This window comes from Pseudophryne corroboree (genome assembly GCF_028390025.1).
Source record: "Pseudophryne corroboree isolate aPseCor3 chromosome 3 unlocalized genomic scaffold, aPseCor3.hap2 SUPER_3_unloc_10, whole genome shotgun sequence".
NCBI classification, from domain to species: domain Eukaryota; kingdom Metazoa; phylum Chordata; class Amphibia; order Anura; family Myobatrachidae; genus Pseudophryne; species Pseudophryne corroboree.
This window is the reverse complement of record NW_026967494.1, coordinates 1868485-2012663: the sequence shown is the minus strand read 5'-3', so window position 1 is coordinate 2012663 and position 144179 is coordinate 1868485. Positions and strand designations below refer to the sequence as shown.

At 46.2% G+C, this 144179-nt stretch overlaps 3 protein-coding genes across 3 annotated transcripts; 2 read left to right on the top strand and 1 right to left on the bottom strand.

Annotated features, from left to right (window-relative positions):
• Positions 1-806: 806 nt before the first annotated feature.
• On the top strand, positions 807-2506 carry LOC134983221 (oocyte zinc finger protein XlCOF7.1-like; the record flags this gene model as incomplete). Its single annotated transcript, XM_063948959.1, has 1 exon — positions 807-2506. A coding segment is annotated over one exon (1329 nt), but the record flags the coding sequence as incomplete, so codon positions are not given.
• Positions 2507-28974: 26468 nt separating this feature from the next.
• LOC134983223 (zinc finger protein 260-like) lies at positions 28975-111857 on the bottom strand. Its single transcript, XM_063948960.1, has 2 exons — positions 110307-111857; positions 28975-31307 (listed from the first exon to the last, which is right to left on the bottom strand). The coding sequence occupies exons 1-2, from the start codon at positions 111817-111819 to the stop codon at positions 30550-30552; spliced, it is 2271 nt and encodes a 756-aa protein (XP_063805030.1). The 5' UTR covers positions 111820-111857; the 3' UTR covers positions 28975-30549.
• LOC134983219 (oocyte zinc finger protein XlCOF22-like) lies at positions 53238-76563 on the top strand. Its single transcript, XM_063948957.1, has 6 exons — positions 53238-53279; positions 54651-54682; positions 56840-56918; positions 57037-57138; positions 57296-57787; positions 73697-76563. Exons 3-6 carry the CDS (start codon positions 56885-56887, stop codon positions 75163-75165), a joined length of 2097 nt encoding a protein of 698 aa, XP_063805027.1. The 5' UTR covers positions 53238-53279; positions 54651-54682; positions 56840-56884; the 3' UTR covers positions 75166-76563.
• Positions 111858-144179: the final 32322 nt, after the last annotated feature.

The following is a 144179-nucleotide window of genomic DNA, read 5'->3' as shown; positions in this document are numbered from 1 at the left end:
TATATAAGGGTGAGTAACACATGTACAGGCTTACCAGCGTATGAGCACACACATAAAGGAATGCTACCTTACCAATGCTTCCAGGAGTAATGTTAGGAGACATTTCTCTGATCCATCAGCTCATATGACTGATATTATTGTTCATCTAGAATCTCCAATTTATACGATATGTTCCCCATCCATAGTTTTACATTGGTGCTGACATAGGACTTGGCGAGTGACTACATCTCCATTTATACTTCATGGTTAGTTACCAGTACAAGAGAGAGATATATCTAAGTCTTATTATAATATTACATTTGTTATTGTGAGTGTTCTCAGGAGGGAGGACACAATGATATAAAGCCTTCATTAAAGTTATGTTTTATTATACACACACATTTACAATTAAGTGTCCCAGAGAGTCGTCTTCTCCTATTGTTTACAAGATTAATATTGTTACAGAAAATGTCACATTTCCATAATGTATTTTATTTCCAGCAGATGGACACACAAGCAAGAATATCTCAGAAGGACATCTAATGTTATCCCCGGATTGTGACATAAAAGATAATGACAGTAGACAGGATTCTCCAGGAGCTAACCCCATTACCCCAATTATACATCCAGCTCTTTCAGCTGGTACCTCTGATCCTGGGAAATGTTCTCCTGATCACTCTGATATTGGTGCATCTGTTACAGCTTGGAGAGTAGATACAGTGTTTCCGTGTTCTATAGATGCCAAATGTTTTACACAGAACACAAAGCTTATTACCCATCAGCCAGCTAATGCAGGGGAGAGGCCATTTCCATGTTCTGAGTGTGGGAAATGTTTTACATGGAAATCACAACTTGTTACACATCAGCAAAGTCACACAGGTGAGAAGCCATTTCCATGCTCTGAGTGTGGGAAATGTTTTGCACAGAAATCAGATCTTGTTAAACATGAGAGAAGTCACACAGGTGAGAAGCCTTTTTCTTGCTCTGAGTGTGGGAAATGTTTTACACAGAAATCACAACTTGTTACACATCAGCAAAGTCACACAGGTGAGAATCCATTTCCATGCTCTGAGTGTGGGAAAGGTTTTGCACAGAAATCAGATCTTGATAAACATCAGAGAATTCACACAGGTGAGAAGCCATTTCCATGCTCTGAGTGTGGGAAATGTTTTGCACGCACATCAGCTCTTCTTATACATCACAGAAGTCACACTGGTGAGAAGCCATTTCCATGCTCTGTGTGTGGGAAATGTTTTGCACAGAAATCAGATCTTGTTAAACATCAGAGAAGTCACACAGGTGAGAAGCCTTTTTCTTGCTCTGAGTGTGGGAAATGTTTTACACAGAAATTACATCTTGTTACACATCAGATAAGTCACACAGGTGAGAAACCATTTCCATGTTCTGAGTGTGGGAAATGTTTTACATGGAAATCAGAACTTGTTATACATCAGAGAAGTCACACAGGTGAGAAACCATTTCCATGCTCTGAGTGTGGGAAATGTTTTGCATACAAATCAGATCTTGTTAAACATCAGAGAAGTCACACAGGTGAGAAGCCTTTTTCTTGCTCTGAGTGTGGGAAATGTTTTACACGGAAATTACATCTTGTTACACATCAGATAAGTCACACAGGTGAGAAACCATTTCCATGTTCTGAGTGTGGGAAATGTTTTACATGGAAATCAGAACTTGTTATACATCAGAGAAGTCACACAGGTGAGAAACCATTTCCATGCTCTGAGTGTGGGAAATGTTTTGCATACAAATCAGATCTTGTTAAACATCAGAGAAGTCACACAGGTGAGAAGCCTTTTTCTTGCTCTGAGTGTGGGAAATGTTTTACACGGAAATCACAACTTGTTATACATCACAGAAGTCACACAGGTGAGATCCCATTTCCATGTTCTGAGTGTGGGAAATGTTTTGCACAAAAATCAGATCTTGTTAAACATCAGAGAATTCACACAGGTGAGAAGCCATTTCCATGCTCTGAGTGTGGGAAATGTTTTGCATACAAATCAGATCTTGTTAAACATCAGAGAAGTCACACAGGTGAGAAGCCTTTTTCTTGCTCTGAGTGTGGGAAATGTTTTACACGGAAATCACAACTTGTTACACATCACAGAAGTCACACAGGTGAGAAGCCATTTTAATCTTCTGGAGTATACTTATTGCCATGCGTTGTTCTTCAAGGTTCTTATCCTATCTCCTATGCTTTTTGCAATAATACATGCTACCGCAGGGTGAAATAATCAGATGTCATGCCCTCATCTACCACTGCTATGCAGCTCTGTATTTTGCTCTGGGTACTGAGAACCCAGTACCAATCCTAAATGTCTAGCTGATCTCCAAGTGTGGGTGATGCCAGTTGGCTGTGACTCAGTCCTGGTGAAACAGGTCCTTATGATAGAAGCTCACCAACAAAGGGCAGGGCTACAGCTCAACTTTGCGAACCAACCAGGCTTGCGCTTGGGGGTTCAGAGTTACAAAATGCTGATATGTGAGTCATTCCGATTTCGTTTGTTGACAATTTTCGCTATGCTACGATTAGTTGCAAATTGCGCATGTGGAAGGCACGCAGGGCGCATGCGCTTAGTTATTTAACACAGAACTTAGCAGTTTTGCTGTGGCTTCTGCAGCGCTTTTCAGTCGCACTGGTGTTCGGTAAATGATTGACAGGAAAGGGGTGTTTCTGGGCGCAAGTCTGCGTTTTTCCGGCGCTTGCAAAAAAACGCAGACGTTTCAGGGAAAAACGCGGGCCGAACGCAGGGCGTGTTTGTGACGTCAAACCAGGAACTAAACAGACTGAGCTGATCGCAATTCGTGAGTAGGTCCACAGCTACTCAGAAACTGCAAAGAATTATTTAGTAGCAATTCTGCTACTCTTTTGTTTGCAATTCTGCTAAGCTAAGATACACTCCCAGAGGGCGGCGGCCTAGCGTGTGCAATGCCGCTAAAAGCAGCTTGCGAGCAAACAACTCGGAATGAGAGCCCATGTGCGGAATCTTGGTGTCCTGGGTGGTGGAGTGACACTTAGACATCAGGTATCAGCTACAATCAGTTCCTCATGTGTGGACCATAGCCAAACTCCAGCACTTATTTCCCCTCAGAAGATCTACCTAGTCATACATGTACTTGTATTATCCCACTTTGGGGGTCATTCCGACCTGATCGCTCACTGCAGTTTGTCGCAGCGATCGGGTCGGAACTGCGCTGGCGCATGCCAGTCATCGTTGCCTAGCAATCGTCTCTGAGACAGAGGGAGGGGGCTGGACGGTGGCCAACGCAGGCGTGGCTGGACTGTTGGGGGTGCGGGCCATGGCGGCAGTGAAGAACAACTCCCGGCCAGCCGCAGGAGCTGCACTGGTTGGGAGTTACTCCAGAAATATAAAAGCATCGCCGCTGTGTGATGCTTTTGTATTTGGGGGGGAGGCACTGACCTGCAGGGCGGACTAGCCCTGTGCTCGGTGTTTTCCCCGCATGTCAGGGAAGATGATTGTAGCTACGATCAACTCAGATAGCTCGTAGCTACGATCAACTCGGAATGACCCCCATAGACTACTGCAATGTCCTCTGCCTGGGTCTCCCAGCAGAAGAATTGCACCACTTGTAGCATGTACAGAATGTAACAGCCAGTCTGTTACCTAACCAGCCCGTTCCTACCACATAACACCCATTCTCTACTCCCTCCACCGGCTGCCTGTAAGATGGTGACTCTGGGCCTAATTCAGGTTGGATCGCAGTGTGTGATAGAACTGGAATTATTCAAAAAAGTTGTGGGCGCATCCACTGCGCCCATCCTGTGCATGCTCCCACCTTTTCCACTCCCACAGGCAGTTACGGGTGTGGGTGGGCAATGCTCCATTTCCAGGGAGGAGGCAGTGTGGCGCGAATGGAGGGCAGAGGTGGACAAATGGGCATGATCACGGTGGCTGTGTGACATCTCGTGCAGCTGCCATGATTGAGAAGAATGCAGTGTGCCTCCTGCAGGTGCAGCTAAGCTGCGGCAGGAGACTTCACTAACTTCTACGATGAAGCAGAAATTGTGAGGCAATCGCATTTTCTGCTTCATCAAGGAGGAGGCGGCGGTCAGTATGCTGGGTGGCTTTGCGCTGTGATGGGCGGCCCCTAGCATGCTAGGAAAAGGATTGCTAATTCTGCTAATTAGCAGCATCTGCAATCCTTACTGAATTAGGCCCTCTATTAAATAATCTTACTGACTCCCAGCCTTGCATGACCATGGTACCAGAAGTAGCTTCTGCCTCCTTACGGCCCTGGTTACTTCCATCTGTTGATGAAGGACTTAGCAGTACCATAAATTCCCAAGCAGTGCTTAGATGTCGGGGAGACAGGGTGGGTGGCAGTAGTGCAGTAACGGGGGCTGCTGGAGGCAGTGTCTAAATGGGTATTATTGTCCCCAAGCAGCGCTGAGGAGGGAGACAGGGCGGGTGGCAGTAGTGAGAGCTGCTGGAGGCAGTGTCTATGTGGGTAAACATCCACAAGCAGGGCTGAGGTGTCAGAGCAGGGAGACAGGGCAGGGGGCAGTAGTGGGAGCTGCTGGAGGAAGTGTATATAGGTAAATGTTCCTAAGAAGGGCTGAGGTGTCAGAGTGGGGAGACAGGGCAGGTGGCAGTAATAAGGGGAGACAGGTCGGGTGGCAGTAGTGTGGGGAGACAGGGCGGTGGCAGTAGTGGTGGGGAAACAGGTTGGTGGCAGTAGTAGGGGGAGACAGGGCAGGTGGCAGTAGTGGGGGGAGACAGGGCAGGTGGCAGTAGTGGGGGGAGACGGTGGTGTCAGTACTGGGGGGAGACAGGGCGAGTGGCAGTAGTGGGGGGAGACAGGGCAGATGGCGCAGTACCAGGGGCTGCTGGAGGCAGTAAAGAGGTGTATGGGTCTCGCACAGAATCAGTTGATAATTAGACTTAATGATGATTATGCTTCCTTATTTCTAATTAATCCCTTGTATGTGTTACTGTTATTTGCTGTGTCAGCCTTTATGTGTGTTCTGTGTAATAATCCTGAAAGTAGTGCTGCTACCGATCTCATATCATTTGTAGTAACTTGGAAAAGATGAGATACGAGGTGCACTCTGGAAGCTTATAGGGGGTTAATCAGAGATGATCGCAGATGTGACATCACGCAGCCCCCCTGGAAAATGGTCCTGGCCCGCCCGCGTTCACCCCTCAGGGATGTGACCGCAATGTGTGTGTCTGTGTGGCCGCTGTGCATGTACATTTTGCCACCACCAGTAAACGGCTGTGGGCCGCTATTGCGGCTGGGTCTGAATGACCCCCATAGGCTGTTGTGCAGAGTAAAGTATTTTTTAAGTTTAAGATATAGGCAAAAATATGTGTATTAAAGATATGAAATAAAGTCATTTAAAATCAAAAGATTTCCGGTGCAATTTTGGCTATGTCCGATGCCGACAGCGCATTTGAATAGTGGGATGATATTACGGGGGAAGGAGGGGTCTCTGTGTAATTAAATAGTTTTATCATTTGTTGGTTTTAAATAAATGTCTACTCAAATGTTCTGGGGTTTTTTTTACTTGTAGGTGAATTAGGGTTGTATTTAAAAAAATAAAAATAAACTTACCTGCCCCTTGCCTGGAAATGTACATATATGAAGGTATGGGAGATACTGCTGCGATCCCTTCTACTTACATTTAGGGGGTCCGGTTTTTGGGGGGAATTAGCAGCAAATAGTAAATGATACATTGGCTCCACAACGTCTCGCTGACCCTCTGATTTTTACAAAAATATGTTACACAAAATGACATTTGCATTAACAACCATTTGTCTCAACTGAGGGCTGAGGCTGACCTGGGGAAGCCTCAGATGTAGGGGCTGACGTGTAAGTGGACTGGGGAGGTAGTATCGAGTTCTTTGACATACAGGAGTACTATTACCCGTTGCCCGAAGGCGTGACCACGACAATGAAGTTGTAAAAGATAAAGTCAGTTTTATTGAACACAGCTTAAAGACACCTTTGATGTGCAAAACATCACAGGAGATGTGCAATGGTAAGTTACAGGCCAGTTCCCAGAAGCGCAGGGTAATTAGTGCTGTGGCTTGCAGAACAGATATTACAGAGTCCTTGCTAGAACTGGAGATGGTAAGTCCGTATGCCACAGCTAATCGCTGAGGAGAGGTATGAACTGGTACTGCCCAGCAGATGGTGCACAGAGGCTGGAGCAACAAACATGCACAGACGTAGATGGTACTTGGTAATTTGCAGAGAGTGCCGGATGGAACCAGTATGAATGAAAAGGTGTGCAGAACTCACCACTGTAGATATAGAGTTTGGCAGAACTCACCACTGTAGATTTACAGTTCGATGGTGAGCATCGATGGACGCTGTGGATCAATGGTAGGATGGTCACTGATGCAGGCGATATAGGAATACCGCTGAAGTTGAAGAAAACCAAAGATACTGTGGAGCACCGCATAGCAGAATACCAGCGACTCAGGAGCACTCTGGAAAGCTGGTAGGCCATGGTAAGTACACTGTGGAGTATGGGGAGCGGTGCTGCAGAAAGGTGAAGTCAACGATACCAGGACACCGCTGGAGGCTGGAAGTGAAGCAGGGCCAACACTGGAAGCAGGAAGCCAGTGTCTGATCTTGGAGAGTGATCAGGAGCAATGCTGGAACACTGCAGAAGTCAGGCTAAACTGCAGGATGGAAACAGGTGCGGATCTGTTAGTGGAGCTGGATCACAGGAGCTGGAATACCTGGAGATACAAGCAGAAGAATCCACAAGCAGGAGAGCCATGTGTACAGGTTAGACAACCAAAGCACTGATGATTAGGCAGCCTTGATGCAGGATATTTATACCAGCTGGGAAGCAGGTATTGGCTGGGTAATCAGGGAGAGTCCAGAGTGCAGCTGATAGGCTGTAAAGCAGGGGTGGGGAACCTCAGGCCCGAGGGCTGTATAAGGCCCTCGTAGCCACTTGATCCGGCCAGGCTCACCTAAACGAGAGGAGATGCCGAGCGCCCGCTGAGATTTTACCACCAGCAGGCGCCCCGGCTCCTCAGCAGCAGCCAGACGCAGGAGCTCGCTCCTGAGCTCCAGCTTCTGGCTCAGGTAGTGTACATATGTGGCGGTGCGGCGCTATGGGAGAGACGTCATGACATCTCTCCCATAGTTCCGAGGAGAGGGAGGGCAGCGGTTCGGAAGCAGGAGCAGGGCTGGTGATCATTGTGTTTTTTTTTTCCTTTTAACGTGTGCGTGTGTAAGCGGCTCTACTAGGGTGCATATTTAATGGGGCATAACTACAGGGGGCATATCTAATGGGGCATATTTAATGGGCCAAAACAACTGACAGTGGGCATATCTAATGGGTCATAACAACTGACTGGAGGCAAATCTAATCGGGCATAACAAATTACTAGGGGCATAACAACTACTGACTGGGGGCAGGCTAATTTTTAAGTTGATAATTTTTGTATGGCCCCCGATGGATTTTATAAATATCCAAATGGCCCTTGGTAGAAAAAAGGTTCCCCATCCCTGCTGTAAAGTAACATGTGATGAATCCAAACATGGCTGCGCCCATGTTTGAATCTGGAGGGAAAGTCTGTTTGAAGTTTAGCGTGTGAGAGACTGAGGCCGTGTTACACAGCGTGCTGCACGCAGACAGCGCAGGTGGAATCCAGGATTGGCACGCTGGGCCAGTATCAGGAGACACTTGGAAGGTAAGAAATGGTGATAAATTACCCGGATCGTAACAGCATTTATTAAACAAGAAAAACAATGCAAGTTTAAAAAACCCAAAACTTTATGTATAAATAATAGAAGAAAATCACCAATTCTGGTCTTCATTCATTGACTCTATCAGTAGAACAAGAGCCTGTTTAGCAAGGACTATGCCACCAGTAACCAGTAATCAGGCGTATCCCACAGAATATCAGTGCTGCCACCATACATTGGGGAGAGAAGATAAAGTGCAGATTTCTGAACAGTGCTTTTATAAGGAACATAAGAAGTGCATAGATCACAATGATCAGAAGTCCGGGACAATGAGGTCAAGAAACCAATGCTGTGGTACTAATGACCTCAATACAGGTCACTTGGAGCAAGAGACTAGGGTAAGGGCAACAACAATTTTTCAAACAACTAAAAGTAAGTTTGAAAAAAAATTAATTATAGATTTAAAAACTGAGGATCGTCCAGTACAGAGGACTGTGTACTCAGCATGTCTAAGTACATACCACTGGACGACGCGCTGGAATGGGAGGAGGGGGTGGGCTGTGTGGGTCCCAGCAGAAAACAGCTCATCTGTTGAGGGTTTCCCGGCACATAATGCATGGGTTGGTGATGTGGGTGGGGCACACTTGGGAGACAGCGCCTGGCAGGTGGTGTTATCTCACACGCCTCATCAAGAGATTCTTTTATTTGCACGTGAGGTAGCGTCAAGAACCAGATGCTTGAAGATCTTCTTTTGATCCTCATTCATCAGTCACAAATCCGCTGCGATGTAATTGCCAAAAGTTTGCTCCAAGTCCGGGAGCCTATTAAGAACCTCCTCGGTGTGAGTAAAAGAACTGTTGTGAGCTGGGCGGGGCAGAAGTGGGTTTCTGGATGACCTCTGCTGTTTCAGGGGTTGTGGCTGTGGGGTTGGGTCATCCACTTCAGTTGCCTCGCTCATGGAAGGCTCCACTTCCAGCTCCAGTGTAATATCCTGCAATATAAAACAAAAATTATTTCCATGTAAAAATGTGTGGGTACAATACAATACAAATGTGTGTGTACTTACCAGATCCAGACTCTCCGATGCCTCCTCTTCCACAATAGTGGGAGAATCAGGATCCAGGTTACACCATGACCTTATCCTTGGCTCTTGCTCCAAAGTGAATTTCATGAGGTCATAAAACCACAGCGAAATACACAAAAATAGTGGATACAGATAAGTCACAAGCGCTCTGAATGAAGAATACTTCCCTCTTGTAAGACGGAAGCAATGTAGGTGAGATGAAGATGTTCCTTCTTTGTGCTAGATTTTAATCTTGGGTAAGATCATCAACGCTCAAAGGAAACATAAAACAGAACAAAAACACATCATGGTGTAATACGTCCACAATAGAGATTGATGTGGCTACAAAAAATGTGGCTACAAAAAATGTGTTGAATGTTCTAGATGGTGTACCCAGGGCCGAAACTAGGAACTTTGTCACCCGGGGCAAGGTAGTCATTTGACACCCCCCCCCCCACCCCGCAAAAAAAATAAAATTCTTTTACAATAAATAAATAAAAATAATTTAAAAAAAAACAATTTAAAATAAATAAATGAATAAAAATATTATATATATATATCTCTTTCAGAACTTTTTTACCTGAAAAATTGCCTTTTCTAAAATAAATTTCATATCCAGGAAAAAGTGTCCCTATTTTACACAGTACGACAGGCAAGTGTCCCCATTCCCCATTTTACACATTGCGGCAGACAGGTGACCCCATTTTACACATTGCGGCAGACAGGTATCCCCATTTTACACATTGCGGCAGGAAAAAGTGTCCCCATTTTACACATTGCGGCAGGAAAAAGTGTCACCATTTTACACATTGCGGCAGGAAAAAGTGTCCCCATTTTACACATTGCGGCAGGCACAGGTCCCCATTTTACACAGCACGGCAGGAAAAAGTGTCCCCATTTTACACATTGCGGCAGGAAAAAGTGTCCCCATTTTACACATTGCGGCAGGAAAAAGTGTCCCCATTTTACACATAGCGGCAGGCACAGGTCCCCATTTTACACAGTACGCTGGCAAGTGTCCCCATTTTACACATTGCGGCAGGCACAGGTCCCCATTTTACACAGCACGGCAGGAAAAAGTGTCCCCATTTTACACATTGCGGCAGGAAAGTGTCCCCATTTTACACATTGTGGCAAGCACAGGTCCCCATTTTACACAGCATGGCAGGAAAAAGTGTCCCCATTTTACACATTGCGGCAGGCACAGGTCCCCATTTTACACAGTACGCTGGCAAGTGTCCCCATTTTACACATTGCGGCAGGAAAGTGTCCCCATTTTATACATTGTGGCAAGCACAGGTCCCCATTTTACACAGCACGGCAGGAAAAAGTGTCCCCATTTTACACATTGCGGCAGGCACAGGTCCCCATTTTACACAGTACGCTGGCAAGTGTCCCCATTTTACACATTGCGGCAGGAAAGTGTCCCCATTTTACACATTGTGGCAAGCACAGGTCCCCATTTTACACAGCACGGCAGGAAAAAGTGTCCCCATTTTACACATTGCGGCAGGCACAGGTCCCCATTTTACACAGTACGCTGGCAAGTGTCCCCATTTTACACATTGCGGCAGGAAAGTGTCCCCATTTTACACATTGCGGCAAGCACAGGTCAGCATTTTACACAGCACGGCAGGAAAAAGTGTCCCCATTTTACACATTGCGGCAGGAAAGTGTCCCCATTTTACACATTGCGGCAGGCACAGGTCCCCATTTTACACAGCACGGCAGGAAAAAGTGTCCCCATTTTACACATTGCGGCAGGCACAGGTCCCCATTTTACACATTGCGGCAGGTGGTGGAGGGAGAGAGAGAGAGGAAGGGAGAGGGGCTGACTTACATTTGAAGCGGTTCTCGCCGCTCTTCAGCCGCTTCTCCCTCCTCGTCTGCACGGCTTCCCCTTCTCCCTCCTCCGGCGGGGTTTCGTGGAATAACGCGTTTGCGCCGTGACGTCACGACGCAATCGCGTCATTTTGCGAAACCCCGCCCCCCGAGCTGGGCACTCGGGAGAAGGGGGTTTCAAAGTCTAAAAGTGCCGCGGCGGGTGTTAGGGGGTCTCGGCGCCCCCTCCAATCCGGCGCCCAGGTCGCCTGCCCCCCTAGCCCCCCCCCCCTAGTTTCGGCCCTGGTGTACCGTACTCAGTGGAAATGGTAAATAAACATATAATGGTATATTTATGTGGAACCCACTCTTGAATGGATATATCCTTGTTTAGATGTGAAAATCCCAAATGATGTAGTTGTGGGTACATACATGTGCGTACCCAAACTCACACTATCAGTGTAGTTGAAAACACATAGAGGTATCTTTCAACTGAAATCAGCTAGTGATGGTTGTTCAATAAGGATGTACGTACCCCACTCACAATGATTTAAGCTGTTACACTCACATCAGGGTTTCTTTATACCGGAGACCGGAAAAATAATCAAATACCAGATTCCAAGTCCATAGAAAAGGGGGTTTCAGTTTATTAAAAAATTAGCAAAAAGTAAAAAAAAAATCCATAGAAAAGTTAAAAAACATAGAGGACATGTACTCGGTTAGGTGGTTGGTGAGTGGGCAGTCCGGAACGCCTCACACCCTCCTTTTCCATCTTTTTACACCTGTGGTCATTTTTTGTGCCGAGTACATGTCCTCTATGTTTTTTAACTTTTCTATGGAGAATTTTTTTTCAGTTTTGTTTTAAACTTTGTTATTTTAGGTATACTGTCTGGGCAACAGTATACCGGCACCGTGGGAGTTAGGGGGGAGGGTTACCAGCCTCTGTAAGGTGTCAGAGCCACTACCCCTCTGCACGACCACCGCCCTGAGAGGTTGTTGTTCCTTGGAGCACTGCGCCTTGGCGGTCACAACCGCAGCACACTGCACACCCCTAACACTGCCTGAAGGTGAGAAGAGTGGTGAGTAAAAAACCAGGGCCCCCGGTTCTTGGTGCGGTGCAACACAGTGGCAAGTGGGACCCTCCACGGGGGTACCCGCTTCAGCCCCCCTGTGCAGAACTGGCAGAGATTGTACAAACTAGCTAATCTGTGAGGTTTGCACACCATGGGAGACATGGCTAGTATAAACATGGTCAGTGGCTCCTGCGCCATTATAGGGGGCGGAGCTTGTTCAGAGTGGTACCAGCGGCATTTTAGTGCCTTCCTCTGCATAAGCAGCAGCTTCAAGGACACGCAGCTCCTCCAGAGATCCGGGAGACACTGGAAACTGGTACAGGGGTGTACTAGCAGGGGGAGAGCCGTTATTGCACACAATATAGGCCCTCATTCCGAGTTGATCGCTCGCTAGGTGCTTTTAGCAGCCGTGCAAATACTAAGCCGCCGCCCTCTGGAAGTGTATCTTAGCTTAGCAGAAGTGCGAATGAAAGGATCGCACAGCTGCACCAAAATATTTTCAAGCAGTTTCTGAGTAGCTGCAGACCTACTTCAGACTATTTAGTTCCTGTTTTGACGTCACAAACACGCCCTACGTTTGGCCAGCCATACCTGCGCTTTCTCTGGCACGCCTGCGTTTGTATGTGACACGCCTGCGTTTTCCAGCACACTCCCAGAAAACGGTCAGGTACCACCCAGAACCACCCACTTCATGTCAATCACTCTGCGGCCAGCAGTGCGACTGAAAAGCGTCGCTAGTCCTTGTGTGAAACTACTTCGGCTGTTGTAAAAGTACGTCGCACGTGTGCATTGCGCCGCATGCACGGAAGTGATGCTTTTTGGCTTAATCGCTGCGCTGCGAATGAAAACAGCTGGCGAACAATTCAGAATGACCCCCATTGTGTCTTTAAAAAGACACACAATCCGGATTACTGGTATATAGATATATTTCAGCTTGCAGTTGTTACTACAAGCGAGGGGAGTGGGGGGGCTGTTCTCTCACTCTGAGTCTCTATCACACACGCAGTGAGGCAGGCTGGTTAAACTTGTCTGTGAGTTTTTTGTGTGTGTGAGTGTTGTTCTCTGTCAATATGGTTAAACATGCTGTATGCAAAGTTTGTCATACCAGATTCTCCCCTTCTACCACTGGGTCCCTATTGTGTGACCATTGCAGTCAGTCTTCTCAGGTCTGTGTGGAAACTAGGGGGGAGGGTCAGGAGACTTCTTGGCTCATGGCATTAAGACTATGATGGCTGACATGTCATCCCAGCTTGATGCTAATATGCAAACAACACTACAACTGCAACAGGCTGTTGCAGACCTTGCACCTACCTCCAATGCGGCACGAGACACCAGCGGTAAGACTAGAAAACCAGCTGCTACAGCTATTTCCCAAACACCAGTGCAGCTTCCACAAAAGCTTCAACATGATGGTGGCTACCCACCCTGGGGTGATCTCAAGGTGGGAGCTTGTCTACATCACTTCAGCCACATCTGGGCAGACTCTTGCCAGGATACCTGGGTAAAGGAACTCATTTCCCAAGGTTACAAGCTGGAGGTCGACAGCGCTCCTCCCCAACGATTTTTCAAATCAGGCTTACCAGTTTAGGACCATACCAGAGTTACGCTACAAAAAGCTATCCTCAAATTGGTCCAGTCCCAGGTCATTGTTCCAGTACCACTGCTGAAACAAAGAAAAGGATACTACTCCAACCTGTTTGTGGTACCGAAACCAGATGGATCGGTAAGACCCATTCTGAATCTCAAATCCCTGAACCCTTACCTCAAGGTTTTCAAATTCAAGATGGAGTCCCTGCAGGCGGTAATTGCGGGCCTGCAAGAATGGGAGTTCATGGTCTCTCTGGATATAAAGGATGCTTATCTCCACATCCCGATTTGGTCCCCTCACCAAGCTTTTCTGAGGTTTGCCCTACTGAACAATAACTGTCAGTTTCAGGCGTTACCCTTCGGCCTGTCCACAGCTCCGAGGGTCTTCACAAAGGTGATGGTGGAGATGATGTTCCAACTCTGAGTCCAGGGGTTCAATGTGGTTCCTTATCTGGATGATCTTTTTATAAACTCAAGATCCAGGAAGCTGTTATTGCTCCATATAGATCTGTTGCAACATGGGTGGATCCTCAATTTCCAGAAGTCCCAACTGGAACCGACTCAGCATCTCCTGTTCCTGGCAATTTTACTGGATACAGCGGCCCAAAAAGTCTTTCTCCCAGAGGACAAAGCGAGAATGCATCAGGAGATGGTCCGAATGATCCTTCGGCCTACAAGAATATCCATCCATCTTTGCATAAAATTGTTGGGGAAGATGGAATACGTCTGTCACCTCAAGCCAGGATTTCCCTCCTGTGGTTGTTACCGTCCTCCAACCTACTGGAAGGTCGAAGTTCCGGGATCCAGGATTGGATCCTCCTGACAACAGATGCGTGTCTGAGGGGATGGGGATCTGTCACCCAAGGGGCTCAGTTCCAGGGCAGGTGGTCAGCCCACGAAGCCCTACTTATTATCAATATTCTGGAACTTCGGGCGATCTACAATGCTATGCTTCAGGCTTCTCCTCTGCTCAGGGATCGAGCGATCGAGGTTGTCAGACGGTGCCACAGCAGTGGCTTACATAAATTGACAAGGAGGGACAAAAAGCAGAGCCTGCATGCAAGAGATGTCAAAGATACTCCTCTGGGTGGAAAGAAACACAAGAGCCATGTCCGCCATTTTTTTCCCAGGGGTGGACAACTGGGAAGCGGACTTCCTGAGTGATCACGATCTCCACCCAGGAGAGTGAGGCCTCCACCAGCAGGTTTTTCAACAGATCATCAACTTGTGGGGCTGCCCACAGATAGACTTGATGGCCTCTCGACTCAACAATACTTCGCTGGTATTGCTCCAGAACCAGGGACCCTCAAGCTAGGGAAATAGATGCACTGACATCTCCTTGGCCTTATCGGTTGGTTTACCTGTTTCCTCCGATTCCGTTGCTACCGATGGTGCTCAAACGAATCAGGAATCAGGGAATTCAGACAATCCTGATTGCCTCGGAGGGCATTGTACGGCGATCTTCTGGACATGTCCGTGGCAGACCCTTGGCCCCTGCCACTGAGAAAAAATCTTCTACAACAAGGACCATTCGTCTACCCGGACTTACGGTGTCTTTGACAACGTGGAAGTTGAGCAAAACATCTTAGCTCGAAAAGGCCTTTCCAATAAGGTTATTGCAATTATGGTCCGGGTTTGAAAGCAGGTAACGTCAAAACACTATCATCATATCTGGAGGAGATATGTCTCCTGGTGCGAGGAACGCACATATCCACCGGTGGGTTTTCATTTAGGATGTTTTTACGTTTCATGCAGCCTGGTGTGGATAAGGGCCTGCGTTTGGGGTCCCTCAAGATCCAAATCTGAGCTCTCTCAATTTTCTTACAGAAAAAGTTGACTGTATAGCCAGAGGTTCAGACTTTCTTACAAGGAGTTCTCCACATACAGCCTCCATTTGTGTCACCCACGGCACCCTGGGATCTGAATGTAGTGTTAGAATTTCTGCAGTCCTCCTGTTTTGAACCTTTGACGTCGGTGGAATATAATTACCTCACATGGAAGATGGTGATGTTGCTGGCCCTAGCTTCTGCAAGGTGTGTCTCCGAGTTTATTATGTAAAAGTCCCTACCTGGTCTTTTACGAGGCCAGAGCGGAGCTCAGGACTAGACAGCAGTTCCTGCCAAAGGTTGTCTCTGCATTCCTCCTGAATCAACCAATTGTTGTCCTATCTAGTGCTGTGCGAGCCTTGAAGATTTATGTCAAGAGGATGGCTCAGATCAGAAAGATGGATTCTCTTTTTGTACTCTATGATACACAGAAGAAGGGTTTCCCTGCTTCTAAGCAGTCCATTGCTCTTTTGATTAGGCTGACTATCCAACAGGCCTGTGTTGGCAGCCTTACCTGTTCCACAGTCTCTGAAGGCCCACTATACAAGATCTGTGGGGTATTCCTGGGCTGCTGCCCATGGAGTCTTGGCCTTACAATTATGCCGAGCTGCTACCTGGTCAGGGAAGAACACTTTTGTGAAGTTCTACAGGTTTAATACCCTGGCCAAAGAGGATACCCAGTTTGGGCAAGCAGTTTTACAGATGTCTCCACATGTTCCGGCCCATTCTGGATGCTTTGGGACGTCCCCATCGTACTAAGTTCACCCCAGAATCCCTTATGGATGCCAGAGAAAACTGGATTTTAATACCTACCTGTAAATCCCTTTCTCGTAGTCCATAAGGGATACTGGGCGCCCACCTAAGTGCGTTGACTTTTCTGCAGGTTTTTTCTCTTCTAAAAAGTTACCTGTTCAGCTGTTACTGTTTGTTCCAGCCGTTGCTGGTTGTTTTCTGTTATGGTGTGCTGGTGTGTGAATCTCACCACTCGTTGTTATGTTCCTTCTCTCAAGTATGTCCTTTCTCCTTTGGGCACTGTTTTTGCTTAACTGCCTGTGGGAGAGGGCAAGTAGGGGAGGAGCCAGCACACCCAGTGGAATAAATTTAAAGTGCACTGACTCCTTTGGACCCCTTCTATACCCCATCGTACCAAGTTCACCCCAGTATCCCTTATGGACTTTGAGAAAGGGATTTAACGGTAGATATTAAAATCCCGTTTACACACCAATATAGCCATTACACATTATTACACACAGTAATGCCCATTACACATTATTACACACAGTAATGCCCATTACACATTATTACACACCGTAATGCCCATTACACACCTGTAATGCTGATTACACATTATTACACACCATAATGCTGATTACACATTATTACACAACCGTTATGCCCATTACACATTGGGGGTCATTCCGAGTTGATCGCTCGCTAGCAACTTTTTGCAGTGCTGCGATCAGGTCAAAACTCAGAAAAACTGCTGTAAATGTCAAATTGCTTTCTAACAAATATTTAAAATGCCCGCTCTAATATATATTGTGGACGCCTGCACATCTTATTACCATGTGCTATGAATGTGCGCTATACATCGCAAAACACAGCATACCATAAAACAATACACCCACATATTATCTGAGTTCCAAAGCTCATTGATGTATATATTTGTTATTAAAAGGATATGTATTTGAGGGGCGTGGCTTTGACGCTGTCCTACACAGACATCTTGGGCTGGAGCTCCTGCAATTTAGGGCTCTAAATCACCCAAAACCCCGCTCAATACAGCCTCCATTAGCCCCTGCTGTAACCCAGTGAGCTGCTGACAGCAGTGGGCTATCTGGAGAGGAGTCCCGCACCGCTGAGGGATCATTTCCACCGCTACGAGCCCGCGGCCTACTCGACTTCCAGAAGGCGGGGCCTCGAGTTTGGAGGCATCCCGGTGACGAGCTCCGGGACCCGTTCGCGGCTGCGGCGGAATCCGGCGGACCTCCTGCGGGCGCCCCACACACCCTCTGACCAGCAGAGACCTCCCCAGACCCTCAGGTACCTGCAAAAGGCCGAAAGCTCCCCTCCTGTGCCTGGAACAGCAGGTAGAAAGAGAATCTCTCTGCTGGTAATTCTGGCGGCGGCCATCTTGAAAAACATTCCATAGCTAATATTACCACAGGCAGCATAATTCAGAGACACTGCATAGCAGCTCTGTGGCAGCCTTTTAGTTCACAAACCCTGCCTGCTGTGCATCTGCAAGTGACCTCAGCCTATTGAAGACATATAATACACTGCTGGCGGCAGATAATGCAGCACATTTTGCCATCCAATCGTGCCCTCTCATACTAATCTGAGACTGCTCTCAAGCTCTGTCTGGTGTTTTCCTACCATCACTATTGGGTTTGAGGCGACCCTCGTCTCTACACCTACAGCCCATTGCAATGTGACCTCTAATATGTGCCTTTTCCACCCAGAGTCTTACCGTTTAACATGGGACTACATTTGAAACCCAGTATCCTGTCTACTCTATTACGCAACAGCCTAGAAGGATCCGTCTGCTGCACTACTCTCAGATCATTTATTTTTTCTCCATTTTTTCTTTATGGCGCCTAAAAAAGCAAAAGGCACACTACCTCCTCAGGTATCTCTCCCGATCCGGAAACAACATCAGGCACCCCCGCCACCTCGAGGAGTGTCGGCCCCTTCTACGAAAAGCCCCTATCTGTCTGACCTGACCAGCTCGCTTTCAGTGTCGGGCGTGGATCCGAATTCTGATGCTCCTTTTACTGTGAAGACCCTTTGCCAGGTCTTGACGGCCTTCAAATCGGACTTAACCCACGACCTCACAGGTGATATACGTGAAGTCAAGGTTGAGCTAAAAGCCATTGGGGATAGAACCGACACTCTAGAGCGCAAATTGGAAGAACTGGTGACGTCACATAATGATCTCATTACAACTCATGACCAACAACAAAGCGAGCTGGACACATTTAAAACAATTCTTTCCCCAAACCATATCTCGATAAATGCAGAGTTGTCTTGACAAAATACCTGTGGAAATCGCACCTCCCAAAATTGGCACATGCTAGAATGATACACCCTCGACACAGAGGAGGTCTCGCACTACCCGACCTGAGTCTGTATCAGGAATCATGTGTGCTTGCCCAACTTAAATTTTGGAACCCCTCCAACCCCGTATCCTTGTGGGCCCACATTGAAGATGTTGGTTGCATAGGAAACCCCTTAGCAGATCTGTTGTGGACTCCTAAAGCCCTACGTCCCATCGACTTGACCATCCTTCCCTCTACGGCTTCTTCTTTACGAATATGGGATAGTTTGATAAGTAAGCTCCCTGGCATTACTACCCCCGACAAGGCCCTTTCACTTAAAGCAGTGAGTAAATTAATTCCCAACTTACATATCTCTGTATGGAAGGCTTGTAATATTCATACCCTAGGAGACTTATTAGATGGCACTGCCTTTCTTTCATTCGCCCAGTTGCAGGATAAATTCTCCCTCCCGAGTACTGAACTATTTCACTACTTCCAAATCAGACACTGGTTTAAGAGTCTACCCATCGTACAAACTCCCCAGCTCTCTAGTTCAGTCTATTCTATCCCGTGTGGTATTGCTTACATCCACTTAAGATATTACTTATTGGTACAATGCACTCATCTCATTGGTTCCATACCAAAAGTCTAATGCCCAGTAGCTCTGGGAGAGGGACTTGGGTATTCCCATAGCAGAGACACAATGGGAGAAATGATATCGTTTAACATTCCGCATGTCACGCTGTTTAAACCATTCAGAAATGCATGTTAAATTACTGAATAGATTATACCTGACCCCGGACAGACTCCACACCTTCTGGCCTTCCTGCTCACCACTCTGTTGGAGAAATTGCGGAGAAATAGGACATTTGTACCACATTTTCTGGTCATGTCCCCTTCTCCAAACTTTCTGGGCAGATGTATTTATGCTGATAAATAAAGTTTTATGTCTATCTTTAAGCCCATCCCCCGCTTTAGCTCTCCTATATATATATATATATATATATATATATACCCTCGAGGTCTCAGCCTCCCAAAGGTACTTATTGGGACACATTTGTATAGCAGCAAAGGCAACTTTGGCCCAGGCCTGGAAACAAGCGGCAGTCCCTCCTGCTCTAAAAGTATTTCATAAAGTTAATTTCCATTATACCATGGAAACTGAATGTGTGCCTTGTTCCTCCTCTGCTTCCTCTCCCATTATGTGATGGTTCCATTGGCATGAATACGTCACGGAGGGTGAAGGTTCTGCTCTCATATCACACCCAGGGAAGACATCCCTTTTACAATTTAGCCTGAATGAGGAATCTACTACTTCTTGAGTGCTCCATCTCCCATGCTTTTCCTTTTGGTTTATACTAGCTGTTATGTTTATAATGCTATCAACTGCCTCCCCCCTGATGCTAGGGGCGGAGTAGATAAACCCTATTGACCTAGCTCTGCACACCTTCATCTGTTAATATGACTAGGATACCTGTATACCTGCTTAGTTGCTATGTTATCTGTCTCATATGTATGTTTTATTTCATTGACGTGTACATCCCTCCCCACCCTGTTTTTTTTCTGTACCCCCCCTTTTTCTTTTTGCATTCGATATAAAATCCAATAAAAATTATTGATGTTAAAAAAAGGATATGTATTCAATATATCACAATGTACAGTATATATATATATAGTTATATGGTTACAATTTACACAGTAAGCAGTTAATACAAACGAATTCATTACAGACACGGCCAGTAATACATCACCATCTCCCTCAATGCACTTTATAATCGCTCCAGTTCCTTCATCTTCAGCTGTGTCTCAACTCCAGCTAACAGAAGCAAAATATTACCAACACTCCATCAAGCTCGGGACCCAGGGGAACAAGCACGCTTCTGTGTATCTCTTCAGCAATACACTGAGTCTCTTGGGGGCGTATACAGATCTCTTGTGACTAGTCTAGGGGAGGGAACTTTCTCATTCATGATGAGTCATTGGTCAGTTCATATGCAAGCAAGGTTAAGGGTCAAAGCTGCTGCGTGACGTCACGCTGCCACCATGACCCGCCCCAGCAACGGTCCAGACATGCCTCCGTTATCTGGACTGCACCACCTTAAACGGGGCGTCGATGCCCTATTCTCACCACCCTCCAGGTATTAAACTGCATTCTGAAGAGAAAGCCGTTTAGGACCTTACAATTGCGTACTTGCAAATTTGCAGATGTGATAATATCACTTCATAGCGATTTTATCACATCTGCATCAGGATCTGAATAAGGCCCAGGGTTGTAATCTTAGAGAGGGGAAGGAGTGTTGGAGAATTCAGAAACTGAGGAGTCTGGTAAATACTAGACCAAGGCAATGCCCTTCTGATGAGTAATGGAGTCAGTCCAGTGGGAAGAGCCAAGAGAGGAGAGGTTAGAGAGAGTAGTTTTGGAGGCATGAGAGGCAGATTTCAAATTATCAATACCAATATTTAAATCACCCATGATGATAGTGGAGATGTTAGAGGATAGGAAGTGAGGGAGCCAGGCAGAAAAATCTTCCAGAAATTGTTTGGGTTGCCCAGGTGGACGATAGATATCCGCATCATGCAGAGAGAAAGAAGTGTAAGTCCTGAAGGAATGCACTTCAAATGATTTGAATGTGAGTGGTAGAACCGTGTATGTGAAAGATTGGGAAAGTAATAATCCAGCCCCACCTCCTTTACTGTTACCAGGCCTGGAGGTGTGTGTGAAATAGAGACCACAATGTGTTGCAGGGGAGGCCATATCTGATTGTGAGCCATGTTTCTGTTATAGCCATCAGGTTGAATTTGATAATTATGAAATGGTTATGTATGGTTGTTAATGTTACAGAGCAGGCATTCCATAAGGCACATTGTAGTGATTTGGAGGATACTGGGAGACATGCTTATGAGGCTGGTTGGATTTCTATATTACTGTGAATCAGGTGAATGAGAGTGGTACAAGTGGTTGGGTCCCAGATTTGGTAAAATGTCACCAGCTAATAGAAACAAGATAAATAAATACAGTTGTTGGAGATTTCTGATTTTTTTATGGTGACCGGTTGTGGATGCTATTGTCAAAGTAGAAAGATAAGTTAAAATCACACGAGTGTTAATATGAGGGTAGCGGATAATTGAGGTGGCAATGTGTACATTGGGCTGAGCTGCAGGGAGAATGAAGGATGTTATTGTTTTAGTGAAACAACTATGGAGTGCAATGAAGAAAATCAATTTGTGTTACATGGTTTGTTTGAGATAGAAGTAGTTATTTAGGCTTGGAGTTTAAAGAAGTTGGAATATTTATAAATATTGCAATATTTTTGAATCTCCCCTCCTGGGGAGGAAAACAAATCTAAAACCAAATTAGGAATTCGATATCCTGGGTTAGAATAATAACATACAGATGGAGCCAGTGTTATCTTAGCTGGCCCAGGCGTGACTATGCGATCCATCCACCTAGTCACACCGGGAGTACACAGAGACGCTCCCATTCAGACCGACTCTGTCCAGGAGCGCGGATGGAGACCCTCTCCATTCAAGTGAATGGGGTACATCTTCGTCCGGGCGCATGTGCCCATCCAGACGGAGACGCTCACAGTGACTAGATGCGCCTAGTCACACAAAGAGCCAAGATTATGGAGGCTCCATCTCTAGTACACATCAGCAACAGCCATGTAAGCAGTAGGTCTTCTGACATATAAGTGGGTGTCATGATTATCCCAATAAGCCCCCGTGTACTGACTATCACCATATTATAGTGACTGTGCCTGATACACATACTAGATTATAGAACTGTCCTTTCTATATACTGTGTATAAGTAATAGTTTGGGGATTTAGACTTTGTAGCTGTATTTGGAAGTGAGAGTGAAGCCAGTTTCTGTGTTCTTTACACCTGGGAGAGGATTGCGCACCTCTTATATCCGATTGCTGCACCAACACGAACGTGACACAGCCAGGACCCCACAGGGGACTGTGCTGACTTGTATATCTGTGTACGACTTCTGCTGTGCTACGTATATAGGGGAATCCAATTAGCCTGATTCACCCCCTTCACCCGGCCTGCCGAATTCACCAAAAAGTGCCCAATACCTGTCTGGCAGCGAGCACTTTTTTTCAGCAAGATCCCCGCCTACATAAAGTGCAGCGGAGTCACAGAGCAAATCCATCCTGCAGCTGTTATGCACACCAGTGCCTGCAGGAATGTACCGGTGTCTGAACTGTTATGCACACCAGTGCCTGCAGGAATGTACTGGTGTCTGAATGGATAGGGATGCAAAACAAATGAACTCACAGACAGACTGGGGAATATGACATTACGTACACAGAAGGTGACAGGGTAACAAAATAAACACAAAGTGAACAGAGAAGCCCAGAGGCTAAGAAACTGGGTGTCTCCCTAGTATTTGTAATGCTCAGATGGAAAAAGCAAGGTGTTTTAATACGTAGAGAACCCGAAATGCTGTTGCTAAGGGCAACAGCAAAACCCTAAAGGGTTACCAACGGGTGTGGCAGTAAACTCCTTGGTCAGAGATGGAATGATAGACACAAGGAGAATCTCCACAATCCTAATCCTCACTTGCAGTGCACAGGTTCATCTTACTGCCACTAAACTGACACCTGAACACCTTGCACAGTGAGACAGGATTTAGGCAGGCAATTCTGAGAATACAGCCACAAACTTGCTAAGTTCACAGAGTAGCAAAAGAACCCCAGCAAGTTAAACGACTGACTCCAGTCTTACTGCTAGGTCTGGATTGGCAGAGTGTAGTACCAAATCCCCAGGCCTATTTGCAGTAAGCAACAACAAATACAAAGCTACACAGTACTGGCTAACTTTCAGGAACTGACTAACCAACTTAACCTGAGAAGAGGCCTTATATAGCAGGTGCTGTCCACGCCCCACTCAGACCTCACAGACTGTGAGCACAAAAACCAGCACTGGATCCCCTGCCGTGCACAGAGGCTGTAACCACTGCACAGCAAAAGACCCGAACCGGAGTATCAGCTGCGCTCAGGTTACTCCGCTAGCACTTGTCTCCCGGTTGCCATGACGACGTGGCAGCACAGGGCAGGAGACCCTAACAGTACCCCCCCCCCCTCTGACGAGGGGTCAAAGAACCCCTACCACCGGGTTTATTGGGGAACTGCGAGAAGAAAGAGCATATCAGTCTGGGGGCATGAAGATCACAACTGCGCACCCACGACCGCTCCTCCGGGCCATACCCCTTCCAGTGCACCAAAAATGACAGCCGACCCCGAACCATCTTGGAGTCAAGAATCCTTTCAACAACAAACTCCCTCTGGCCACGTATCAGAAGAGGGGAAGGTCTTCCACTGGAAGAAGGATTACTAATCGCCCGTTTTAAAAGGGAACAATGAAATGTTTTATTGATACCCAAAGAACGGGGCAGATCTAACTGAAATGCCACCGGATTGATAACCCTGGTGATCTTATAAGGGCCGATGAACCGGGGGCCTAACTTATGAGATGGCTGTCTCAACTTCAAATTCTTGGTAGACAACCAGACGAAGTCTCCTAATTTGAAGCTGCAGGGTCTTTTCCGCTTATCAAAAACCCTTTTGGTCACTAATGACACAGACACAAGGGCTTTCTTCACTTTCTTCCAAATACCTCTAAGGACCGAAACCACAGAGGAACCACCAGGCGTGGAGTCCAGGGGGGTCAAAAGAATTGGCCTTCGGATGATGCCCATACACACAAAGGAAGGGAGAGATCCCTGTAGCAGAGTGAGCCGCGTTGTTATAGGCAAACTCCGCCATGGACAGATGAGCAACCCAGTCAGTCTGACACTTGGAGACATAACACCTGAGGAACTGCTCCAAGGACTGGTTCACCCTTTCAGTCTGCCCATTAGACTGCGGATGGTAGCCTGACAAGCTCACAGAAATCTGGAGATCGGAACAAAATGCCCTCCAGAATTTGGCCACAAACTGGGATCCGCGGTCAGAGACCACATCAAGTGGCAACCCGTGGAGACGCACAACATGCAGCATAAATAATTCAGACAGGCGTCTGGCCGATGGCAGCCCAACCAGTGGAACGAAGTGCGCCATCTTCGAAAACCTGTCAACGACAACCCAGATGGCTGTCATCCCCGAGGATTTGGGCAAGTCCACCACAAAATCCATTGAAATGTGGGTCCATGGCTTAGATGGGATAGAGAGTGGATGTAATGGGCCAACAGGAACCCCTCTAGGAGTCTTATTTCGGGCACAGATGTCACATGCCCGAACCCACTGATCCACATCCTTAGCCACCGAGGGCCACCACACCGCCCTAGATAGCAACTCCCGAGTTCTGGCAATACCCGGGTGACCTGCCGACTTCTTGGCATGGAATTCCAGGAACACTCGCTGTCTTAATCTAGGTGGCACAAACAAAAGACCTACCGGAAGGTCTGGAGGAGCCTGCTCCTGTGCTCTAAGGACTAATGATAAGAGGTCCTGGGTAATGCCCACTTTAATACATGATGGGGACACAATGGGCAACGGCTCCTCGGTGGTCTCCTGGATTGGAGCAAAACTCCGCGAGAGCGCATCAGCCTTGATGTTTTTTGACCCAGGGCGATATGTTATCAAAAAATTAAAGCGAGCAAAAAACAAAGCCCATCGTGCCTGCCTGGTATTGAGACGCTTCGCTGACTCTAAATATGCCAGATTCTTATGGTCATTGAGAATTGAGACCACAAACTTAGCCCCCTCAAGCCAGACTCCTCGAGTGCATCCTTAATAGCCAACAATTCCCGGTTACCCACGTCATAATTCATCTCGGCAGGCAAAAATTTACAGGAAAAGTAAGAACAGGGATGAAGGCGATTATCAGACACTCCCATCTGAGAGAGCACTGCCCCAATACCCATCTCAGAGGCATCCACCTCCACCACAAAAGGACGCTCTGGATCTGGGTGTCGCAGCACCTTGGCCGATACAAATGCCCTTTTGAGACGGGCAAAAGCCGCTTTAGCCTCACAAGACCAGTGAGCAACATCTGCCCCTTTCTTAGTGAGTGCCACCAAGGGCGCCACTATAGACGAAAATCCAGCGATAAATCGTCTATAAAAATTTGCAAAGCCCAGGAAACGCTGAAGCGCCTTCAAACTAGTGGGCTGCACCCAATCCAGGACTGCCTGTACCTTGGAACCCTCCATTTGGAAACCTTCTGGGGAGATAATATATCCTAGAAATGCGATTTGCTGAACTTCAAATTCGCACTTCTCCAGCTTCGCCCCAAGCCGGTGGTCTCTGAGTTTCTGGAGGACTAAGCGTACATGCTTCCGATGTTCCTCCAGGGAATGGGAGAAGATTAGGATGTCATCTAAGTATACAACTAAGAATCTATCCAAATATTCCCTGAGTACATCATTCATGAAATCCTGGAAGACTGCCGGGGCATTACAGAGCCCAAAAGGCATCACCAAATATTCATAATGCCCTGAGTGGGTATTAAAGGCAGTCTTCCATTCATCCCCCTCTCTTATTCGGATTAGATTGTACGCACCGCGTAGGTCAATCTTAGAAAAAATGGTGGCAGTACGAAGCTGGTCAAACAAGACTGCGATGAGAGGCAGTGGGTATGAGTTTTTAATCGTGATACGGTTCAATTCCCTGAAGTCGATGCAGGGTCGCAATGAACCGTCCTTTTTACCCACGAAGAAGAACCCCGACCCAACTGGAGACTGTGAAGGTCTGATAAATCCCTTAGCCAAGTTCTCCTGAATGTACTCTGTCATAGCCCGAGTCTCAGGACGTGACAGGGAGTACAACCTGCTCTTGGGAAGCTTAGCATTTGGCAACAAATCAATGGCACAGTCATAGGGGCGATGGGGAGGTAGTACCTCTGCAACTTTTTTGGAGAACACGTCCGCAAAATCTGCATAACACCCTGGCAATCCTGGCAAACTTAGCTGCGAGAGCCTGACTGGAAGGCTCAAGCAACTCCTGAAACAATCAGTACCCCAACTAAGAATCTCCCCAGAGACCCAGTCAAATTGAGGATTGTGGGCCCTTAACCAGGGTAACCCCAACACCAATGGGGCAAAAGTAGAGACAGTCACATAAAAGGACAATTTTTCAGAGTGTGTGGCTCCAATAAACAAAGAAATCTGGCTAGTGCAAGAGGTAATTTTACCTTGGGATAATGGTTCCCAGTTTAACCCACAAATCTTAATTTCCGATGCCAAGGGTACTAAGGGAACAGAGTGTTTCAGGGCGAATTGGCGGTCCATAAAAACCCCGTCGGCCCCACTGTCCACAAAGGCCTCAGTCTTGACAGTTTGACCGAGGATCTTCAAGGTCACCGGAATGATAAAAGTCTTCTTGGGAAATTCTGACTTCTGGCCTGACAGGATATTTCCCATCACCCTCAGGCCCTGAAGTTTTCCGGCTTTTCTGGGCATGATACTACCACATAACCTTTATTCCCACAGTACAAACACAACCCCTGCTATCTCCTCCGCGTCTTCTCACGCGAGGAGAGGCGGGTAGCACCAATCTGCATAGGCTCCTCTGAAAATTCCTCAGAGTCTGAGGTTCCCTTGGGAAAGAAGGAAACCTCGGTATCCCTTTCAAGCCTACGCTCTCTCAGCCGTCTATCCACCCGGATGGATAACTGCATGAGCTGATCCAAGCTATCAGGCAAGGGATATTGTACCAGTTGGTCTTTTATCTGGTTAGAAAGACCTCTTCGGTACTGGTGTCTCAGGGCTGGGTCATTCCACTGGGTATCATGGGCCAACCTCCGAAACTCCGTACAGTAAACCTCAACTGGCCTTCGCCCTTGCTTAAGGATCGAAATCTGAGCCTCGGCTGAGGCCGTCTTGTCAGGGTCATCATACAACATGCCCAGGGCCGTTAAAAAAGCATCAACACTTTTAAGCTACGGACAGTCAGGCTGCAACCCATATGCCTAGACCTGTGGGTCTCCTTGTAGCAAGGAAATCACTATGCCCACCCGCTGAATCTCTGACCCAGAAGACTGAGACCTAAGCTGGAAGTATAGCTTGCAGCTCTCCTTGAAACAAAAGAACTGCGAGCGATCTCCAGAAAAACGATCCGGGAGATTTACTTTCGGCTCCTTAACCCCTAGAGGTGCTGCTGCTGCGGGAGCTCCGCCAGCGGCCTGGGAGGTGTGCATTTTAATGGACAAATCATTAAATTGTCGAGTCAGAACCTGCACCTGATCGACCACCTGTTGCAACGTATTTTGAGGGGTATGCTCCATATTCCCACAAAATTTCAACAGGAGTATTAGGCTGCTGTATATGTTATGCACACCATTGCCTGCAGGAATGTACTGGTGTCTGAACTGTTATGCACACCAGTGCCTGCAGGAATGTACTGGTGTCTGAACGGATAGGGATGCAAAACAAATGAACTCACAGACAGACTGGGGAATATGACATTACGTACACAGAAGGTGATAGGGTAACAAAATAAACACAAAGTGAACAGAGAAGCCCAGAGGCTAAGAAACTGGGTGTCTACCTAGTATTAGTAATGCTCAGATGGAAAAAGCAAGATGTTGTGTTTTAATACGTAGAGAACCTGAAATTCTGTTGCTAAGGGCAACAGCAAAACCCTAAAGGGTTACCAACGGGTGTGGCAGTAAACTCCTTGGTCAGAGATGGAATGATAGACACAAGGAGAGTCTCCACAATCCTAATCCTCACTTGCAGTGCACAGGTTCATTTTACTGCCACTAAACTGACACCTGAACACCTTGCACAGTGAGACAGGATTTAGGCAGGCAATTCTGAGAATACAGCCGCAAACTTGCTAAGTTCACAGAGTAGCAAAAGAACCCCAGCAAGTTAAACAACTGACTCCAGTCTTACTGCTAGGTCTGGATTGGCAGAGTGTAGTACCAAATCCCCAGGCCTATTTGCAGTAAGCAACAACAAATACAAAGCTACACAGTACTGGCTAACTTTCAGAAACTGACTAACCAACAAAGATTCAGCAGCATCTGCTTAACCTGAGAAGAGGCCTTATATAGCAGGTGCTGTCCACGCCCCACTCAGACCTCACAGACTGTGAGCACAAAAACCAGCACCGGATCCCCTGCCGTGCACAGAGCCTGTAACCACTGCACAGCAAAAGACCTGAACCGGAGTATCAGCTGCGCTCAGGTTACTCCGCTAGCACATGTCTCCCGGTTGCCATGACGACGTGGCAGCACAGGGCAGGAGACCCTAACAGCAGCGAATATGATTCCCCTAGAGACTTAGTCGCACATATATACAAGTGTCACATTACTCAGCAAAGTCTCCTGGTGCGTCTCTACTCTGCATAAGTCACCTGATACCAGCAGAGTTGTACGAGACCTGTCAGCTCACTCACGCCAGGCTTCTCCCACTATGTGGCATATTGAGACTGGCTGTATGAGGACACATCTGTAATAGCCTCTAATGCTTATTATCTTTCCATAATTACATATGGCGTATAGCTTGGGCGTCACACACAGTGCAGATACAGCATTCAGTCTTACACATAATTATATGTATCTATAACAGCTATAGGGGCTTATATAATAGCCTGCAAGATGCAGACGTGGGAGCAATTTGTATTTCATACACAGATAAATAACACAATAGTGTAATATTGTAGGGAGGATTCACACCCCACGTGTCCAAACAGTAATAGCAGGATAGTGTCCACGTCCCTCTCAAAGTCCAGATAGTCCCACTTCCATTCTACCAACTCAATGTGACGGACAGTGACCGCCATACAAGCTCTTACACGTATGGATTATACAAAACAGAATGATGGAAACTCATATAGGTCACTTATAATCCTCTGGGGTCCACTCCGGGATTAGACATATAAGGGTGGAATTATTCAGACGGGAATATAAAACAGAAAAAAAGATATAATGCAATAATTAGCTGCAAACAAAAGCTTTTATTATGGAATCATACAGAGGAGTATCCGCACCATATAGATGTAACATACAACAAACCACCGCAGATGGAACCCGGGTGACTCTAATGCACATGGTAATGTATATATAGATAGGATCTTGTATCCCACAACACTCCTGATTAAGATGATCAGATGACATAAGAATGGGAAACTAGAAGTGGAAACACGTTCCTATGGCCGCCATATTGTCGTGCAGCAATATAGATACTGCAAACTGGAATTAAACATTTACACAAAGCACAAGATACAAAATAAACAACAGAACAAAGAACTAAGCATGTGGGATATATGTAAGAACTAGAGGAGCATTAATGAAATGAGTAACAGGTCAGTCATCAGCCTGCTTGTGAAGGGCTCTAGGGTGGAGGCCTCTTGGACTGTGCGAGGCAGCAAGTTCCATGGCCAGGGCTACAAAGATAAAAGTTTGACCCCCAAATGCATTATGGGAGTTTCCTGGTACTACTGGTAACAGTCCTTTACCTGCAGAAATAAACAAGTGAGGCAGTAAGGAGGCAGATGCTGCTTCTGATACCTTGGACCATGTAATGTTGGGCTTGGAAGGTCAGTAAGCCGATTATGAAATAGATTTCCCATCTTACAGGCAGCCGGTGGAGGGAGTAGAGAATGGGTGTTATGTGGCAGGAACGGGCTGGTTAGGTAACAGACTGGCTGCTGCATTCTGTACCATCTGCAAGTGGTGCAATTCTTTTGCTGGGTGACCCAGGTAGAGGACATTGCAGTAGTCTATGTGAGAGTATACAAATACATGTATGACTGTAGGTAGATCTTCTGAGGGAATCTAGTGCTGGAGTCTGGTCATGGTCCACAGATGGAAGAACAAGGATTTGAATGTGGCGGATACCTGATGTCTGTGTCGGCCACAATCCGGGACAACACAAAGATTCCGCAGTCAGCATTTTGTAACTCTGAACCCCAAAGCATAAGTCATGATGCTTGGTAAAGCTGTAGTCTTGTCCTTTGCTGGTGAGCTTCTATTACGTATCACTAAGACTGAGTCACAGCCAACTGGCATCATCCACCCCTGGAGCTCTGCTAGACAACCATTTAGGATGGGATGTAGTTAATATACCGGCGTTCAGGAAATCCCAACAGCCGGGAATGCCGACAGCACTCGCCACAGCTATTCTCACTTGTGGGTGTCTATGACACCCATAGAGTGGGAATAATACCTGTGGTCAGCGCAACGAACCACCGCGCCTGCAGCATAGCGAGCGCAGGGAGCCCGCAAGGGAACTCTATGCACTCACCCCACTGCCGGTATTCTGGTGGCCGGGATGCCGCTGGTGGTATATTGATAGCCAGCATTCTGTCCACCGGGATATCATTACCATCCCATTTAGGATTGGTGTTGGGTTCTCAGTACATGGAGCAGAAGATAAGTAATCTGCATAGCAGTGGTAGGCCAGGTCATGACGTCTGATTATTTCACCCAGTGGTAGATTGCAAGAAGTATCGGAGATAGGACAGAACCTTGAGGAACAATGCATGGCAATGATGATTATACTCCAGAAGATTAAAATGGTTCCTCACTTGGATAATGTCTGTGTTCAACAAGAGCTGATTTATTTCCCACACTCAGGGAATGGGACGGCTTCCCAACTGTGTGAGTTCTCTGATGTCTAACAAGATGTGCTTTAATTAAAAAACCTTTCCCACACTCAGGACATGTAAATGGTTTCTCACCTGTGTGACTTCTCTGATGTGTAATAAGATTTGATTTACTTATAAAACATTTCCCACACTCAGAACAGGAAAATGGCTTCTCACCTGTGTGTGTTCTCTGATGTGAAACTAGATGTGCTTTTCTTAAAAAACATTTCCCACACTCAGAACATGGAAATGGCTTCTCACCTGTGTGACTTCTCTGATGTGTAATAAGATTTGATTTACTTATAAAACATTTCCCACACTCAGAACAGGAAAATGGCTTCTCACCTGTGTGACTTCTCTGATGTGAAACTAGATGTGCTTTACATAAAAAAGATTTCCCACACTCAGAACATGGAAATGGATTCTCACCTGTGTGACTTCTCTGATGTGTAATAAGATTTGATTTGCTTAAAAAACATTTCCCACATTCAGAACAGGAAAATGGCTTCTCACCTGTGTGACTTCTCTGATGTGTAATAAGATTCAATTTTCTTAAAAAACATTTTCCACACTCAGAACAGGAAAATGGCTTCTCACCTGTGTGACTTCTCAGATGTGTAATAAGATTTGATTTTCTTAAAAAACATTTCCCACACTCAGAACAGGAAAATGGCTTCTCACCTGTGTGAGTTCTCTGATGTGAAACTAGATATGCTTTACTTAAAAAACATTTCCCACACTCAGAACATGGAAATGGATTCTCACCTGTGTGAGTACCCTGATGTGTAATAAGATTCGATTTACTTAAAAAACATTTCCCACACTCAGAACAGGAAAATGGCTTCTCGCCTGTATGAGTTCTCTGATGTTTAATCATATTTGAGCTCTGTGTAAAACATTTACCACATTCAGAACAGGAAAATGGCCTCTCACCTGTGTGACTTCTCTGATGTCTAAAAAGATATGATTTCACTTGAAAACATTTCCCACATTCAGAACATTGATGTGGCCTCTCACCTGTGTGACTTCTCTGATGTTTAATTAGAATTGATATCTGTGTAAAACATTTCCCACACTCTGAGCATGCAAATGGCCTCTCACCTGTGTGACTTCTCTGATGCGTAACAAGATTTGATTTATTTAAAAAATATTTCCCACACTCAGGACATGGATATGGCCTCTCACTTGTGTGACTTCTCTGATGTTTAACAAGATTTGATTTCAGTGTAAAACATTTCCCACACTCAGAACATGGAAATGGCTTCTCACCTGTTTTAGAGGGCTGATGGGTAATAAGCTTTGTGTGCTGTATAAAACATTTGGCATCTACAGAACAGGGAAAATCTATATCTACTGTCAGAGCTGTAACAGATGCACCAATATCAGAGAGATCAGGAGAACATTTCCCAGGATCAGAGGGATCAGCGGATAGACCTGGATGTATAATTGGGGTAATGGGGTTATCTCCTGGAGAATCCTGTCTACTGTCATTATCTTTTATGTCACAATCCGGGGATAACATTAGATGTCCTTCTGAGATATTCCTGCTTGTGTGTCCATCTGCTGAAAATAAAATACATTATGGAAATAAAAATTGGCAAATAATTATAAAATGAGTAGACAAGACCCAGGATGTCATAGGGTACAATTTATAATACTGTAACTCGTACTATAGTGCTGGCTTTGCTTTTATGTTTAAAAGAAAACAAACTAAAATGCTTGGACTGGAGCTTGATCAACGCTGAAAGTGCATGTGGGATTACTAGAGGTGACATGGACGCACATGTGGGATTACTAGAGGTGACATGGGCGCTCATGTGGGATTACTAGAGGTGACACAGACGCTCATGTGGGATTACTAGAGGTGACACGGACGCTCATGTGGGATTACTAGAGGTGACATGGACGCTCATGTGGGATTACTAGAGGTGACATGGACGCTCATGTGGGATTACTAGAGGTGACATGGACGCTCATGTGGGATTACTAGAGGTGATATGGACGCTCATGTGGGATTACTAGAGGTGATATGGACGCTCATGTGGGATTACTAGAGGTGACACAGACGCTCATGTGGGATTACTAGAGGTGACACGGACGCTCATGTGGGATTACTAGAGGTGACACGGACGCTCATGGGGGATTACTAGAGGTGACATGGACGCTCATGTGGGATTACTAGAGGTGACATGGACGCTCATGTGGGATTACTAGAGGTGACACGGACGCTCATGGGGGATTATTAGAGGTGACATGGACGCTCATGTGGGATTACTAGAGGTGACATGGATGCTCATGGGGGATTATTAGAGGTGACATGGGCGCTCATGTGGGATTACTAGAGGTGACATGGATGCTCATGTGGGATTATTAGAGGTGACATGGATGCTCATGTGGGATTATTAGAGGTGACATGGACGCTCATGTGGGATTACTAGAGGTGACATGGACGCTCATGTGGGATTACTAGAGGTGACATGGACGCTCATGTGGGATTACTAGAGGTGACATGGACGCTCATGTGGGATTACTAGAGGTGAACAGGACGCTCATGTGGGATTACTAGAGATGACATGGACGCTCATGTGGGATTACTAGAGGCGACATGGACGCTTATGTGGGATTACTAGAGGTGACACAGACGCTCATGTGGGATTACTAGAGGTGACACGGACGCTCATGTGGGATTAGTAGAGGTGACATGGACGCTCATGTGGGATTACTAGAGGTGACACGGACGCTCATGTGGGATTAGTAGAGGTGACATGGACGCTCATGTGGGATTAGTACAAGTGTGTTTGTTGTTAATAATCAGCATGTATATTATATTGGGGGTAATTGATTCAGTGCTGATAATCCAGTTCAGTAATAAATTACACCCAATAAATCTTATTCATACCAGGACGGGCTATATTACACGTTAAATTCTATTGTGGCAGAGTTTCCTCCAGCGGTAATCGCAATGTAACATCATATGTATAAACACTTTATGGGGGGGATTCAGTTGATCACAAAAACTCCCTATCCAATTATCCGCAAATAGTTATTGGTGATAATTCTCCAAAGGTTTTACTGCAAATGTTTAATTTTCTCGTGCAAATGTCGCCGTACTGTGCAGTTGTGCGGTGTTAGGAGCTCATGTGAAAGGGCTTATTAGATTGTTTCCTACTGTATTGTCTTACTGACCTATAGTTTCCTACTGTATTGTCTTACTGACCTATAGTTTCCTACTGCATTGTCTTACTGACCTATAGTTTCTTACTGTATTGTCTTACTGACCTATAGTTTCTTACTGTATTGTCTTACTGACCTATAGTTTCCTACTGTATTGTCTTACTGACCTATAGTTTCCTACTGCATCATCTTACTGACCTATAGTTTCCTACTGCATCGTCTTACTGACCTATAGTTTCTTACTGTATTGTCTTACTGACATATAGTTTCCTACTGCATCGTCTTACTGACCTATAGTTTCTTACTGCATCGTCTTACTGACCTATAGTTTCTTACTGTATTGTCTTACTGGCCTATAGTTTCCTTCTGTATTGTCTTACTGACCTATATTTTCTTACTGTATTGTCTTACTGGCCTATAGTTTCCTTCTGTATTGTCTTACTGACCTATAGTTTCTTACTGTATTGCTTTACTGACCCCTATTGTTTCTTACTGTATTGTCTTACTGACCTATAGTTTCTTAAGTCTAAAATGCTGACGTGATGGAGAATGAGAATAATTATACCGTCACTTTTGCAAGAGACGTTTAGTATCACCTAATTTGTCTACTGAAGACAGGGCCCCTATAAATAGGATATTAGCTAGGTATTTTATTTGACCAAGCATCTGCTGCCCAGGGGCCTATTGCCAGGCCCTTCCCCTAGCCCATGAGCCTATAGCCAGGCCCCTCCCCTAGCCCATGGGCCTATAGCCAGGCCCTTCCCCTAGCCCAGGGGCCTATAGCCAGGTCCTTCCAGTAGCTACTCTAGCTGATGCTGTAGACCTGAAAATACAAGGTGTTCAAAGAAACCACCAACAGGAATTCTCTCCCTCTTTACATGATCCCCACTCTATACACAGGGATGATCTGGATACCTTCTCTAGGACATCCGTACAGAATGCCCATAATCATTGGTTTCCTCATGAATTGTGAAGCAAATCTCTATCTATGAGGTCTCTATACTAGCAAGTGGTATGGATTGGTATGGGTTTGATATACGAATCCTGAATGGTATATGCAGGAAGAATGAGGAACATTTGTTTGAGAAATCAAATACAAACCGTATTTTTGAAGCTATGTGATAAATGTATTATAGGCAAATTGTAAACTCCCTGGTAGTAAGGAATGGACTTTAAAGGACACCAAACTTTGTGTGTGACAGGAAGGAGGAAATTGCTTCAAGTACTTATATCCTTTTAAATGTAACTTATTTATATTTTTGTAAGATATACTGATTGGATGGAAAGGACTCAGGGAAGGGGGAACTAACCGCTGAGATGCAGTGTGGTTTTACTGTATTAAAAGAGGAGGCTTGTGAGCTTCAGAGTTGTATTATACCAACTACTTTCTGCTGTAACATCTTGCTGTATGCTGTTGCCTCTAGCAATAGGGAAGAGTCTTTTTGAAGGCTATTTGAACAAATAAACATCTGCCTCAAGACAACCGCTTCATCTTGTGACCTGGAGAGCTAGGCCAAACCTAGCTCCATTTTGTGGCTGTCCTGGGAGCACCCAGTGTCTTCAAGCTCTGCCTCCAGCCAGCTACCGGGTAGAGGCCTAGTCAAGCAACTAGTGGGGATTCGTCAACACCACACAGGTGTGGTAAGAGTGTGTTGACGCATACAGAGCAGAACCGTGGTTCCAGACACCATGGCTACGAGGAGTCTGTTGGTAGAAGTGTAGTATCTGCCCACTGGGCAGTGGGTGGAGTAAGTAACAGGCAGTTACTGACGGTAAGAGGGAATCCCCTATGTGGCCAGGTCCTGTGTGACCTAAAACTCCATTCTGTGACTGGGGACGGGACACAAAGCGGTGAGGGCTGTCGTACGGGACCGTCCGGTCACAGAAAGTTTGACCATAACTCTCATTTTCTTCTTTGGGTTTCATAGGGCTCCACAGGGATTACCATGGGGATATCCCAAAGCAGTTATTTCAGGGAAGGGATGAGTGGATAAAAGAATCCGGCGTCAAAATGAAGCATCTTGGGAAGTGAATCTATCAAAGGCATACAACCTAAGAAAGGATAGAAGACCATGTACCCACCTTGCACAGTTGTCCTGCAGACACGCCACAGTGTTCTTCCACAAAGGACCCACAGAGTGAACAGAATAAGCTCTCAAACTGTAGTCGGTACAGAAAGGTCAGCCTGAGTGTACACTTCTGATATAGTCATACAAACCATCTGGCCAGAGTCAGTTTGTCTGCTGGTCACCATCTTTTTAAAGCCACAAAGGACAGAGTGAGTCTGATTTCCAAAAGGGAACTGGAACGATCCACATAACTCTTTAGAGCAATGACCACATCAAGGGAGGGCTGCCCAGTCGAAAGTTTGGAGAGAGGAAGGCTACTACCACAATTACCTCATTAATATGTGACTGGGACACTACCTTAGGAAGGTAATTGGGCCTAGTACGTAGAACAACCCTGTCCCTATGAAAAAATGAGAAAGGGGGAGCAAGAGGACAGCACTCCCAAATCTGATACCCTGTGGAAGCAATAGCTAGCAGGAATATGGCTTTTGTTTTCGTTAACCACTGTAGATCCACCGATTCCCGAGGTTCAAACGGAGGCTTCTGAAAAGCTTTGAGGACCACTGATAAATCCCATGGCACTACCAGAGTTACATATGGAGGTTGAACACGGAGAACACCTTGGAGAAAGGTACGAACATCTGGTAGTGGAGTAATTTATTATTGGAACCAGATGGAAAGCACCAAGATGTGCACTTTCAACGTTGCGAAGTCCAGCTTGGAGGAAGGTGAGAATCCTAGATACTCTAAAAAACTGTTGGTTATAGCACATTGCAGTGCCCCTCTGAAGGTATATATGTCACACCCGATAATAGATACGGGTAGATTCCAGCTTCCTCACTTTACGCATGGTCTGGACAACCGACTGAGAATCCTTTTTCTCTTAGGATGGATAACTCAAGAGCCACACCAACAAATTTAGATGAGGATGTAGACAGGGACCCTCAGACAAGTCTGGTAGCTGGGGAAGTGGGAAGGGAGCGTCTATGGATAGGTTCTGTAGATTGGAGAACCAATGACATATAGGGGGTAATTCCAAGTTGATCGCAGCAGGATTTTTGATAGCAATTGGGCAAAACCATGTGCAGTGCAGGGGAGGCAGATATAACATTTGTAGAAAGAGTTAGATTTTGGTGGGTTATTTTGTTTCTGTGCAGGGTAAATATTGGCTGCTTTATTTTTACACTGCAAATTAGATTACAGATTGAACACACCACACCCAAATCTAACTCTCTCTGCACATGTTATATCTGCCTCCCTGCAGTGCACATGGTTTTGCCCAATTGCTAACAAAAATCCTGCTGCGATTAACTTAGCCATATCGGGACTACCACTTTGATGGTACCTCCTTCTTGTTTGAACTTCGGAGAAAGTGAAACCAGAGGGAAAACATATGGCAGATGGAAGGTTCACTGCATGGCCAGGGCATCCATGAAAGCTGCCTCAGGAACTCTTGTCATGGATTCATATACTGGAACCTTGATGTTGTGTCTGGAGGCCATGAGGTCCACATCCGGCTGGCCCCACTTGTGTAGCAGGAGCTGAAAAACCACTGGGTGTAGGAACCACTCTCCGTTGTGTACATCATGACGGCTGATGAAGTCCAGTTACTAGTTTAAAACTCCTGGGCCGAAGACCGTAGAGATGGCTAGGAGGTGGCGTTCCGCCCACTGCAGAATGCAAACTACTTCCTTCATTGTCCACCGACTGAAGGTGCCTCCATGATTGTTTAGGTTGACTACTGCTGTGGCATTGTTGGACTGGATCTGAAAAGGTTTGCCCTGAAGAACTTCCAGCGCCAGAATGAGTGCTCTGTAGACAACTCATAACTCAAGGTCGTTTATCGGTAAGCAGATTTCTGCCGGAGTCCAAAGGGCATGAAAGGTAATATGTCTAGTTACTGTGCCCCATCTGGAGACTGGCATCCGTGGTAAGCAGTACCCAATCCAGGATCCATAAGGGTCGCTCCTTGTTCAGATGTGCCGTCTGGAGCCATCAGACTAGAGACAGTCTGACCTTCTGAGAGAGGATTATCGTCTGGGACCTGAACTGATGTGGTTGTCCATTCATCCAGGTCAGGATCAGGTGTTGTAGAGGCCTGGAGTGGAACTGGGCGTACTTCACCATGTGGAAGCTGGAGACCATGGATCCAAATGCTTGCATGGCCGAATGTAAAGACACATGATGACTGCTGAGCAAGTGGTGTATCCACTGCTGTAACTTTTTCCGGGGCCGGGAAGAGCCTCTGGACTCGAGATTACAGAAGTTCTCCCAGATGTATCATACACTGTGAAGGCGTGAGGGATGACTTCTTCCAGTTGATGAGCCATATTTGTTGTTGTAGGAAGGAAATAGTCAGCTGGAGATAGTCGTTTAGTACCTCCAGGTCATCCAGATAAGGAAGAATTCTGACTCCCTGACAACGTATATGTGCTGCCATAACCGCCATAATTTTCGTGAAGACCCTGGGCGCAGTGGAGAGTCAATAAAGGCAATGCCTGAAATTGGTAATTTTGGTGAATAATAGCAAACCGTAGGAATTTTTGGTGGGAAGGTTCTATAGGAACATGCAAGTAAACATCCTAAATGTCTAGTCACCATGAAATCCCCCCCGCTCCATTGCTAGAACAATGGAGCGTAGTGTTTCCATAAGGATCTTGGGTACTCTAACATACTTGAGAAATCTGAGGTTTACCATAGGTCGATGAGATCCATTGGGTTTCTGCATCAGGAATAGTGTTGAATAGAACCCGGTCCCATATTGAGAGCAAGGGACTGGTATCTTCACTCCTGATTGCAGGAGGGATTGAATAACCTTTTGTAGGGCCAAAACCTTGCTGGGGTCTGAAGGGAGGCCTGTACAAAAAAACTGTTGAGAGGGTCGTCTCTTGAAGGAGCCAGCATACCCATGAGAGACCACTTCTCGCACTCAGGCGTCTGTTGTAGTTAGGCACCAGGCGTGCACAATCTAAAGAAGTTGGCCTACCACCCTGTGACAGGAAGGAGGAAACTGATTCATGCAGTTATCTCCTTTTACAGTGTAATTTATTTATTATCCTGATTGGATGGAAAAGACATGGAGGGCTTACCCCCGGAGATAGTGTATTACTGTATAGAGTGCTGTGAGTCCTGTGTAGGTTTTATACCATCTTCCTTCTGTGTAAACATCTGGCTGTATGATATCCCCTGGGAGAAGGGAGGGGCCTTTTCAGGACTTGATTTGAGCGAATAAACATCTTTTTCCTCAAGACGACAACTTCATCTTGCGACCAGCAGGGTTATGCCAAACGTAGTCCCGTTCTACTGTCCAGGGTAACCCTGGCATCTCCAAGCTCCGCCTTCAGCCAACTACCGTGCAGAGCCCTGGTCAGGTGACCGGTGGGGATCAGTCATCACCACACAGGTGTAGTAAGACAGCGTGTCAACGCATACGGAGCAGAACCGAGCCACGGGAACAAGGAGTCTGGTGGTGGCAGCATTGTACCCGCCCACTGTCCAATGGGTGGAGTCAGTAACAGGCGATTGTAAGCGTGAATCCTCTAATTGGCCAGGTCCCGTGTGACCTAAACCCATTCCGTGACCGTGGAACGTGCGGCCTTAGGAAGCGTCTGGTCACAGCGCTCTGTTCCTCTCCACTAACTATATTGTCTCATGTGATCACTGACTAAGAAGCTGCGACTCACATACAAAATGAGTGTCATATAGCCATTATTATAAGAGATTGTCTTCTTATATATCTTTCTCTACATGTGTGTTACACCGTTACCTGTGCACCTCTGCATCCACTACTATATATAATCCTTAATAATAATAATAAAGTTCTACTTGTTATTTTTAATAACATTATAGTGTTGTGTGTAATAACTCTCCATGTGATGATTGTCATGGATAAACTTCTGTTATAAACACCCAACTGAGAACAGGGCTGATGGCGGAGGAGGGTGTAGGATAAGAGATTGCGGTAGTGACTGAGCAATGAGAATATGTGACTTCTGTAATAAGTGTTTATTACTCACCTGTGCTGATATCTGTAGGGATCTCCTCCTCCTTACACTGCTGATCACCCCTCACATACGTCTCTTCTTTTCCCTCTATATCTTCTGCCTTCATATCAGTCACATACGTCTCTTCTTCTCCCGCTATATCTTCTGACTTTATATCAGTCACATACGTCTCTTCTTCTCCCTCTTTATCTTCTGCCTTTATATCAGTCACATACGTCTCTTCTTCTCCCTCTATATCTTCTGCCTTTATATCAGTCACATACATCTCTTCTTCTCCCGCTATATCTTCTGCCTTTATATCAGTCACATACGTCTCTTCTTCTCCCTCTATATCTTCTGTCTTTATATCGGTCACATACGTCTCTTCTTCTCCCTCTACCTTTTTATCAGTCACATACGTCTCTTCTTCTCCCTCTGTATCTTCTGCCTTCATATCAGTCACATACGTCTCTTCTTCTCCCTCTATATCTTCTGCCTTTATATCAGTCACATACGTCTCTTCTTCTCCCTCTGTATCTTCTGCCTTTATATCAGTCACATACGTCTCTTCTTCTCCCTCTATATCTTCTGCCTTTATATCAGTCACATACGTCTCTTCTTCTCCCTCTATATCTTCTGCCTTTATATCAGTCACATACGTCTCTTCTTCTCCATCTGTATCTTCTGTTTTAATATCAGACAGATGTTCTACCTAAAAGAAAAAGACGCTATAATGACATTTGCATACAGTAAACTGAGGTGAAACAGTATAATATCAGTGTATAAGACACACAGCTCCTCTACAGATCATATAGTGACAGTCACTTTGGTATATTGGGGAGACCCTAAATCCCACCTACCTGATCCTCCTGTGGGGTCCTGTGATTCTCCTCTGTACAATCCTGGGAATACAGAGGACGGTGACATCTCTCTGGGGTATCTCTGTTACTGGGTCCATCTGTAGGAGACACACAATGACTGAGTACAGTGTATATATGTGATTATCAGATGATGTGTGTATATAGGGACCCCATACCTGCTCTCCCCTGTACAATACATGACAGTCTCCTCTTACCCAGTGATGTGAGGGGCCGGTGATTCTCCATCATCACGTCCTTGTACAGACCCCTGTGTTCCTCTATATACTCCCCCTCCTGCATGGAGACATAGACAGTGACATCCTGACACCTTATAGATACCTGACACACACAGTGATACAGTCATCACCCAGACACATCCCCTGGTGTAACTGTATAATGTCCCATTCCCGGCAGTCACCTCTCCAGTCATCACCCAGACACGTCCCCTGGTGTTACTGTATAATGCCCCATTCCCAGCAGTCACCGCTCCAGTCATCACCCAGACACATCCCCTGGTGTTACTGTATAATGTCCCATTCCCGGCAGTCACCTCTCCAGTCATCACCCAGACACATCCCCTGGTGTTACTGTATAATGTCCCATTCCCAGCAGTCACCTCTCCAGTCATCACCCAGACACATGCCCTGGTGTTACTGTATAATGTCCCATTCCCAGCAGTCACCTCTCCTGTCATCACCCAGACACATCCCCTGGTGTTACTGTATAATGCCCCATTCCCAGCAGTCACCTCTCCAGTCATCCGCCAGACACATCCCTTGGTGTTACTGTATAATGTCCCATTCCCAGCAGTCACCTCTCCAGTCATCACCCAGACACATCCCCTGGTGTTACTGTATAATGCCCCATTCCCAGCAGTCACCTCTACAGTCATCACCCAGACACATCCCCTGGTGTTACTGTATAATGTCCCATTCCCAGCAGTCACCACCCAGACACGCCCCCTGGTGTTACTGTATAGTGTCCCATTCCCGGCAGTCACCTCTCCAGTCATCAGCCCCCTGGTGTTACTGTATAATGTCCCATTCCCGGCAGTCACCTCTCCAGTCATCGCCCAGGCACGTCCCCTGGTGTTACTGTATAATGTCCCATTCACAGCAGTCACCTCTCCAGTCATCACCCAGACACATCCCCTGGTGTTACTGTATAATGCCCCATTCCCAGCAGTCACCTCTACAGTCATCACCCAGACACATCCCCTGGTGTTACTGTATAATGTCCCATTCCCAGCAGTCACCTCTCCAGTCATCACCCAGACACATCCCCTGGTGTTACTGTATAATGCCCCATTCCCAGCAGTCACCTCTCCAGTCATCACCCAGACACATCCCCTGGTGTTACTGTATAATGTCCCATTCCCAGCAGTCACCTGTCCAGTCATCGCCCAGACACATCCCCTGGTGTTACTGTATAATGTCCATTCCCAGCAGTCACCTGTCCAGTCATCGCCCAGACACATCCCCTGGTGTTACTGTATAATGTCCCATTCCCAGCAGTCACCTCTCTAGTCATCACCCAGACACGTCCCCTGGTGTTGCTGTATAATGCCCCATTCCCAGCAGTCACCTCTCCAGTCATCACCCAGACACTTCCTCTGGTGATACTGTATAATGCCCTATTCCCAGCAGACACCTCTCCAGTCATCACCCAGACACGTCCCCTGGTGTTACTGTATAATATCCCATTCCCAGCAGTCACCTCTCCAGTCCTCACCCAGACACATCCCCTGGTGTTACTGTATAATGTCCCATTCCCAGCAGACACCTCTCCAGTCATCACCCAGACACGTCCCCTGGTGTTACTGTATAATGCCCTATTCCCAGCAGTCACCTCTCCAGTCAGCAGCTGAATGATCTTGTTGGTGAATTCCAAGATCTTCTGGTCATTGTGTCTCTCATGTATTAGTGAGTGAGGTGGAGGCACCGTGATGGGGCTCTGGGTCCTGCTCAGTCCTCCTGACACACAGGGAAGGCTGCTGGATGTCTTCTTCACTACTGTGTAATCCTGCAAAATGAGGGAAACATCAATATCATTGTAAATACTCCCAGATCACCTCCCCAGTCATGTCGCTGTATTATTACCTTAGATAAAAGTGACGTCACTGTGACGCTCCCAGATCCCCTCATCTCCCCAATCATGTCCCTGTATTATTACTATATATAAGCGATGTCACTATGTTGCTCCCAGATACCATCCCCCCCAGTCATGTCCCTGCATTATTACTATAGATATAAGTAATGTCACTGTGATGCTCCCAGATCCCCTCACCTCCCCAGTCATGTCCCTGCATTATTACTATAGATATAAGTGATGTCACTGTGACACACCTAGACCCCCTGACCTCCTTATTCATGTCTATGTATTATTATTATTATTATTATTATTATAGATATAAGTGATGTCACTGTGATGCTTCCAGATCCCCTCACCTCCCCAGTCATGTCCCTGTATTATTACTATAGATATAAGTGATGTCACTGTGACACACCTAGACCCCCTGACCTCCTTATTCATGTCTATGTATTATTATTATTATTATAGATATAAGTGATGTCACTGTGATGCTTCCAGATCCCCTCACCTCCCCAGTCATGTCCCTGTATTATTACTATAGATATAAGTGATGTCACTGTGACACACCTAGACCCCCTGACCTCCTTATTCATGTCTATGTATTATTATTATTATTATTATTATTATTATTATTCTAGATATAAGTGATGTCACTGTGATGCTTCCAGATCCCCTCACCTCCCAGTCATGTAACTGTATTATTACTATAGATATATGTGATGTCACTGTGACACCAAAAAGAAAGACTCTGTGTTGGGGCACTCTTATGATTGTCAGACAATAAAAGGTAACTTTTAATTCAATATTAAAATAAGATTATGTAGCACACAACTTCAAAGCGTTATTTTATGTATATATGCAAATTACCAGTTTTTTTTGCATAATTGGCACCCCATAGATGGAGTTGTACTTGATAGTGTATAACTGCCTAGGTGAAAATATTTGACTTAATAAATAATTACTTGCAGATTAATTATCCCCACAGGGTTCATCGTCCAGCGGTCTCTATAGTTGCAAATTTCTTACTATTATCACTCTCAACAGTACAAGTCATAGATCTCAGTGAGTAAAAGTGTTGCCTCTATGGGTACTTTAACACCTGCTGCTCTACATTGAGACAGTGCTGTTACCATAAGGCTTTTTCATTCAAAGGATTAGTACCTCCTTGAGGTCTAACCATCAAAAAGACATTGGTTACAGAGCCTCTATCTCTCAATGCCCCTTGCAGAAGGGGGGCTATTAGTATCTGGTGTCCCCTTTGTTGTGGGGGTTCATGATACCTAAAACGGATCCATATCACATACCCCTCGTATTTTTTATAAAGAAGGTCTTACATAGAGTGTCCAGGTAGACACTGAAAATGAGATATAAAATCGATGGTAGGTGGGTAGTTTCCTTCTGCTGTTCAGCATATAGGTTTACTGCACCTGGTATTCATTGCGGGTCTCCCCACCAATTACTGACCAGGCCTACCAGAGATTGGCTTCCAAGATCGGAAGAGATTGGGCTTATCCTATGGAGTATGGCAGTAATCTTTGCTGAATGAGTGAGTACTCTTACCAAGCAGGAAACAAGTGCTTCTGCTGTCCAACCGGATGAGAGAGCACGTTCAGAATAAAGAAAAGAGAAGAAAGAAGAGAAAGAAGAATAGAGAAAATGGCCCTCATTCCGAGTTGTTCGCTCGCAAGGCGATTTTAGCAGAGTTGCTCACGCTAAGCCGCCGCCTACTGGGAGTGAATCTTAGCATCTTAAAATTGCGAACGATGTATTCGCAATATTGCGATTACAAACTTCTTAGCAGTTTCAGAGTAGCTTCAGACTTACTCGGCATCTGCGATCAGTTCAGTGCTTGTCGTTCCTGGTTTGACGTCACAAACACACCCAGCGTTCGCCCAGACACTCCCCCGTTTCTTCAGCCACTCCCGCGTTTTTTCCGGAAACGGTAGCGTTTTTTCCCACACGCCCATAAAACGGCCAGTTTCCGCCCAGTAACACCCATTTCCTGTCAATCACATTACGATCGCCGGAGCGAAGAAAAAGCCGTGAGTAAAAATACTATCTTCATTGTAAAATTACTTGGCGCAGTGCGGACATTACGCATGCGCACTAAGCGGAAATTCACTGCGATGCGCAGAAATTTAACGAGCGAACGACTCGGAATGAGGGCCAATGAAAGATGATAATGTAGCTAGCCAAGTTTTACGGGTAAAGATATGCGTGAGGTTGGCAATCCAGGGTTACACAGTCTTATTGGCAACAAAATGACCAAATTGTGACATAAATTAAATTCAAGAATCATATAAGAAACTGTGGGGTATATTTACTAAGGTTCCGATTTTGTTCTTCAAAGTGTCATCTCGGGAATTTACTAAACTGAAATCACGGCAGTGATGAGGGCATTCGTATTTTTATTATGGCTGTGTAGTAAAAATACGAATGAATACACCATCGGTCAAATACGCCTGTTATTTGGTAGAACTCGGTAATTTACCAAAATTTGTATTTCACAAACACTGCCGGCAATAGCCAAACACTGCCGTTAAAAAATACCAATCTTAAAAAAAAAGCAGTTTTAAAACAGACCTGCTTTTTTTTACCGTGTTCTAATAGTCATGCACAGATCCATGATATCCGTGCATAGTTATCAGTGGGAATGGGTGGGAAATTATGGAAAATTAGAAAACAAAAATGCGTGGGTTCCCCCCTCCTAAGCAAAACCAGCCTCGGGCTCTTTCCCCGACTGCCAGGACCCCCCCTGACTCCTGTCAAAGAGGGTCCCTTCAGCCAATCAGGGAGCACCACGTCGTGGCACTCTCCTGATTGGCTGTGTGCTCCTGTAGTGTCAGTGAGGCTGCACACGGCAGAGATACAATGTAGCGCCTATGCGCTCCATTGTATCCAGTGGTGGGAACTCTGCGGTCAGCGGTGAGGTTACTCATATTTTCCTCATATTTTTTCAACCAGGACCGGTTCAAAGAGCCCGAGGCTGGTTTTGCTTAGGAGGGGGGACCCCACGCATATTTTTTTACTATTTTAAACTATTTTAAAATTTTTTAAGGATGCACAATAAAGCCCTGCACAGATCTCACAGATCCGGCCGAGTTTCACTGTTTTAATGTCGGCAGTGTTTTACTATTCACTCCCGTAAAACACTGCCAGAAAATACGAATGACATCAACATCGGAAAACACGAAAATGTAAAATACGACAGCTTAATAAATTAGTCGGAAAAAATTCCAAAAGTTGCAGTTTCACACACTCGATGTAATTCGTGTTTGAACTTTAACCTCATTCTGAAAATTACACATTTTAGTAAATATACCCCTGTATGTTGAAAATCTGCACCATGGATGCACCTGGTTGATAAATGAGACAGCTCCGATATATTTACTGAAAACAGAGGCTTATCCTGCCGCAGAGACATTCTGGTATATCACTCAAAAAACTAATCGTCCGAGTGCAGAAGAAGAAAACACTTATTTCTTGCAGCTGAATTGCTGTTTACCAGCAAGGGTTAAGTGATAATAATAAGATTATAGGTGGACCTTTGTCCTGGAGTATGTGATGATTAGCTGTTGTATTACATGTCTGTTATACCAGAGAGTGATTGGTAACCTGTGCGATACTAATCATGCCCAAATAGAAACATTCACATTGTACGACTTCTCAGTATCTACTAATTACTCAAATGTTAAATCAGCAACTTCGAAAATTACACTTAAAAGTAAGCATATAGAGTACAATCAAAAAAGCCCAAATGGGCGCTTACTGGACCAGGGAACCCCTGGAGTGGGTATGGGCTGCGCAGTCCCAATACCCAAGTGGACCAAATGGACCGTTTCACCTCAAGTGGGCTTGTTCTTTTTCCTTTTTGCTATGCATTTTCCTGACTCTGGGAACACCGCCGACATTTGAAATCAACACACCATGTGTAAATTGGTAATATAGTCGGTTAGGGACTAATATCCATCAAAGGTTATAGTCTTATGTTTCAACCTGTTGCGGAACTACCCACTTTGTAGTCACTGTGACACCCCCAGATCCCCTCACCTCACCAGTCATGTCCCTGTATTATTACTATAGATATAAGTGACGTCACTATGATGCTCCCAGATCCCCTCACCTCCCCAGTCATGTCCCTGAATTACTACTAGAGATATAAGTGACATCACTGTGATGCTCCCAGATCCCTTCACCTTCCGAGTCATGGCCCTGTATTATTACTATAGATATAAATGACATCACTGCGATGCTCCCAGATCCCTTCACCTTCCGAGTCATGTCCCTGTATTATTACTATAGGTATTAGTGATGTCACTGTGACACTCCCAGATCCCCTCACCTCCCCAGTCATGTCCCTTTATTATTACTATAGATATAAGTGATATCACAGTGATACTCCCAGATCCCCTCACCTCCCCAGTCATGTCCCTGTATTATTACTATAGATATAAGTGATGTCACTGTGACACTCCCAGATCCCCTCACCTCCCCAGTCATGTCCCTGTATTATTACTATAGATATAAGTGATGTCACTGTGATGCTCCCAGATCCCCTCACCTACCCAGTCATGTCCCTGTATTATTACTATAGATATAAGTGATGTCACTATGATGCTTCCAGATCCCCTCACCTCCCCAGTCATGTCCCTGTATTATTACTATAGATATAAGTGATGTCACTGTGACACTCCCAGATCCCCTCACCTCCCCAGTCATGTCCCTTTATTATTACTATAGATATAAGTGACGTCACAGTGACACTCCCAGATCCCCTCACCTCCCCAGTCATGTCACTGTAATGATACGATCATACTGTAAATCTTGCATGCTAATGTTTCAACAATAAATGGATACAAAGTATTTAGAAGAAACAATAATGGTGAATTTTATCAGTTAAAGAAAACAATTTAGTATTATCCTTTATTTATATGGTGCGATAAGGGATCTGCAGTGCCCCTTACACAGCACATAAACAAATGAGCAGAAAACACAGTGTGAGACAATATGGGACAAATACAAGGTACATGCAAAAAAACAGGGGTTAGGTGCCATCAAAGGGAGTATGGAGTATAAGATAGTGTAAGTAATAGTGTTCACTCTAGGATTTGTGCAGGGCGCCGGACAGTGAGAGGCAGAAGTGTGTGCGCTGAAAAAGGGGTGTGCCCATGCAAAATAAAGGGTGTGGTCATTTCACGTAATAAAAGAGGGCGCTTCAGCCCACAGACGTTAAAACGGGGCGTAAGCGGCTGGCGGTGTCACTGTTTGGGGCATGCCCAGCACCTGTGGAGGTGCTGGGCTTTCCCCAAGCTCTCTCACAGCGCGAATGGATGCCGCGCGCATGCGCATGGCATCTTTACAAACTGGGAGGACAGGAAGCGGGTGGCTGTTCTAGCAGGGCGCCGCAGAAATGGCAGGGCGGATTTTGCCCTTAAAAAAAATTGGGCAGGGCGCTGCACCCTGCTAAAACAGCCTAGCGTGAACACTAAGTAAGAGAAGGCAAGGCACATGATGGAGAAGGCCCTGCTCTTGCAAGCTTACAATCTAAAAGGTGAAGGGCTAACACACCAGGGTGACATAGAAGGGGTAGACTGCGAGCGTGGACAAGAGGGTTAGGAGGATAGTTGCCTGGGGTTGGTGAAGAAGTGGGTCTTGAGAGCTCAATTGAAGTTTTGTAGAGAGTCGTATGGGGAGAGGTAGAGAATTCCAGAGAAAGGGAGCAGCACGTGAGAAATCTTGTAGGTAGGAGTGGGAGGAGGTAATGATTTGGCTGGAGAGGCGGCGTGCATTAGCAGAGCGAAGAGGACGGGTGGTGGTGTAAAGAGAGATAAGGTCAGAGATGTAAATGGGAGAGGAGTGGGTGAGTGCTCTGTAAGTGAGTGTGAGAAGTTTGAATTGGATTCTGAAGGGGAAGGAGAGTGTCGAAGTCGAATATATTACAGCCATACATATCACGTAAAAACTTCACACAGATGGCCTTCGTGCGGGTACTTGTTCCACTGTGCGTGCGCATACTCGCAAGTTGCGTATGATCACTCCCGCGATCGTGCGTGTTAGCGCGTGGTATGAGTATTTATGGTAGCATATGCATTCGCATGGAAAAGCCTCAAAGACATATTCTATATTTAAGTCACATAGCACAGAATTTACACATAGCCTACATGCACCACACCAGCGAGTTTCATTTATGTAAAAGGTAAAACAACAGAGGGATTCGACTTTACAGGATATGAGGGGACAGAATTAGGTTAGGATGTGGTGTTTGGTATCCATCTGTAAGGTAAATTAAGAGCAATATTCCGATAGCAGTTTGCAGAAGGTAGCACGCTCCTGCGCATAATTATGCGCAGGAACAGAATATTAATATCTTACTGTACACATGATATTCGGCGGGAACCCACTGGAGAACAACTGTAACTGCACCCGGACCAGGCATCGCCCACCTATTCAAACGACCTATGACCCCTCCTGTACTGTAAATGACCATCCCAGTGACCTATAGGTGAAGAGATTACAGTTTCCATTGTATCATGTTTTGGACAAATGTATAAAAACCCAGCTGCCTGGCCGGCCACACACATTCTCTGAAGGTCATCTATCTTGATTGATTGAGGACCGGGTGGTGCTGGCGAACAAACGTATGTACCATTGATTGTAGCCTCTTCTCTTATTGTGTTTGTATTATTGTTGTAACCCCCTGCTAGTAAATAACCGTTGGTGGGTCGGACCCCAACATATTTTAAATACAATTGGTGTCGTGTTCCTTTCCTGCTAAAGGTTTAAAGTGTATCTCAGCCACTCGGGCTGCTGCATTGTGCTCACAGCATGTAGGCTTGTGTACACAAAGTGTGTACTTATTACGCCCGTTCGGCATGAGTACGCATAGTGCATACACGGTGCTAGCTTGTGTATGTAAGGTGCGTAAACAGTACAGAGGTTAAGGATTATATTCAGCGGCCGCAGCGGCTGGAACTTTATTGAAATAAGGTGTTGCTTTTTCGTCCTGTAAGTTAATCAGCTTTAACAGGAGCCAGTGAAGGGCTTGTAGGAGAGGGGAGGTGGACGTAGTACATTTGGTGAGGAAGATGAGCCAGGCAGCAGCATTGAGGGTAGATTGGAGTGGAGATATGTATGTGTTAGGGCTGCCAGTCAGGAGGAGAGTACAGGAGAGGGAGGAGGGAAGGAATACACCAAGACAGCGCACTTGGCGGCTAGAGAAGATAGTAGTGCCATCAGTAGATAATGACATTGTGGGAGGTGAGGTTATGCGGGAGGGTGGGAAGATGATCAGCTCGGTCTTAGACATGTTAGGTGTAATAAAGCGCTGGGACATCCAAACAGAGACAGCAGTGAGACAGTTGGAGATTCGAGTGAGGAGAGCAAGAGAGAGGTCCGGAGACAGGAAAGATAGAGTTGAGTGTCATCAGCATAGAGATGATATTAGAAATCAAAATAATGAATGAGCTTACCTAGTGAGGACGTATAGAGAGAGAAAAGAAGAGGTCCAAGAACAGAACCTTGGGGGACATCTACAGTTAGTGGAAGTAGGGGGAGGTGGAGTCATGAGAGGAGACAGAGAAGTAACGGCCAGACAGATAGGAAGAGAGAGCAGTATCACGCAGACCAATGGAGTGAAGGATTTGCAGTAGGAGAGGGTGGTCCACAGTGTCAAAAGCAGCAGAGAGATCAAGAAGAATAAGTAGAGAGTAGGATTTAGCAGCATGGAGGTCATTGCAGACCTTTGTAAGGGCAGTTCACTGAAGTGGGGAGGACGGAAGCCAGACTGGAATGGGTCAAGCACTGAGTGTGAGGAAAGAAAGGAATATTATAACACAGGCCGCTCCCCCTGTAGAGTAGGATGCCACAGGCTGCTCCTCCCGTCTATTATGACAACACAGTCCACTCCCCCTGTATACTATGACAACACAGGATGCTACCCCTGTATATTATGACAACACAGTCCACTTCCCCTGTATATTATGACAACACAGGATGCTACCCCTGTATATTATGACAACACAGGCCACTCCCCCTGTATATTATGACAACACAGGATGCTACCCCTGTATATTATGACAACACAGGCCGCTCCTTCTGTATATTATGACAACACAGGCTGCTCCCCTTGTATACTATGACAACACAGGATGCTACCCCTGTATATTATGATAGCACAGGATACTACCCCTGTATATTATGACAACACAGGATGCTCCCCTTGTATATTATAACAACACAGGATGCTATCCCTGTATATTATAACAACACAGGCCGCTCCCTCTGTATATTATGACAACACAGGATGCTCCCCCTGTATATTATGACAACACAGGATGCTCCCCCTGTATATTATAACAACACAGGCCGCTCCCTCTGTATATTATGACAACACAGGATGCTATCCCTGTATATTATAACAACACAGGCCGCTCCCTCTGTATATTATGACAACACAGGATGCTCCCCCTGTATATTATAACAACACAGGCCGCTCCCTCTGTATATTATGACAACACAGGATGCTCCCCCTGTATATTATGACAACACAGGTCGCTCCCCCTGTATATTATGACAGCACAGGATGCTACCCCTGTATATTATGACAACATAGGCCGCTCCTCCTGTATACTATGATAGCACAGGTCGCTCTCCCTGTATACTATGACAACATAGGCCGCTCCCCCTGTATACTATGACAACACAGGATGCTACCCCTGTATATTATGACAACGCAGGCCGCTCCTTCTGTATAGAAAGACATTACATGCCGCTCACCCTATATAATAATACTAACACGACACCACAGGCACCTCTCTATGTATAGAAGGACAACACAGTTCGCTCCCGCTGTAGAGTAGGACAACACATAGCGCTCCCCTGTATAGTACAATGCCATTATATGTATAGAATAACGGTAACGGCGGGGTCTGCGCCACCTGTATTACGGTAACGGCGGGGTCTGCGCCACCTGTATTACGGTAACGGCGGGGTCTGCGCCACCTGTATTACGGTAAGGGCGGGGTCTGCGCCACCTGTATTACGGTAACGGCGGAGTCTGCGCCACCTGTATTACGGTAACGGCGGGGTCTGCGCCACCTGTATTACGGTAAGGGTGGGGTATGCTCCACCGGTATTACGGTAACGGCGAGGTCTGCGCCACCTGTATTACGGTAACGGCGGGGTCTGCGCCACCTGTATTACGGTAACGGCGGGGTCTGCGCCACCTGTATTACGGTAACGGCGGGCTCTGCGCCACCTGTATTACGGTAACGGTGGGCTCTGCGCCACCGGTATTACGGTAACGGCGGAGTCTGCGCCACCTGTATTACGGTAACGGCGGGGTCTGCGCCACCTGTATTACAGTAACGGCGGGGTCTGCGCCACCTGTATTACGGTAACGGCGGGGTCTGCGCCACCTGTATTACGGTAACGGCGGGGTCTGCGCCACCTGTATTACGGTAACGGCGGGCTCTGCGCCACCTGTATTACGGTAACGGTGGGCTCTGCGCCACCGGTATTACGGTAACGGCGGAGTCTGCGCCACGGTAACGGCGGGGTCTGCGCCACCTGTATTACGGTAACGGCGGGGTCTGCGCCACCTGTATTACGGTAATGGCGGGGTCTGCACCACATGTATTACGGTAACGGCGGGGTCTGCGCCACCTGTATTACGGTAATGGCGGGGTCTGCACCACATGTATTATGGTAACGGCGGGGTCTGCGCCACCTGTATTACGGTAACGGCGGGGTCTGCACCACATGTATTATGGTAACGGCGGGGTCTGCACCACCTGTATTACGGTAATGGCGGGGTCTGCGCCGCCTGTATTACGGTAACGGCGGGGTCTGCGCCACCTGTATTACAGTAATAGGACACTAGAGTGTCAGCCACCTGTACAGGGATAATGCAGCACCAGAGGCTGCTCCAGCTGCACTATAACAAGGCACCAGAGGCTGCTCCCCCTGTAGTACAGAACCTGACACCAGAGCTGCTCAGCCTATAGAATAATAATAATAATATCATTACCTGCTGCCAGACACAGCAATGGCTGCTCTCTGCTCCTGCTGCCTTGTGGGAATGATAGAAGGAAGGCGGAGCTCAGACCAGGGGAAAATGGACGCCGCTCCTGACGTCCCTACACGGCCAGGGAACCTATTGCTGCTGCCGGACTGGTCTACAAGAAAATGGCCGCCGGCCTCCTGCACTGAGGACATGTACAGTAAAATCGTTACAGAGGGCGGGGCTGTAGGCGGGGTGAAGGAGGGGAGGGGCCAGCAACCAGTAAGCGGCCTGTAGCAATCATACCCTACTTCCTGTCTGTGCGGTCCACCTTACTTCCGTATTGTGCGTTCCACATACAGGAAGTGAGTTTTCGTCGACTGTTGCAGCCTCCTAGTGTCCGTGGAGATCAGGTAATGGCGTCTAACTATACAGGGGGAGCAGCCTGTGGTGTTCTGTTATTATTATTATACAGTGTGAGCAGCCTTTGGTGTCCTGTTATTATTACTATACAGTGGGAGCAGCCTGTGGTGTCCTGTTATTATTATACAGAGGGAGCGGCCTGTGGTTTCCTGTTGTTATTATTATACAGAGGGAGCAGCCTGTGGTTTCCTGTTGTTATTATTATACAGAGGGAGCAGCCTATGGTGTCCTGTTATTATTATTATTATTATTATTATACAGAGGGAGCAGCCTGTGGTGTCCTGTTGTTATTATTTTTATACAGGGGGAGCGGCATGTGGTGTCCTGTTGTTGTTATTATTATACAGAGGGAGCGGCCTGTGGTGTCCTGTTGCTATTAGTGTTATACAGGGGGACAGGGCCGACTCCGGGGCTTGTGGCGCCCCGGGCGGCTTTAGGGGCGTGGCTTTGTACAGGGGGCGTGGTCATTTACGCCCCCTGTACAGCTGAATTGATGTGCGGTGCGCAATGACGTCATCGCGCACCGCACAGCAAAGGTCCTCTCCACGAAGGGAACTAGACGCATAGCGTCTAGTTCCCTTCGTGGAGAGGACCTTTGCTGTGCGGTGCGCGATGACGTCATCGCGCACCGCACAGTAAAGGACCTCTCCAGGAAGGGAGACTAGACGCGTACGCGTCTAGTTTACCTTCGCAGCGGCCGGGGGCAGCGGGCAGCAAGGGGCACACACCAGCAGCGGATCTTGCCCTGGTGCGGCGCCCTCCGGAAGGCGGCGCCCCGGGCAAAAGTACTGCTTGCCCGTGGCAAGATCCGCTACTGCAGGGGGAGCAGGTTTTTGTGTACGGTTATTGTACAGGGACAGCGGCTTGTGGTGTCCAGGTATTATTATTATACATTGGGAGTGTTGGTGATGTCCTACAATACAGGAGGAATGGCCTGATGTGTCCTGCTTTTAAAGACATCTGTTATTATTTTTATACTGGGGTGCAGCCTTTAGTGTCGTTGTTATTATTATTAATTTTATTATATGTAATTTTGGGTATTGAAAATATTGCTTAGTATGAAGCAAATGTATATCACACACCTGGGAGTGTACAGGGACATGACTGGGGAGGTGAGGGGAACTGGGAGTGTCACAGTGACATCACTTATATCTATAGTAATAATACAGGGACATGACTGGTGAGGTGAGGGGATCTGGGAGTGTCACAGTGACATCACATATCTATAGTAATGTAACCCCTCTTTTACCTGGGGGTACAGTGTATAAGTGCAATGTGCCTCCACCCAAGCTATTCAGAGCCCAATACTCTAATTGCTTAGGAAATAAACTACCCCTGTAGTGGTCGCCTATAACATTAGTATGTGATGTAACCAGATAGGACTATGCACATTTACCTATCTTACCTTTCCTTTGTGATTTCAGGCTCTTCCACAGATACGGAGACAGTTCCACCCGTAAGTATACTAGTTTTAATATGCAAGAAGTTATAGGCCACTTTATACAGTTCTATCATATAATACTCAAACCATGAACCGTTCTAATAATATACCCCACCTATACATAATAACATACCCCACCTATACATAATAATATACCCCACCTATACATAATAATATACCCCACCTATACATAAGGTAATGCATGTAATATAGAAAATGTGATTCCATAAGAAAGTTGTGGGGCTGCGTTTGAAAAACCACCCGGGTTCTCTTACTATAATCGTGCACGGTTGCGGCCCTTTCATGTCTGTGTATAAGAAGTACTCTTGGTTATATGGGTATCCACTTGGAGCAATTGTCCTCACAATTGTTGAGCAATGCCTACTTCACGGCAATGAATAGCATGGTTTCCATGGAAGATCTAATTGTAGCGCTCCTAGACAACCTGAAACAGGAAGGTAGTACGTGGAGCTCTCCACCCTGGAATCCCTGACACCCGTGGTCTACTCTTTACATATAGTGGGGTGATGATCTGTGTTACCTGTCCCAGTATAAGTATAGCCCCACTGTAGATCCATGGGGGTGGCTCCAGAACATACAGAAGTCCTGGTTATTGGGACCTGTCTCTGATAGGTGAGGGGTGCTTAGTCTCCCCAGTGTACCATTTCCAAGTTTAGGTGACCCTGCGCCCTCTCCGAGCTGCTTTCATCATTATACACCACCGCACTCTATGACTGCTACCCTGCTGGTCATTATCTAATGGATATGAAGTCTCTAGAGGTGATATTTATACTCCTCAGATCCACCGATGCTGCTGGTCCCTGTGCTACTGTGCTGGGGGCTGGTACTTTAATAGTTAAAGGATGATAGGGGAGTATGCAGATTAGCAGGATTTATATGGGGGCATCCTGCACTTACAATGATAGTGTGCCCGGTCTGGACCTCCCTCCGACTCCGCCTCCTCCAGCAACCGGGCTCTTCCTGTGGGTTGGATGGGATGAGGGACTCAGCTCTGCCTCGGGGGTAAACTGTCTGCTACTGCTGGACTCCTGGTAGCTGCTGCCTGCACTGCGGTCTCCTCCCATGTACTAGCCTGCCCCGCCAGTGCTCTACCTCCCAGCACTCTCCGTGACATCCAGCCACCGGGACGTCCCTGCTCGGCGTCCACCAGGGGAAATTAACACAGCGCTTCTCACCCGCAGCGGGAGACATCCAATTCCTTTCCCCCACAGGGGCTCTCTCACTCGCAGGGAACCGTCTTCCTGTAAGCTCCCTCGTCTCAGCCGCCAGCCTTTTTCTCTCCCCTTAGTCAGCCCACCAACAAAACCACCGCTACACGCGCCCAGCCACCTCTCTCAGCACACGGGACCTCTGGAAGCTTCTCCTTGATCTCCCCCGCACACTGCGCGCTAACCAGAGTCCCCTCACCTTCAGCAGGCACAGAATAATAACATGCGTAAACACACTATACATTATTGGATCACTAGAAAGATCCAAGTTATTATCACATATATGGTATACATCAGTTGGCAGCATCTCTATTACCTTATAGATCTACACATTCATTAATTGATTTGCCCCTCATAGTGTCCCAAGGCATTTAAATCACTAGGGTACTACAGTAATAATACAGGGACATGACTGGGGAGGTGAGGGGATCTGGAAGTGTCACAATAACGTCACTTATATCTATAGTAATAATACAGGGACATGACTGGGGAGATGAGGGGATCGGGAGTGTCACAGTGACATCACTTATATCTATAGTAATAATACAGGGACATGACTGGGGTCTGAGGAGACTTGGGAGTACAGTAACACCGGGGGATGTGTCTGGGTGATGACTGGAGAGATGACTGCTGGGAATGGGACATTATACAGTAACACCAGGGGACGTGTCTGGGTGATGACTGGAGAAGTGACTGCTGGGAATGGGACATTATACAGTAACACCAGGGGATGTGTATGGGTGATGACTGGAGATGTGACTGCTGGGAATGGGACATTATACAGTAACACCAGGGGACGTGTCTAGGTGATGACTGGAGAGGTGACTGCTGGGAATGGGACATTATACAGTAACACCAGGGGACGTGTCTGGGTGATGACTGTATCACTGTGTGTCAGGTGTCTATAAGGTGTCAGGATGTCACTGTCTATGTCTCCATGCAGGAGGGGGAGTATATAGAAGAGCACAGGGGTCTGTACAAGGACGTGATGATGGAGAATCACCACCCCCTCACATCACTTGGTAAGAGGACACTGTCATGTATTGTACAGGGGAGAGCAGGTATGGGGGCCCCTATATACACACATCATCTGATAATCACATATATACACTGTTCTCAGTCACTGTGTGTCTCCTACAGATGGGCCCAGTAACAGAGATACCCCAGAGAGATGTCCCCGTCCTCTGTATTCCCAGGATTGTACAGAGGAGAATCACAGGACCCCACAGGAGGATCAGGTAGGTGGGATTTAGGGTCTCATCCAATACACCAAAGTGACTGTCACTATATGATGTTCAGAGAAGCTGTGTGCGTATAGTACATTAATATTATACTGTTTCACCTCAATTTAATCAAACAATATGCAAATGCCATTGTATTTTTTGGGTTATTTAGGTAGAACATCTTTCTCGTATAAAGGCAGAAGCTATAAGGAGAGAAGAAGAGACGTATGTGACTGATATAAAGGCTGAAGATATAAAGGAAGAAGAGGAGACGTATGTGACTGATATAAAGGCAGAAGATGTAGATGGAGAAGAAGAGACGTATGTGACTGATATAAAGGCAGAATATATAGATGGAGAAGAAGAGACGTATGTGACTGATATAAAGGCAGAAGATCTAGAGGGAGAAGAAGAGACGTATGTGATTGATATGAAGGTAGAAGATACAGAGGGAGAAGAAGAGATGTATGTGACTGATATGAAGGCAGAAGATATAGAGGGAGAAGAAGAGATGTATGTGATTGATATAAAGGCAGAAGACATAGCGGGAGAAGAAGAGACATATGTGACTGATATGAAGGCAGAATATACAGAGGGAGAAGAAGAGACGTATGTGAGGGGTGATCAGCAGTGTAAGGAGGAGGTGATCCCTACAGATATCAGCACAGGTGAGTAATAAACACTTATTACAGAAGTCGCATATTCTCATTGCTCAGTCACTACAGCAATCTTTTATTCTACGCCCTCCTCCGCCATCAGCCCTGTTCTCAGTTGGGTGTTTTTAACACAAGGCTATCCATGACAAACATCAGATGAAGAGAGTTATTACACACATCACTATAGTGTTATTAAAAGTAACAAGCAGAAGTTTATTTTTAGGGATCATATATAAGTAGTATTGTGTTTTTTGTGTAGCGTCTAATTTGTATGGGATCTAAATTTCTCAGTTTAGCAACCTTAAATAACCTTCATTTTGTTAGATGATGCACGTATTAAATAACTCCTTGTATATAGTAGACCTATTTGGCCATTTGTGGTCAGGTTTACTATATCTTTACATTTAGCGAGGTGTAGTCGTGGTGTAAAGGACAGAGTGTGATTCCTGATTAGTTAAAAAAACAAATACCAAATACAGAGCAACATCACCAAACAGGTAATTTCAACTTTAAACTTGTCATTTATTTTGTACTGTCTGGACATGGCTACTAATAACAGATGCACAGACATAATTCTTATAGCTATGTGTGTAAATGCTAGAAGCTTAGGAGACAAAATTCCAGAGCTAATTGTGATAATGACCAAGGATAACCTGGATATTGTGTCAATTACAGAGTCATGGTGCAATGAGAATCATGACTGGGCCATAGCTATACCAGGATACAATTTATTTAGGAAGGATAGAATGGTCAGTATAGGAGGAAGGGTAGCAATGTATGTGGGAAAAAAGCATAAATGCTACTTCAATTAATACAAAACATTGAAGAAAATCTGAGGCCCTTTGGGTCACCACAGAAACCGTGGAGAAGGACATTATTCGCATTGGGGTGATCTGTAGACCACCTGGCCAGGGGCAGGATTTGGATAGGAATCTATTGTTGGACATCACTAAAATGGCTTTAAAGGGAGAAGTCATAATCATGGGAGACTTTAATTTAACTGATGCAAATTGGGAGGGGTCTTTTGCAAGTTCAGCTACAAGTGGCAAATTTCTATATTCCTTACAGGGAGCATCTCTCAATAAACAGCAGATATTTCCCTTCTGCATAGAAAAGCGGTCGGGAAAGAAAGAAGTAAACATCCTTTCTCTTTCATCCACTAGGGGACACTGGAGTCTTATACAGTAGGGGTGTGAAGCTTGCAACCAGAGGTGTGGCACAATCTAAAAATTAGTATTGTCTGCACAGCCGGCTCCTCCCCCTTCACATCCCTCAGTTTGAAAAATTGTGCCAAGGAGGTACAAGCACAAGAAGGGAGCTCCTCCTCCATTTCAGTACTGAGACTAAGTTAACCTAATGTAAAGGGGGACGAAAGTCTTAAGAATAGAGAGACAATGATCCCTACTAAAGGGGATCTGCATCTCTCCTCAGAAAATCCGGAGCACAGAGTCAGCAGTGAGTACTGGTTGTAAAGGGGCCCTAGTTACAGTTAAACATACGGTAACCATAGCTTCTTCATGGATCCAGGAGGCAGTTTGACAGACTTCCTCCCACGGACCGCACACAACGCTGCTACCTTCTGGCTCTTAGCCCTGGGACTCAGCAGCGCAGCTTCCCCGCTGCCCCCTCCTTCCGCTGCCGCTGTGACAGAACAATCGGTCTGAAACACTCCCTGGCCGGCTATACACTCCGCTTCATGTCAGCTCCCCCGCCCTCCTTCCTCTACCGACAGAGGGCTGAGGGAGAATCAGCGCGGCTGTCAGCAGCAGCGTATACCGCCGCCTCTTAAACACACAGCGGGGCGTTTGAAAAGAGCGCCGCCGCCCGCTGAAACGACATATCTCTCATGGCTGCAGCCGCAGCTTCTCCTGCACTCGCCGGGACCCGGGCTATATCCCCCGCACACTTCCTCCCACCATCGGCGCTAGTACGAGGGCGCGGAGGGCTGGAAAAGATGACGGGGGAACGAGCAGCAGCGGCTTCTCATACGCTGCTGCCTTATAACTTAAGACCTGGTAGGCTAGCAGCGCAGCTCCTCCGCCGCTCCCCTTTTATAGAGAGTAGAGGCTATTCCAATTGGGGGTTAGATGATGTTTGATGAGTTAGACAAGTGGATTTCGCAAGCAACTGCAGTGACATCTACCTTTCTACCTACTTCTTACTCGAGCACCACGTCACACGTTAGAGGAGGTTGCTCGGGACCAGTGTTTAAATTCATTTGATCGCTGTCGTACCGAGCCAGAAGAGGTTTTGGAGCAACAGACTCGTGGAACCAGAGGTAGAGGTCATTCACAGTCGACACCAGAAAAGCAGGACAGACCTGCTGACAAACCCGTGGTATGATGGTTTTCCTGCTCACCTGGGGTCCCCCTTGGGGCGCGCAGAGTTGGAAGGTTTTCGGGACGCCTGGACCAAAACATCACCAGACGTCTGGATCATCCAGATATTTCCCAGGGTTACAGGATAGTTACAAGAGCGTCCACACAGTCCATTTATTTGCAGCGCGAGGGCCTAGGTGCCCGTTGTGAGCAGGAGCGTTACAGGAGGCAACTTCAAAGACTCCTGCATACAAAGGGTTAAGTCGCCAGTCCCATATCCTCAATGAGGAACAGGATTTTATTCAAAACTTTTGGTAGTGCAAAATACCTTCATATCCCGATTTGGACCCCTCACCAAGCTTACTTAAGATTTGCCCCGGTGTGGGATCACTACTGAATCAGTGCCCTGCCATTCGGTCTATCATCAGCTCCAAGAATCTTTATAAAGATCAAAGCAATAGTGGTGACAGGATTGAGACAGGGGTCACGATCATACCTTATCTAGACAATCTACTGATCAAGGCCTCATCTCAGAAACAGCTGATAAAGGATGCTCAGGCATCTCATCAATTTCTCATTCAACATGGGTGGATTGTGAACCTCCAGAAATCCAACCACATGCCAACTCCACAGATTAATTTCCTCGATTTCATCTTGGACACGATACAATTAAGAGTATTCCTACCAGAGAACTAGATCTAGGACCCACAGAGGTTAGTGGCTCAGGTACTAAGGACACAGACGGGTTCTCTACACCTCTGTGCTACTTCTCGAGAAGAGGGTGGCGCCGTTCGCAGCTCTCCGGTACGGCGGACTTCATTCCTGACCATTCCAGATGAAACTCATTGCTCAGGGAGCAGGTTCGCACTGGCTTCTACATCGAAGAATCCAGCTTCCACCACACATACGAACCTACTTGATTTGGATGTCGTTGCACAAGAATCTCGCAGCAGGCAAGAGATTCGGCATTTGGGATTGGAGGATCCTGACAACGGACGCCACTCTAAGAGGTTGCGGTGCCGTCCTAGTGGAACAAATTCCTAATGGTTTGCAGATTCAAGATGGAATAAATCCAGCCAGTTATTGTGGGTTTAGAACATGAAGGGGTCATGGTATCCATGGACATAAAGGATGGACGTTACAGGAGAGCAGCCTACCCATAGACATTCTCGAACTGAGAGCAGTTTACAATGTGCTTCTCTTAGCCGCAGACCTAGTCATGGGTCAACACTTAAAGATACAGTCGGACAATGTCACGATGACGGCTTACATAAACCATCAAGGAGGAACAAAGAGCAGGATGGCGTTAAAGGAAGCCACAAAGATCTTTTTGTGGGCAAAAAGGCGAAACATCATCCTCTCGGCAGTGTTCATTCCAGGTGTAGAAAACTGTGAAGCAGATTATCTCAGCCGCCAGGACATGCATCCGGGAGAGTGGTGCCTACATCCACGGATTTTCGAAATGGTGGTGAGGAGATGGGGTCTATCTCAAGTCGATCTAAGGGCGTCTTGGCAAAACCATCAGCTGCCTAGATATGTGTCCAGGACAAAAGATCCAGCAGCAAAAGGAGTGGACGCATTAACACTTCCTTGGTGTTACAGGAGGGTTTACATTTTTCCACCTTTCCCACTCATACCCAGGGTTCTGAAACGGTTGAAACGAGAACGAGTGTGGGCATTTCTAATCGCACTAGATTAGCCCCGCAAGAGTTGGTACTCAGACCTGCGAGGGTTACTAGTGGAAGATCCTTGGCGGTTAGCTCAGAGGGAGGACCTGCTATCTCAGGGACTGTTCCAACACCCACACCTGCACAGGCTGCATTTAACGGCGTGGCTATTGAAACCCGGATCTTAAGAAACAGAAGGATACCAAGAACGGCCATTCCTACAGTGTTTGCCGCTAGGAAGCCGGTCACAGCCATGCACTACTACAGGATTTGGAAGAGGTACATGGACTTATGTCAAGAATGTGGGTGGAATTCAACGATCTTCCACTTATCCAGACTTCTACTTTTCCTTCAGGCCGGTCTAGATGTAGGACTGAGGCTAGGCCCTCTGAAGGTTCAAATTTCGTTTCTCTCTATACTATTTCAACAAGCGGTTAGCATTCTTGCCAGAGGTTCAAACCTTTTTACAGGGGGTTCTGAGGATACAACCCCCTTTTCGTCCTACCACTACGCCATGGGACTTAAATTTGGTGTTGGAATTTTTGAGATCTCCAACAGACCTGAAATATCTCTTTTGGAAGGTCACATTATTGATTGCCTTGGTTTCGGCCAGGCGGGTTTCTGAGTTGGGAGCCTTATCGTGTAAGAGTCCTTTGAATGTTTCATGAGGATAGGGCAGAACTCCGTACAAGAGCAGGTTTCCTTCCTAAGGTTTGTTTCACGTAAACCAGCCAATTGTGGTCCCATCTTTTCAGGGTCTCGCAGATGGGGAAGTGTCCTTGGATGTTGTCTGAGCTTTAAGGGTATATGTACAAGTTACGTCGTCCTTCAGAAAGTCGGACCATTGTTTGTTCTTTATGATGGGCCAAAGAAGGGGTGCCAGCATCTAAGCAGCCTTTGTCTAGATGGATTCGACTTGCCATTCGGCAAGCTTATATTTCCTGTGGCAAACAGGTTACGGTTCAGACGGGGGCTTATACCACCAGATCAGTGGGTGCCTCATGGGCGGCTGCCAGACGTGTTTCCACTACTCAACAGACAAAGAGGAGTGGGTGCAAATCCCCTCCCCTAAATTCCCTTCCGCATACTGAAAATTACCCTGTAACCATACCTGAACCTATCTGTTAATAAAATTCAGAGAATTAGTCACAAATGTTTGCAAACACATGTTTAGCTGCTGAGCCACGTCATGCCTTCTCTGATACAGCAGTCCTAACCTACATAATAGCAGTGCCCACATAGCGCCATGTAATTTGTCACAGTAGGCCTCATGATAAAGGCTATTACTAAAACACTTCCAGACAGAGAGCTAACTTACCCTGGAGTCACCCCCAGGATCTCCCATTGGCACTACAAGGAACAGCATGCCTTCCAAATGCTGCTCCCATTCAATTCCATTACTCAACTTTGCAGAGCGGCGACGGGGTCCTCAGCCCACACGTTCGTGAAATTTGACAAGTTTGATACCTTTGGGTCCGTAGACTGTAAGTTCGGACGTTTTTTTGGGAGCACTCTTGTTAATTTAATTGCAAATAAAATATAACCTTTATAACCTTTAGGAAATATTCACTAAAAATTCATATAAATTGATCCTACTTAATTAAAAGAAAGATTACTATTGACTGAATTGTCTTACTATCAGTATTATATCAATCAGGGTGAAAAATATTTTATTTAGAAGAAATATATTCATATGTGTAATACTTTACCATCTAGAACACTGCCAGACAGCCGTGGGCTCTCCCTATTGTTTCCTGTAAATAGAATCAGTTACATGTGCATGGTATCCACACATACACCTTATTCATTATCATTTTCAGAAGGGAGAGGCTGAGGCTTATATATACTGTCTATGTATGGTAGGTATCTCTTCCATACCTACTATACATAGACAGGAAAACTATGTATATAGGAAACTATAGGTCTGTAAGACAATACAGAAGAAACTATAGGTCAGCAAGACAATAGAGAAGGAAACTATAGGTCAGTAAAACAATACAGAATAAACTATAGGTCAGCAAGACAATACAGAAGGAAACTATAGGTCAGAAAGACTACAGTAAGCCACTATACGTCAGTAAGACAAACTATAGGTCATTAAGACAATACAGAAGAAACTATAGGTCAGTAAGACAATACAGAAGAAACTAGGTCAGTAAGTCAATACAGTAGGAAACTATAGGTCAGTAAGACAATACAGTAGGAAACTATAGGTCAGTAAGACAATACACTAAGAAACTAGGTCAGTAAGACAATACAGTAGGATAGGTCAGTAAAACAATACAGTAGAAACTAGGTCAGCAAGACAATACAGTAGGAAACTATAGGTCAGTAAGACAATACAGTAGGAAACTATAGGTCAGTAAGACAATACAGTAAGAAATAATAGATCAGTTAGACAATACAGTAAGAAACTATAGGTCAGTAAGACATTACAGAAGGAAACTAAGTCAATAAAACAATACAGAAGAAACTATAGGTCAGTAAAACAATACAGAAGAAACTATAGGTCAGTAAGACAATACAGTAGTAAACTATAGGTCAGTAAGACAATATGGAAGGAAACTATAGGTCAGTAAGACAATACAGAAGGAAACTATAGATCAGTAAGACAATGCAGAAGGAAACTATAGGTCACTAAGACAATACTGAAGGAAACTATAGGTCAGTAAGACAATACTGTAGGAAACTATAGGTCAGTAAGACAATAAAGAAGGAAACTATAGGTCAGTAAGACAATGCAGTGAGAATAGTGGGGATGGCGGTAGTGAATGAAAGGGGGGAGGAGTAGGGGGTAGGGAAAGAGCAGCCGGCAAGAGTATTAACTTGGGTATTAAAGTTTTTACCAAAACACTAGCTAATAATGATTATGGGTCACCGTTGCTGCATAAAGAGAATGATACCCCTAGCACAGGGGGAAATACTGATCTTAATTGTATGTATGTAAATGCTAGAAGCCTTACAGGAAAAAAGGGTGAGCTAGAAATCCTCGCAGCAAGCAAACAGTATGATACTATAGGCATTACTGAAACTTTGGTGGGACGAATCTCATTATTGGACAGTCAGTCTAGAGGGTTATACGCTGTTCAGTAGAGACCGCTTAAATAAACGGGGTGGAGGGGTATGTCTTTATGTAAAGCCGTTATTAAAACCTCATATACGGGAAGATATTCAAGAGGGGACTGTAAATACTATTGAGACGTTATGGGTAGAAATTGCATGCGGGGGTAAAGCAATAAAAAAGTTATTGGTGTTATGCTACAGGCCGCCTGGTATTAATGTGTCTGATGAGGAATTGTTGCTGAAGCAAATTGAAAGAGCAGCAGGAGTAGGAGACATAGTAGTGATGGGAGACTTTAACTATCCAGAGATAAACTGGAAAATCCATTCATGTGATACTACTAGGGGCAATATGTTTTTACACACACTAAATGATATCTACTTCATTCAATTAATCGAGGAACCAACTGGTACAATGCAATCTTAGTCCTGGTATTAACAAACAATGGGGAATTGGTATATTATAGTAGGGGATCCCATAGGAAACAGCGACCACGATATGGTCTCATTCAATATCAGCGTTCATAAGCAGTCCTATACTGGCTCAAGGATTGTAACAAAATAAGCAAAAAAGAAATAAGAGGCTAAAGTAGAAACTGAAAAACTAGTAGCGAAGGAAAGCAAAGCAAATCCCATTTTTTTTTTTTAAGTATATCAACAGCAAGATATTAAAGGAGAGTATAGACCAGTGTTTCCCAACCACGGTCCTCAAGGCACACTAAAGGTGGGTACACACTAATAGATATATCTGCAGATCAGTTGATCTGCAGATATGTCTATGGACGGATCGGGCAGTGTGTTCAGCATACACACTGCCCGATCTGTCGGGGACTGACGTCATGAACTGGGCGGGCATGTACACACACCCGCCCAGTCCAGCTGTCAATCACCGCCGGCCGCCGCAGCATGTGTACGGGCGGTCGGCCAACCGCCCCGTACACACACAGCGACGCGTCAATATATCGGTAGATATATTGGCTGTCGGCTGTGCTGCGCGGCCGACGCGATACGTCTGTGAACGACGGAGTTCACAGGCGTATCGGCCGTACACACTGGCCGACGGTCCCGCGATATATCGGCCATTCAAGACAACGGCCGATACATCGACCAGTGTGTACGTGCCTTAACAGTCCTGGTTTTAGTGACATCCAGGCTTGAACACAGGTGACTTAATTAGTACCTCAGTTATTTTGATGTAACCATCTGTGCTGAAGCCTGGATATCACTAAAACCTGCACTGTTGGTGTGCCTTGAGGACCGCGTTTGGGAATTCCTGCTATAGACCCTTTAAAAGACAAATTGGGAGTCTTAATCAAAAATGATAATGACATAGCGGACAAACTAAATTAGTTTTTTTTCAACTTTATGTACAAGAGAAGACCAAATGCAGGGACTAACACACAATGTCACCAAAGATAATGTCCCACTGCTAAGTGCTTATTTATGTGAGGAGGTAGTCTGTGACCGATTAATAAATGTAAAGATTAATAAGTCACCGGGTCCCGATGGAATTCACCCAAGAGTTCTTATGGAGCTTCACTTTGAACTTGCAAGGCCGCTATTTTTGATCTTTAAAGATTCAGTTATATCAGGTATGGTTCCCAAAGACTGGCGTATAGCGGAAGTACAGATGGGTCTACTGTTATATTGACTAGTTTTCTGCACCTAGGCACAACATGACTTATTAGCATAAACCCTTCATATATTGTTCTCAGCAGCAATACAATACAGCAGGGGATTAAGTCCGACTGGCCAGTCTCAGGTAATCCTATTAAAGGTCAAGATAAACGTGGACCCATCTGTAGTGCCAATATTCAAAAAGGGGAGTAAAGCTGAACCAGGTAATTATAGACCAGTTAGTCTTACATCTATAATGGGGAAAGTATTGGGAGGTATTCTAAGGGATAGTATTCAGAAGTTCAATAAGGTCATTAAATGGAACCAACATGGATTTGTGAAGGACAGATCATGTCAAACCAACTTACTTGGCTTTTATGAAACAGTAAGTGCGATCCTTGATCAAGGTATGGTGGTGGATGTCATCTTTTTAGACTTTGCCAAAGCTTTTGACACAGTACCACACATGCGTCTTAGCTATAAGCTACAAGGAATAGGGCTAGGGAGCACAATATGCACTTGGGTCAGTAATTTGTTAGATAATAGAGAGCAGTGCATTGTGGTTAATGGATCATTTTCAAATTGGACTGAAGTGCTAAGTGGTGTGCCACAAGGGTCTGTACCAGGACCACTATTGTTCACGACCTGTCAGAAGGTCTATGGAGCATAGTGTCAATTTTTGCAGACGATACCAAATTGTGTAAGGTTATAAATAACGGAGGGGGATGCTGAGTCTTCAGAACGACTTGGTTAAACTAGAAGCATGGGCAGCCAAATCGAGAATGAGCTTCAACACAGACAAGTGTAAGTTAATGCACTGTGGGGGCAAGACCAAAAATAACACCTACCTACTAAATGGGGTAAAATTAGGGGATTCTGTACTGGAAAAGGACTTGGGTGTCCTCATAGATAGCAAGCTAAGCAGTAGTACCCAAAGTAGGAGTGCAGCAAAGAAGGTTAATAAGATATTAGCATGCATAAAACGGGGAATTGATGCTAGGGACTAGAGTATTATACTCCCGTTATATAAATCACTAGTGAGGACACATCTTGAATACTGTAACAATAGTTTGAGGGAAAAAAATTGTGTGCAATCTAGCTGCTGGAAGAGACACACTTTCCTGAAGGATCCTTCTCCCTTATCCATAAGTGCCACAATAAAAGAAAAAAATGGAAAGCGTAACTTATCCTGCGCTCGTCTTTGTTTCCATCGACAGTATAAAATTCATAAAATACACTTATCCATACACATATTCATAGCAGCAAAAATTGAATTAAATAGATTGCACAGAAATCCTCATGGGCAGAAAAAAGACTGGTGGATAATTACCAATGTGTATAGAACTGTGAAAACAGTTCTAAACCAGCATGCAGGTTTTTGTTTTGGAGGATCCCGGGAATCCCTGGAACAGAATGGCAAGTCCTCCAGTAAAATGTCCCACGGCTCCTGTGCGTTCCACCGACGCGTTTCTACTCCAGACCGGAGTCTTTTTCAGGTGTGATGTTCAGTGATTCAGGAACTCTGCTGCCAGACACAGCAATGGCTGCTCTCTGCTCATGCTGCCAGTTCTATACACATTGGTAATTATCCACCAGTCTCTTTTCTGCCCATGACGATTTCTGTGCAATCTATTTAATGAAAGTTTTGCTGCTATGAATATGTGTATGGATTTTATAAGTGTATTTTATGAATTTTATATGTATTAAATTATGATTCACTATATCGATTTCTTTACATTTTTTTATGCACCAATATAATTTGCACTGAGCATCTGAATACTGTCGATGGAAACAAAGACGAGCGCAGGATAAGTTACGCTTTCCATTTTTTCTTTTATTGTGGCACATCTTGAATACTGTGTGCAGTTGTGGGCACCGTACTACAAAAAGGATATCCTGGAGCTAGAAAAGGTTCAGAGGCGGGCGACCAAACTAATTAAGGGCATGGAGACTCTGGAATACGAGGAAAGGCTTGCTAGGCTAGGCATGTTTATACTGGAAAAGAGGAGACTAAGAGGGGACATGATCAACATCTACAAATATATAAGGGGACAATACACGGAGCTTGCGCGGGACCTGTGTTTGGTAAGATCAGCACAGAGGACACGTGGACACTTGCTTAGGTTAGAGGAGAGAAAATTCTGCACAAAGCGGGGAAATGTATTTTTCGCGGTAAGGACAATACGTGTTTGGAATTCCCTGCCTGAGAGTTATAATGGCAGACTCAGTCATCACCTTTAAGAATGGGTTGGATAAATTCCTAATGGATAAGGATATCCAGGATTATGGTGCGTAGTCACGCACTATAGTTATTAGAAAAAAAAGGAATAAACACAACGGCTGACATCAGCATCAGACAAAATTTAGTCCAAAAATAATACTGCACAGGAAACAACAAATAGGTTGAACTCGATGGACAAATTGTCTTTTCTCTTACGTCCTAGAGGATGCTGGGGTCCATATTACTACCATGGGGTATAGACGGGTCCACCAGGAGCCATTGGCACTTAAAGAGTTTAATAGAGTGGGCTGGCTCCTCCCTCTATGCCCCACCTACCAGACTCAGTTTAGAAAATGTGCCCGAAGGAGCCGGTCACAGCTAGGGGAGCTCTACAGAGCTTTCTTAGTAAAAGTTTTTCTTAGAGTTTTTATTTTACAGGGAGGCTGCTGGCAACAGTCTCCCTGCATCGAGGGACTGAGGGGGAGAGCAGTGTCCGCCCTGCGGGGTCTGAGCCACTGTCTCCGCTGACTGGACACTGAGCTCTAGAGGGGGTAGATTGCTCCCCGCCACAGGGGAACGCTCACCCCAGCAGCATGCTGCCACCCCCTTGCAGAGCTGAAGTGTGGCGCTGAGTCACCGTCCCCCCCTAACAAGCAGGGAGTCGGTGTGAAGATGGCGGCTACAGGGTAGGAGCGCAGTATTAACTGTGCTCCCGGACCGCTCAGCGGTACCTAGGTGTGACGCTGTGAGGGGCGCCCCGAGCCAGCGCCTGATCCTACACTGACCATTCCAGCCTGTCGGGGTCTGCGGATCTCAGCCAGCACACAAAACCTCAGGCCAAGTGGAAGTTCAGTCCCTCCAGTGCAACTCCAGCTATCTGTACGGTACCAGGGGGTTGTAGAAGGGAGGGGAGGCTGTGTAAGACTGTGTCACCTATTAAGGGACACAGTCAGCGCTGGTTTAGGGTCTCCCTATACCTGTAATAGCGCTGTGCGTGGGTGGGCTCCAATCTCTGCGTCTCTCTGCCATTTTTTTGGGGGGGGGGACTCTGTCTGCCCAGTCCCCTGTGTGTATGTTGGGTGATTGGTGTGTAACAGCAAACATGTCTAGAGACTCTGTCTCATGCTGCAGAGGATTTATCTTCTCAGGAAGATCCCATCCCATGTAATCAGGATTGCACTGTTGTAGCGCAGATCCCAGCTAGAGAACTGGAGTGGTTAGCCTCTCTTAGGGGAACTATTCCTCAGATTTCTGAGAGGGTTACAAGATCTGAGCATGTCACTCAGGTACTGCAATCCTCTATGGTAGTATGGTCTGATACTGCTCCCACAGGGTCCCCTGCGGTACATTCTCACAAACGTGCGCTTGCCAAGATTACGCAGGATAACACGGACCCCGATTCTGACACTGCAGACGGTGACGGGGATGTATCGTGGGGGACGCAGTTGATGATTGAGGCCGTACGGGATGTGTTGCCTATTTCGGACACTCCTCCTGAGCAGGTAGAGGAGGCCTTTTTCACAGACAGTAAGAAGTCCCTCTCACCTTTCCAGCATCTAAGGAATTAAATGCTATATTTGAATAGGCCTGGGAAAATCCAGTGAAAAAATTACAGATCCCTAAGAAGGGTCTTGGCTGCTTTTCCATTCCCAGAGGATCATAGAATGAAATGGGAGTCTCCACCTATAGTGGACGCCTCTGTTTCCAGGCTGTCAAAATAAGTGGTTTTACCAGTCCCGGGATCTACCACGTTGAAGGACCCGGCTGATCGCAAGGTGGATGCTACGCTCAAATCCATATATACGGCTTCAGGGGCTATACTGCGGCCTACTATTGCCTGTGCATGGATTTCTAAAGCTATAGCCAGGTGTTCAATCACTCTGCAGGAGGACTTGACTACAATGGATAAAGGTGACGTTGATTTATTCTTGCGTAACATTCAGGATTCTGCAGCGTTCCTGGTAGATTCCAAGAAGGACCTGGGTTCCACGGCTGCGGGGATCTCCTCCATGTCTGTCTCGGCTCGCAGGTGTCCTAGGCTGCGCCAATGGTCTGCAGACGCAGAATCCAGGAAAAGCGTGGAGGGCCTACCCTACACAGGTCAGGCTTTATTTGGGGAGGCGCTGGATGCATGGATTGCCACGGCTACCGTGGGTAAGTCTCCTTTTCTCCCCTCAGCTGCACCGGCTACGAAGAAGCCTTTTACACCAGTCACGTCACAGGCCTTTCGTCCCGCGAGGCCTAGAAAGAACAAGCCTTCTCACACCTTCTTCAGAGGTGGTTGTGCTATAGGAAAAAAGCCTGCTCCTGCTGGTTCCCAGGACCAGAAGCCTGCTTCTGGTACCCTCAAGTCCTCCGCATGACAGTGGACTGCACAGCCTGGAGGAAGGTCAGGTGGGAGCAAGACTCTGACATTTCAGCCATGTCTGGGTGTCGTCTGGCCTGGACCCTTTGATATAGGATATAGTGTCCAGGGGGTACAGACTGGCGTTTCAAACTCTCCCACCTCACCGTTTCTTTAAATCAGGCTTACCGGCTTTGCCAGCAGACAGAGCTATTCTTCTGGAAGCTATCCGAAAATTGGTAGTGTGCGAGGTTATTGTTCCAGTACCGCCTCATCGGTGGAACAGGGATTACTATTCAAACCTTTTCGTGGTACCGACGCCGGAAGGTTCTGTATGGCCAATTCTGAACTTGGGGATGTGGATGTCCTTGTCCACCTAGGGACAAATAAATCTGGCAAATGCTGAACTCATTGCCGTAAAAGATGAATTTAGGAAGTTAGGGACTGCTCTGAAGCAGGTGGCAACCACTGTATCTTTTTCAGAAGTATTGACAGTACACCGAGGGGAAGACAGAACTCATCGCATCAGAAAATTCAATGTTTGGCTGAGGACATGGTGCAATGAGGAGAGATTTGGATTTATAGGCCAAAGTCACACCATCTGGCAAGATAGCAGCTTATACAAAAGTGACGGCCTGCACCCATCTTCAAGAGGAACAAGAATACTAACTGAACAGTTTGGATGCTTCATCAAGAACTATTTAAACTAACAAAGGGGGGCAGTGAACCAAACAGGAATAACACAGAGGTATTGTTTCTGCAGGCAAAGGGAATAGGAAGCATATCCACAGCAACTGAAGATAATGCAGATCAAAACCAAATAAAAATAGGTAGAGAGAAGAACATAGCTAGGAAAAGAAAAAGCACAAACAAAACTTATGTGTGCAAATGCTAGGCGCTTAGGAAATAAAATCCCAGAACTAATTGCAATAATGACAAGGGATGATCTAGACATTGGGGCAATTACAGAGTCATAGTACAATGAAAATCATGACTGGGACATAGCTATACTGGGATATACTTTATTTAGGAAGGACAGAATTGGAAAAATCGGAGGAGGGGTAGCAATGTATGTAAAAAAAAAAGCATAAATACTACATTAATACAAGTATTGAAGAAAAAACGGAGGCCCTTTGGGTGACCATAGGAACAGGGGAAAAGTCGATTATTCGTATTGGCGTGATATACAGGCCACCAGGTCAGGAAGAGGAACTCGACAAGAACCTATTGCAGGACATAACTAAAATGGCATTAAAAGGAGAGGTAACAATCATGGGAGACTTTAATCTTCCTGATTTAAACTGGGAGGTGTCTGTTGCTTGTTCCACTAGAAGTAGGGACATTTTATATTCCTTTCAGGGAGCATCCCTCCACCAATTGGTGAGGGACCCACTCGGAAAGAAGCAATATTAGACTTAATACTTAAATGGAGACAGAATATCGGACGTAAAAGTGGGTGAAAACCTGGGATCCAGTGATCATCAAGCAGTATGGTTCAGCATAAAGACAGAGTATGACTCGTCCCATACAAAAACAAAGGTGTTGGATTTTAGGAAGGCTGATTTTGTAGGGATGGGAAAATTTGTAAGTGATTCTTTGGCAGCGTGGACGAACTTGGAAACAGTGCAGGAGAGGTGGGAAACATTAAAATGTGCAATATTAAAGGCAACAGACCTTTGTATCAAAAGTGTTAGGAAAAACACAAGGAAAAGGAAGCCAGTGTGGTTTGCGAAAAAGATGGCTTTTAGGAAATATAAGCAGACACAAAATAATGAAGACAAAGATATATCTTGTTAGACAGAAGGAGACTAAGAAGGTAATCAGATGTGCAAAGGCACAAGCTGAGGAGAAAATGGCCCAGTCAGTGGGTAAAGGAGTACTACCTTTCTGTGAAATAATTTTTCCGCAAATTTCCCCTGAACCTCCCCCCCTCCAGTCTCAGTGCATGTCCTCGTGTCCTATTGCTTCTCTTCATTTGGAGAATGTTTCCCTCCTGGACTTTGTTAAAACCCTTGATATATTTGAAAGTTTCTATCATGTCCCCCCTTTCCCTTCTCTGCTCCAAACTATACATATTGAGATTTCTTAGTCTTTCTGGGTATGTTTTGTGATGTAGGCCATGCACCATTTTAGTTGCCCTTCTTTGTACAGTTTCTAATGTATTAATATCCTTTTGAAGATATGGCCTCCAGAATTGAACACTGTATTCTAGATGAGGCCGTAGCAATGACCTATACAATGGCATTATTACTTATTTATTTCTGCTGCTGATTCCTCTCCCAATGCAGCCAAGCATCTGACTAGCCTTCCTCATTGCTTTGTTACATTGCTTACCTGCCTTTATATCACCTGAAATAGTGACTCCTAGATCCCTTTCCTCCTCAGTAGTTTCCAGTATAGTGCCATTAATACTATATTTAGCCTTTGGATTTTTGAGACCCAAGTGCATGATTTTGCATTTGTCACCTCTAGTACTCCCACATGAGCGTCCATGTCACCTCTAGTAATCCCACATGAGCGTTCAGTGTTGATCAAGCTCCAGTCTAAGCATCCTAGCTTTTTTTTGTTTTTTAATAAACATAAAAGCAATGATTTCAGGTAAAACATGTCAGTTATAGAATTATATATTGTGTCCTGTAACACCCTGTGTATTGTCTATTCATTTTATATATTAATGTATTTTATTTCCAGCAGATGGGCACACAAGCAGGAACATCTCAGAAGGACATCTAATGTTATCCCTGGATTCTGAAATAACCGATAACGACAGTAGACAGGATTCTCCAGGAGCTAACCCCATTACCCCAATTATACATCCAGCTCTATCAGCTGATCCCCCTGATCCTGGGAAATGTTCTCCTGATCACTCTGATATTGGTGCATCTGTTACAGCTCTGACAGTAGATACAGTGTTTCCCTGTTCTATATATGCCAAATGTTTTACACAGAACACAAAGCGTATTACCAATCAGACAGCTAAGGCAGGTGAGAGTCCATTTCCATGTTCTGAGTGTGGGAAATGTTTTACATATAAATCATATCTTGTTAGACATGAGAGAAGTCACACAGGTGAGAAGCCATATTCCTGTTCTGAGTGTGGGATATGTTTTACACAGAAATCAGCTCTTGTTATACATCAGAGAAGTCACACAGGTGAGAAGCCGTATTCCTGTTCTGAGTGTGGGAAATGTTTTGCACTGAAATCACATCTTGTTCCACATCAGAGAAGTCACACAGGTGAGAAGCCATTTTCCTGTTCTGAGTGTGGGAAATGTTTTGCACACAAATCATATTTTGTTATACATCAGAGAAGTCACACAGGTGAGATGCCATTTTCCTGTTCTGAGTGTGGGAAATGTTTTGCACACAAATCATATTTTGTTATACATCAGAGAAGTCACACAGGTGAGATGCCATTTTCCTGTTCTGAGTGTGGGAAATGTTTTTCATCGACATCACATCTTGGAAGACATCAGAGGAGTCACACAGGTGAGAAGCCATTTTCCTGTTCTGAGTGTGGGAAATGTTTTTCATCGACATCACATCTTGTTATACATCAGAGAAGTCACACAGGTGAGAAGCCATATTCCTGTTCTGAGTGTGGGATATGTTTTACACAGAAATCAGCTCTTGTTAGACATGAGAGAAGTCACACAGGTGAGAAGCCGTATTCCTGTTCTGAGTGTGGGAAATGTTTTGCACACAAATCACATTTAGTTATACATCAGAGAAGTCACACAGGTGAGAAGCCATTTTCCTGTTCTGAGTGTGGGAAATGTTTTTTATCGACATCACATCTTGTTATACATCAGAGAAGTCACACAGGTGAGATGCCATTTTCCTGTTCTGAGTGTGGGAAATGTTTTGCACACAAATCATATTTTGTTATACATCAGAGAAGTCACACAGGTGAGATGCCATTTTCCTGTTCTGAGTGTGGGAAATGTTTTTCATCGACATCACATCTTGTTAGACATCAGAGGAGTCACACAGGTGAGAAGCCATTTTCCTGTTCTGAGTGTGGGAAATGTTTTTCATCGACATCACATCTTGTTAGACATCAGAGGAGTCACACAGGTGAGAAGCCATTTTCCTGTTCTCAGTGTGGGAAATGTTTTGCACGGAAATCAGTTCTTGTTAAACATCAGCGATTTCACAGATGAGAAGCCATTTTCATGCTGTGAGAGAAATAAATCTGCTCTTGTTGAACATATTAGACATTACCCAAGTACGGAACCATTTACATCTTCTGGAGTATAATTATCACTGCCGTCCAATGTTCCTCAAGGGTGAATCCGATCTCTTATGCTTTATAAAATATACATGCTACCACTGGGTGATATAATCAGACGTCATGGCCTGGTCTACCACTGCTATGCAGATTGCCTGCTTTTTGCACCATGTACTGAGAACCTAATACCAATCCTAAATGGTTGTCTAGCTGAGCGCCTGGGGTTGATGATGCCAGTTGGCTGTGACTCGGTCTTTGTGAAACATAATAGAAGCTCACCAACAAAGGACAAGACTACAGCTTTACCAACCATCTGGATTTATGCTTTGGTGTTCAGAATCGCAAAATACTAAACATGTGCTGAATCTTTGTGTTGTCCTGGTATGTGGCTGACACAGACATCAGGTATCTGCCACATACTAATCCTAATTCTTCCATCTGTGGACCATAGCCAGAATCAAGCACTTGATTCCCTCAGAAGTTCATAGACTACTGCAATGCCATCTACCTGGGTCACCCAGCAAAAGAATTACAGAGCTTGCAGATAGTACATAATGCAGCAGCCAAGCTGTTACCTAACCAGCCCGTTCCTGCCTCATAACACCCATTCTCTACTCCCTTCACCGGCTGCCTGTAAGATGACAAATCTATTTCATAATTGGCTAACTGACCTTCCCAGCCCAACATTACATGGTCCAAGGTACTAGAAACAGCTTCTGCCTCCTTACTGCCCTGCTTGCTTCTACAGATGGACTGTTACCAGCAGTACCAAGAATCTCCTGTCATTCATTTATGGGTTGAACGTTTAGTTTTGCAGCCCTGACCATGGAACTCACTGCCTTGCACAGTCCAAGAGGCCTCCACTCTAGAGACCTTCACAAACAGACTGATGACTGTTACTCATGCTTTTCATTAATGTACCTCTATTTACTTCCTAAATAATACATCCCAAATGCTTAGGTCTTTTTTCTGCTGTTTATTTTGTATCTTGTGCTTTATGTAAATGTGAATGTCTAATACCAGTTTGCACAATCTGTATTGCTGCACGACAGTATGGCGGCCATTGGAACGTGTTTTCACTTCTAGTTTGCCTAACTTGTTGCTGACACTCATCTTGATCAGGAGTGCCGAGTGTTTTCTTATACAAGATCCTGTCCATATATACCCTGTACATTATCATGTGCATTAGAGTCACCCGGGTTCCATCTGCTGTGGTTTGTTGTATGTTACATCTATATGGTGCGGATACTCCCCTGTGTTTCATAATAAAAGCTTTTGTTTGCATCTAATTATTACATTAAAGCTTTTATTTTTTATTCTGTTTTATATTCCCGTCTGAGTAATTACGCCATAATGTCTAATCTCGGAGTGGACCCCAGAAGATGTAAAGAACCGAGAAAATTTTCCATCATTCTGTTTCGTGTAAGCATACAGGTAAGTGATGGCACGGTGGACACTGCAGAAATAAAAAACTCAGCCTTTATCCTGCTTAAAAAAATTACAAAGCCCGTAAATCAAGCTTGGTCGGACAAGACAGAATCCACATTAATGGTGGCACATCATATAGGCTGAGGACCCATGCTGCTGAGATATATGGCATAACTCCCTCTTTTCCCACAAAACCTTCCCTTCACCAATCACAATGTCCACCATTGCCCCTTCAGAAGGGTCACAACTTTCCTTTGCTTTTTCCACCTACTCCACAGAGCCCAGGACCATCTCCATGACCATTTCATGTTTATCTGGAGGCCTGGCATCTGGGAGGTTCATGGCCTCAGATGACCACAGAACTGCCAGGTAGTGGGCAACAAGGATCCACAGCCCCCTGAGGAACTGGAGAGTCCAAAGCTCGACCCTGCATGAGGTAAAGAAGGGTCAAACACAGGGTCTGTCTTACCTATTTCCTTCCTAAGAGCTGCTCTTTACCCAGTTTGGTACCTGTGGGATCCCACTCCAATTTTCCTTGAGAGTCCTTACCCTCACTAATCCCTTCTGAACCTACCAGATCCTTCCCCATCCACCCACTCCTTTTTAAGCTTTTCACCACCTGCTGTGTGAGTCCCATCCAACTACTCCATTCCTTGACTCATTGGTGTAGCAACCCCCTTCTCCCCACCACACTGCTACACTGCAGTACTCACTAAGCATACACACTCACATCATGATTACACAGCTGTGCCATGTCACAACTGAGGGCCTGAGCTGACGGGAGGAAGCCTCAGTTGTAGGGGCTGAGATGTAGTGGAACCTGGGAGGTTGAATCAGACCCCTGGACATGTAAGTTACACGTAGGAAGATTGCCCGAAGGCGTGACCACGACAACCAAAGTAAAAGTCAATAATCATTTATTAAACAAGCTCCATGTGTCACAGCAGTGGTAAAATAAATACTATAATCAACAGTAAGTATATCACAGTTCCTGGGTACTACAGGTTGGCAATGGCCACAGGGCTCTGGTAGAATTAGGTACAGTTCTTATTGTCCTTGAGATGGAAAGTCCTTACCAGGCCCGACTGTAGTAGTGAGAATAGCCCAGGAACACACCAGCTGATGTTCCTTGGAAAGCTGGTCCGCTGTTGATGAAGTAGCTGCTGTGGGTACTGGTTGGAACCAGTCAGGTGTTAACACGGAGTGGATGCTGGATGGTACCAGCCAAATGATCGTATGAAGCTTGGGAGCGATGAAATACTGGTACCGGTGGTTTGTGGAAATCTGCAGGAAAAGCACCGGCACTTTAAGAGAAGCTGATCTCTGCGGGAAGCAGATGGATCTGTAGCTGGAAACTGGAGTAGTCACGGAGGACTGTAGAGTCAGGCTGCACCGCAGGTGGTAGGCTGGTGCGGGTCTCTTAGTGGAGGCTGGAGACAGGAGCTGGAAACCTGGAAAAACAACCACAGGAGAGAGAGACTGGAAACAAGGTTTGACAACTAAAGCACTGACGATTTCCTGGTTCAGGCACAGGATATTTATACCTGCAGCAAGGCAGGCATTGGCTGAACAATTATGCAGATTCCAGTAGAGCAGCGGATTGGTGGAAACTGAGGCATATGATAGAAACCAACATGGCTGCGCCCATGTTAGCACTTGGAGGGAAAGCTAGTTTGAGAAACCATGTGGAGATTCAGCAGTAATGGCGGCGCAGGCCGCGGAGGGCAGGAGACGCCACACTGACAACTTGCATACTGGAACCACATGGATGACAGCGGAGGCCGCGGCAGGCATGAGACGCCACACTGATGAATCTGTATACTGGAAACAGGAACGGCGGCAGAGGCCACGGAGGGCTGGAGACGCCATTCTAAGACTTAACATGAAGCCGCTTGTGACAGCGCTTTAGAGTGACAGGAGGGAGATGTACAGTATGGACATCAGCAACGCAGGCGAGATCCGGCCCTGGAACACTGAGCCAGCCTCAGGAGACATCTGAATGGTAAGTAATGGCGTCCAGATACCCGGATTGTGACATGCCAGAGACACTGTCTCACTGACAACCAGCATAAGACACTCCCAGAAAGGCATGTATGTATGAGTACAGAGAGAGTGGGCGCAGTGGGGCTTCATGACTGACAGCTGAGCCTGTCACGTCAGTGAGGTGGATGGGGCATCCCATTCCCAGCCGGAACAGCACACTATATGTAAGAGCCGGAGCGGTGCAGGGCTACTGGCTGACAGCCTATCATCTCGGTGCAGCGACAGAAGTCTGTAAATGATGGGAAATAACATCTGGCCCATGGCTACTGTGAGGAAATGAGAGGTCTGTGACAATATAGCTATGCCTCATTTCTCATGTCAGATATCCCCATATCCTTATACATTAAGGGGGTAATTCCAAGTTGATTGCAGCAGGAAACTTTTTAGCAGTTGGGCAAAACCATGTGCACTGCAGGGAAGGCAGATATTCCATTTGTAGAGAGAGTTAGATTTTGGTGGGTTATTTTGTTTCTGTGCAGGGTAAATACTGGCTGCTTTATGTTTACACTGCAATTTAGATTGCAGATTGAACTCACCCCACCCAAATCTATCTCTCTCTGCACATGTTATATCTGCCTCCCCTGCAGTGCACATGGGCCCTCATTCCGAGTTGTACGCTCGTTCTTTTTCATCGCATCGCAGTGAAATTTCGCTTAGTACGCATGCGCAATGTTCGCACTGCGACTGCGCCAAGTAACTTTACTATGGAGAAAGTATTTTTACTCACGGCTTTTTCTTCGCTCCGGCGAACGTAGTGTGATTGACAGGAAATGGGTGTTACTGGGCGGAAACACGGCGTTTTAGGGGCGTGTGGCTGAAAACGCTACCGTTTCCGGAAAAAACGCAGGAGTGGCCGGAGAAACGGAGGAGTGTCTGGGCGAACGCTGGGTGTGTTTGTGACGTCAAACCAGGAACGACAAGCACTGAACTGATCGCACAGGCAGAGTAAGTGTGGAGCTACTCTAAATCTGCTACGAGGTTTGTGATCGCAATATTGCATATACATCGGTCGCAATTTTAAGATGCTAAGATACACTCCCAGTAGGTGGCGGCTTAGCGTGTGTAACTTTGCTATAATCGCCTTGCGAGCGATCAACTCGGAATGAGGGCCATAGTTTTGCTCAACTGCTAACAAAGAATTACTCAACTCAGAATTACCCCCTAAATTCATCTGTTTCCTCATTCTCCATAACATGTCCATTACTGCTCACCCAATATTGGAGGTCATTCCGAGTTGTTCGCTCGCAAGGCAATTATAGCAGAGTTGCTCACGCTAAGCCGCCGCCTACTGGGAGTGAATCTTAGCATCTTAAAATTGCGAACAATGTATTCGCATTATTGCGATTACAAACTTCTTAGCAGTTTCAGAGTAGCTTCAGACTTACTCGGCATCTGCGATCAGTTCAGTGCTTGTCGTTCCTGGTTTGACGTCACAAACACACCCAGCGTTCGCCCAGACACTCCTCTGTTTCTCCGGCCACTCCTGCGTTTTTTCCGGAAACGGTAGCGTTTTTACCCACACGCCCATAAACGGCCCGTTTCCGCCCAGTAACACCCATTTCCTGTCAATCACACTACGATCGCCGGAGCGAAGAAAGGGCCGTGAGTAAAAATCCTAACTTCATAGCAAATTTACTTGGCGCAGTCGCAGTGCGGACATTGCGCATGCGCACTAAGCGGAAAATCGCTGCGATGCGATGAAATTTACAGAGCGAACAACTCGGAATGAGGGCCATTGTGTTTAAATCAACCTTAATATTAATATATGCAATTGTGTTACGTTATCTGTTACAACTTTAGATAATGTATTCATGTTAGACCTGGTTTTCTATTGTTTACTACCACCACAGTGGACACTTAAACGGTGAGTCATATAACGTACCATTGTCCCTTTTTGTTTACTCCCTATTGTCCAACAGTGAGCTGACCAGACATGGTGGCTCTCTGGCTGATGTAATCACGTTGATTAGAATATGTATTGTATTTCAATGCTGTAAGATCCTTAGACAAATATGTCACACACACCCCTGCTATATGAAGCTACTGGTAGAGCTAACCAGAGAGTTGAAAGGTGAGATTCTATGCTCTCTGACTAAGAAGTGATGTTCTGTCAGGAGTTTGTGGTGGGAATTGTCATGTGGAATTGGATTACAGAGGTGTGCTGAGCTGTTTATAGCCCATTCTGTTCAATAAACCACCGTTGTTTTTTCATCTACCACTTTGCCTGAGTGATTTGGAACTCTGTATCGTCACAGCTACTATCAACTTCCTTGATGGTAAAACTAGGTATCATCAGGTATCATACCTTAGAACCATGCTGGGAGGCCAAAAGCTTTGACCGTTTGGTGCAAATCCACTGTCGCGTCATCATATCCCAATGTTATCCTATGGATAACCTGTGGACCCTGCAGGAGAAAAAACTTGCAGCAGCTGGGATAGAGTTACATAAAATGAGGAGCTGGTTAATGAGCTGGAGGAAATCACAGGAACTATACAGCAGCTGCAGCAAATAGAGTCAAAAGTTATCATAATGCTGCTTCCATTGACCTGTGTGAGGCTGGCCGGGATGCTGATGCAAAAGGAGATCCAAGCAGGTGGTAAAGGAAACCTGCAGAGTTCCAGCCTAGATGTGGAAAGCTGTTGAGGGTAGATCTGCTGGCAGGTGACAAAGTGCCAGATGTGGCAGCTTCCAGGTACACATTGTGGATCCGGTGATGGCTGTGGTCTTTCAGGGTCCGGTCTAGGATTGGCCATCACCCATTGATGATCAGGAACCATTGCTGGGGGCCCGTCCATATGTCCCCACCTCCTGGCTCAGGCAAATCAGTTTTTTGTTCGGTGTAGCAGGAGCCAGACCATGGTCAGAGAGCTGCTGGTTTTTAGCAGCCATAAGCTTTCTTATTTTATTTCTATAGTCTATTTTTCTTGAGTGATCTTTCTAAAAAGCATCTTATACATACCTTAGAAAGAGTCGCTCCAACAATTCCCCGCCGGGTCGTGACCACGCTTACCCATGAGTACAGTGCTGTTTTGGCAGGCGTCTGTGTCGGATATACTAGCAAGTCCAGCAGAAGTTATCAGGCTGTGGCTGGAGCATGGGGAGAAGGTAAGGCATGGGTTCTGCTTAGAGGGGGAACACGGACACAGCCGCACTGTTTTGGAGGACACTACCAGTCACTGACGCAGCTGTCACCTAGGGTGCACCAGCGCTAGGCCTTAGGGATCATAGGCTCCTGAGGTAGTATGGGATTGATGTCACCAGTGGGGAGTCAGATGCTCCCCTGTTCACCCCTCCCCCCGGTTCATGACCAGTTTCATCCGAGTCTCCCGCCATGAACCATTTTCCCGCTTTCGCCTGAGACGCTGTGTATCTAAAAAGACCCAGTCGTAACATAGGCGTCTGTGTTCACTGTAGGTTCACGGGGCGAGTGTGTACACTATTAGCGTCTGGATCCACTCAGCGTTTGCTAATGTATTGTTCAGTCCTGGAAGCGCGATGAGTCTCCCTGTATCCCACTCTACTGAGCCGGGTAATACAGCACTAAGTCTCTATCTACCTTTTGAGTATGAATAGTTGGATAAGTGCCGGATGCATACGAGTCTAATAATTATTACTGTTGTTTCTTTTGCTATGCGTCTGAATACGGTTAAACTCCTATATAAGGTAATAGTTACATAGTTACATAATTAGTGAGATTGAAAAGAGGCAAAATGCCCATCGGGTTCAACCTGTATTCTGTGATCAGCTGATCATATTATAATGTACCTGCTGATGTAATGGTTTAGTACCAATTGACAACAATGATTCTTACCACTCCCAGATTAATGTCACTGTGTTAAATGCTATAACCCTGGATACCCTTTCCAGTTAGAAATTTGTCTAATCGGTTTTTAAATACATTTACAGAGTCTGCCATTGCTATCTTCTCCGGCAGGAAGTTCCAAATTTTTATTGCCCTTACCGTGAAGAACCCTTTCCTACTTTGTATACGGAATTTTCTCTCCTCTAGCCTCAGCAAGTGCCCATGTGTCCTATACAAAGTTCTTTTAATAAACAAATCCGCTGCTAGCTCCTTGTGCTGACCCTTTACATATTTGTAGATATTAATGTCTCCTCTTAGTTGCCGCTTTTCTAGTGTATACATATTTTTCTTACGTCCTAGAGGATTCTGGGGTCCATTTTAGTACTATGAGGTATAGACGGGTCCGCAGGAGCCTTCACACTGTTAAAAAGTCTTAAAGTGCCTAACCGGCTCCTCCCTCTATGCCCCTCCTCCAGACCTCAGTTTAGAAAATGTGCCCGGGAGACTGGATGCACACTAGTGGAGCTCTACAGAGTTCTGCTAGAAAAAGACATTGTTAGGTTTATTATTTTCAGGGAAGCTGCTGGCAACAGCTTCCCTGCTTCGTGGGACTTAGGGGAGGAAGTAGGAACCAACTTCTCATTTAGTTCAATGGCTCTGCTTCCGCGGACAGGACACCATTAGCTCCTGAAGGGTACTGAACACAGCCCAAGCCTGGCCAGCGCTCACTCCCACAGCACTGCCGCCACCCCCTAACAGCCAGAAGTCAGAAGACTGGTGAGTATATTACCGGAGTCCTACCAGAGAGGAGTCCTCCGGTCATCGTTGGAGGCTCACAGGTACAAGCGCAGTGGCGGGACGCTGCGCAGCCATGTCTCGGTGTGCAGAGCGCACAGAGAGGGTGCGCTCTGGACGACATGAAAAATCCTTCCTCTCACTGGCCACATCACAAATACATGTTAGCCGCTGGTTTGCCTACCTCGGCCAGTATAAAAATATTCCATATTGTTGAGGCAAAATCGCGCCATTACAGAGGGCGGGACTTCTCCTCAGCTTGCCAGGATACTCACTAGGCGCCATTTTCTCCTGCCACAGTGATGCTGCTGAACGCTGTCTTCTCCTCATAACAACGCTGACACAAGTACCAGGTTGTTATAGAAGGGGGAGGGAGTGTTTTATTACATTAGGTCAGTGTACCTAATATTGGAAAAAGCGCTGTAGTTTTGTGTAGTTATTATACATATTCTACTTATTAGGCGCAGTGTGTGGACTGGCAAATCCCCCTGTTTCTCTGACAGACCTTAGTGTGAGTCTGTCTCCGATAGCTCCCCTGTGTGATAGTGGTGTGTGTGTACACGTGTGTAACATGTCAGACAATGGAGAGAGCTCTTCCCCAGAGGAACCCATTCTAGATACACAGGAGGGTAATGTAGTGGCCCTTCCTTCTCAGAAGGAGCCGATGTGGATGAGAAAATTGCAAAGTAATATGTCAAAGCTTGCTAAAAAATTCTCTGAGTCCGAACAACAGACAAAGTATTGGAGACAGTCTGTGGAGGATGTACTTTTTGCTGATCCATCCACGTCATCCACTTGGGAACCTTCCCAAAGAGGTCTCTGGCGCAGGTTATACAAGGGGACACAGACACAGATTCTGACACTGAAGTCGACACTGGGGAATTGAGGGGGGTAGACCCCAAATTAGCTAAAAGCATACAATGTATGATAATCGCTATTAAAGAGGTGTTAGAGATTACAGATGCAACACCTGAACCTGGGGCAAAGACTTATTTTCATTTGAAAAAAAAAATAGGTGGTGACTTTTCCTCCTTCAAAGGAATTGAATACATTCTTTGAAGATTCCTGGTCTAACACAGAAAAGAAATTTAATTTCACTAATGTCCTAGAGGATGCTGGGGACTCCGTAAGGACCATGGGGATAGACGGGCTCCGCAGGAGACATGGGCACTAAGAAAGACTTTAGACTATGGGTGTGCACTAGCTCCTCCCACTATGCCCCTCCTCCAGACCTCAGTTTATTACTGTGCCCAGAGGAGATGGGTGTAATTACAGGAGCTCCCCTGAGTTTCTGTTAAGAAAGTATTTTGTTAGGTTTTTTATGTTCAGGGAGCTCTGCTGGCAACAGACTCCCTGAAGCGAGGGACTGAGGAGAGAGAAACAGACCTACTGTAAGTAGCCTCTGTTTCTTAGGCTACTGGACACCATTAGCTCCAGAGGGATCGGTACGCAGGTCTCACCCTCGCCGTCCGTCCCGGAGCCGCGCCGCCATTCCTCCTCGCAGAGCCGGAAGATAGAAGCCGGGTGAGTATGAGAAGAAAAGAAGACATCACAGGCGGCAGAAGACTTCATGTTCTTCACTGAGGTAACGCACAGCAGTGCAGCTGTGCGCCATTGCTCCCATACACCTCACACAGAGCAGTCACTGTAAGGGTGCATGGCGCAGGGGGGGCAATAAAACACCTGCTAGACGTGTCCTGTGGACCCGGCAATGGACTGGTGATGCCAACTCGAATTGGCACATGGAGGTTTTACCATACAAGGGTGAGGAATTATTTGGGGAGGGTCTCTCGGACCTGGTCTCCACAGCTACTGCGGGTAAATCAAATTTCTTGCCTTTTATTCCTTCACAGCCTAGAAAGCACCACATTATCAGATGCAGTCCTTTCGGCCACCGAGAAACAATAGAGTACGAGGTGCGTCTTTTCTTGCCAGAGGTAAGGGCAGAGGAAAAAAGCTGCCGACCACAGCTAGTTCCCAGGAACAGAAGTCCTCCCCGGCCTCTACTAAATCCACTGCATGACGCTTGGGCTCCACTACGGGAATCCGCCCCAGTGGGGGCACGTCTTCGCCTTTTCAGCCACATCTGGGTTCACACACAGGTGGATCCCTGGGCAATAGAAATTGTTTCCCAGGGTTACAAGCTGGAATTCGAAGAAATGCCTCCTCTCCGGTTTTTCAAATCGGCTCTACCGTCTTCCCTCCCGGAAAGGGAGATAGTCTTAAATGCAATTCAAAAATTGTGTCTTCAACAGGTGGTGGTCAAGGTTCCACTACTCCAACAAGGTAAAGGTTATTACTCAACCCTGTTTGTAGTCCTGAAGCCGGACAGCTCGGTCAGACCCATTTTAAATTTAAAATCCCTGAACCTATACCTGCAAAGAGTCAAATTCAAGATGTAATCGCTCAGAGCGGTCATCGCCAGCCTGGAAGGGGAAAATTTTATGTTATCCATGGACATAAAGGATGCATACCTTCATGTCCCCATATATCCGCCTCATCAGGCATTCCTAAGATTTGAGGTACAGGATTGTCATTTCCAATTTTAGACGTTGCCGTTTGGGTTTTCCACAGCCCCAAGGATTTTCACCAAGGTAATGGCGGAAATGATGGTGCTCCTGCGAAAGCAAGGTGTCACAATTATCCCGTACTTGGACGATCTCCTCATAAAAGCAAGATCACAAGAACAGTTGTTGAACAGCGTTTCGCTTTCACTGAAGATGTTACAGCAACACGGCTGGATTCTCAATCTCCCGAAGTCGCAGTTAGTTCCTACGACTCGTCTACCCTTCTTGGGTATGATTCTGGATACAGACCAGAAAAAGGTCTATCTTCCGACAGAAAAGGCCCAGGAACTTATGACTCTGGTCAGGAATCTCTTAAAGCCGAAACAGGTGTCAGTTCATCACTGCACTCGGGTCCTAGGGAAGATGGTGGCATCTTACGAGGCCATTCCCTTCGGCAGGTTCCATGCAAGAACCTTCCAATGGGACCTACTAGACAAGTGGTCCAGGTCGCATCTACAGATGCGTCAGTTGATCTCGCTGTCACCCAGGACCAGGGTATCTCTACTGTGGTGGCTGCATAGTGCTCATCTTCTAGAAGGTCGCAGGTTCGGCATCCAGGACTGGATTCTGGTGACCACGGACGCGAGCCTCCGAGGTTGGGGAGCAGTCACACATGGAAAAAACTTCCAGAGTCTTTGGTCAAGTCAAGAGACTTGTCTTCACATCAACATTCTGGAGCTGAGGGCCATATACAACGCTCTTCGTCAAGCGGAGTCCTTGCTTCGCAATCTACCGGTTCTGATCTAGTCAGACAACAACACCACAGTGGCTCATGTAAACCGCCAGGGCGGGACAAAGAGCAGAGCGGCAATGGCAGAAGCCACCAGGATTCTTCGCTGGGCGGAAAATCACGTAAGCGCTCTGTCAGCAGACTTCATCCCAGGAGTGGACAACTGGGAAGCAGACTTCCTCAGCAGACACGACCTGCATCCAGGAGAGTGGGGACTTCATCAGGAAGTCTTCGCACAGATTGCAAGTCAGTGGGGACTGCCACAGATAGACATGATGGCGTCCCGCCTCAACAAAAAGCTACACAGATATTGCGCCAAGTTAAGAGACCCTCAGGCGGTGGCTGTGGACGCCCTAGTGATACAGTGGGTGTTCCAGTCAGTCTATGTGTTTCCTCCTCTTCTTCTCATTCCCAAGGTGTTGAGGATAATAATAATAAGAGGAATGCGGACAATTCTCATTGTTCCAGATTGGCCACGAAGGGCCTGGTATCCAGATCTGCAGGAAATGCTTACAGAAGATCCGTAGCCTCTTCCTCTAAGACAGGACCTGTTACAACAGGGGCCCTGTCTGTTCCAAGACTTACCGCGGCTTCATTTGACGGCATGGCGGTTGAACGCCAGATCCTAGCTGAAAAAGGCATTCCGGATGATGTAATTCCTTTTCTAATTAAGGCTAGGAAGGATGTCACAGCTAAACATTATCACCGTATATGGTAAAAGTATGTTTCTTGGTGTGAGGCCAGGAATGCTCCTACGGAAGAATTCCATCTGGGCCGTTTCCTGCACTTCCTACAGACAGGAGTGAATTTGGGCCTAAAGTTAGGCTCCATTAAGGTTCAGATTTCGGCCCTATCCATTTTCTTTCAAAAAGAATTGGCTTCTCTCCCAGAAGTACAGACTTTTGTGAAGGGAGTGCTGCATATTCAGCCTCCTTTTGTACCTCAGGTGACACCTTGGGACCTTAACGTGGTGTTGAGTTTTCTTAAGTCGCACTGGTTTGAACCGCTGGAATCGGTGGAGTTAAAATATCTCACCTGGAAGGTGGTCATGTTGTTAGCCTTGGCTTCGGCTAGGCGAGTATCGGAATTGGCGGCTTTGTCTCATAAAAGACCCTATCTGGTTTTCCATGTCGATAGAGCGGAGTTGTGGACCCGTCCTCAATTCCTGCCTAAGGTGGTATCATCCTTTCATATGAACCAGCCTATTATGGTGCCTGTGGCTACGCGTGACTTGGAAGATTTCAAGTCCCTTGATGTGGTCAGGGCTTTGAAGATTTACGTAGCCAGAACGGCTAGAGTCAGAAAAACAGAATCACTGTTTGTCCTGTATGCCAACAAGGTTGGCGCTCCTGTTTCAAAGCAGACTATTGCCCGCTGGATTTGTAACACCATTCAGCAGGCTCATTCTACGGCTGGATTGCCGTTGCCTAAATTGGTTAAGGCCCATTCCACTAGGAAGGTGGGCTCTTCTTGGGCGGCTGCCCGAGGGGTCTCGGCATTACAGCTGTGCCGAGCTGCTACTTGGTCAGGTTCAAACACTTTTTGCAAAGTTCTACAAGTTTGATACCCTGGCTGAGGAGGACCTCTTGTTTGCTCAATCGGTGCTGCAGAGTCATCCGCACTCTCCCGCCCGTTTGGGAGCTTTAGTATAATCCCCATGGTCCTTACGGAGTCCCCAGCATCCTCTAAGATGTTAGTGAAAATAAGATTTTAAACCTACCGGTAAATCTTTTTCACGTAGTCCGTAGAGGATGCTGGGCGCCCGTCCAAAGTGCGGACTACTTCTGCGAGACTTGTATATAGTTTTGCTTACATAAGGGTAATGTTATGGTTTCATCGGTTTTGTGCCGATGCTATGTTGTTTCATACTGTTGACTGGTTCTTGTGTTCCTAGTTATATGGTGTGTTTGGTGTGTGCTGGTATGAATCTTGCCCTTGGATTGCTAAAATCCTTTCCTCGTACTGTCCATCTCCTCTGGGCACAGTTTCTGTAACTGAGGTCTGGAGAAGGTGCATAGAGGGAGGAGCCAGTGCACACCCATAGTCTAAAGTCTTTCTTAGTGCCCATGTTTCCTGCGGAGCCCGTCTATCCCCTTGGTCCTTACGGAGACCCCAGCATCCTCTACGGACTACGTGAAAAAGATTTTCCGGTAGGTTTAAAATCTTATTATTCCTAGAAGGATACGTTTAGCGTATCCCTTCCCTGAAGAGGACAGGAACAGATGGGAATCACCCCCCCATGGTAGACACTTCAGTTTCTAGGCTGTTTAAGAAAATTATTTTACCTTCCCCAGGGTCAGCTTCGTTAAAAGAACCTGCTGACTGTAAATTAGAAACAGCCTTAAAGTCCCTTTATATGACTACCAGAACGTTACTTAGACCCACGATTACTTGTGCATGGGTCGGTAACACTGTGGAAAAATGGTCAGACAACGTGCTTGCAAATATAGACACAGTTGATAAAGATGAAATGGTCTTAACTCTAGGTCACATAAAAGATTCTGCAGGTTACTTGGTGGAAGCTGTAACGGACGCAGCCCCAGCTGGCTCTTGAGCAGTACTTTTTGCCAGCCTGTTTCTGGATTCAGTGCGTTAGTGTAAAGAGACAGGACAGAACTTGGTTATCACCTATACAGCATGCTGCCTGGATTCCCAATAGAACTGGACATCACATATTATTGTGAAACATCATCCCTCTGTTATATGTGTTTGTGTTTATCAGGGAATAATATGTCTAGCCTGATGTTTTGTACAGAATGCATATGAAGATGTATATATATGAATGTATTGGTTATTGTGTTATAGTTTGTAAAATAATGTCCCCGTCCCCGTCCCATGTGACTGCTATGATAACCTGTTTGTTTGGTGTTGGAAATACAGCCAGTCTCAGATGTCAGTCCATACACCCCCCTCATTCTTCCCCACACAATGGATTCCAGGCTACACAATCAGATTAATTAAGGTTCATTTAGTTAACATCTATTGTGTGCTAGAGGACATGCCTGGACATGTGAAAGTAGGTCTATCTGAAAGTGTTCTGTAGTTAGCCCCTTTAATGTAACCCACCCAATACAGAGCCAGAAGGTGTCGCCTTATGGTAGGACAGACAAAGGTTTGAGGATAACGGAGGCTATTGAAACAGAAAGTGCACGGAAGTTCTTGGCCTGAGAGGAGTGATGTGTTTGGCTTCTTAAAGCTACTGGTAAGATAGTGCTGCCAGTGTGCTGAGGCCTAGAAGCATTGTTGGGATCTGCTGGTTTCAAGAGGCTACTGGACGTGCACTGAGGGGGAGATCTACACAGAAGGGGACTTAGTAAGTAAGATACCATCCTGACATGTAATAGTTACTGTTTTGTGTACTGTGGGTGTATTTTTACAATAAAGGGCATTTGCCACTTTACTAAACTGTTTACCTGAGTGATCTGAGAATCCTTATCTTCACAGAAGCTATGAAGGATATTGGTTTGCTGGGTTCCAAATCCTCAGCTATCGCAATTTTGGCTCGTAGAGCATTGTGGATTCTCCAATGGAATGCAGATGCGGAATCAAAGAGAAATATTGAGGCGCTCCCCTACAATGGTGAGGTCCTCTTTGGCGACAAGCTGGATGCCATGATTTCAACAACTACCTCAGGCAAATCAGCATTTCTCCCTTCTGCAGCAGCAACCGCTAAGAAAGCGTATCATTCTCATACGATGCAGTCCTTTCGGCCCAACAGATACAAAAAGGCCAAAAATGACCGCTTCTCCGCAGGAAGAGGGCGGGGAAGAGGTAGGAAGCCTACCACACCATCAGGCTTGCAGGAGCAGAAATCAACCGCTGCTTCTGCAAAAATCACAGCATGATGCTGGGACTCCACTGCTGTATGATCAGGAGGGGGCGCGTCTAAAGATCTTCAATCAGGTCTGGGTGCACTCAGATCTGGATCCTTGGATAATACAAATATTATCTCAAGGTTACAAGTAAGAGTTTCAAGAGCTCCCCCATGCCGATTTTTCAAATCAGCCTTACCAGTTTCTGTTCAAGACAGGAAAGGTCCTGGACGCATTACACAAATTATGTCATGACAAAGTAATTTCCTTGGTTCCTGTACTACACCAGGAACAGGGATTTTATTCAAGCCTGTTTGTGGTACCAAAGCCGGACGGCTCGGTCAGACCGATTCTAAACCTAAAATCTCTGAACCTTTTATTTAAGAAGATTCAAATTCAAGATGGAATCCCTGAGAGCGGTGGTCTCCAGTTTGGAGGAGAAGGAATTTATGGTGTCAGTGGACATCAAGGATGCTTATTTGCATGTTCCAATTTACCCTCCACACCAAGCATACCTGAGGTTTGCGGTTCAGGACTGCCACTACCAGTTCCAGATGTTACCTTTCAAGCTCTCCACAGCGCTGAAAATATTCCCGATCTTCAGGAGTTACTGGTAGAAGATCCTTGGCCTCTTCCTCTTCGAGAGGACCTGCTTCAGCAAGGGCCATTGGTTTATCAAGACTTACCGTGGCTGCGTTTGATGACATGGCTGTTGAGTGCCAGATCCTAGCCCAAAAGAGTATTCCCAATGACGTAATTCCCACACTTATTCAGGCCAGGAAAGGAGTAATTTATAGACATTATCATTACATTTGAAGAAAATGTCTCCTGGTGTGAATCCAAGGAGTTTCAATTAGGGCATCTTCTCCTATTTCTACAGGCTGGTGTGGATGCAGGTTTAAGATTGAGATCTATCAAGGTCCAGATTTCGGCCTTGTCCATTTTCTTTCAGAGGCAATTGGCTTCACTTCCTGAGGTACGGACGTTCATAAAGGGGGTTCTGCTCATCCAACTACCATTTGTGCCTCCTGCGGCACCATGGGATCTTAACGTGGTGTTGCAGTTCCTTAAATCTGATTGGTTTGAGCCTCTACAGGAGGTGGAGTTAAAGTTTCTCACTTGGAAAATGGTCATGCTGTTGGCCTTGGCATCAGGCAGAAAGGTGTCTGAGTTAGCGGCTTTGTCTCACAAGAGCCCTTATTTGATCTTTCGTGAAGATAGGGCTGAACTGCGGACGCGTCAGCAATTTCATCCTAAGGTTGTATCTTCCTTCTATGTGAACCAATCTATTGTGGTGCCAGTGGCTTCTGACACCTCAGCTGTTTCTAAGTCAAAGCTCTGAGGACTTATGTCACGAGAACAGCTCGTGTAAGGAAATCAGAAGCATTGTTTATCCTCTATGATCCCCACAAGATTGGGCGTCCTGCTTCTAAGCAGACTATTCCACGCTGGATCAGAAGTACAATTCAGCATGCTCAGACCCCGCCAGGTTTGTGGTTACCGAGTGCCCAGGGGGTCTCGGCTTTACAGATTTGCCGGGCAGCTACTTGATCAGGGGCAAACACGTTTGCTAAGTTTTACAAGTTTGACACCTTGGCTGCTGACGACCTTCAATTTGTCAGTCAGTTCTGCAGGAACTAACGCACCTTCCCGCCCATACCGGGAGCTTTGGAACATCCCCATGGTACTAAAATGGACCCCAGCATCCTCTACGGACTATGAGAAAAGGATTTTCCGGTAGGTATATTAAGATCCTGTTTTAACTTAGCAAGCCTTTCCTTGTACTTGTGTCTCTAGCCCTTTAATCAATTTAGTAGCCCGCCTTTGAACCCTTTCTAGTTCCCCGATATCTTTTTTTTTTAATATGGTGCCCAGAACTGAACACAATATTCCAGATACAGACGTACCAATGATTTGTACAGTGGCAGGATTACATCCTCGTCCCTTGTCTCAATGCCCCGTTTTATGCATGCGAGCACTAGAGATGAGCGGGTTCGGTTTCTCTGAATCCGAACCCGCCCGAACTTCATGTTTTTTTACACGGGTCCGAGCGACTCGGATCTTCCCGCCTTGCTCGGTTAACCCGAGCGCGCCCGAACGTCATCATCACACTGTCGGATTCTCGCGAGGCTTGGATTCTATCGCGAGACTCGGATTCTATATAAGGAGCCGCGCGTCGCCGCCATTTTCACACGTGCATTGAGATTGATAGGGAGAGGACGTGGCTGGCGTCCTCTCCGTTTAGAAATTAAAATAGATAGGAGAGTGAGAGTGAGACACGTTCATTTACTTACTGGAGCTTAGGAGGAGTTATACTAGTTACTGATGACCAGTGACCTGACCACCAGTGCAGTTTTATAATTTATTATTATTTAATAATCCGTTCTGTTCTTGTTCTCTGCCTGAAAAAAATGATACACAGTGACTCAGTCACACTCACATACCATATCTGTGCTCAGCCCAGTGTGCTGCATCATCTATTGTATAATATCTGACTGTGCTCACACAGCTTAATTGTGGGGGAGACTGGGGAGCAGTTATAGGTTATAGCAGGAGCCAGGAGTACATATTAAACAGTGCACACTTTTGCTGCCAGAGTGCCACTGCCAGTGTGACTGACCACTGACCACTGTGACCAGTGACCTGACCACACTGACCACCAGTATAGTATATTGTGATTGTCTGCCTGAAAAAGTACACTCGTCGTGTGACTTGTGTGGTGTTTTTTTATTCTATAAAAAACTCATTCTGCTGACAGACAGTGTCCAGCAGGTCCGTCATTATATAATATATACCTGTCCGGCTGCAGTAGTGATATATATATATATTTTATATCATTATTTATCATCCAGTCTATACTAGCAGCAGACACAGTACGGTAGTTCACGGCTGTAGCTACCTCTGTGTCGGCACTCGGCAGTCCATCCATAATTGTATACCACCTACCCGTGGTTTTTTTTTCTTTCTTCTTTATACATACTACATCTCATTATTAGCAGCAGACACAGTACAGTACGGTAGTCCACGGCTGTAGCTACCTCTGTGTCGGCACTCGGCAGTCCATCCATAATTGTATACCACCACCTAACCGTGGTTTTTTTTTCTTTCTTCTTTATACATACTACATCTCATTATCATCCAGTCTATATTAGCAGCAGACACAGTACAGTACGGTAGTCCACGGCTGTAGCTACCTCTGTGTCGGCACTTGGCAGTCCATCCATAATTGTATACCACCACCTACCCGTGGTTTTTTCTTTCTTTCTTCTTTATACATACTACATCTCATTATCAACCAGTCTATATTAGCAGCAGACACAGTACGGTAGTCCACGGCTGTAGCTACCTCTGTGTCGGCACTCGGCAGTCCATCCATAATTGTATACCACCTACCCGTGTTTTTTTTTTCTTTCTTCTTTATACATACTACATCTCATTATCATCCAGTCTATATTAGCAGCAGACACAGTACAGTACGGTAGTCCACGGCTGTAGCTACCTCTGTGTCGGCACTCGGCAGTCCATCCATAATTGTATACCACCACCTACCCGTGTTTTTTTTTCTTTCTTCTTTATACATACTACATCTCATTATCAACCAGTCTATATTAGCAGCAGACACAGTACGGTAGTCCACGGCTGTAGCTACCTCTGTGTCGGCACTCGGCAGTCCATCCATAATTGTATACCACCACCTACCCGTGGTTTTTTTTTTCTTTCTTCTTTATACATACTACATCTCATTATCATCCAGTCTATATTAGCAGCAGACACAGTACAGTACGGTAGTCCACGGCTGTAGCTACCTCTGTGTCGGCACTCGGCAGTCCATCCATAATTGTATACCACCACCTACCCGTGGTTTTTTTTTTCTTTCTTCTTTATACATACTACATCTCATTATCAACCAGTCTATATTAGCAGCAGACACAGTACGGTAGTCCACTGCTGTAGCTACCTCTGTGTCGGCACTCGGCAGTCCATCCATAATTGTATACCACCTACCCGTGGTTTTTTTTTCTTTCTTCTTTATACATACTACATCTCATTATCATCCAGTCTATATTAGCAGCAGACACAGTACAGTACGGTAGTCAACGGCTGTAGCTACCTCTGTGTCGGCACTCGGCAGTCCATCCATAATTGTATACCACCACCTACCCTTGGTTTTTTTTTCTTCTTTATACATACTACATCTCATTATCAACCAGTCTATATTAGCAGCAGACACAGTATGGTAGTCCACGGCTGTAGCTACCTCTGTGTCGGCACTCGGCAGTCCATCCATAATTGTATACCACCTACCCGTGGTTTTTTCTTTCTTTCTTCTTTATACATACTACATCTCATTATCATCCAGTCTATATTAGCAGCAGACACAGTACAGTACGGTAGTCCACGGCTGTAGCTACCTCTGTGTCGGCACTCGGCAGTCCATCCATAATTGTATACCACCACCTACCCGTGGTTTTTTTTTTCTTTCTTCTTTATACATACTACATCTCATTATCATCCAGTCTATATTAGCAGCAGACACAGTACGGTAGTCCACGGCTGTAGCACTAGCTACCTCTGTGTCGGCACTCGGCAGTCCATCCATAATTGTATACTAGTATCCATCCATCTCCATTGTTTAACTGAGGTGCCTTTTAGATGTGCCTAATAAAATATGGAGAACAAAAATGTTGAGGTTCCAAAATTAGGGAAAGATCAAGATCCACTTCCACCTCGTGCTGAAGCTCCTGCCACTAGTCATGGCCGAGACGATGAAATGCCAGCAACGTCGTCTGCCAAGGCCGATGCCCAATGGCATAGTACAGAGCATGTCAAATCCAAAACACCAAATATCAGTAAAAAAAGGACTCCAAAACCTAAAATAAAATTGTCGGAGGAGAAGCGTAAACTTGCCAATATGCCATTTACCACACGGAGTGGCAAGGAACGGCTGAGGCCCTGGCCTATGTTCATGGCTAGTGGTTCAGCTTCACATGAGGATGGAAGCACTCAGCCTCTCGCTAGAAAAATAAAAAGACTCAAGCTGGCAAAAGCAGTAGCACCGCAAAGAACTGTGCGTTCTTCGAAATCCCAAATCCACAAGGAGAGTCCAATTGTGTCGGTTGCGATGCCTGACCTTCCCAAAACTGGACGTGAAGAGCATGTGCCTTCCACCATTTGCACGCCCCCTGCAAGTGCTGGAAGGAGCACCCGCAGTCCAGTTCCTGATAGTCAGATTGAAGATGTCAGTGTTGAAGTACAGCAGGATGAGGAGGATATGGGTGTTGCTGGCGCTGGGGAGGAAATTGACCAGGAGGATTCTGATGGTGAGGTGGTTTGTTTAAGTCAGGCACCCGGGGAGACACCTGTTGTCCGTGGGAGGAATATGGCCACTGACATGCCTGGTGAAAATACCAAAAAAATCAGCTCTTCGGTGTGGAACTATTTCAACAGAAATGCGGACAACAGGTGTCAAGCCGTGTGTTGCCTTTGTCAAGCTGTAATAAGTAGGGGTAAGGACGTTAACCACCTCGGAACATCCTCCCTTATACGTCACCTGCAGCGCATTCATAATAAGTCAGTGACAAGTTCAAAAACTTTGGGCGACAGCGGAAGCAGTCCACTGACCAGTAAATCCCTTCCTCTTGTAACCAAGCTCACGCAAACCACCCCACCAACTCCCTCAGTGTCAATTTCCTCCTTCCCCAGGAATGCCAATAGTCCTGCAGGCCATGTCACTGGCAATTCTGACGATTCCTCTCCTGCCTGGGATTCCTCCGATGCATCCTTGCGTGTAACGCCTACTGCTGCTGGCGCTGCTGTTGTTGCTGCTGGGAGTCGATGGTCATCCCAGAGGGGAAATCGTAAGACCACTTTTACTACTTCCACCAAGCAACTGACTGTCCAACAGTCCTTTGCGAGGAAGATGAAATGTATAATCTGTGACTGTTGAATTTACTATAATTCTGTCAGTTTTTTCTGTCTATTCCGATCTTCAATGCTTGTACAAAGCAGGGTAGGGTCAGATTTTATGTCACTTTAACAATACTTAAAGTGATTATAGTCACAAATTGTGTAGCACACTGTGCAAGTGGGTGATTATCATGTCTAAGAGCAGCAAGGGTGAGGAAAATACACTCACAGCAGCACCAACACTCATATCATGTCTGTCAAAGCATGGGCTAACCTCTCAGGATCTGGTTCAGAAAAATTGTTTTAGCTTTCACCAAAGTCTCTTGAAAAATCCAAGGAGGACACAGGTGCAAGTTGAACCCCCATGGGCTACTTTTGTACAGACATTATCCAGTGTAGCTGAGCTGATAATTCCAACTTCTGTACCAGGGATAGGTTACACTATTAACCCTTGCATGCAGCATTACACCTGCGGTTTATCATTTCCAGCAGTTGTAGCAGCAGCCTCTCAACAAAAACAGGCTTAAAGGCCAGTGGTAATTAAATCACATAGATATGAAACAACATCTTCACAGTCTACACATGCTTCAGATGAGGATTCATTGGAGAGTGAAGACTCATTGTACTCTGGTTCTGCATATGAGGATGAGGAAGGAGGTCTCAGCTCAGTGGACATATCTGAGTTAATTAATGCGATGAAAGCCATTCTATCCTTTGAATAATCAGCAGAGGGGTGTGTGGCTTGTGACCTGACTGGACAGATGTGTCCCAGGAGAGCTCCTGCCGGATTAAGCCCTTTGACCCCCTTTTTGCAGACCTAACCCTGTTTATCCCCCTCCTGCAGCTTCCTATAGCAGCCCTTGCTGCTTTGTGTGCACTGGGGGTGCGCTGCGGAGCCAGAGCAAAGGCTTGTCCTGTGCTTGCAGGATGCGGCCTTCCCCTCGTGGTGGAGCCGGGACCTTAATTTGGAATCCCCCCACCTGAGATCGGACGAAAACTGGGGGCCCCACACCGCTATATGGCCTGCCCCACTACACCTCTCCTACCTGGGGGACCCTGCCGAGCTGTAGAGGAGGCGAGAGGAGCCCCTGGAGCCACGGGACCTGAGCTGAATCGGCGGTGGTCCGGTGGCGGCGGCCATCATGGATGTGGCAGTAAGTGTAGCACGGGCGCTGCTCTTATTCGAGTGGCCCACCTGACGCACACACTCACCAAGGGGGTCTGACAGTGGGGGGGACGGCTGGCCCCTAACCCTGCAATAAACTATTTGTGGCATCCTTTGGGGGAGACATTAAATCCTGCTTACGGTGGCCATCTTGGAGGTGGCAAGGCAGGCTTCCCTATACTTTGCTGTCCCTGTTGTGCTCGTAAGGAAGCCAGCTCACTGTTTCAGCGGGGAATTACTTCAGAACACCAGTAACAAATACACAAATAGCTGCCTGCAAGCTAGGCACTGTACACTCTTATTCCACTACTCTCTTTTTTTGTATATACAGCACCCTGCTGGATCTGATTCTCAGTGGTATAGTGTGCTGTGATCCAGGACGCTCTCCTGTGGATCCCTTTCACTGTTATAACAGATTATTGGGACCTAGACCCTTCGAATGATGTGAACACACAAATGCCTGACCCCCCCCCCCTCACCCAAATCAACTGATGAGCACGCAACATTCTGGTGGACCTTTCTTGTAATCACTCCCTAAATGGGCACTTCTATTTCACCAGATACTATGAGCAGAGCGAACACCCGAGCAAAAAAATCAGGAGCTTCACAAGATATTGCACAACACTTTTCGCACCGGGAAAAGCCAGCTGACATTTCCTCTCCGTCCTCTAGGCTGCCCACCCCTAACATGGATCCGACAGATTCACCCTCAACCAAAGCGGATATCCAATCCCTTCAGAATATGATATTGGAACTCGAGTTTTTTTACCACCGCTCTCCAGTCAGCGATTGGTGAACTGAAATCTGACTTGGCGGCTCTGGATTCTCGCACCAGATCGCTGGAATCACGGGTGGAAACACAACAGGATTTCACAAACAAGTGGGTGAGGACATGAGCTACCTATCCGGCGACACTTGTCGGTGGAGATTTCAATATGGCTCTCATGAACATGGATAATTCCGGCCCCTTATGTAGTGGTCGAACCCCAAACTCTTCTGTACGACACAGGGGTATGACCGAGGCTGGTCTGTTCGATGTCTGGCGTTTCCTTAATCCGACCACTAGGGACTACACTTTTTATTCCAATCCGCATGTTGTGTATTCTCACATTGATATGTTCTTGAGCTGTGCACCTCTCTCCTGGACGGCCCGCGCTTCCTCGATAGTCCCACTTACTTGGACTGACCACGCCGCTTTAGCTGCGACTTTTGACATATTTGATATCCCTGACGGTAGACCGACATGGAGACTTAACGAAACCCTATTGAAGATTCCTAAGTCTCAGGACTTAATTAAGACAGCTTCAGGAATATTTTGATATTAATGTAGAAGATGACTGCAGTATAGCTACAATATGGGAAGCCCATAAGGCGGTTATTAGAGGATCCATTATTCAGTTTGCGTCCCGCCGTAAGAGACACCAGGAAACTCAAATTGCTCTGTTAGCAGACAACAGTGCAACACTAGACCGGGAACACAAACGCACACACTCTAAGAAAACACTAGCCGAACTTTCTAAGGCCCGCAATGATCTACAATCTCTTTTGGCGGAAAATATTGAGCGCTCATTTCAATGGGCTAATCAATTGTTTTACGACAAAAGCAACAAGGCCCATACTTTGTTGGCTAATTGCTAACGTGCTAAGAAGGCTAACCAATGCATCCATACTATTAGGGAACCCTCAGGCAACGTTACCTATGACCCTAAGAAAATGAATGGTATCTTTTCTGACTATTATAGAGCACTCTATAACCTTGACCCCCCATCCGACCCCTCGGCACATGCCGACCAGGCTCAACCGTATCTAGATTCATGCGCTGTTCCTCGTTTAGATGATTCAACTAACTCTGCTCTCAATGCCGATATTTCTGCTGAAGAAATCGAAGCAGCACTGAAAACCCAGAAACCTTCTAAGGCTCATGGCCCGGACGGCTACCCGATGGCGTACTACAAAACTTTCGCCCCTCAGCTTATTCCTCATATGGTCTTTTTAATAAAATAATGCAGGGCACCCCTTTTCACACTGACTCCACGACCTCTAGCATTATAGTAATCCCGAAACCCGAAAAGGACCCCTCCTATTGCTCAAATTATAGACCCATCTCTTTGATAAATACCGAGCTCAAGCTTTTTGCCAAAGTACTGGCATCTCGCCTGAATACTGTGTTGCCGTCATTAATAGACCCTGATCAAGTGGGATTTATTCCCGGCCGCCAGGCCTCGGACAACACCAGACATATTGTTAACTTAATTCATCATATAAACTCAACGAAAACACCAGCGATTGCTCTGGCGCTTGACGCCGAAAAGGCGTTTGATCGCATCTCTTGGTCTTTTTTGTTTTCTACATTATCTCCGTTTGGCCTCCATGGTCATTTCATCACTGCAGTAGCGGCCCTCTATTCTAACTCCTCATCTGCGGTCCTGACTAATGGATTAAGCTCACTCCGGTTTAGTTTAAAGAACGGCACTCGTCAGGGTTACCCTTTCTCACCCCTACTTTTCGCCTTATGTATCGAACCTTTTGCAGCCCGTATTAGACTCAATACTGATATTGTGGGTATTACTGTGGGGCAGGGCTCATATAAAATATCTCTGTTTGCGGATGACGTGCTCGTGACTCCTTCTAACCCCCTTGATTTCTCTTCCTAACCTACAGAAAGAACGACGTTCGTACGTTTCCCTCTCTGGTTATAAAATAAATCATACCAAATCTGAGGCCCTTGCGTTTAATGTCTCATCCCATACTAATTTGACTTTGACCTCTTCTTTCCCTTTTCTCTGGAGGCCCTCGGCTATCAAATACCTTGGCATATTTATCACTAAATCCTATACTACCCTCTATCAGGCTAATTATTTTCCTATAATGAAAACGCTCACACAAGACCTAGATAACTGGGATCGGTTATATACCTCATGGATTGGACGGATTAACACCCTAAAAATTAATTTCCTTCCCGTATCCTTTATCTGTTCCAAACTGTTCTGACAATGGTGTCCCGAGTGACTTTGGCTTCCCTGCAAACACTGTGCCACAAATTCATTTGGGCTCATCGTAAATCTCGATTAAGACGAACCATATTGACCAAGAGTGCAACCTCAGGCGGTTTGGGATATCCTAATCTTCAGGCTTATTTCAATGCCTGTCATTACCCCCGAGGGATCAGAAAATGGGTCGATATTGAGAACTCTATATATCAGGGTATTCCCCTTGACTCCCTTCTGTGGCTCCTCCAGGTCCTGCAGACCAGCCTCGGCCTATTCAGTCACCACGATTAAATTCACCCTCGGATTGTGGGACAAACTCCGCACCACTTATAATCTTTCCTCATACCCCTCACCTCTGTCACCTATCTGGGGGTCACCCCGCCTTCCCCCCAGGCAGTGAACGACATATGGTAGCCCCATGGCAATCTCAAGGGGTCACGAGATTTATCCACGTTAAGGGCCATTCTGCACCAACCTCTTTTGGAGATTTTCAAGAACGCATCGGTATTCCATCCTCGTGTCATTACCATTATATTCAAATTCTTAACTTTCTTAAATCACAACTTAAAACTACTCCTTTGAGATCACCCACCTCCTTTGAACATATGTGTCTGCTTTCAATTGGCAAAAAAGGGAACATCTAAACAATATATAACTGTATTTTGACTCCAGATCCGCCTCCCCATGAACCCCATGAATTAGCCTGGGAATCAGATCTCTCCCATCCGTTGGAAGACGATCAATTGGGAGACATTAGATTGTGCACTGCTAAATATTCTATTAGTGTAGCACTTAGGGAGACCTGTTATAAAGTTTATACCAGATGGTATCTAGTCCCCTCCAGACTTCATTCCATTTTCTCTGTGACCTCGAATTTATGCTGGAGACTTTGTGGAGAGGCGCGGGCACTTTTTTCCACGTCTGGTGGACCAGCCCCTCTGTCTGCCCCTTCTGGAACACAGTTGGAGCGCTCATCGCTCAAACTTGCGGACATAACAGATCTCTCTCCTGAAATTGCTTTACTTCATGACCCCATACCGTCACTGCCCAAAACCCATGATAAGCTTGTTATGCAATTCTGTATGGCGGCTAAATCCCTGATTGCTAAATGCTGGAAGGATCACAAACCCCCCTCCAAGGCATTACTGATGACTAAAATTAATTATATAACCAATGTGGAATATATCACTAGCCTGCGGAATAACACTGTGGCCCAATTCCACAACATTGGTACCTCGCGCGTTCTCTATTAATACCCAGACTCTGCTATTTCCTCTTCTGTTATCTTTGTTTGGACTTACAGCCAACCTCCCGTTTCCTTATCTGTAACTTTCCCCTTTTGTTTTTACATTTCCTCTTTCTCTTTCCTTATTTGTTTATTTTTTTTATTTTACTTCTAACAAGTTTTTTCTCAGTTTTGGTATAGGATCTATACTATAAATGAAAAATAAAAAGATTGATCACGTACACGTTTCAATCTACACAGGTTGTATGCTGCTATCATTTCATAGCCTATATTTTCATGGAACTGTATATTTCACTCTAACATTGGCCCTCATTCCGAGTTGTTCGCTCGGTATTTTTCATCGCATCGCAGTGAGAATTCTCTTAGTGCGCATGCGTAATGTTCGCACAGCGCATGCGCCAAGTAACTTTACTACGAAGAAAGTATTTTTACTCACGGCTTTTTCATCGCTCCGGCGATCGCATTGTGATTGACAGGAAATGGGTGTTACTGGGCGGAAACACGGCGTTTAAGGGGCGTGTGGCTGGAAACGCTACCGTTTCCGGGAAAAACGCAGGCGTGTCTTGAGAAACGGTGGGAGTGCTTGGGCGAACGCTGGGTGTGTTTGTGACGTCAGCCAGGAACGAAAAGCACTGAATTGATCGCACAGGCAGAGTAAGTCTGGAGTTACTCTAAAACTGCTAACTCGATTTTGTTCGCAATATTGCGCATACATCGGTCGCACATTTAAGAAGTTTAGATTCACTCCCAGTAGGCGGCGGCTTAGCGTGTGTAACTCTGCTGAAATCGCCTTGCGAGCGAACAACTCGGAATGAGGGCCATTGTTTGAACACTTTTTTATGTTGTAATTCTATGACACTATGCGGACAAGTCTTTTATCTACATGTTCCGCATCTTTACCTGGATTTGTACGACATTGTTTTGGTTATTGATCACTCTCAATAAAAACTTTAACTTTAAAAAAAATGCTTAATGGGCAGAAATATACTAAGACATGGGCTGTCTGTAACAAGGGCTATGTCCTGATTTTTCATTGCATTACTGTACCAAGGATAATGAGACTGATTTCATCATCTGACTATAATTCCTTTATTTGGTTCAGGGATAATGAATGGTTAACTGTTTATTTACTAGCGATCTGATCCCCTAACAGTACAGCCAATGCGCTCTCTGCATCAGCTCTAAATACCATCCTTACCCTGACAGCGTCACTGATGTGACCAAGCTTATGCAAAACGTACGTCATCAGTGGGAGCGAGGACGCGTATGACATCCGGAGGTGCGTCCAGCACCCCAGTGGCTCCCGGCATTATACGGAGACCCTCCAGTGTTATTTCACCAGCACACCGGAGACTGCAACACAATAGGTATTCAGAGCCTCGCGGCTGCAGCCCCCCTGCAATGTGCACACACACAACAGGGGAGAGGGGATGTGAAGCGGGGACAGCAGAAGCTGCTTGCACTGTTTCTTCTGTCCCGAGGTGGACGGTACTCCCCCCCTCTCATTGTTTCCATTCACCGCCTAGGTTTTAACCCCGGCACACGGAACAGCAGCAGAAGGAGAAGCCGTCGTTTCACACCGGGACCCTTTTCCTATCTATAGTAACATACCTATGTTTGCTTCCAAATCATTGATTAACGATATATGTGTGTGCTATACAATCTGGGATAGATGATCATATGTGTACCATACAATCTGGGATAGATGATCATATGTGTGTGCCATACAATCTGGGATAGATGATCATATGTGTGCGCTATACAACCTGGGATAGATGATCATATGTGTGCTATACAATCTGGTATAGATGATCATATGTGTGCCATACAATCTGGGATAGATGATCATATGTGTGCGCCATACAATCTGGGATAGATGATCATATGTGTGCGCCATACAATCTGGGATAGATGATCATATGTGTGCGCCATACAATCTGGGATAGATGATCATATGTGTGCGCCATACAATCTGGGATAGAAGATCATATGTGTGCGCTATACAATCTGGGATAGATGACCATATGTGTGCGCCATACAATCTGGGATAGATTATCATATGTGTGCGCCATACAATCTGGGATAGATGATCATATGTGTGTGCTATACAATCTAGGATAGATGATCATATGTGTGCGCCATACAATCTGGGATAGATGATCATATGTGTGTGCCATACAATCTGGGATAGATGATCATATGTGTGCGCTATACAATCTGGGATAGAGGATCATATGTGTGTGCCATACAATCTGGGATAGATGATCATATGTGTGCGCCATACAATCTGGGATAGATGATCATATGTGTGCGCCATACAATCTGGGATAGATGATCATATGTGTGCTATACATTCTGGGGTAGATGATCATATGTGTGCGCTATACAATCTGGGATAGATGATCATATGTGTGTGCCATACAATCTGGGATAGATGATCATATGTGTGCGCCATACAATCTGGGATAGATGATCATATGTGTGCGCTATACAATCTGGGGTAGATGATCATATGTGTGCGCTATACAATCTGGGATAGATGATCATATGTGTGCGCCATACAATCTGGGATAGATGATCATATGTGTGCGCCATACAATCTGGGATAGATGATCATATGTGTGCGCTATACAATCTGGGGTAGATGATCATATGTGTGCGCTATACAATCTGGGATAGATGATCATATGTGTGCGCCATACAATCTGGGATAGATGATCATATGTGTGCGCTATACAATCTGGGGTAGATGATCATATGTGTGCACCATACAATCTGGGGTAGATGATCATATGTGTGCGCCATACAATCTGGGGTAGATGATCATATGTGTGCGCCATACAATCTGGGATAGATGATCATATGTGTGCACCATACAATCTGGGATAGATGATCATATGTGTGCGCCATACAATCTGGGATAGATGATCATATGTGTGCGCTATACAATCAGGGATAGATGATCATATGTGTGCGCTATACAATCTGGGATAGATGATCATATGTGTGCGCTATACAATCAGGGATAGATGACCATATGTGTGCTATACAAACTGGGATAGATGATCATATATGTGCGCCATACAATCTGGGATAGGTGATCATATGTGTGCGCCATACAATCTGGGATAGATGATCATATGTGTGTGCTATACAATCTGGGATAGATGATCATATGTGTGCGCCATACAATCTGGGATAGATGATCATATGTGTGCACCATACAATCTGGGATAGATGATCATATGTGTGCCATACAATCTGGGATAGATGATCATATGTGTGCGCTATACAATCTGGGATAGAGGATCATATGTGTGTGCCATACAATCTGGGATAGATGATCATATGTGTGCGCTATACAATCTGGGATAGATGATCATATGTGTGCGCTATACAATCTGGGATAGATGATCATATGTGTGCGCCATACAATCTGGGATAGATGATCATATGTGTGCTATACAATCTGGGATAGATGATCATATGTGTGCGCTATACAATCTGGGGTAGATGATCATATGTGTGCGCTATACAATCTGGGATAGATGACCATATGTGTGCGCCATACAATCTGGGATAGATTATCATATGTGTGCGCCATACAATCTGGGATAGATGATCATATGTGTGCTATACAATCTGGGGTAGATGATCATATGTGTGCGCCATACAATCTGGGGTAGATGATCATATGTGTGCGCCATAATATCTGGGATAGATGATCATATGTGTGCGCCATACAATCTGGGATAGATGATCATATGTGTGCGCCATACAATCTGGGATAGATGATCATATGTGTGCGCCATACAATCTGGGATAGATGATCATATGTGTGCGCCATACAATCTAGGATAGATGTTTAGATGATCATATGAACATGAAATATAACTAAGGGTCTTATTGTGCCGCTAACAGTGTTCATATTATAATAGGTGAATCCTATTTTTTCTCAGAATATTATACCACTATCTGCATGTGGTTTTGGATAAATAACAATTGCAGTCAGATTTAAATTGTTGATTAATGATTAACTGATTATTTCTGCATACAACAAATGAAAAGTGCATGTCCGAGCTTCTGACACACTTCATTGTGCAACTTTTTTCCTTGGAAGGGAGCAACATATTGTTAGGTGCCGCGGTCCACGGCGCCTGCTCAGTCTGTTTCCGAGTGATGCTCACGACCGCCGCACCTCCTTCCCTGACCTCCTGGCGCCTAGCAACTAGGGGACGCCGTGCCCGCTGAGCCGCCGGGTCCCTAGCAACGCTAGGACGCCGTGCGCGCTGAGCCGCCAGGTCCCTAGCAACGCTAGGACGCCATGCGTGCTGAGCCGCCGGGCCCTTAGCAACGGGGACGCCTCTGTCTAACCGCGTTCCCCGTTGCTTCCTGTCTATCATCACACCTGTTAGCTCTGGTCGTGCAGCAGGGCAGCTGCACGACATTACTAATCAAGCTTCACTGCAGCTATTGGAGGGTTCCCTGTTATATTCTCCCTCACTACCTGGCATAGACGCCGGTGATAGCTTCCTGCATGCTGTTCCTGCCTGGTAACGTCTGTTCCTGGTCAGTTGTATCTGGTCGATCCTGCTCCCTGTGCTCCCGTGTCCTGGAGTTCTGAAGCCGGTCCTGGGAATCCTTCCTGTCCAAAACGAACCTGTTACAGTCATCCGAGGGTTCTCGTTACTTGGGGTTCTCTCCCGGTTTCGTTAGTAGCGGCTTCTGCCGTGAGTTGCGGCCTAGGCCGCTCAAACTTTGTATTACTTTTGTGTTGGTGGTTTTTGCGCAGGTTTCCGCTTTTCACTGTCCTCCCCGGAACTCGGCGGTGCCGTGTGGGGGAACGGACAGTGGTATCTTTTGTTGTTCTTTTTCCTTGGCGGCGTGCCACACATACCTTTAGTTTTAGGGTAGTTAGTAGCCCCTAGCTTCTGTTTGTTTTAGTTAGAGGTCCCCTTGTTATTACCCTGTCTCGGTTCACGCTTTGTCTCTATCTAAGACAAGGGGGCATCGGAGTTGGGCAGACCTAATCCGCCCTTCAAACGCGGCTGCCGTGGGCCCAAGAAACCATAGTCATTCAGGCGCGAGTCGACCACACGGGTAAAACAACGGAGGTAGGGTGCTAGGGGCTATTCCTGTACCTCTCCATAGTTCAGCGTCACGTTCTGGTGCTCTGAACTCGCATCACTACATCTCTCCAGTTCTGAGAATCAGGAACGTAACATATATATCTGTGAATGTGTTATAAGGAGTGATTTCTGAGAGGACACAGTATCTCTTATTACATGTACTCTTATATCTGATTGATTGTACTTTCCTCTGTATTAGACACTGTATATCTATCACATTCATTTCTTGTAAACAGGCTTCTAGTAATACACTGTCTCCATGATGTATTATATTGTATCTAATAGCTGACTGCACAGGTTTATATAGCTCTGATTAATAGACTGGTAAAAGGATACAGTATACATTTGGACACTGAAGCCCTCAGTGGCATGGGAGAATTTTTTTTCTCCAATGTTCATATTTTCAATTAATGTCAAACCTACTATCACTGATTATTATTTCATCATACGCTGGAGGTGATACTCTACATGGAGCAGCTAACATCAGACTCTTATAAGAGACCACTAATTAAATTGAAGAAGGTTCTCATATATTGACAAATCAGAGCTGATACGATAGAATTCTAACAATGTTATTAGGCTTAACACAGTTGAAATTGCCCCAACTTAATTGAGGAGTTTGATTCAAACTGATATTATTCCATTTTAGGGCAACACATCACGATTCATATACTCTCAGGCTAGCAAAAGGGTACCATGCCCGATTAAGAGATTTATTTTCAGATATTAGTAAAAGTACATTTTTTACTTTGTCATTAACAAAATCATTACAAAAGAGTGCGCCACACACTAAGCTCTCTTTTTAGTGATAAACCCACTAGTGGTTTACGCTAATAACTCCCAAAGAAATGCTTTTGTCAGTAGTCACATTATCAATAAATACAAGGGAACCAGTTCCAGTGGCAGCCATACATGCCCACGCCATGACACTACCACCACCATGCTTCACTGATGAGGTGGTATGTTTTGGATCATGAGCAGTTCCTTTCCTTCTGCATGCTCTTCTCTTCCCATCACTCTGGTACAAGTTGATCTTTGTCTCATCTGTCCATAGGATGTTGTTCCAGAACTGTAAAGGCTTTATTAGATGTTGTATGGCAATCTCTAATCTGGACTTCCTGTTTTTGTGGTGAACCCTCTATAGTCACTCTTGTGAAGTCTTCTCTTGATTGTTGACACATATACACCTACCTCCTGTGGGGTTTATTTACTAAAGTCCCGATTTTGTCAGTTTTTTTTCTAAGTGGCAACACGGGAATTTTCTAATCACAAATCGCGGCAGTGTTGGGGCTATTCATAATGGGTGACCCCAATTAACTTTGCTGTTAACCGCAGACCACAAAGTTCCCATCACTGGTTACAATGGAGCTCCGCACTGCTACATTGTAACCAGTGCGCTCCTCCTGATTAACAGTGCAGGAGCGCACAGCCAATCAGGAGAGTGCCATGATGTGGTGCTCCCTGATTGGCTGGCGGGACCTTCACTGACAGTCAGAGTCACGGGGGGTCCCGCCAGTCGAGGAAAGGGGTTCCATTGTATACATGGGACCCCATTCAGTGGGTGGTTCGGGTTGTTCGTTTTGTCATTTTAACAAGTACGTGGATTACAAAGATAAAGAAGAGGACCGATCTACACAGGATTGTTTGTAAGTATATTTTTTATTTACAGGTACCCCGTGGATTCGACTGGGGAAGAGGTCTGAGGGGCTCTGTGTCAACATAGGTAAGTATGTATGTGTGTAAGTGTGCATGTATGTAAATTAAAGTTGTACTTTCATGGTGTGTGTCTTGTGTATTTTTTGGTTTTTTTTTTGGTAGAACTACACATACCAGCGGGCCCATTATTTTCCAGCATGCTGGTACTTGTGGTTCTCCAAGTACCAGCTTGCAGAGAGGCTTGCTGGGACTTGTAGTTCTAAAAAAAATATTCTTTTATTTTAAACTATGGCTATCAGCCTCCCATCCACCGATCACGGATGGGGGGACAGTCTCAGGCTTCACCCCTGGCCCTTGGGTGGCTGGAGAGGGAGAACCCTTTATTTAAGGGGTCCCCACTCCTCCAGGGTACCCCGGCCAGGGTTGACTAGTTGGGGGTAAGGCCATGGCTGCAGGGACTAGTATAACAGTGTCCCCCGGCTGTGGCATTATCTCACTGGCTAGTGGAGCCCGGTGCTAGTTTAAAAAATATGGGGGACCCCTATGTCTTTTGTCCCCTGTATTTTTTGAACCAGGCGCAGAGCCCAGTGCTGTTTTTTTAAATATGGGGGAACCCTACACATTTTTCCCCCTGTATTTTTACAAACAGGACCGGCTCAAAGAGCCCGAGGCTGGTTATGCATAGGAGGGGGGGATCCCACGCAATTTTTTTAATCTAATTTTAACCCTTTCATCACTTCTCAGAACGTACACAATGAAGCCCTGCACGGATCTCACAGATCCGGCCGGGATTCATTGTGTTATGTCAGGCAGTGTTTTACTAATCACTCCTGTAACACACTGCCCGACAATACGAATCACATCGACATCGGAAAATACGAAACTAGAAAACTCGGCAGCTTAGTAAATTACCGTATATTGATTCAAAAAGTTGCAGTAAATTAAGTCCGATAAAATTTGAGCTCAAACTCCCATAAAAATGGCACAAACACGAATATTAGTAAATAAACCCCCTGGAGAGTGTTCTTGATCTGGGCAACTGTTGTGAAGGGGTTTTTCTTCACCAGGGAAATAATTCTTGTTTCATCCACCACAGTTGTTTTCCGTGGTCTTCCGGGTCTTTTGGTGTTGCCGAACTCTCCAGTGCGTTCTTTCTTTTTAAGAATGTTCCAAACAGTTGATTTGGCCACACCTAATGTTTTTGCTATCTCTCTGATGGGTTTGTTTTGATTTTTCAGCCTAAGGATGACTTGCTTCACTGATAGTGGCAGCTCTTTGGATCTCATATTGAGAGTCGACAGCAACAGATTTCAAATGCAAATGTCACATCTGGAATCTACTCGACCTTTTACCTGCTTAATTGATGATGAAATAACGAGGGAATAGCCCACTCCTGTCCATGAAATACCTTTTGAGTCGATTGTCCCATTACTTTTGGTCCCTTAAAAATTGGGAGGCATGTATAGAAATCGTTGTAATTCCTACACCGTTCACCTGATTTGGATGTAAATACACTCAAACTAAAGCGGAAAGTCTGCAGTTAAAGCACATCTTGTTTGTTTCATCTCAAATCCATTGTGGTGGTGTATAGCACCCAAAATACAAGACTTGTATCGATGTTTCAATATTTATGGACCTAACTGTATACTGCAAAAAGTATGGGAGATAGGATAAGAACCTTGAAGAACAATGCATGGCAATGATGAGTATACTCCAGAATATTAAAATGGTTCCTCACCTGAGTGATGTCTATTTTGTGCAACAAGATATTTATTTCTCAGAGTATGGAAATGGCCTCTCACCTGTGTGACTTCTCTGATGTATAACAAGATCTGATTTCTGTGTAAAACATTTCCCACACTCAGAGCAAGAAAATGGCTTCTCACCTGTGTGACTTCTCTGATGTCTAGGAACATCTGATTTCTGTGTAAAACATTTCCCACACTCACAGCAAGAAAATGGCTTCTCACCTGTGTGACTTCTCTGATGTCGAAGAACATCTGATTTGTGTGCAAAACATTTCCCACACTCAGAACATAAAAATGGCTTCTCACCTGTGTGACTTCTTTGATGTCTAAGAAGATTTGATGTGTTTGCAAAACATTTCTCACACTCAGAACATGGAAATGGCTTCTCACCTGTGTGACTTTGCTGATGTGTAACAAGATCTGATTTGTATGCAAAACATTTCTCACACTCAGAACATGGAAATGGCTTCTCACCTGTGTGACTTTGCTGATGTGTAAGAAGATGTGATTTCAGGGAAAAACATTTCCCACACTCAGAGCAAGAAAATGGCTTCTCACCTGTGTTATATCTCTGATGTCTAAGAAGATCTGATTTGAGTGCAAAACATTTCCCACACTCAGAACATGGAAATGGCTTCTCACCTGTGTGACTTCTGTAATGTTTAACAAGATCTGATTTCTGCGCAAAACATTTCCCACACTCAGAACATGGAAATGGCTTCTCATCTGTGTGACTTCTTTGGTGTGTAGCAAGTTGTGATTTCCGGGAAAAATATTTCCCGCACTCAGAGCAAGAAAACGGCTTCTCACCTGTGTGACTTCTCTGATGTTCAACAAGATCTGATTTCCGTGCAAAACATTTCCCACACTCAGCACATGGAAATGGCTTCTCACCTGTGTGACTTCTGTAATGTTTAACAAAATCTGATTTATGCGCAAAACATTTCCCACACTCAGAACATGGAAATGGCTTCTCGCCTGTGTGACTTCTTTGGTGTGTAGCAAGTTGTGATTTCCGGGTAAAACATTTCCTGCACTCATAGCAAGAAAATGGATTTTCACCTGTGTGACTTTTCTGATGTATAACAAGAAGTGATTTCTGTGCAAAACATTTCCCACACTCATAACATGAAAATGGCTTCTCACCTGTGTGACTTTGCTGATGTCTAACAAGATCTGATTTCTGTGCAAAACATTTCCCACACTCAGAACATGGAAATGGCCTCTCACCTGTGTGACTTCTCTGATGTCTATGAAGAAACGATTTGTATTTAAAACATTTCCCACAATCAGAACATGGAAATGGCCTCTCACCTGCCTTACTTGTCTGTGGGTTAATAGGTTTTGTGTTCTGTGTAAAATAATTGGCATCTATAGAACACGGAAACACTGTATCTTCTGTCAGAGCTGTAACAGATGCACCAAGATCAGAGTGATCAGGAGAACATTTCCCAGGATCAGAGGGATCAGCTGATAGAGCTGGATGTATAATTGGGGTAATGGGGTTATCTCCTGGAGAATCCTGTCTACTGTCATTATCTTTTATGTCACAATCCGGGGATAACATTAGATGTCCTTCTGAGATATTCCTGCTTGTGTGTCCATCTGCTGGAAATAAAATACATTATGGAAATGTGACATTTTCTGTAACATTATTAATCTTGTAAACAATAGGAGAAGACGACTCTCTGGGTCACTTAATTGTAAATGTGTGTATAATAAAACATAACTTTTTATGAAGGCTTTATAATATTGTGTCTCAGAGTATCATTGTGTCCACCCTCCTGAGAACACTCACAATAACAAATGTAATATTATAATAAGACTTAGATATATGTCTCTCTTGTACTGGTAACTAACCATGAAGTATAAATGGAGATGTAGTCACTCGCCAAGTCCTATGTCAGCACCAATGTAAAACAATGGATGGGGAACATATCGTATGAATTTGAGATTCTAGATGAACAATAATATCAGTAATATGAGCTGATGGATCAGAGAAATGTCTCCTAACGTTACTCCTGGAAGCATTGGTAAGGTAGCATTCCTTTATGTGTGTGCTCATACGCTTGTAAGACTGTACATGTGTTACTCACCCTTATATAAGGTATTTTGCTACAGCAGAGTAGGTGTGGAACAAGGTATTTTACATGCAATACACCATATAATACCCTGCAATCATCATCATCTGCTAGGTTACAATCCACTCTTACACCCCCATCATCAGTGTCTTACCTCTATTCTCTCAATAGTAATAAGGATGATGTGTGTACGGTAAATATGATACAGAGAATTACATATCCGGATCTATACAGCTGCCGCCATACTTCTGCTTCTCATACGTGTGCTACTGGCAGCAGTGAACATCTCAATGAGAGTGCAGGGAAGACAGCAGAGTCTGATGAGAAAGAAATTGGATCTGCATTTGCAGGGCTGTACCACACCTGTCATCCGTTATTATATAAAATAATAAATAAGTGGGGCGAGGTCCATCCAGACGTGCTTCCTGGAGCTCTCCTCACTAAGTGGCTTCTTATCTACCCTACCTGATAGCTCTCAGCCGCCGCTGGGACCAAGACCCAATCTATTAAGTCCCCCGCTCCTCCTGCCCTAAAGTCACTCGCTCCGCTCACTCTGGGCACCATTCACTGCTGCAGCCTAGTGACGCCGCTGAAGACATAGGCTGTATTCTGGGGCTAAGTGCGCCCAGTCTTTCCTGCACACTCTGGCCACCTGACTTGGAGGCGCTTTTGCCTCAGGTGGATGCACTTGCTCTTCCTCCACTGATGGGGACAGAACGGGCTGCCAACAGTCACCGGAGCCCGGTGGTGATATTAAGAAGTGAGCTGGCTGCGATCTTGGATCCTGGTACCCGGTCATCGCATGCTTTGCGTTCAATAAGGTTTAAAATTAATATAAGCTGCTAAATACGGCTGGACCGGGGTCACTACACTAAATTGAAGCATTTGCCTGGAGGTGAAACCACCGTCTATTTATATGGTACCACTATCATCTACTTCCTCTCAGTCTACATGCAGAGCCCAGTAACAAGTATCATCTGAGTACAGCTCATTACACTCTGATTACAACCTCACAGTATATTATTTTGTGGATTTATTCACTGAATATATTTTGCCATTTGTGTCTCTCTGTGCTGAGTACTTCCAGTCTGTGATCACGCTGACCTCTAGTGGAATTTCTCGGTCATTACTGTGTTATTTGAGTTGCATTACATCAGGTTTACTTTAAATTTTGGCTCGGATACCCCCGTCAGCTCGACTAAGAATGTCATTTTGAACTGAGTCATCTTGATGTAACCTCCTGACAGCGTTCTACTGCTCCTTTTATTTATAGATTGTTTGTATTTTCCTATCTCTGAGAGGTCAGTCTCTTTGGAGCCGGCTTATGGGGGTAATAATGAGATTAAGACACTCTAGATGGTCCTGTTACTCAGATGCGTCCATGCCTGCAAGTGCTCTATCTGACATGGGAGCACAGGATGTGACCAGTCAGACAAACTGTATTAGCAGCGGCAGAGAAGAGAAACTTCCCTCTGCTGCTTCTGTCAGAGGGACTGGAAGGTCCCTCTGCCTCTCTGCACTCTCCCCTACTGATTGCCGTGCTGCCGACTGGATCCCCCCAATCTAGCGGCTGCAGACAATGGCAGCCGCTGGGGAATGTATATTAACCCTCCCAAGCCACCCCAGGACTCCCCCTGTATAACTGGAGGCTGTGATGGTCACAATGGTTCCGATGGTCATGTTCCCAATCCGGTCACAGCTCATCAAACAATCCCTCCCGGGACCTCACAGGATCAGATCAACAGCGATGTAGTTACATCTAGTGTCCAATTACCACGCCAACGCGTTTCGTCACGAGGACTTCGTGACGAAACGCGTTGGTATGGTAATTGGACACTAATTGGACACTAGATGTAACTACATCGCTGTTGATCTGATCCTGTGAGGTCCCGGGAGGGATTGTTTGATGAGCTGTGACCGGCGGCTGTTCCACTGGTGCTATCCGGAGGTGCCGTGTGTGTGATAACATCGTGCTGCTGATCTCTTTCTGAGATGTATGTATATGTGTACTTCTTTTTATTAAATGCTCACAACTTTTACTGATATCCGCGCTCCTCGTTTGATCTTTTACATATATATATATATATTTATTTTTTTACTAAAATCATTTTGGACAGGGTTAAATTCATGTTTTTCACCTACTTCACTCATAGAAAACCCGACAATTTCGGAGCGGTTTTTGGCAAAATAAATCGTCAGTTAAGTGGTTAAGGACTGAAACAACCTCAGAACTTAACTCTAATATTCAAGCTTTGAGGTCCAGTATCAGTGAGATTGGCACTCGTACAGACTAAGATGAAAGAGATTGTTGCGTCTCACAAAGATCTGATCTCAGCACATGGCACCCTTCAGGAAGACCTGGTCTCTATTCATGATAAAGTCATTGATTTAGAAGTCAGGTCTCGGAGAAATAATATCAGAATAATGGGCATGACGGATTCTGTAACAAATGCTGAGCTTTATGATTATGCCACGGTTCTCTTTTCAGAAACTTCCACAGAAGGCTTCTGCCGTGGACCTTCTTATTGATAGGATCCATAGATCCCAAAGTCCAACCAGGCCTCTATCCAAGCACTGAGGGAAACTCTGCTCAGGGTCCACTTTCTTCATATTAAAGAACGCATTCTACAGGCTGCTTTGTATTCCTCGTCCACAACTGATTGCCTGGATAATCTGCAGATATTTCCAGATATTTCTCCTGTGACGCTGGCCAAAAGGCGTCTATTCCAACCCAAGGAAATATGCAATACAAATGGGGCTTTACTACTAAGCTTATTGTAACATGAAACAGCGCCTTCACAGTGATACATTCACCCGAGGATGGCCCTGCTATACTGAAAAAATGCGATTTTAATGCCTACAGGGAAATCCTTTTCTCGTAGTCCATAGGGGATACTGGGATGGTTTTAGTATCATGGGGTATAGATGGAGTCCATTGGATCCTGGCACTTCTTCAGAGTGTACTGGCTCCTCCACTCTATGCCCCTCCTAGACTCAGTCTAGGAAAACTGTATCAGAGAAGATGGACATACTTTGAGAGGAGGAAAATAGACAAGTGGTGAGAGAACGAACCAGCACACAACATAACAAGAGGATAGCAACACTAACCACAGCTTGAAAATAGGGACAGTAACAGCAGACCAAAACTAGAACACACAAGAACAACTCTCGCAGGAAAATATCGAAGCACAGAGGCGGACACCCAGCATCCCCTATGGACTACGAGATTTACTGTAAAGTATTAAAATCCTATAAACTCTAAAGTCCTAGGGGATACTGGGATGGTCTTAGTACTATGGGGAAGTTCCAAAACTCCCAGACCGGGTGGGAGAGTGCCGAGACCCCTGCAAAACTGATTGACCAAACTAAAGGTCCTCAGTAGCCAAGGTGTCGAACCTTTAAAACAGGCCTGGCCAAACTGTGGCTCTCCAGCCTTGCAACAGTTTTGCTATTAGGAAATGCTAAAAACTGTGGCAGGGCATGTGTAGTTTCACAACATCTGGAGAGCCACAGGTTGGACAGGCCTGATTTAAAACTTAATGTGTTCGAACCCGACCAAGTAGCTGCCCGGCATAACTGCAAAGCCGGGACAACCTGGGCAGCTGCCTAGGAAGAACCAAATTGACCATGTGGAGTGGGCCTGAACAGACCTCGGCAGCGGCAAAGCCGCCGAAGAGTGAACCTGTTAGATCGTAAGCCTGTTCCAACATGCAATAGACTGCTTCGGAGCAGAACAACCAATCTTTGAAGCATCATAGAGAACAAAAAGCAAGTCTGATTTTCTGAGACGAGCCGGCCTCTTGACATAAATCTCCAAAGCCCGAACCACATCCAAGGACATTGGTGTAACAGACGTGCCAGTGACAACCGGAACCACCATTGGCCAATTGATATGAAATGCTGACACCACCTTAGGAAAGAATTTCTAGTGAGTTCTGAGCACCGCTCTATCCTCATGGAACACCAGAGAAGGACTCTTACAGGATAAGGGCCCTAATTCCAAAACATGCCTCACTGAGGCCAAGGCCAACAACATGATATCCTGCCACGTCAAATACTCCATGTCCACCTTGTGGAAAGGTTCAATCAAACAGATTGGAGAAAGGCCAGAACCAAATAGAGAACTCACAGTGCTGTGGGAGGCACAAAGGGTGGTCGAATATGAAGGACACCCATCAAGAACATCTGGACCAATTAGAGAACAGCCAATTGTTCCCTGGAAGAAAAAGACAAGGCTGAGATTTGAACTTTTATGGAGCCTAAACGTAGGCCCACATCCACAACAGCCTGCAGGAAGTGCAAGAAACGTCCCAGATGAAAATCCACAGCAGAATGTCAGGAATCGTCTTACCAGACTGGCATCCGTCCGCCGCTGCGGACTCCGTCCTGGCTCCCTGCGGTCACCTGTCACCTATGCCCCTGCCATGGGACATCATCTGGATCCTGGGGGCACTCCTGAACCAGCGGGCGTGTGCGCGCCGCGTCCCCGCTAGGCCGCGGCGTGGGCGCCGCCATGACAGTCTCCAAACAGCTAGTATGCTGCGGCCAATCCGGTGCGTGGCCGCACCCACTTTCCTTTTCTCCATCCAATCCCTGCACACCATGGGGTATATAGGAGGCACAGTTTCACCTCACAGGCATCCTGGACTTTGTGTCATTCTGACTACCTGCATGAAAGGATCAGCTCCTGTCTCTCCTGAGTTCCTGCTAAGAACTTATACTCCTGGTGATTCTGCTTGCTCCCGTGGAACTTCAAGGCTCAGCAATACCGGCAACCTGCATTGGGCTTCACACTCATCACAACCTTGTGTGCTTCAGCCTGCGGTTGAAGACTAAACTCCAGGTGTGTTCATTCCTCCACCTGTGATACAGCTTGCTGCTGCCAGTGCCTGATCACCAGCACTGTGAGTTGGTCTCCTGCTAATGCTCAGGTTTGCAATTTCCATCAACTGCCTTAGTTCTTTGTTTTAAAACTCTGCTCTGGTTTCTAAACCAGTATCATTTCATTGACATTCATTCTGTTGTTTTATTTTCCGGATATGATTTCTCAAGTCACCTATCATTCATTGCCATAGACTATTTGTTACCATCTCAAGTATTTTCCATCTGCTATTATTTCTGCTGCATTTCTGTTATTATTTATCTGCTGAATAAATACCATTGCGCTCATGCGCAAGAACGTGATACAACCTCCTCGTCTCTTTCCTCCTACCTCCACTGACCCACTAGCGCCCCCTCCGGGGACACAGACCAAACACAATCTGACAGTAAGTCCAGGATCGATGGACTCGGATGGTGGACGGAGTGTGGGGTCAGAGGCCTTGCAAAATCTGGTCTCCCGTCTGGATGGTCAAGAGGTTGCGCAGCAGCAGATGCTTCACGTTCTACAAGGGATGTCCTCCCGATTGGATACACTGCAGCAGTCCCTGCCAAGTGTACTCTCACCTACTGTTACCCCAGCACCTGCCAGTGCTGTAAGTTCTTCTGTGTCGGCTGCATCAGCTCCAGTGTCACGTCTGCACCTGCCCGTGCCGAGCAAATATGATGGCAGTCCTAAATTATGTCGCGGGTTCCTTAACCAGTGCGAAATACAGTTTGAGTTATTGCCACATAACTTTCCTACACCAAGGTCCAAGGTTGCCTACATCATTTCCTTACTCTCTGGATCTGCTTTGAATTGGGTGTCTCCTCTGTGGGAACGTGCTGACCCCCTGATCAATAACTACTCTGACTTCGTGTCAACCTTTAGACGGATCTTTGACGAACCTGGTCGTGCAACATCAGCTTCGGCAGACCTGATCCAAATTCGTCAAGGTAACCGAAGCATGGGACAGTATGTCATCCAGTTCCAGACGTTGGCTGCAGAGGTCCAATGGAACAACCAAGCTCTGGTAGCAACCTTCTGGCACGGACTTTCGGATCGGATCAAGGACGAACTGGCAACCCGTGACATTCCTGTTCAACTGTCTGACTTGATCTCCCTGTGTATAAAGCTGGACTCTCGCATCCGCGAACGCAATAATGAACGCGCTCGGAGTGAGCCTCGCAGAATAAGGTTCATACCCCCTGTACAGTTCCAGCCTCCTTCTCCTTCTGACGAGCCTATGCAGGTAAATAGGTCCCGCCTAACCCATGAGGAACGGGCAAGAAGAATACGAGAGAGGCTCTGCCTATACTGTGCTGCTGCGGGTCATCAAATTAACTCCTGCACGATGCGTTCGGGAAACGCCAGATCCTGACTTGTAAGGGAGGAGTCAAGTTAGGATCATTCAGTCAAGCTCCTTCTCAACAAGATCTCATTATTCCGGTGACGCTAGAAACTTCCGTTGGGCTCCAGTCTGCGTCAGCATTAGTGGACTGCGGTGCTGCAGGAAATTTTATCACCCAAGCTGCGGTAAACAAATATTGCCTGTCTACCTGTGAACTTTCTTGTCCTGTTTACATCACTGCTGTGGATGGTAGTAGAATCTCCAAAGGGAACATTTCACATCAAACTACCCCAGTGGTTCTGGGAGTTGGATTTCTCCATTCAGAAATTATCAAGTTCCTGGTCATTCCTCAAGCCACCCAGGAGATTGTCTTGGGCATGCCTTGGCTCCAGCTACATAACCCACAGTTCGACTGGACAACGTTGCAGCTTACCTCATGGGGTTCACACTGTCATCATTCCTGCTTAGCCCAAGTGTGTCCTCTTAAGTCCACCGAAGTGAAGTCACAGCTAAGTCTCCCAGCAGTTTATCAAGACTTCGCAGACGTCTTCTGCGAAAAAGCTGCTGATATCCTGCCGCCCCATAGGGAATGGGATTGTCCCATTGATCTCCTTCCTGGCAAGAAGCCACCCAGGGGGCGCACCTATCCTTTGTCTGTTCCTGAAACAGAGGCGATGAGTAACTACATTAGAGAGAATCTTCAGAAAGGATTCATCCGTCCGTCATCATCACCCGCTGGCGCAGGTTTCTTCTTTGTCAAAAAGAAGGATGGAGGACTGCGTCCATGCATTGACTATCGGGGTCTCAACGACATTACCGTCAAGAATAGTTATCCTTTACCACTCATTACCGAACTGTTTGATAGAGTTAAGGGGGCTCGCATCTTCACCAAGTTAGATCTCCGCGGTGCCTATAATCTCATCAGAATCCGGAGTGGTGACGAGTGGAAGACAGCCTTCAACACTCGTGACGGCCATTATGAATACCTGGTAATGCCATTTGGGTTGAGTAATGCTCCAGCGGTATTCCAACACTTCGTGAACGAAATTTTTCGTGATGTCCTGTATAAGTACCTCGTTGTTTACTTAGATGATATTCTTATCTTTTCTCAAGACCTTCCATCTCATCGCCTACAAGTCTGTGAAGTTCTCCGACGTCTTCGTGAGAACCGTCTCTACGGGAAGTTATCCAAATGCACCTTCGAAGTTCCCTCTATACCCTTCCTGGGGTATATAATTTCCGGATCGGATCTTCAGATGGACCCGGCAAAATTGGAAGCCATTGCCAATTGGTCCATTCCAAACTCCCTCAAGTCTATCCAGCGATTCCTGGGTTTTGCCAACTATTATAGAAAATTTATTCGAGGATTCTCCACTCTCATCGCTCCTATTACCAACCTGACTCGGAAAGGGGCAGATCATTCCAACTGGTCAGAAGAAGCCTTGGCAGCCTTCCGGAAGATCAAGTTAGCCTTTATGTCTGCTCCAGTGCTGTCACAGCCAGATGTCAACAGGCCGTTCGAGTTGGAGGTAGATGCCTCTAATGTTGGGGTTGGAGCTGTTCTCTCCCAGAAGGGATCTGATGGGAAAGTCCACCCTTGTGGATTCTACTCTCGCAAGTTTCTTCCTGCAGAAGCTAACTACTCCGTGGGAGATCAAGAGTTATTGGCAATCAAACTGGCTCTCGAGGAATGGAGATATCTCCTAGAAGGGGCCAAACATCCGTTTAACATCTTCACGGATCATAAGAACCTGCTATACCTAAAAGCAGCTCAGTGCCTTAACCCTCGCCAGTCCAGGTGGGCTATGTTTTTCTCTCGTTTTAATTTTAGGCTTCATTTCCGCCCAGGTTCACAGAATGTGAAAGCCGACGCATTATCCCGGTCCATGGAATCAGAAGAGGGAACATCTGACTCTGTGCCACATTCCATCCTGAGTCCCGTGGTTTTCGCTACCTCTCAAGTCTCTCCAGCTCCACCTCCGGGTAAGACTTTTGTTTCCCCAGAACTCCGTCCCAAGTTGCTAGCTTGGGCCCACCAATCCAAGTTTACTGGTCATCCTGGTGTCCTGAAGACATTCAAGTTCCTTTCTGCGTCATATTGGTGGCCGAAGATGAAAGTGGACATCCAGGATTTCGTGGCATCCTGTCCTAAATGTGTGCAGCACAAGACTCCTCGTCAGTCTCCAGCAGGTCAGTTGCAACCCTTATCAGTCCCTAGTCGTCCTTGGTCTCATCTATCAATGGACTTTATCACGGATCTTCCACCTTCTCAGGGACATAACACTATTTGGGTTGTAGTGGACAGATTTTCCAAGATGGCTCATTTCGTTCCTCTCCAGGGTCTCCCTTCTGCCCCGAAACTAGCCCAGATCTTCCTACAGGAGATCTTCCGTTTACACGGGTTACCCTCCGAAATAATATCTGATCGGGGGGTACAGTTTGTAGCAAGGTTTTGGAGGGCCCTCTGTTCTGCCATGCAGATAAAATTGAAATTCTCGTCTTCATACCATCCTCAGACGAATGGGCAGACAGAGAGAGTCAATCAGGAACTTGAGACTTTCCTACGGCTATATGTGACATCCTCCCAGGATGATTGGTTTAATCTGCTCCCATGGGCCGAGTTTGCCCATAACTTTCGTTACCACACTGCTACAGACATGACACCATTCTTTGCAGTCTATGGGCAACATCCCCGAGTACCTGAATTTCAAGAACTTCCTCACATAGATGTTCCTGCTGCCACTACTGCTCTGACCCAGTTTTCCTCCATTTGGAAAAGAATTCACGTTTCCCTCAAAAAAGCCTCCAGTCGATATAAGGTCTATGCCGACCGTAAAAGACGTGCGGTTCCCCATTTGAAACCGGGGGACAGGGTTTGGTTATCAACCCGCAACCTTCGTCTCAGGGTTCCATCCATGAAGTTCGCACCACGCTTCATTGGTCCTTACCCTATTGAGAGTGTCATCAACCCAGTGGCTTACAAGTTGAAATTACCACCTTCACTTCGTGTTCCTAATGCCTTTCACATTTCTCTCCTCAGACCTCTAGTCCTAAACCGCTTTCAGAATACTCTTCCAGCAGGTCCCAAGGTTCGAACTCAGCGGGGCGTGGAATTTGAGATCAACAAGATTCTGGACTCTCGTTGCCGGTATGGACGTCTCCAGTACCTGGTCGATTGGTTCGGTTATGGTCCAGAGGAGAGAAGCTGGGTGAATTCATCTGATGTCCATGCTCCTAGGTTGGTCCGTGTTTTCCACAGCACTCATCCCTCCAAACCACGTGGGTGTTCGGTGTCCACCCCTAAAGGAGGGGGTACTGTCAGGAATCGTCTTACCAGACTGGCATCCGTCCGCCGCTGCGGACTCCGTCCTGGCTCCCTGCGGTCACCTGTCACCTATGCCCCTGCCATGGGACATCATCTGGATCCTGGGGGCACTCCTGAACCAGCGGGCGTGTGCGCGCCGCGTCCCCGCTAGGCCGCGGCGTGGGCGCCGCCATGACAGTCTCCAAACAGCTAGTATGCTGCGGCAAATCCGGTGCGTGGCCGCACCCACTTTCCTTTTCTCCATCCAATCCCTGCACACCATGGGGTATATAGGAGGCACAGTTTCACCTCACAGGCATCCTGGACTTTGTGTCATTCTGACTACCTGCATGAAAGGATCAGCTCCTGTCTCTCCTGAGTTCCTGCTAAGAACTTATACTCCTGGTGATTCTGCTTGCTCCCGTGGAACTTCAAGGCTCAGCAATACCGGCAACCTGCATTGGGCTTCACACTCATCACAACCTTGTGTGCTTCAGCCTGCGGTTGAAGACTAAACTCCAGGTGTGTTCATTCCTCCACCTGTGATACAGCTTGCTGCTGCCAGTGCCTGATCACCAGCACTGTGAGTTGGTCTCCTGCTAATGCTCAGGTTTGCAATTTCCATCAACTGCCTTAGTTCTTTGTTTTAAAACTCTGCTCTGGTTTCTAAACCAGTATCATTTCATTGACATTCATTCTGTTGTTTTATTTTCCGGATATGATTTCTCAAGTCACCTATCATTCATTGCCATAGACTATTTGTTACCATCTCAAGTATTTTCCATCTGCTATTATTTCTGCTGCATTTCTGTTATTATTTATCTGCTGAATAAATACCATTGCGCTCATGCGCAAGAACGTGATACAACCTCCTCGTCTCTTTCCTCCTACCTCCACTGACCCACTAGCGCCCCCTCCGGGGACACAGACCAAACACAATCTGACACAGAATACTGTTGACCCTCACATCAAGAGACACATTTCTTCCATATGCGAGGGTAATGTTTCGATACGACCATCTGCCCTGCTTGGAGCATAGTTGAGATAACATGGCCGGGAATCTGTTTCCTGGCAAAAATCCTCACAATCTACTTCCATTGCATCAAACGTAGACGTGGTAAGTCTGGATATACGAACGGCCCTTGTGTAAGATGATCATCCTGAATTGGCAGAGGCCAGGTGCCTTCGAGTAATAAGGATAGAATGTCTACATACCAAGCCCAGCAGGGACAGTCTGGGGCAATCAGAATTGCCTGAACCCTGTCCCTTTAAGTCCTTTGAGAACTCTGGGAATTAGAGGAAATGGAGGAAACAAGTACACCAACCGGTAAATCCACAGTGTCGCCAGAGCGTCCACTGCTGCGACCTGTAGATCCCTCATCCCAGAACAGAAACGCAGAAGCTTCTTGGTAAGCCGAGAAGCCAACAAGTCGATTTGCGGGTAGCCCCACCGGTGAAATATTTGCTGAAACACTTGCGGGTAGAGGCCCTATTGCCACAGGTGCAGATCGTGTCTACTGAGGAAGTCTGCTCCCCAATTGTCTACTCCCAGAATTAATATGGTGGAAATGGCCTTGGGATTCTGCTCCAACCAGAGGAGTATCTGGGACACCTCCCTCATTGCAGCTCTGCTGTTTGGGCCTCCTTGTTGGTTTATGTATGCCACAGTTGGTGTGGTGTTGGTGTATGGCCTGATACTGAAGGATAGAAAGAGGTCAGCAGAAAGACATTGTAAATCGCCCTGAGTTCAATAACATTTATCGGAAGGGAAGCCTCTTGATCAGACCGCCTTCATTGGAAATGAGCACCTAGGGTCACTGCACCCCAACCATGGAGGCTCTCATCCGTTGTCAACAGAATCCAACCCTGAATTTCGAAGTGTCGACCCTCCAGGAGGGAGATCAGCAACCACCATAAGAGGGAAATCGTGGCGTTTGGTGAATGGCATATCATCTGGCGCTTGTGCAGATGTGACTCAGACCATTTGTCCATCAGATCCAGCTGGAATGGTCATGCATGGAATCTTCCGTACCGAATTGCGTCGTAGAAGGCCATCATCTTTCCCAGTAAGCATATGCAAAGATGTACCGAGATTTTGTTCAGCTTCAAAATGGAACATACCATTGTCTGAATTATCTTTGCCTTGTCCATAGGAAGGAACACCTTCTGAGACACCGTGTCCAATATCATTACCAGGAACTGAAGCCTCTGCGTAGGTCCTAGGTGGAATTTCTGCAGATTGAGAATCCACCCATGATCCGTGAGTAGTCGTGTTTGAAGGCTGATCTTTTCCATCAACTGTGCTCTGAATATAGCCATTATGAGATCGCCCAAGTATGGAACGATGTTCACTTCCTGCTTGCGGAGTTGTAGCAACACCACTGCCAGCACCCCTGATAACACCCTCAGTGCCGTTGAGAGTCCAAAAGGCAAGGCCTGGACCTGGTAGTGGCTGTCTTGCAGTGCAAACCTGAGGTAAGCCTGAAGAGGCTGCCATATTGGGATGTGAAGATACGCATCTTTAATATTCAGAGATACCAGGAATTCCCCTTCTTCCATGTCACGCTTGGCATGAGTTGGGGATCTGACGACTGATAATTGACTGAGGGAGCAGCTATCGGCAAAGGAAGGAAACGAGGTGGCTGAATGTAGTTCTTACTCATTGATTGAAGACAGGCGCCGAAGATGTAGAGGGGTAGGCAATGATGACAATGACCGAGAATGATACAATGGCGAAAGATTCATTCAGTTTTAATGAGACCTCAAACCATACACAACGACTCGGAGAGAAGTCTGAGTGAATTCTAAAAGACGAAAGGTTCATGACTTGTAAACGATGCTGAAGAATACTGAATGAAGTGACTTGTGATTTGTAAACAATGCTGAAGAACACTGAATGAAGAGATGACTTGTGATTTGTAAATTACGCTGAAGAACACGGAATGAAGAGAAGGCTTGTGATTTTTAAACAATGCTGCAAAGAGGATCGCTATGAGCACCATCAGCAAACGGAGACCCTCTACCTGATAGAGGACCCAGCGGTTAAACCGCAAGAGCAGGTGGACTAGGAGCAAAGGACTGTAATAACAGAACTGACCACCGGGTGGCCACAATAGAACCAGCATACCAGGGGTTAACCCGGCAGTGCAGAGCTTGAGCACCTTACAGCAGCAAGTAACTTGTAGCACTGGCACCATAGCTAAACATCAACCCATTTTTATAAGGAAAGACTGCACCGGATTGGCTGGACATGAACTGGGATACCTATTGGCTTGGCTTAGTCTCCAACATGGTGGCTCCCTGCACAGAGGACACATGTGGAACCAGCACACAGCCACTACCTGTTAGGGTCTCCTGCCCTGTGCTGCCACGTCGTCATGGCAACCGGGAGACAAGTGCTAGTGGAGTAACCTGAGCGCAGCTGATACTCCGGTTCGGGTCTTTTGCTGTGCAGTGGTTATAGGCTCTGTGCACGGCAGGGGATCCGGTGCTGGTTTTTGTGCTCACAGTCTGTGAGGTCTGAGTGGGGCGTGGACAGCACCTGCTTTATAAGGCCTCTTTTCAGAGTAAGCAGATGCTGCTGAATCTTTGTTGGTTAGTCAGTTCATGAAAGTTAGCCAGTACGGTGTAGCTTTGTATTTGTTTGTTGCTTACTGCAAATAGGCCTGGGGATTTGGTATTACACTCTGCCAATCCAGACCTAGCAGTAAGACTGGAGTCAGTCGTTTAGCTTGCTGGAGTTCTGTTACTACTCTGTGAACTTAGCAAGTTTGCGGCTGTATTCTAAGACTTGCCTGTCTAATCCTGTCTCACTGTGCTAGGTGTCAGGGGTCAGTTTAGTGGCAGTAAGCTAAAACCTGTGCACTGCAAGTGAGAAATAGGATTGTGGAGACTCTCCTTGTGTCTATCATTCCATCTCTGACCAAGGAGTTTACTGCCACACCCGTTGGTAACCCTTTATGGTTTTGCTGTTGCCCTTAGCAACAGCATTTCGGGTTCTCTACGTATTAAAACACAACATCTTGCTTTTTCCATCTGTGCAGTTCTAATACAAGGGAGATACCCAGTTCCTTAGCCTCTGGGCTTCTCTGTTCACTTTGTGTGTATTTTGTTACCCTATTACCTTCTGTGTACGTTATGTCATATTCCCCAGTTTGTCTGTGAGTCCATTTGTTTTGCATAACAGTTTAAACACCAGTACATTCCTGCAGACACTGGAGTGCATAACAGTTCTGACACCAGTACTTTCCTGCAGGCACTGGTGTGCATAACATATTCAGCAGCCAAATACTCCTGTTGAAATTTTGTGGGAATATGGAGCATACCCCTCAAAATACGTTGCAACAGGTGGTCGATCAGGTGCAGGTCCTGACTCGACAATTTAATGATTTGTCCATTAAAATGCACACCTCCCAGGCTGCTGGCGGAGCTCCCGCAGCAGCAGCACCTGCAGGGGTTAAGGAGCCGAAAGTAAATCTCCCGGATCGTTTTTCTGGAGATCGCTCGCAGTTCTTTTGTTTCAAGGAGAGCTGCAAGCTATACTTCCGGCTTAGGCCTCAGTCTTCTGGGTCGGAGATTCAGCGGGTGGGCATAGTGATTTCCTTGCTACAAGGAGACCCACAGGTCTGGGCCTATGGGTTGCAGCCTGACTGTCCGTCGCTTAAAAGTGTTGATGCTTTTTTTACGGCACTGGGCATGTTGTATGATGACCCTGACAAGACGGCCTCAGCCGAGGCTCAGATTTCGATCCTTAAGCAAGGGCGAAGGCCAGTTGAGGTTTACTGTGCGGAGTTTCGGAGGTTGGCCCATGATACCCAGTGGAATGACCCAGCCCTGAGACACCAGTACCGAAGAGGTCTTTCTAACCAGATAAAGGACCAACTGGTACAATATCCCTTGCCTGATAGCTTGGATCAGCTCATGCAGTTATCCATCCGGGTGGATAGACGGCTGAGAGAGCGTAGGCTTGAAAGGGAGACTGAGATTTCCTTCCTTCCCAAGGGAACCCCAGACTCTGAGGAATTTTCTGAGGAGCCTATGCAGATTGGGGCTACCCGCCTCTCCTCGCGTGAGAAGACGCGGAGGAGACAGCAGGGGTTGTGTTTGTACTGTGGGAATAAAGGTCATGTGGTAGTATCATGCCCAGAAAAGCCGGAAAACTTCAGGGCCTGAGGGTGATGGGAAATATCCTGTCAGGCCAGAAGTCAGAATTTCCCAAGAAGACTTTTATCATTCCGGTGACCTTGAAGATCCTCGATCAAACTGTCAAGACTGAGGCCTTTGTGGACAGTGGGGCCGACGGGGTTTTTATGGACCGCCAATTCGCCCTGAAACACTCTGTTCCCTTAGTACCCTTGGCATCGGAAATTGAGATTTGTGGGTTAAACGGGGAACCATTATCCCAAGGTAAAATTACCTCTTGCACTAGCCAGATTTCTTTGTTTATTGGAGCCACACACTCTGAAAAATTGTCCTTTTATGTGACTGTCTGTACTTTTGCCCCATTGGTGTTGGGGTTACCCTGGTTAAGGGCCCACAATCCTCAATTTGACTGGGTCTCTGGGGAGATTCTTAGTTGGGGTACTGATTGTTTCAGGAGTTGCTTGAGCCTTCCAGTCAGGCTCTCGCAGCTAAGTTTGCCAGGATTGCCAGGGTGTTATGCAGATTTTGCGGACGTGTTCTCCAAAAAAGTTGCAGAGGTACTACCTCCCCATCGCCCCTATGACTGTGCCATTGATTTGTTGCCAAATGCTAAGCTTCCCAAGAGCAGGTTGTACTCCCTGTCACGTCCTGAGACTCAGGCTATGGCAGAGTACATTCAGGAGAACTTGGCTAAGGGATTTATCAGACCTTCACAGTCTCCAGTTGGGTCGGGGTTCTTCTTCGTGGGTAAAAAGGACGGTTCGTTGCGACCCTGCATCGACTTCAGGGAATTGAACCGTATCACGATTAAAAACTCATACCCACTGCCTCTCATTTCGGTCTTGTTTGACCAGCTTCGTACTGCCACCATTTTTTCTAAGATTGACCTACGCGGTGCGTACAATCTAATCCGAATAAGAGAGGGGGATGAATGGAAGACTGCCTTTAATACCCACTCAGGGCATTATGAATATTTGGTGATGCCTTTTGGGCTCTGTAATGCCCCGGCAGTCTTCCAGGATTTCATGAATGATGTGCTCAGGGAATATTTGGATAGATTCTTAGTTGTATACTTAGATGACATCCTAATCTTCTCCCATTCCCTGGAGGAACATCGGAAGCATGTACGCTTAGTCCTCCAGAAACTCAGAGACCACCGGCTTGGGGCGAAGCTGGAGAAGTGCGAATTTGAAGTTCAGCAAATCGCATTTCTAGGATATATTATCTCCCCAGAAGGTTTCCAAATGGAGGGTTCCAAGGTACAGGCAGTCCTAGATTGGGTGCAGCCCACTAGTTTGAAGGCGCTTCAGCGTTTCCTGGGCTTTGCGAATTTTTATAGACGATTTATCGCTGGATTTTCGTCTATAGTGGCGCCCTTGGTGGCACTCACTAAGAAAGGGGCGGATGTTGCTCACTGGTCTTGTGAGGCTAAAGCGGCTTTTGCCCGTCTCAAAAGGGCATTTGTTTTGGCCAAGGTGTTGCGACACCCAGATCCAGAGCGTCCTTTTGTGGTGGAGGTGGATGCCTCTGAGATGGGTATTGGGGCAGTGCTTTCTCAGATGGGAGTGTCTGATAATCGCCTTCATCCCTGTGCTTACTTTTCCCGTAAATTTTCGCCTGCCGAGATGAAATATGACGTGGGTAATCGGGAATTGTTGGCTATTAAGGATGCACTCGAGGAGTGGAGACACTGGCTTGAGGGGGCTAAGTTTGTGGTCTCAATTCTCACTGACCATAAGAATCTGGCATATTTAGAGTCAGCGAAGCGTCTCAATGCCAGGCAGGCACGATGGGCTTTGTTTTTTGCTCGCTTTAATTTTTTGATAACATATCGCCCTGGGTCAAAAAACATCAAGGCTGATGCGCTCTCGCTGAGTTTTGCTCCAATCCAGGAGACCACCGAGGAGCCGTTGCCCATTGTTTCCCCATCATGTATTAAAGTGGGCATTACCCAGGACCTCTTATCATTAGTCCTTAGAGCACAGGAGCAGGCTCCTCCAGACCTTCCGGTAGGTCTTTTGTTTGTGCCTCCTAGGTTAAGACAGCGAGTGTTCCTGGAATTCCATGCCAAGAAGTCGGCAGGTCACCCGGGTATTGCCAGAACTCGGGAGTTGCTATCTAGGGCGGTGTGGTGGCCCTCGGTGGCTAAGGATGTGGATCAGTGGGTTCGGGCATGTGACATCTGTGCCCGAAATAAGACTCCTAGAGGGGTTCCTGTTGGCCCATTACATCCACTCTCTATTCCATCTAAGCCATTGACCCACATTTCAATGGATTTTGTGGTGGACTTGCCCAAATCCTCGGGGATGACAGCCATCTGGGTTGTCGTTGACAGGTTTTCGAAGATGGCGCACTTCGTTCCACTGGTTGGGCTGCCATCAGCCAGACGCCTGTCTGAATTATTTATGCTGCATGTTGTGCGTCTCCACGGGTTGCCACTTGATGTGGTCTCTGACCGCGGATCCCAGTTTGTGGCCAAATTCTGGAGGGCATTTTGTTCCGATCTCCAGATTTCTGTCAGCTTGTCATCAGGCTACCATCCGCAGTCTAATGGGCAGACTGAAAGGGTGAACCAGTCCTTGGAGCAGTTCCTCAGGTGTTATGTCTCCAAGTGTCAGACTGACTGGGTTGCTCATCTGTCCATGGCGGAGTTTGCCTATAACAACGCGGCTCACTCTGCTACAGGGATCTCTCCCTTCCTTTGTGTGTATGGGCATCATCCTAAGGCCAATTCTTTTGACCCCCTGGACTCCACGCCTGGTGGTTCCTCTGTGGTTTCGGTCCTTAGAGGAATTTGGCGGAAAGTGAAGAAAGCCCTTGTGTCTGTGTCATTAGTGACCAAAAGGGTTTTTGATAAGCGGAAAAGACCCTGCAGCTTCAAATTAGGAGACTTCGTCTGGTTGTCTACCAAGAATTTGAAGTTGAGACAGCCATCTCATAAGTTAGGCCCCCGGTTCATCGGCCTTTATAAGATCACCAGGGTTATCAATCCGGTGGCATTTCAGTTAGATCTGCCCCGTTCTTTGGGTATCAATAAAACATTTCATTGTTCCCTTTTAAAACGGGCGATTAGTAATCCTTCTTCCAGTGGAAGACCTTCCCCTCTTCTGATACGTGGCCAGAGGGAGTTTGTTGTTGAAAGGATTCTTGACTCCAAGGTGGTTCGGGGTCGGCTGTCATTTTTGGTGCACTGGAAGGGGTATGGCCCGGAGGAGCGGTCGTGGGTGCGCAGTTGTGATCTTCATGCCCCCAGACTGATACGCTCTTTCTTCTCGCAGTTCCCCGATAAACCCGGTGGTAGGTTTTTTTTGACCCCTCGTCAGAGGGGGGGTACTGTTAGGGTCTCCTGCCCTGTGCTGCCACGTCGTCATGGCAACCGGGAGACAAGTGCTAGTGGAGTAACCTGAGCGCAGCTGATACTCCGGTTCGGGTCTTTTGCTGTGCAGTGGTTATAGGCTCTGTGCACGGCAGGGGATCCGGTGCTGGTTTTTGTGCTCACAGTCTGTGAGGTCTGAGTGGGGCGTGGACAGCACCTGCTTTATAAGGCCTCTTTTCAGAGTAAGCAGATGCTGCTGAATCTTTGTTGGTTAGTCAGTTCATGAAAGTTAGCCAGTACGGTGTAGCTTTGTATTTGTTTGTTGCTTACTGCAAATAGGCCTGGGGATTTGGTATTACACTCTGCCAATCCAGACCTAGCAGTAAGACTGGAGTCAGTCGTTTAGCTTGCTGGAGTTCTGTTACTACTCTGTGAACTTAGCAAGTTTGCGGCTGTATTCTAAGACTTGCCTGTCTAATCCTGTCTCACTGTGCTAGGTGTCAGGGGTCAGTTTAGTGGCAGTAAGCTAAAACCTGTGCACTGCAAGTGAGAAATAGGATTGTGGAGACTCTCCTTGTGTCTATCATTCCATCTCTGACCAAGGAGTTTACTGCCACACCCGTTGGTAACCCTTTATGGTTTTGCTGTTGCCCTTAGCAACAGCATTTCGGGTTCTCTACGTATTAAAACACAACATCTTGCTTTTTCCATCTGTGCAGTTCTAATACAAGGGAGATACCCAGTTCCTTAGCCTCTGGGCTTCTCTGTTCACTTTGTGTGTATTTTGTTACCCTATTACCTTCTGTGTACGTTATGTCATATTCCCCAGTTTGTCTGTGAGTCCATTTGTTTTGCATAACAGTTTAAACACCAGTACATTCCTGCAGACACTGGAGTGCATAACAGTTCTGACACCAGTACTTTCCTGCAGGCACTGGTGTGCATAACACTACCGCTGGCCTCAGCCTCCAAGACGCCGCACTCCAGCAACAGGACACTTGGAAACAGACACCTCCGGCTGCCATTCTCCGCTCCCCAGGACCCCGGCCTCCAGATGCCCGGCAGCCGCACCGAAGGATATTGCTGCTTTAGCTCCTATCCATCACAGTAACACCAGACAGCTAACAGGAAGGCCACAGGGATCAGAACCAGATGTAAGACTCCAGATGCTGACAGTACCCCCCTTTTTAGGGTGGTCTCCGAACACCCACACTGCTTAGTGGGATTCTTGGCATGAAAGGCACAAATCAGTCTTAGAGCATGAACATCCTCTGCAGCCACCCAAGATCTTTCCTCCGGAACATATCCTCTCCACTATATGAGATACTGGAGACGACCATACCTCTTGCGGAAGTCAAGAATCTTATGAACCTCGAATTCCTCATTTTGAGTAGCTTGCACCTTGGGAGGTTTAGGGAAAGCTGTTTGAAAATGATTTAGTACAAGAGGCTTTAGCAGAGACATGTGAAAGGTATTGGGAATTTTCAAATAGGGAGGCAGTTTCACCTTGTAAGAAACAGGATTCAACACTCTTTTAATAGGATACAGACCGATGAATCTTGGAGCAAACTTTTTGGTAGGAACGTTGAGTCTGAGGTTTCTGGTGGATATCCAAACACGATCTCCCACTTTGAGACTAGGAACAGCCCTCCGTTTCCGATTGGCGTAGTTTGTTTATTCCTGGGAAGTCTTAAGTAGCGCCTTATGAATTTTTCCCCACATCTTAGTGAACTGCCGAACAGCGGATTCAGCAGCAGGAACCTCAAGAGCTGGGAGAGACTCAAAGGAAGAAACTTGTGGATGAAAACCATAGTTAATGAAGAAAGGAGTGGAATTGGTAGAAGAATTATATAGGTTATTGTGGGCAAACTCAGAAAATGGGAGGCAATCCATCCAGTCATCCTGAGCAGGGGACATGAACATCTGTAAGAAAGTTTCCAGATCTTTTTTGACTATTTCAGTTTGTATGTCAGTCTGGGGATGGTAGGCTGAAGAGAAGTTCAACTTGATTCCTAGGACAGAGCGGAGAGCTTTCCAGAATTTGGCGATGAATTGAGGACCCTGATCAGAAACTATTTCCTGTGGAAGGCCATGCAAATGAAAAATGTATGAGAAAAACAATTTGGATAGCTGAGGAGCAGAGGAAAGACTGGTGAGGGGTATGAAGTGAGCCATCTTCGAAAATCATTCCACAATGACCCAAATGGTGTTGTGCCTGGCAAATCGGTTATGAAATCCATAGAGGTGTGAGTCCAAGGCTTTTGAGGTGTTGGAAGTGGATGAAGATGACCCGAGGGAGATGTTCGTGGACTTTTATGTTGAGCACACTTGGAACAAGATGCTACAAATTCAAAGACATCCGTTTTAAGATGAGGCCACCAGTAGAATCGCTGAATGAACTTGAGAGTCTTTAGACCACCGGCATGACCCATGAAAGATGAAGAATGAGCCCACGTAAGCAATTTCCTGCAGTTTTGGTGCTACAAAAGTTCTCCCCGGAGGAGGAAGAGGAACAGTAGGAGTGGAAGCAAATGAAGCCGGATTCAGAATAAATTGTTTCAGAGGAGTTGAGTGAATCGTCTGCTTGAAAAGAACGAGAAAGTGCATCTGCTCTTCGATTTAAGGTTCCTGGGCGGTTTGAAGGAGAACCGAGAAAAGAGAGCCCACCTGGCTTGCCGTGGGTTTAAACAATGAGCTGGCTGGAGGTACAGAAGATTCTTGTGATCCATGATAACAGAGATAGGGTGTTGAGCTACCGCTAATAAATATCGCCACTCTTCAAAGCTAATTTTATGGCCAACAGTTCTTGTTCCCCAATAGGATAATTTTGCTCAGCTTTGGAGAATCTTCAAGAAAAATATGCACAAGGATGACTTTTCTTATCTTCAAAGAGCTGAGAAAGAACCGCCCCGACATCCACCGAAGAAGCATCTACTTCCACCTGAAGACTGAGATCAGGTTGGCAAAGAATTGGAGCGGACATGAAGGCCTCTTTTAAGAATGTGAAGGCTTTCAGAGCCTCAGGTGGCCAAATCGAAGGATTGGCTCCTTTCCTGGTTAACATGGTAATTGGGGCGATGATAGTGGAGTAGTTCTTGATACATTATCTGTAAAAGTTGGCAAAGCCAATAAATCGTTGGATCCCTTTTAGAGTGGTAGGAAGAGTCCAATCATGAATCGCTTGTACCTTGGTTGAATCCATCTGTAGCTCCTGGGTAATATTTGAAAAGAAAATAGTGTTAAAACCCCTTTTCAGCGTCAGCGCCAGTGTGGGCTTGCACAGAGGGACAACAGCAGCACTTAAGCTGTGTGCCCTCTGCCCTAACGCCGCCATCTGTACCGGGGACCCCGATATTGTACTCCCCACTCAATTAGGGGGGGTGGCATGTTGTGAGGAAGAGCGCACACCGCTGTGGGTGAGCGAAACAACCCCCTTCAGGAGCTATGTCCTGTCAGCGGGGACCCAAAACATTAACCCTTCAAGAGGTTGGTACCGGCCCCCCCCTAAGTCTCACGATGCAGGCAGACTGGTGACAACCCGTCCTGCCTGAAAACATCAAACTAAAATACATTCTGAAGAAAACTCTCTGGAGCTCCAGAGAATGCACCCGGCTCCTTGGGCACAGTTTCCTAAACTGAGTCTGGTAGGAGGGGCATAGAGGGGAGTAGCCAGCACACACTAATGGTTTCTTAAAGTGCTAGGCTCCAATAGACCTGATCTATACCCCATAGTACTAAGACCATCCCAGTATCCCCTAGAATGTTAGAGAAAGTGGGACATTACTATTGACAATCCTTCATGACACTTTACCTAAACAAATCCCGGAGGAGTTGTCTTCCGTTTCGAAATAATATGCTAAAGGAGTAAGACTGTCAGAGACATTCAGAGTCTGTTTCCTACTGTAACATGTGCCAACTGGGACTAAGTTACTGGGCACAGATCTATTTTTGGGCCAGATTTATTTGCTCTTGTTATGGGTTTAAAACAGATCTTTTTATCTTTATTTCCTGTGCTATGTATGAGATACACCAGAGAGTGTGGGGAGGAGACTGGTCAGATCTCTGGGCTGGTAACACACAGTGACATGATGTGAGGGGAAAAGCAGGAGTATAATAGGGTCTGATGTCTCCTGATGTATGAGATACACCAGATAGTGTGGGGAGGAGACTGGTCAGATCTCTGGGCTGGTGACACACAGTGACATGATGTGAGGGGAGAGCAGGAGTATAATATGGGCTGATGGCGCCTGATGTATGAGATACACCAGAGAGTGTGGGGAGGAGACTGGTCATATCTCTGGGCTGGTAACACACAGTGACATGATGTGAGGGGGAGAGCAGGAGTATAATAGGGGCTGATGGCTCCTGATGTATGAGATATACCAGAGAGTGTGGGGAGGAGACTGGTCAGATCTCTGGGCTGGTAACACACAGTGACATGATGTGAGGAGAGCAGGAGTATAATAGGGGCTGATGGCTCCTGATGTATGAGATACACCAGAGAGTGTGGGGAGGAGACTGGTCAGATCTCTGGGCTGGTAACACACAGTGACATGATGTGAGGTGAAAAGCAGGAGTATAATAGGGTCTGATGTCTCCTGATGTATGAGATACACCAGAGAGTGTGGGGAGGAGACTGGTCAGATCTCTGGGCTGGTAACACACAGTGACATGATGTGAGGTGGAGAGCAGGAGTATAATAGGGGCTGATGGTTCCTGATGTATGAGATACACCAGATAGTGTGGGGAGGAGACTGGTCAGATCTCTGGGCTGGTAACACACAGTGACATGATGTGAGGGGAGAGCAGGAGTATAATAGGGGCTGATGGCGCCTGATGTATGAGATACACCAGAGAGTGTGGGGAGGAGACTGGTCATATCTCTGGGCTGGTAACACACAGTGACATGATGTGAGGGGGAGAGCAGGAGTAGAATAGGGGCTGATGGCTCCTGATGTATGAGATACACCAGAGAGTGTGGGGAGGAGACTGGTCAGATCTCTGGTCTGGTAACACACAGTGACATGATGTGAGGAGAGCAGGAGTATAATAGGGGCTGATGGCTCCTGATGTATGAGATACACCAGAGAGTGTGGGGAGGAGACTGGTCAGATCTCTGGGCTGGTAACACAGTAACATGATGTGAGAGGGGAGCAGGAGTATAATAGGGGCTGATGGCTCCTGATGTATGAGATACACCAGAGAGTGTGGGGAGGAGACTGGTCAGATCTCTGGGCTGGTAACACACAGTGACATGATGTGAGGGGGAGAGCAGGAGTATAATAGGGGCTGATGGCTCCTGACTCCACACTGGTAAAATACATATTCCTCATTAGTTTGTACTGACAGAGGGTGTAGGATAAGAGATTGCTGTAGTGACTGAGAAAGGAGAATATGTGACTCTTTTCTGTAATAAGTGTTTATTACTCACCTGTTTTGATATCTGTAGGGATCTCCTCCTCCTTACACTGCTGACCACCCCTCACATACGTCTCTTCTTCTCCCTCTATATCTTCTGCCTTCATATCAGTCACATACGTCTCTTCTTCTCCCTCTATATCTTCTGCCTTTATATCAGTCATATACGTCTCTTCTACTCCTTCTATATCTTCTGCCTTTATATCAGTCACATACATCTCTTCTTCTCCCTCTATAACTTCTGCCTGTATATCTTCTGCCTTTATATCAGTCACATACGTCTCTTCTTCTCCCTCTGTATCTTCTGCCTTTATATCAGTCACATACGTCTCTTCTTCTCCCTCTATATCTTCTGCCTTCATATCAGTCACATACGTCTCTTCTTCTTCCTCTATATTTTCTGTTTTAATATCAGACAGACGTTCTACCTAAAAAAAACAAAAAACACTATAATGACATTTGCAGTCCGATTAAACTGATGTGAAACAGTATAATATCAGTGTATACGACACATACAGCTTCTCTACAGATCATATAGTGACAGTCACTTTGGTATATTGTCGAGACCCTAAATCCCACCTAACAGATCCTCCTGTGGGATCCTGTGATTCTCCTCTGTACAATCCTGGGAATACAGAGGATGGGGACATCTCTCTGGGGTATCTCTGTTACTGGGCCCATCTGTAGGAGACACACAGTGACTGAGTACAGTGTATATATGTGATTATCAGGTGATGTGTGTATATAGGGGCCCCCATACCTGCTCTACCCTGTACAATACATGACAATCTCCTCTTACCCAGTGATGTGAGGGGCCAGTGATTCTCCATCATCATGTCCTTGTAAAGACTCCTGTGTTCCTCTATATACTTCCCCTCTTGCATGGAGACATAGACAGGGACATCCTGTCACCTAATAGGCACCTGACACACACAGTGATACAGTCATCACCCAGACACATCCCCTGGTGTTACTGTATAATGTCCCATTCCCAGCAGTCACCTCTCCAGTCATCACCCAGACACATCCCCTGGTGTTACTGTATAATGTCCCATTCCCAGCAGTCACCTCTCCAGTCATCACCCAGACACGTCCCCTGGTGTTACTGTATAATGTCCCATTCCCAGCAGTCACCTCTCCAGTCATCACCCAGACACATCCACTGGTGTTACTGTATAATGCCCCATTCCCAGCAGTCACCTCTCCAGTCATCACCCAGACACATCCCCTGGTGTTACTGTATAATGCCCCATTCCCAGCAGTCACCTCTCCAGTCATCACCCAGACACATCCCCTGGTGTTACTGTATAATGCCCCATTCCCAGCAGTCACCTCTCCAGTCATCACCCAGACACATCCCCTGGTGTTACTGTATAATGTCCCATTCCCAGCAGTCACCTCTCCAGTCATCAACCAGACACGTCCCCTGGTGTTACTGTATAATGTCCCATTCCCAGCAGTTACCTCACCAGTCATTACCCAGACACATCCCCTGGTGTTACTGTATAATGTCCCATTCCCAGCAGTCACCTCTCCAGTCATCACCCAGACACGTCCCCCGGTGTTACTGTATAATGTCCCATTCCCAGCAGTCACCTCTCCAGTCATCACCCAGACACATCCACTGGTGTTACTGTATAATGTCCCATTCCCAGCAGTCACCTCTCCAGTCATCACCCAGACACGTCCCCTGGTGTTACTGTATAATGCCCCATTCCCAGCAGTCACCTCTCCAGTCATCACCCAGACACATCCCCCGGTGTTACTGTATAATGTCCCATTCCCAGCAGTCACCTCTCCATTCATCACACAGACACTTCTCCTGGTGTTACTGCATAATGCCCCATTCCCAGCAGTCACCTCTCCAGTCATCACCCAGACATGTCCCCCGGTGTTACTGCATAATGTCCCATTCCTGGCAGTCATCTCTCCAGTCATCACCCAGACACGTCCCCTGGTGTTACTGTATAATGCTCCATTCCCGGCAGTCACCTCTCCAGTCATCACCCAGACACATCACCTGGTGTTACTGTATAATGTCCCATTCCCAGCAGTCACCTCTCCATTCATCACCCAGACACATCCCCTGGTGTTACTGTATAATGCCCCATTCCCAGCAGTCACCTCTCCAGTCATCACCCAAACACATCCCCCGGTGTTACTGTATAATGGCCCTCATTCCGAGTTGATCGCTCGCAAGGCGAATGTAGCAGAGTTACACACGCTAAGCCGCCGCCTACTGGGAGTGAATCTTAGCTTCTTAAATGTGCGACCGATGTATGCGCAATATTGCGATCACAAACGAGTTAGCAGTTTCTGAGTAGCTTCAGACTTACTCTGCCTGTGCGATCAGTTCAGTGCTTGTCGTTCCTGGCTGACGTCATAAACACACCCAGCGTTCGCCCAGGCACTCCCACCGTTTCCCCGGCCACTCCTGCGTTTTTTCCGGAAACGGTAGCGTTTTCAGCCACACGCCCCTAAAACGCTGTGCATCCGCCCAGTAACACCCATTTCCTGTCAATCACATTACGATCGCCGGAGCGATGAAAACACCGTGAGTAAAAATACTAACTTCTTAGTAAAGTTACTTGGCGCAGTCGCAGTGCGAACATTGCGCATGCGCACTAAGAGAATTCTCACTGCGATGCGATGAAAAACACCGAGCGAACAACTCGGAATGAGGGCCAATGTCCCATTCCCAGCAGTCACCTCTCCATTCATCACACAGACACTTCTCCTGGTGTTACTGCATAATGCCCCATTCCCATAAGTCACCTCTCCAGTCATCACCCAAACACATCCCCCGGTGTTACTGTATAATGCCCCATTCCCAGCAGTCACCTCTCCAGTCATCACCCAGACACATTCCCTGGTTACTGTATAATGTCCCATTCCCAGCAGTCACCTCTCCAGTCATCACCCAGACACGTCCCCTGGTGTTACTGTATAATGCCCCATTCCCAGCAGTCACCTCTCCAGTCATCACCCAGACACGTCTCCTGGTGTTACTGCATAATGTCCCATTCCCGGCAGTCACCTCTCCAGTCATCACCCAGACACATCCCCTGGTGTTACTGTATAATGCCCCATTCCCAGCAGTCACCTCTCCAGTCATCACCCAGACACATACTCTGGTGTTACTGTATAATGACCCATTCCCAGCAGTCACCTCTCCATTCATCACACAGACACTTCTCCTGGTGTTACTGCATAATGCCCCATTCCCATCAGTCACCTCTCCAGTCATCACCCAGACACATCCCCCAGTGTTACTGTATAATGTCCCATTCCCAGCAGTCACCTCTCCAGTCATCACCCAGACACATTCCCTGGTGTTACTGTATAATGTCCCATACCAGCAGTCACCTCTCCAGTCATCACCCAGACACGTCTCCTGGTGTTACTGCATAATGTACCATTCCCGGCAGTCACCTCTCCAGTCATCACCCAGACACGTCCCCTGGTGTTACTGTATAATGTCCCATTCCCAGCAGTCACCTCTCCAGTCATCACCCAGACACGTCCCCTGGTGTTACTGTATAATGCCCCATTCCCAGCAGTCACCTCTCCAGTCATTACCCAGACACATCCCCTGGTGTTACTGTATAATGTACCATTCCTGGCAGTCACCTCTCCAATCATCACCCAGACACATTCCCTGGTGTTACTGTATAATGTCCCATTCCCAGCAGCCACCTCTCCAGTCATCACCCAGACATGTTCCCCGGTGTTACTGTATAATGCCCCATTCCCAGCAGTCACCTCTCCAGTTATCACCCAGACACATCCCCTGGTGTTACTGTATAATGTCCCATTCACAGCAGTCACCTCTCCAGTCATCGCCCAGACACATCCCCTGGTGTTACTGTATAATGTCCCATTCCCAGCAGTCACCTCTCCAGTCATCACCCAGACACATTCCCTGGTGTTACTGTATAATGTCCCATTCCCGGCTGTCACCTCTCCAGTCATCACCCAGACACATTCCCTGGTGTTACTGCATAATGTCCCATTCCCAGCAGTCACCTCTCCAGTGATCACCCAGACACGTCTCCTGGTGTTACTGTATAATGTACCATTCCTGGCAGTCACCTCTCCAATCATCACCCAGACACATTCCCTGGTGTTACTGTATAATGTCCTATTCCCAGCAGTCACCTCTCCAGTCATCACCCAGACACATTCCCTGGTGTTACTGTATAATGTCCCATTCCCAGCAGTCACCTCTCCAGTCATCACCCAGACATGTTCCTCGGTGTTACTGTATAATGCCCCATTCCCAGCAGTCACCTCTCCAGTCATCACCCAGGCACATCCCCTGGTGTTACTGTATAATGTCTCATTCCCGGCAGTCACCTCTCCAGTCATCACCCAGACACATCACCTGTTGTTACTGTATAATGTCCAATTCCCAGCAGTCACCTCTCCATTCATCACACAGACACGTCCCCTGGTGTTACTGTATAATGTCCCATTCCCAGCAGTCACCTCTCTAGTCATCACCCAAACACATCCCCTGGTGTTACTGTATATTGTCCCATTCCCAGCAGTCACCTCTCCAGTCAGCAGTTGAATGATCTTGTTGGTGAGTTTCAGGATCTTCTGGTCATTGTGTCTTCTCATGTATCAGTGAGTGAGGTGGAGGCATCGTGATGGGGCTCTGGGTTCTGCTCAGTCCTCCTGACACACAGGGACGGCTGCTGGGTGTCTCACACTTAGCGGATGTCTTCTTCACTACTGTGTAATTCTGCGAAATGAGGGAAACATCAATATCATTGTAAATACTCCCAGATCCCCTCACCTCACAAGTCATGTCCTTGTATTATTATTATTATTATTATTATAGATATAAGCGATGTCACTGTGTCACTCCCAGATCCCCTCACCTCCTCAGTCATGTCCCTGTATTATTACTATAGATATAATTGATGTCCCTGTGACACTCCCAGACCCCCTCACCTCCCCCGTCATGTCTCTGTAGTATTATTATTATTATTATTATTATAGATATAAGTGATGTCCCTGTGACGCTCCCAGATCCTCTCACCTCCTCAATCATTGTCCCTATAGTATTACTATAGATATATGTGATGTCACTGTGAAACATCCTGATCCCCTCACCTCACCAGACATGTCCCTGTATCATTACTAAAGATATAAGTGATGACGCTACCAGATCCTCTCACCTCCCAGTCATGTCCCTGTATTATTACTAGAGAAAGAAAAGATGTCACTGTGATATTCCCAGATCCCCCCTCACCTCCCTAGTCAAGTCCCTGTTTATTACTATAGATATGTGACGTAACTATGCTGCTCCCAGACCTCCTCAAATCCCGTCATATCCATTTTATTACTACAGAAACAAATGATGTCACTGTGACGCTCCCAGATCCCCCTCACCTCCCCAGTCATGTACTTGTATAATTACTATAGATGTAAGTGATGTCACTGTGACACTCCCAGATCCCCTCACTTTCCCAGTCATGTACATGTATTATTACTATAGATTTAAGTGATGTCACAGTGATGCTCTCAGATCCCCACCTCCCCAGTCATGTCCTTGTATTATTACTATAGATATAAGTGGTCGCTGTGACACTCCCAGATACCCTCACCTCCCCAGTCATGTCTCTGTATTACTATAGATATAAGCAATGTCACTGTGACACTCCCAGATCCCCTCACCTCCCCAGTCAAGTCACTGTATTATTACTATAGATATAAGTGACATCACTATGATGCTCCCAGATCCCCTCACCTCCCCAGTCACGTCACTGTATTATTACTATAGATATAAGTGATGTCACTATGATGCTCCCAGATCCCCTCACCTCCCCAGTCATGTCACTGTAATGATACGATCATACTGTAAATCTTGCATACTAATGTTTCAACAATAAATGGATGAAAAGTATTTAGAAGAAACAATAATGGTGAATTGTATCAGTTAAAGAAAACAATTTCGTATTATCCTTTATTTATATGGTGCCATAAGGCAGTGCTATAACTAGGCATTTTAGCGCTGTGTGCAAGAAACGGCATTAGCGCCCCCTCTATCTAAGACAGGGGCAGTGCGCGGCATAGGAGCGTGCAAAATATATAGGGGCGTGGCTTCACGGGGGAAGGGGCGTGGCCACAAAATAATACCAATTCATACTACGGTGCACAGTAGTCTCCATTATTCAAATTACGCTGCACATTAGCGCCACTACACCAGGTAGAGCCCCTTTTACACATTACGGCAGACAGTCCCCCTTTTTACACATTACGGCAGCCAGTCCCCATTTTTACACAATACGGCAGACAGCGTCCCCTTTTTATACATTACGGCAGACAGCGCCTCCTTTTTTACACATTACGGCAGACAGCATGTCCTTTTTACACATTACGGCAGAGAGCGTCCCCTTGTAACACATTACGGCAGACAGTGTCCCCCTTTTGCACATTACGGCAGACAGCATCCCCTTTTTACACATTACGTCAGACAGCGTCCCCTATTTACACATTACGGCAGGCAGCGTCCCCTTTTTACACATTATGGCAGAGAGCGTCCCATTTTTACACATTACGGCAGACAGCGTCCCCTTTTTACACATTACGGCAGACAGCGTCCCCTTTTTACACATTATGGCAGCCAGTCCCACATTATACACATTGTGGCAGACAGGATAGAGAGATAGATAAATAAATAGAGAGATAAATAGATACTTACCATCTCTTTCCATTGGCAGTCAGGCTTCTCAGTGCTGGCAGATCCCAGGCAGGAAAGAAGGAGGAGGAGGGAGGGGGACTGGAGCCGCAGCAGCGCTATGTAATTGGTAGAGGCACCGATGTAGCAGTCCCCTCTCCTTCCACATTGGCTGGCCGCCGCTGTGAATGCTGGGATGAGGGAAGCGCATCCCAGCATTCACAGCAGCGCCGGGCAGCCAATGCAGGAGGAGAAGGGACTGCTGCAGTGGCGCCACTACCAATTACATAGCGCTGTTGCGTCTCCAGTCCCCGTCCCTCCTCCTCCTCCCCTGCCTCCGGATTCTCCAGCACGGCGCACACAGCACAGAACAGGCGGCTTGTAATGAGTCAATTTGACTCATTACAAGCCGCTGCCCGTTGCGCCCTGGGGGTGTATAGACGGGTCCACCAGGAGCCATTGGCACTTTAAGAGTTTAATAGTGTGGGCTGGCTCCTTTCTCTATGCCCCTCCTACCAGACTCAGTCTAGAAACTGTGCCCGAGGAGACGAACAACTTCGAAAGAAGGATTTTACACAGATAGTGGTGAGATTCATAACAGCTCATAACAGCTCACACATAACAACAGAAACCCAAGCTAACCAGCTTGAAGCGATTCAGTAACGGCTGAACAACAGTACTCAACCAAGGAACAAGGCAGAACTGATCCAAGTAATAACTGCAGGAAAATGAAGCGCCTCTACAGACTATGAGAAAAGAATTTACCGGTAGGTAATTAAAATCCTATTTTCTCTTACATCCTAGAGGATACTGGGGTCCATATTAGTACCAAAGGGATGTACCAAAGCTCCCAGTATGGAAGGGAGAGCGCGGAGGCTCCTGCAGAACTGCTTGACCAAACTTTAGGTCCTCAGAGGCCAAAGTATCGAACTTGTAGAACTTAGCAAACGTGTTCGACCCAGACCAAGTAGCTGCTCAGCAAAGCTGTAAAGCTGAGACACCCCGGGCAGCCGCCCAGGAAGAACCACTTTACGAGTAGAGTGGGCCTTAACAGACGTAGGACACGACAATCCTGCCGTAGAATAAGCATGCTGGATAGTGATCTCTAGGGGGAAGGGACCAACCTTTGGCGCTACTGGATAATGCTCAAAATTGGTAATTTACTAAAGAAATAGGGTGCAGTTTCATGCAAGAATTGAGTTTTTGAAAAATGGTAAATGACAAGAGAATACAGTGAGATTCTATTTTCTCTTTCTATGCTGATTGAGGTGTGTAAAATTGTATACAGAGTATATATAGGTGTAATAAATGTACAATAGTAGTAATATAAAGGCAATGGGGTCTGTCTAAAATTGAACTTATTTAATAGGCTAATATTCGTTAAGATGACAGTGTTATTTCATGTCTTAATATCTGAGCGCGCTCTTTGCGGTATTAACACTTAACATACAGTACAGGTGTCAATAGAAATAAAATAAACAATTAACATTTTGTATATGATTATAAAATTAAAAAATGATATATATTGGAGACCGGTCTCCAGCTCTGTGTGAAAATGGTGACTCGTCAGACACGAGTTCTGGCGGGACGTTATGTGTCCGCAAAAGTCCGTTAATGAGTTCCTAGTGATCCGTAATCACAATGCAGAGTGCTTGCAGTGCTTCAGCGTTCAGATAAAAAGTTTGTAGGGACGCTTACGTGCCTTCATCCGTTGTTCCCGCTTACGTCCTTTAGTGCCGCCGGCGAGAAAGCACCAAGAGGATCGGAGT

Excerpts from the sequence above, each read along its gene's own strand:
- LOC134983219 (XM_063948957.1), top strand. The coding sequence starts at position 56,885 with ATGATGGAGAATCACCACCCCCTCACATCACTTG. Across the intron at positions 57,139-57,295 it reads CCCACAGGAGGATCAGGTAG|AACATCTTTCTCGTATAAAG; the intron begins GTGGGATTTAGG and ends TTATTTAGGTAG. Across the intron at positions 57,788-73,696 it reads CCCTACAGATATCAGCACAG|ATGGGCACACAAGCAGGAAC; the intron begins GTGAGTAATAAA and ends TATTTCCAGCAG.
- LOC134983223 (XM_063948960.1), bottom strand. The coding sequence starts at position 111,819 with ATGTTATCCCCGGATTGTGACATAAAAGATAATGACAGTAGACAGGAT. Across the intron at positions 31,308-110,306 it reads ACATCAGAGAAGTCACACAG|GTGAGAAGCCATTTTCCTGT; the intron begins GTGAGAGGCCAT and ends GAACTCACACAG.